General features: G+C 49.3%; 1 protein-coding gene across 1 annotated transcript; it reads right to left on the minus strand.

Moving 5' to 3' along the window:
- Positions 1 to 999: 999 nt before the first annotated feature.
- LOC142304104 (hexokinase-2) lies at positions 1,000 to 60,702 on the minus strand. The gene is made up of 18 exons (XM_075346142.1): positions 59,577 to 60,702; positions 44,513 to 44,675; positions 33,855 to 34,003; positions 32,287 to 32,406; positions 31,176 to 31,271; positions 29,812 to 29,911; positions 29,547 to 29,730; positions 28,771 to 28,926; positions 27,131 to 27,364; positions 26,742 to 27,046; positions 25,084 to 25,232; positions 24,833 to 24,952; positions 23,909 to 24,004; positions 23,301 to 23,400; positions 8,866 to 9,049; positions 6,374 to 6,529; positions 4,777 to 5,010; positions 1,000 to 2,816 (listed from the first exon to the last, which is right to left on the minus strand). The coding sequence occupies exons 1-18, from the start codon at positions 59,637 to 59,639 to the stop codon at positions 2,672 to 2,674; spliced, it is 2,754 nt and encodes a 917-aa protein (XP_075202257.1). The 5' UTR covers positions 59,640 to 60,702; the 3' UTR covers positions 1,000 to 2,671.
- Between the last annotated feature and the right edge of the window lie 83,477 nt (positions 60,703 to 144,179).

Genomic DNA, 144,179 nt, shown 5'->3' on the forward strand with positions numbered 1-144,179 from the left:
AGTGACTTCCAATGAGGTTTGGGTCAAGTTCGGTTCCAGAACAGAACTTTACCCAAAGTCCGACTGAGTCCACCATACCGAACTTCCACTTGTCCGCTCATTTGTATCTATAACTAATGCAATCATATATGCTCTCCAGGACTGGCAGCTACCAGTATATGGTCAACATATGGCAGGAATATCGGTCTCTGTCTATGTAGTGAATTTTATTCAGTAACCGCAGGGTGATCTGCAGAGGTGCCCATTATACCCCTATAAATTATGGGGTACCTCCATAGTTGAAAACATGCTTATAACCTTGGTTAGGGGCCCACTCGGATATATTTTGCCCTTTAGCCAATCCTCTGTGGTATATATATTAGATAAGCTTTACTAATTTTGTGAACTAGTTAGTAAGTCTTATAATATGTTATACAAAAGGTATGTGTCCTGGACACCCCCTTTAAAGAGGACCAACCACCAGGATTTTCCTATATAAACTAAATCCAGTTATATACTGGCGCTATCATGCGGATTCTATACATACCTTTAGTTGTGAGATCAGATGTATACTTTCTGAAATATGTGCAAGTAAAGTTTGTGAAATGCACTCTTGATTGATAGCAGCTACAGAATATCTAATAGGTGGGTTGGGTTTTTAATAGTTATTCCCGCCCCTGTCTACCTACCTGTCCTTCCTCCCCCTGACTCCTAATTCAGGGGGAAGACGACAGGGGGGAGGTAGAACAGGCAGGCAGATAGTGGTGGGAATAACTAGCCAAACCGACCCACCTATTAGATATTCCGCTGCACCTATCAATCAAATAACAGTGCATTTCACAAACTTTACTTGCCTATATTTCCAAAACTATACATCCGAGCTGACAACTAAAGGTATGTATAGAATCAGCATGAGAGCGACAGTATAGCACCGGCTTTAGGTTATAAAGGAAAATCCTGGTGGTTGGTCCTCTAAGTTTGTTGCAAATTTAAAAAAAAAAAAGAAGACATCCAGACAGATTTCATCTTTCTATAAAGCATTCAGCAAGTTTATTAAGTTACAAGTACAGAAAGCCAATAAAATACCACTTATAAATAAAAAGACAACTAGAACTCTGTACATGGAACCGATGAATGGAGGTTACCAGACGGACGACGATACAGTGCATGAAGAGCAGACCCAAACCAGCGGGACCGTCAGATCCTACAAGGAGTGGCGCACCCCATGCAGGTTACATGTGCTGCCATCACCAGTGTGATAGATAGGAGAAGTCAGACATACTTATATAAGAACTATTAAACAGTGAGGTCTATACATAGCAAAAGTAAACTGAGAATTACAGAGGCTGTGGCCGCCTGTCTGTAGACACGAGCGTCTGTCCGGGACATCCACGGATCTCTCTATATGAAACATCAGTCCGATGCCTCCTACATTGTGATTCTTTGGGAAAGAGCAGCATTCAAGGGTTTACAAGGCGTCTCTCCAACTATAATGTGGATCTAGCATCCTATGTGAGCACGACATAAATATTACAATAACAACAAATAATAATAATATAATAATCTACAAAAAAAAAAGTACAGGGTCCATCAGGAGGCCGCTCACCCTACAGAGCATGAAATATTGCTGAATTATGCGTTAGCCTGAGATTAATAGATTAATCCCAAAAGCTTCATTCCTATAGCCACAATGTACAGTCCTCGGGGTTGCATGAGGTTTTCAAGTCTTGCAGGATATAATGACTTACTTGTATATATACATTTACACATTCAATAACAGTAGAAGACTATTCGGAAAGTACGAGCCGGGTTTCCGCTGCTCATTATAGAAGGGTAACTATTTCCTAAAAAAGTAAATTAAGGCATTTTTCTCCCATGCAGTGTTCTCTAGTGTTCGGTTCTGATGGTATATCACCCAGACAGAGGGCAGCCTATCTATAGTTATACTTTATGGGAACATAATACAAGTCTGTGCAGCATGGAGAGGCAGTCTGTGGTACAGCAATTTCCTGTAAGCATAGCTGTACGTGAAATTTAATGGTGGTTACCCCCAACCCAGCAAAGAGAAGAAAACAGATTCTGTAAAGGCATGAAAGAGTAAAAGTGCACAAACATAGAAAAGTGGGCTGAAGCTACCGATTTGGAGGGACCAGTTGGTCCCAACCATATGGAGGCCTCCCCAATCTGATGTTAGAGTGATGGAATAAGACGTAGTAAATTTTTACACCCATTACTTTTGTTCTCGGGTTAGATAAGCTGGCACCAGAGGCGCTTTTGTTTCCTCTCCCTATTCAGAATACATGCACTCTTGGCGGAGCTGAGCATGCATGTGTATGGGGGGTGGTCAGGAGAAATCGTGGTCAGAAAAATGATACAATGGGTTATTTATGCTCAATAACATGCGACCGTATTGGTTTATATATGACAACACATATCTCTCCATTAGGCTTGAATTCTATACATATAATCTTTGTGCTCTTTTTCCAATAGCTATTCTATAAAAATAAATTGACCTATGTACATGTCCCTGGTAAGGGTGCAGGCAAATATACGCCTGGTCACCGGAACGGTTTCCAACTAAGCGACCATTCCCAAGGGCTGGAGGTAAGAGTTAGTGAGGATGTAAGGAGCTGGTATAAGTCTGTATACAGGAATGGTCTGAAGACAAGCCTTTAGCTCCACTCTCCCTCCATTAACGCTGTCCTGCTTCCCGGATCCTGCAAGCGACTGCCGTGATGAGGGCGGCTCCTTTACCGCTGCCATCTTCAGACTGGAGGAATGTCACCTGACACTTTGGAGAAAGCTCTGTCACGGTTTCATGCATGATGGAAGAAAAGCTGCCGGGAAAAAAAAAAAAAATCTATATATAAAATTGTTCTCAACTGCTTAGGTGCATAAAGTAAAAAGAGTGCATAAAGTAAAAAGAGTGCATAAAGTAAAAAGAGTGCATAAAGTAAAAAGAGTGCATAAAGTAAAAAGAGTGCATAAAGTAAAAAGAGTGCATAAAGTAAAAAGAGTGCATAAAGTAAAAAGAGTGCATAAAGTAAAAAGAGTGCATAAAGTAAAAAGAGTGCATAAAGTAAAAAGAGTGCATAAAGTAAAAAGAGTGCATAAAGTAAAAAAAGAGTGCATAAAGTAAAGAGTGCATAAAGTAAAGAGTGCATAAAGTAAAGAGTGCATAAAGTAAAGAGTGCATAAAGTAAAAAGAGTGCATAAAGTAAAAAGAGTGCATAAAGTAAAAAGAGTGCATAAAGTAAAGAGTGCATAAAGTAAAGAGTGCATAAAGTAAAGAGTGCATAAAGTAAAGAGTGCATAAAGTAAAGAGTGCATAAAGTAAAAAGAGTGCATACAGTAAAGAGTGCATAAAGTAAAGAGTGCATAAAGTAAAGAGTGCATAAAGTAAAGAGTGCATAAAGTAAAGAGTGCATAAAGTAAAGAGTGCATAAAGTAAAAAGAGTGCATAAAGTAAAGAGTGCATAAAGTAAAGAGTGCATAAAGTAAAGAGTGCATAAAGTAAAGAGTGCATAAAGTAAAGAGTGCATAAAGTAAAGAGTGCATAAAGTAAAGAGTGCATAAAGTAAAGAGTGCATCAAGTAAAGAGTGCATCAAGTAAAGAGTGCATCAAGTAAAGAGTGCATCAAGTAAAGAGTGCATAACGTGTGTTCTAATGCAGGAATCCAACATATGGGATTTGTATCATGTATAGTTATCAACGGGGAGCCTACTTGCCATACATTATTATTAGGGATGATCGAATACCTCAAATATTTGGCTTCGCGAATATTTACCGAATAGGTCGCCGCTATCCGCGAATATTCGATGCGCAATGTAAGTCTATGGGAAACCCGAATAACTATTCGGAACTATTCGGGCTTCCCATAGACTTACATTGCGCATCGAATATTGGCATGGCGGCGACCTATTCGTCGGATATTCGCGAAGCCGAATATTTGAGGTATTCGATCATCCCTAATTATTATTATTAGCATAAAGGCTATTTTACACGCTGCGATATCGGTCCCGATATCGCTAGCGTGGGTACCCGCCCCCATCTGTTGTGCGACACGGGCAAATCGCTGCCCGTGCCGCACAACATCGCGCAGACTCGTCACACATACTTACCTGCCCGGCGACGTCGCTGTGACCGGCGAACCGCCTCCTTTCTAAGGGGGCGGTCCGTGCGGCGTCACAGCGACGTCACTGAGCGGCCGCCCAATAGCAGCGGAGGGGTGGAGCTGAGCGGGACGTAACATCCCGCCCACCTCCTTCCCTCCGCATAGCGGCCGGGAGGCAGGTAAGGAGAGCTTCCTCGTTCCTGCGGCGTCACACGGAGCGATGTGTGCTGCCGCAGGAATGAGGAACAACCTCGTTACTGCTGCAGTAACGATTTTTGAGAATGGACCCCCATGTCGCCGATGAGCGATTTTGCACGTTTTTGCAACGATGCAAAATCGCTCATCGGTGTCACACGCAACGGCATCGCTAATGCGGCCGGATGTGCGTCACCAATTCCGTGACCCCAACGAGTTTGCATTAGCGATGTCGTAGCGTGTAAAGCCCCCTTTAGTCGTTACACTTGGACACTGTATGGCAGTGCTACTTGGGCACTGTGTGGCAGTGCTACGTGGACAGTGTTACGTGGGCCCTCTATGGCAGTGCTATTTGTCAGTATATGGCAGTGCTATGTGGGCAGTGTTACTTGTGCACTGTATGGCAGTGACATGTGGGCACTGTACGGCAGTGCTACTTTGACAGTGTTACTTGGGCACTCACAGTAATTGCATGCTCAGAACTTACTGTGGGTGAAGTTTATAAAGGGTCCCATCCACGCCCACAGTAACTTTTAGGGACTCCAACCCTCGGTTCTCTCTGATCTTGTCGACCACTGCAGCCACTCCAGCCCCACACAGCTGAGCAGCTCTCCGAGCCACCACCGTGCACACTTCCTTTACAATGATACTGTCGTCACATGTGCTGTCCAAGCCAAGATGTTGAAGGATGGAGCGAACCTGAAGCAATGCCAAGCGATCACTGCCAACAAAGCATGAGAAATAAAAAAAAAGGTAAGAACTGAGATTCACGAGTTGTTTCATATGGACTAAAGCCAGGTTCACAATAATATAGCGCTCTCTGCCGAGCTCTACGTCAGGGATTCTGTAGAAATCAACCAAAAAACATTCTGACGAGATCCCAAACATAGCCATTCACTTGAGTGAAGATGACGGGAGTCAATGTGGTAAACCATGTTTTTGTGCAGGTCTGAAAAAGAATAGATTAGCAAACTGGACCAGGTATGAAAACTTCAATATGTATTCAGCACAATACCACCAAATAGTAAATCACGCCTAAAATGTAACTTTTAATAATATCTCTTTTAAAACTGCCTCTTTAAAATAACATAAAAGTGATAATCACCTATATAACAACTTTTATGAGAATATCCATTCCAGCATTCAGGGTGGCGTGGCAACTCACTCAGTCCAAAAATATGTGAAAGGAAAAAAGGAACAGTCTCACCCAATTCCCGTTGCTCAGGGATGATGTTCCTCTTATTACCACTGTTGAAACTCTCAGACAGGTTGGCCTTAACATGAATCCCCCGGATTTGACCAGGTATTTCCACAGGATCCAGACCTTATGCCCCCTTCTGATTCATAACCAAGCTCCACTCTCAACGCGTTTCCTTTGTCATCAGGAGAGCGGTGTATTATGGACCGTGCATGTCCTCACATAGACAGACACATGTGTGGTCCCAGCCTCACACGTATATCAGAACGCTCAGCCATGTCACATTCAGCTGAATGGAGCTTGGTTATGAATCAGAAGGGGGCATAAGATTATCACTGTATTATTAAATGGTGCCGTAATATACCTTGGTAGGGGATTTATATTGATAAAGGGAGGTTGCTCTTACCCTATAGTATCAGTTTCCCCAAGTGATTTGAGTGATGATATACTAAACGGGACCATTTGTTCTATATATGGGGTGTGGATGAGTGATAGCTCTGGTTGGTTTATCCTTTGAGAGCTTCCCATCCTCCCATACGCTGGCACATGCGGTGCTATTTGTTATGTGTGTCTTTTATGTTATTTTAAAGAGGCAGTTTTAAAAGAGATATTATTAAAAGTTACATTTTAGGCGTGATTTACTATTTGGTGGTATTGTGCTGAATACATACAGGTCTGAAAAAGATCAACACTGCCAGGACCGAGACCAGACAATGTCCTCAGAGACTCCGTAGGCTTTATGCAAGTGAATGGCTCAGTCTTCGCTCAGTCAGGGATCTAATCGGAATAGTTTTTATGGATTTTGACAGAAAGCCCGATGCAGTGCCCAGTGGAGAGCACAGTACCAATGTGTATATAGCCTTAAATCAAAAGCACAATTACTCACCTCTCAATCTGAGACAGGAACTTTGTTTCAAAAATGCCCCTCGTCTTCAGCCGCTCAGATATCTTTCCACGGAAGAGCAGCCCCCGTTTAGTGAAGTCAATCAAGACATTCCTAACTATCTCCCCCAGGTACATGCCGCTGATCATCTTCTCAAACCTGTAGGGAAAAAGAGATTACAGTAATTAATGAGATTAGGAGTATGATGGATGTATTATGTATTTATTATGCCTAAAAGCACAACTCCAAATCGCCAAAAAAAAACCAAAAACCTAATGTGCACCTCCCGCGTTATGCCCTAGTGGCCAACCTCATCTATATTAGTCCTAAAAGGTGCAAAGGCACTTGTAAATAGGATATCTAGTTTAGAAAACCTAGGTCCCATAGTAAGGAGGTAAAACCTAAGAGGAGGGTCCAATGTTGCCCCCCCTTTTATATTATAAAGACAGAAATCACCAGCCTCTTCTTCTAAAGGACCAGCGACATCCATGTATTATACATGCAGCCCATAGTTTTCAATGAAAACGTGTAATGCTTTTATTTTTTCCTACTGTGCCATAGTCAATTAAAAATTTCCTGCCAGGTATCCCCACTTTATAGCCAGTTGTTGGAGATCTCAATGGAAGAGCGCCTACTGTACCGATTTGTTCACAGAATTTTGGGGAGGTGGGGGGAAATTGCATGGCGTTATACAGTTTGCCATAATACTGACTGAATGTAAATTCCATGACATACAGTTAAAATTAAAAAAAAAAAAAAAAAAAAAGCCCTATTCATTTTTTTTTTTTTGGCATAGAAGTCTTTGGGTGATGGATAACAAAGATGGCACTCATCTGTAGGATGTACAGTGGAAGCTTGGTTAACGAGAACAATCCGTTCTGGGAGTGTGCTTGTAAACCAAGTGACTCGTTCAGCAAAGCAACATTTCCCATAGGAAATCATTGCAATGCAGACAATTCGTTCCACAATTTGTTAAATGTTCCATCCTGGTCCCAAATTGTGCCATTCCACACACATTATGCTCACCTTACCTTCCGTTCCATCGCCGACCTCCTGGAACTTGCAGTTTGCCGGTACAGGATGTGTATCGCAATGAGGGAGGAACTTCCGATGCCAGCGCGCTGACGTCAAAGGCAGGAGCCGCTTGCCTCTGATTAGCCAGCGCGCTGCCTTTGAGTAGCAGCTGACAGTGGAAGTTCCTTCCTTGTCGTGATGGTTGCAGATACACATCCTGTACCGGTGAATTACAAGTTCCAGGAGGCCGGCGATTGAACGGAAGGTACACATATTATGCTCACCTTACCTTCCGTTCCATCGCCGGCCTCCTGGATCTTGTAGTTCGGCGGTACAGGATGTGTATCGGGTAACCATCGCGACGAGGGAGGAACTTCCGCTGCCAGAGCAAGTTCCTCCCTCGTCGCGATGGTTACCCAATACACATCCTGTACCAGCGAACTACAAGAACCATGAGGCCGGCGATGGAACGGAAGGTAAGGTGAGCATAATATGTGTGTGTGCATGCGTGCTCGTTTGTGTGGACTGCAAGAGCGGGTCAGAGCGCGGTGGATGTACGGAACCGAAGTGTGTGCGGTGAGTATTTTGCTCGTTCAGCAAAGCTTGCTCGTAAACTGAGTTACAAATTTACAGAAAGCTTTGCTCGTTAAGCGAAATTATCGCTAACTGGGTTACTCGTTAAGCGAGGTTCCTTTTTATTCGTCCATCTGTGTTTAACTTTTCACACCTTCTAGGATTCAGAGACAAGGATAGACACCTCCATACTTTCCAAAATCCACAACCCACAACCCTCTGAAGGGAAGGGGACATCCTACAGATTCAGTAGGGGTCTGACTTCTGGACCTCCAGCACCATTGCAGTATCCCATCTACATATCGGGAAGGTCGAGCCTCCTCGCCTCCGCTCCATTCATCGACTACGTGACTGCCTTTTCTGGATGGCTGGAGCAGAGGTGCATGTGCTCAACCTACATTCCTTCCAGATCCCGGCTGCAGATTGAGGGAGGATCACTTTCAATCTTGGGCAACTACCTGAAGATAAGCTGCCTTATCCTTGTGCCTATTTGTTGTAATCGAAAATGGAGATATTGGATCTCAGAAGCAATGCTGCCCCCATTAGGAAGAGACGAGCACAATATATATTTCTTGTAAACCTTAGCCGTCACTATATTATGACTTCTAAGATTAAGGTAGAATATGAAGACCAAGCAGTGACAATATTTCAATTATTACAAGAGACCACAATACAGGGGTGAGGACATAAGGAGACGTCACATATATGGCAGGGCCTTTAATCTCCCACCTTTCCTTGTGCACAGCGTGACAGAAATAATATTGTGAAAGGAGCAGGACAGACAATCCCGCAGCTGCTATCACCTGTCACATCACATAACCCCAGCACGAGGCGGTGACAGCTCATTAGGCCGGAGAACAGAGAGGTTTTCCTACAATTTGGGCTATTTGCTGTAATAGGTAACATACCTCTGCTTGCCGGGATTTAGCGACAGCTCATCCACCGCTCTGTCAAACTCAGTCCTGAAATCCTCCAGACAGTCATTATCCCCGAACGCGCCCCACTCCATGTTGATGCACATCCTGCCTTCTTCTCCTTCTACCAGCTCCACGTTTCTCATCTCCTCCATGTAACAAGCATTGCTGCCCGTACCTGCGGAGCACAAAAGAAAAAATATGATGATCCGTATAACAGCTAAGTACACGGATACACAAACCTGGCAGAGCAAAGGCCTGACCTCTAAACGCGGTTTATATTCCCAACAGTACAGGAACAGCTATTTATTTCCAGTCCACCAATTTCATATATAATGGTCCTGGGCTTTTAACCCCCAGCCCACTTTCACCTTAAGGACCCAGCCATTTTTTACAATTCTGGTCAGTGTCACTTTAAGAGGTTATAACTCTGGAACACGTCAATGGATCCCGGTGATTCTGAGATGGGTTTTTTTTGTGACATATTGTACTTCATGATAGTTGTAAATTTAGGACGATATTGCATTTGTGAAAACATCTGAAATTTGGAAACCTTTTTGAAAGTTTTGCAGTTTTAAAACTTCTAATTTTTAATGCCCTAAACCAGTTATGTCACACAAAATAATAAATAACATTTCTCACATGTCTACTTTATATCCGCACCATTTAAAAAAATTGTTGTAAAGTTAGAAGGGTTAAAAGTTTATCAACAATCTTTCCAACAAAATTTATATATATATATATATATATATATATATATATATATATATATATATATATATATATATATATATATAAAAAAAAAATATTTTATTCTTTTTAGGGATCACATTACATTTGAAGTGACTTTGAGAGGCCTAGGTGACAGAAAATACCCAAAAATGACACCATTCTAAAAACTGCACCCCTCACACTGCTCAAAACCATATCCAAGAAGTTTAACTTTTCAGGTGGTTTACAGGAATTAAAGCAATGTACATCTTTTTTCCCCACAGAAAGGTTACTTTAGCCAAAATAAAAAAATAGAAAAAATATTTTCACAAGAATAAAAAGGAGAAAATGCCCCATACCATTTTCGGTCCAATTTTTCCTGAACACAGCGATACCCCACATGTGGTGGAAAACTACTGTTTGGGTGCAAGGCAGAGCACGGAAGGGAAGGAGCGATATTTGACTTTTGGAAAGCAAAATTAGCCGGAGTCATTAGCAAACACCATGCCGCGTTTGCAGAGCCCCTGATGTGCCTAAATAGTGGAGCTCCCCCACAAGTGACCCTCTTTTGGAAACAAGACCCATCTAGAGGTTTAGTGCAAATCAAAAAAGTCCGTGGAGCCTCTGTTAGGAGTCTCGACACAGAAACTAGCCAGATATCCCTCCGGGAAGGACCTAGCTAAGGAGTGGCTCTTTTAGTAGACCACCATAACCACCATATTAAGTGGCCCTTTTAGTCAATATCCATGGAGATTGCAATTCACCAACAGATTACCCCTATATCTGCAAGTTAATAGTATTTGGGGACAGGAGGTTGCCTTTTAAAGAGGATCTTTCCCTAGATTTATCAGGATCTCCTCCAATTGGTGTGCCTCCACTGATTCTGGAACAGTTTTCCATATCTTATTTGCCCTTCTGATCCAAAATTATGCCCTCAGATCAAAGGTGGAAGTTGTCCCTTCTACAAACTAGACACATACTACAGAACGTCTTATCTCTGAAACGTTCAGTAGAATACCTACAGTTGGTTGAATGGAAAATTTCTATTTTCTTTTTCGCTCTATTGGGAGACCCAGACAATTGGGTGTATAGGCTATGCCTCCGGAGGCCGCACAAAGTACTACACTTAAAAGTGTTAGGCCCCTCCCCTTCTGCCAATACACCCCCCGTGCTCCCACGGGCTGCTCAGTTTTTTGCTTTGTGCGAAGGAGGTCAGACACGCACAGCACAGCTCCACAGATTAGTCAGCAGCAGCTGCTGACTAGGTCGGATGGAAGAAAAGTGGGCCCATATAGGGTCCCCAGCATGCTCCCTTCTCACCCCACTTTTGTCGGCGGTGTTGTTAAGGTTGAGGTACCCATTGCGGGTACGGCGGCTGGAGCCCACATGCTGTTTTTCCTTCCCCATCCCCCTTAGGGCTCTGGGTGAAGTGGGATCTTATCGGTCTCCAGGCACTGAGACCGGGCTTCATCCACAACTCCTGTGGAGCCTGATGGATAGGAGCCGATACCGTTCAGGGACATGGTCCTGCATCTTAAAGGTACTCTGTATCCCTATGGGGACCGCGCACGGCATCACCTCAGCTTTGCTGGGTGTGCTAGTGCACCGGGGACCGCGGCGCTGACCGGGTCTATATGTGCCATTACACACTCAGCGTCGCTGAGTGTGTTTATATGTAAGGGCTACCGCACTGACCGCCGTTGCCACGGGACACTGCGGCGCGGCTGGGACTTGTAGTTCGCCGGGGACTTTCACGCGACCGCGCTTTTACGGCGGCCGCGTTTATTACTACAGTCCCCGGCTTCATTGCGGCCTAGTTTCCCTTTTTTTCTCCCGCCCTCAGCCCTGACAGGCAGGGGAAGGGCGGGACGCTGCACGGAGCGAGCAGCAATGAGGGCTGGAGTATGATTTACATGCTCCACTCCCCTCACTGTACACAGTATGAGCGCCCGTTTCGCGCTCTTTCTAGGCCACGCCCACAGCTTCCTCAGCTCGTCAGGACGCCGCAGCCATTCCTGTCAGCTCCACCGACGCTGCAGAGAGGGACATATTCATGGGAGACCCAGACACGGTCTCTGGTGGCCTCACAACCGCTTAGGCGGCTGGTAAACAGCACATGTGGTGCTAGCCCCATGGTGCTGTATTGTATGGGTACATTATTTGTGTACTGTATATAATTTACACTGTATGAGCACAGTTCTTTCTGGCTATATACCCTATTGTGTTACTCAGGGAAAACTATAGCATGGCGCCCATAAAAGGCAGGGGTGCCAAAACACAGGCTTATTATGTTGCCTGCGCCGCATGTAAGACCCCACTACCGGCAGGTTCCACTGACCCTCATTGTGTGCAGTGTTCGACCCCTGTGACACTTCCTCAGCCGGATCCTCTGCTAAGAGGGGCCCAGGGGGAGCCACCTGTTGACACTGTCCAGGTGACGGGGACTGAGTTTGCAGCCTTTAAGGATCATCTCTCTGAGACTATGGCTAAGATACTAGAAGCCTTGCAGTCCAGACCGGTATCTCAGCAAAGGGACTCTGTTGAATCATTGTTCCCTGACCCCCCTCAGTTGGACCAACAATGTCCTCACGGGGTATCTCATACATCCCAGACGGAGGGTTCGGACTTAGAACCTAGCCCCAGATCGTCTAAGCGAGCCCGCTTAGAATTTCCCTCGACATCATATTGTTTAGGGTCTCAGCGGGGGGATTCTCTGGTTGATGATGCGGAAACAGCTGATCAGGATTCTGATCCTGGGAGCGCTCTCAATCTTAATTCCCCAGACGGGGACGCCATAGTGAATGATCTTATTGCATCCATTCATCAGTTGCTGGATATTCTTCCCTCAGCCCCTCCGGCGGAGGAGTCTGATTCTCAGCAGGAGAAATTTCGCTTCAGGTTCCCCAAGCGTACACAGAGTATGTTTCTAGACCACTCTGATTTCAGAGAGGCAATCCAGAATCACCATGCTTGTCCGGATAAGCGTTTCTCTAAGCGCCTTAAGGATACACGTTATCCTTTTCCCCCGGAAGTGGTTAAAGGTTGGATTCAATGTCCCAAAGTGGATCCTCCAATCTCCAGACTGGCGGCTAGATCCATACTTGCAGTGGAAGATGGGGCCTCGCTTAAAGATGCCACTGACAGGCAGATGGAGCTCTGGATGAAGTCCATCTATGAAGCTATCGGAGCTTCTTTTGCCCCAGCATTCGCAGCCGTATGGGCGCTACAAGCTATATCAGCAGGTCAAGCGAAAATTGAAGCGGCCGCGCCACAAGTGGCTTCCATTACCTCCCAGACCTCGGCAATTGCGTCTTACGCTATGAATGCTGTCCTGGACTCTGTGAGCCGTACGGCAGTTGCGACCGCCAATTCGGTAGTAGTCCGCAGGGCCTTGTGGCTACGGGAGTGGAAGGCAGATTCCGCTTCCAAAAAAGCGTTTAACCGGTTTGCCAATTTCTGGCGACAGGCTCTTTGGCGAGCGCCTGGATGAAATCATCAAACAATCCAAGGGAAAGGATACATCCTTACCCCAGCCCAAGCAGAACCTCTCCCAACAGAGGAGAGGGCAGTCGAGGTTTCGGTCCTTTCGGGGCGCGGGCAGGTCCCAATTCCCCTCGTCCAAAAGGTCTCAGAAAGAACAAAGGAACTCTGATGCATGGCGGTCTAAGTCACGTCCTAAAAAGGCCATTGGGAGCACCGCTAACAAAGCGGCTGCCTCATGACTTCTACCTCCTCTAGTAGCATCCTCGGTCGGTGGCAGGCTCTCCCGCTTTTGCGACACCTGGCTGCCACAAATAAAAGACCGCTGGGTGAGAGACATTCTGTCTCACGGTTACAAGATAGAGTTCATCTCTCGTCCCCCGACTCGATTCTTCAGGTCTTCTCCGCCTCCCGAGAGAGCCGAGGCTCTTCTGCAGGCGCTGGGCACTCTGAAGGCAGAAGGAGTGGTGGTCCCTGTTCCTCTTCATCAACAGGGCCACGGTTTTTACTCCAACTTGTTTGTGGTCCCAAAGAAGGACGGGTCTTTCCGTCCTGTCCTAGACCTGAAACTTCTCAACAAACACGTAAAGACCAGGCGGTTCCGGATGGAATCCCTTCGCTCCGTCATCGCCTCAATGTCCCAAGGAGTTTTCCTTGCATCGATCGATATCAAAGATGCTTATCTCCACGTTCCGATTGCCCCAGAGCACCAGCGCTTCTTGCGCTTCGCCATAGGAAACGAACACCTGCAGTTCGTGGCACTGCCATTCGGCCTGGCGACAGCCCCAAGGGTTTTCACCAAGGTTATGGCTACTGTAGTAGCGGTCCTCCATTCTCAGGGTCACTCGGTGATCCCGTACTTGGACGATCTGTTGATCAAGGCACCCTCTCTAGAGGCATGCCAACACAGCCTCGACGCTACCCTGGAGACTCTCCAGAGTTTCGGGTGGATCTTCATTTTTCCAAAGTCAAATCTGACACCGGCCCAATCGCTCACATACATTGGCATGGAGTTTCATACCCTCTCAGCGATAGTGAAGCTTCCGCTGATCAAGCAGCGGTCACTACAGACAGGGGTACAAATCTCCTTCAAGGCCAGTCACACCCCTTGAGGCGCCTCATGCACTTCCTGGGGAAGATGGTGGCAGCAATGGAAGCAGTCCCTTTCGCGCAGTTTCACCTGCGTCCTCTTCAATGGGACATCCTACGCAAATGGGACAGGAAGCCGACGTCCCTCGACAGGACTGTCTCCCTCTCTCAGGCGACCAAAGCTTCCCTTCGGTGGTGGCTTCTTCCCACTTCATTGTCGAAGGGGAAATCCTTCCTACCCCCATCCTGGGAAGTAGTCACGACGCACGCAAGTCTGTCAGGGTGGGGAGCGGTTTTTTCTCCACCACAGGACTCAGGGTACGTGGACCCGGCAAGAGTCCTCGCTTCAGATCAATGTTCTGGAAATTCGGGCAGTGTATCTTGCCCTGAAAGCGTTCCAGCAGTGGCTGGAAGGCAAGCAGATCCGAATTCAGTCGGACAAATCTACAGCGGTGGCATACATCAACCACCAAGGCGGCACACGCAGTCGACAAGCCTTCCAGGAAGTCCGGCGGATTTTGATGTGAGTGGAAGCCACGGCCTCCACCATATCCGCAGTTCACATCCCAGGCGTGGAAAACTGGGAAGCAGATTATCTCAGTCGCCAGGGCATGGACGCAGGGGAATGGTCCCTTCACCCGGACGTGTTTCAGGAGATCTGTTGCCGCTGGGGGGTGCCGGACGTCGACCTCATGGCGTCCCGGCACAACAACAAGGTACCAACGTTCATGGCACGGTCTCAAGATCCCAGAGCTCTGGCGGCAGACGCGTTAGTTCAGAATCGGTCGCAGTTTCAGCTCCCTTATGTGTTTCCTCCGCTGGCACTGTTGCCCAGAGTGTTACGCAAGATCAGGGCCGACTGCCGCCGCGCCATCCTCGTCGCTCCAGACTGGCCGAGGAGGTCGTGGTACCCGGATCTGTGGCATCTCACGGTCGGCCAACCGTGGGCACTACCAGACCGACCAGACTTGCTGTCTCAAGGGCCGTTTTTCCATCTGAATTCTGCGGCCCTCAACCTGACTGTGTGGCCATTGAGTCCTGGATCCTAGCGTCTTCAGGGTTATCTCAAGAAGTCATTGCCACTATGAGACAGGCTAGGAAACCAACGTCCGCCAAGATTTATCACAGGACGTGGAAAATTTTCCTGTCGTGGTGCTCTGCTCAGGGTTTTTCTCCCTGGCCATTTGCATTACCTACTTTTCTGTCCTTCCTTCAATCTGGACGGGAAAAGGGTTTGTCGCTCGGTTCCCTTAAGGGACAAGTTTCAGCGCTCTCTGTGTTTTTCCAGAAGCGCCTAGCTAGACTTCCACAGGTACGCACGTTCCTGCAGGGAGTTTGTCACATCGTTCCACCTTACAAGCGGCCGTTAGAACCCTGGGATCTAAACAGGGTGCTGATGGTTCTTCAGAAACCACCATTCGAGCCAATGAGAGATATTTCTCTCTCACGCCTTTCGCAGAAAGTGGTTTTTCTAGTAGCAGTCACTTCACTTCGGAGAGTGTCTGAGCTAGCAGCGTTGTCGTGCAAAGCCCCTTTTCTGGTTTTTCACCAGGACAAGGTGGTTCTACGTCCGGTTCCGGAGTTTCTCCCTAAGGTGGTATCCCCCTTTCATCTCAATCAGGATATTTCCTTACCCTCTATTTATCCTCATCCAGTTCACCAATGTGAAAAGGATTTGCACTTGTTAGATCTGGTGAGAGCACTCAGACTCTACATTTCTCGTACGGCGCCCCTGCGCCGCTCGGATGCACTCTTTGTCCTTGTCGCTGGCCAGCGTAAAGGGTCACAGGCTTCCAAATCAACCCTGGCTCGGTGGATCAAGGAGCCAATTATCGAAGCTTACCGTTCGGCTGGGATTCCGGTTCCCTCAGGGCTGAAGGCCCATTCTACCAGAGCCGTGGGTGCGTCCTGGGCATTGCGGCACCGGGCTACGGCTCAGCAGGTGTGTCAGGCAGCTACCTGGTCGAGCCTGCACACTTTCACGAAGCACTATCAGGTGCATACCTATGCTTCGGCAGACGCCAGTCTAGGTAGGCGAGTCCTTCAGGCGGCGGTTGCCCACCTGTAAGGGTATGTGCGCACTAGGCGTTTTTTTCACGCTGCGTTTTTATGTGCGTTTTTGTCTAAAAAACGCACCCGCGGCTAAAAAAACGCGGCAAAAACGCATGCGTTTTTGCCGCGATTTGGTGCGTTTTTTGCTGCGTTTTTGCTCACTGCGTTTTTAATCAGTGCACAATGCCATTAAAGATTGTTGATGAAAAAAAAAAAAAAAAAAAGGTCTGATGTCATTTCCTTCTTCAAAATGTTCATTGTATGCAGGAGAGCAGACAGCTGCAGAACTAGTGTATGCAGGAGAGCAGACAGCAGCTGCAGAACTACAAGTCTCAGCATCCTCCATTCACTAGTGTATGGAGGAGAGCAGACAGCAGCTGCAGAACTACAAGTCTCAGCATCCTCCATTCACTAGTGTATGCAGGAGAGCAGACAGCAGCTGCAGAACTACAAGTCTCAGCATCCTCCATTCACTAGTGTATGCAGGAGAGCAGACAGCAGCTGCAGAACTACAAGTCTCAGCATCCTCCATTCACTAGTGTATGCAGGAGAGCAGACAGCAGCTGCAGAACTACAAGTCTCAGCATCCTCCATCCAGGACTGTATGCAGTTTTTTGCCCAAAAAGAAAAAAAAAATGACGTGGGCTTCGCCATATTTTTGTATGCTAGCCGGGTACAGCAGGCAGGTACGGGCTGCCCCCAGCTGCCTATTTGTACCCGGCTGGGAACCAAAAATATAGAGAAGCCCTTTTTTTTTAATTATTTCATGAAATAATTAAAAAAAAAAATGACGTGGGCTTCGCCTAATTTTTGAGTCCAGCCGGGTACAACTAGGCAGCTGGGGATTGGAATCCACAGTGCAGGGTGCCCATGCTTTCTGGGCACCCCCACTGCGAATTGCAGTCCGCAGCCACCCCAGAAAATGGTGCTTTCATAGAAGCGCCATCTTCTGGCGCTGTATCCAACTCTTCCAGCTGCCCTGAAGCCGGGTGGCTAGCTAGGTAATAATGGGGTTAGGGCTAGCTGTATAGCTGGCCCTAAGCCCGAAATTCATGGTGTCACGCCAATATTAGACATGGCCACCATGAATTTCTAGTAATGATAAAAAAAAAACACAACACAGAGAAAAATATTTTTATTAGAAATAAAACACAACACAATTAGTGACTCCATCTTTATTAGGGCAAAATGAAGGTAAGGAGATATCCTGATTGAGATGAAAAGGGGATACCACCTTAGGGAGAAATTCCGGGACAGGACGCAGAACCACCTTATCCTGGTGAAAAACCAGGAAGGGGGCTTTGCATGACAGCGCTGCAAGCTCCGACACTCTTCGGAGTGATGTAACTGCCACTAGAAATGCCACCTTCTGCGAAAGACGTGATAAAGAAACATCCCGCAGCGGCTCGAAAGGTGGTTTCTGAAGAGCCGTTAGCACCCTGTTAAGGTCCCAGGGTTCCAGCGGACGCTTTTATGGTGGGACTATGTGGCAAACTCCCTGCAGGAACGTGCGGACCTGCGGAAGCCTGGTCAGGCGCTTTTGAAAAAATACGGAGAGCGCCGATACTTGTCCCTTGAGAGAGCCGAGTGACAAACCCTTGTCCATTCCGGATTGAAGGAATGAAAGAAAAGTGGGTAAGGCAAACGGCCAGGGAGTAAACCCATTATCAGAGCACCAGGATAAGAAGATCCGCCAAGATCTGTAATAGATCTTGGCGGACGTTGGTTTCCTGGCCTGTCTCATAGTGGCAATGACATCCTGAGATAATCCTGAAGACGCTAGGAGCCAGGGACTCAATGGCCACACAGTCAGGTTGAGGGCCACAGAATTCAGATGGAAAAACAGCCCTTGTGACAGCAAGTCTGGGCGGTCTGGAAGCGCCCACGGTTGCCCCACCGTGAGATGCCACAGATCCGGGTACCACGATCGCCTCGGCCAATCTGGAGCGACGAGAATGGCGCGACGACAGTCGGACCTGATCTTGCGTAACACTCTGGGCAGCATCGCCAGAGGAGGAAATACATAAGGCAGTCGAAACTGCGACCAATCCTGAACTAATGCGTCCGCTGCCAGAGCTCTGTGATCCTGAGACCGTGCCATGAAGGCCGGGACCTTGTTGTTGTGTCGTGACGCCATGAGATCGACGTCCGGCGTTCCCCAGCGGCGACAGATCTCTCGAAACACGTCTGGGTGCAGAGACCATTCCCCCGCGTCCATGCCCTGACGACTGAGAAAATCTGCTTCCCAGTTTTCTACGCCCGGGATGTAAACTGCGGAGATCGTGGAGGCTGTGGCTTCCACCCACTGCAGAATCCGCCTGACTTCCTGGAAGGCCTGACGACTGCGCGTGCCTCCCTGATGGTTGATGTATGCGACGGCAGTGGCGTTGTCCGACTGTATACGGATCTGTCTGCCCTCCAGCCACCGATGGAAGGCCAATAAGGCTAGATACACCGCCCTTATCTCCAGAACATTGATCTGAAGGGAGGACTCTACCGGAGTCCAGGTTCCCTGAGCCCTGTGGTGGAGGAAAACCGCTCCCCACCCTGACAGGCTCGCGTCCGTGGTGACCACAGCCCAGGTTGGGGGTAGGAAGGATCCTCCTTGCGATAGAGAATTGGGACGGAGCCACCACTGAAGAGACGTCTTGGTTGCAAGGGACAGAGAGACGTTCCTGTCGAGGGAAGTCGACCTCCTGTCCCAATTGCGGAGAATGTCCCATTGGAGTGGCCGCAGATGGAATTGCGCGAAGGGCACTGCCTCCATCGCTGCCACCATCTTCCCCAGGAAGTGCATGAGGCGCCACAAGGGGTATGACTGACCCCGAAGAAGAGATTGTACCCCTGCCTGCAGGGACAGCTGTTTGTCCAGCGGTAGCTTGACTACCGCTGACTGTGTATGAAACTCCATCCCGAGGTAAGTCAGTGATTGGGTCGGTGTCAACTGGGATTTTGGGAAGTTGATTATCCACCCGAACTGCTGGAGAGTCGCCAGAGCGACTGTAAGGCTGTGTTGACACGCCACCCGAGAAGATGCCCTGACTAGGAGATCGTCCAAGTAGGGAATCACCGAGTGGCCCTGAGAGTGTAGGACCGCCACTACGGATGCCATGACTTTGGTGAACACCCGTGGGGCTGTCGCCAGGCCGAAAGGCAATGCCACGAACTGAAGGTGCTCGTTCCCGATGGCGAAACGCAAGAAGCGTTGATGTTCGGGTGCGATCGGCACATGGAGATAAGCATCCTTGATGTCGATCGATGCTAGGAAGTCTCCTTGTGACATCGAGGCGATGACCGAGCGGAGAGATTCCATCCGAAACCGTCTGGTGCTCACATGTCTGTCGAGCAATTTGAGGTCCAGAACGGGACGGAATGATCCGTCCTTCTTTGGCACCACGAACAAGTTGGAGTAAAAGCCGCGACCATGTTCCTGAGGGGGAACCGGGATCACAACTCCCTCTGTCTTCAGAGTGGCCACTGCCTGAAAAAGTGCGTCGGCCCGAGCGGGGGCGGAGAGGTTCTGAAGAAACGAGTCTGAGGACGAGAGCTGAACTCTATCCTGTAACCGTGAGACAGAATGTCTCTCACCCATCGGTCTTGAACATGTGGCCACCAGGCGTCGCAAAAGCGGGAGAGCCTGCCACCGACCGAGGATGCGGTTCGGGGATGCCGAGAGTCATGAGGAGGCCGCCTTGGAGGCAGTGCCTCCGGCGGCCTTTTGGGGGCGTGACTTAGACCGCCACGCATAGGAGTTCCTCTGGCCTTTCTCCGGCCTGTTGGACGAAGAGGACTGGGGCTTGGCGAAGGGACGAAAGGACCGAAACCTCGATTGAATTTTCCGTTGCTGAGGTCTCTTAGGTTTGGACTGGGGTAAGGAGGAGTCCTTTCCCTTGGATTCCTTAATAATCTCATCCAATCGTTCGCCAAACAATCGGTCGCCAGAAAACGGCAAACCGGTTAAGAACCTCTTGGAGGCAGAGTCTGCCTTCCATTCGCGCAGCCACATGGCCCTGCGGACTGCCACAGAATTAGCGGATGCCACCGCTGTACGGCTAGCAGAGTCTAGGACTGCGTTCATGGCGTAGGAAGAAAAAGCTGTCGCTTGAGAAGTCAGAGACGCAACCTGCGGAGCAGAATTACGTGTGACTGCATTAATCTCAGCCAGACAAGCTGAGATAGCCTGTAGTGCCCACACGGCTGCAAAGGCCGGGGCAAAAGACGCGCCCGTGGCTTCAAAGATGGATTTCACCAGGAGCTCTGCCTGTCAGTGGCATCCTTTAGCGATGAGCCATCTGCCACCGATACCACAGATCTAGCCGCCAATCTAGAGACTGGAGGATCCACCTTGGGACACTGAGCTCAACCCTTAACTACGTCAGAGGGGAAGGGGTAACGTGTGTCAGTAAGGCGCTTAGTAAAGCGCTTGTCCGGAACCGCTCTGGGCTTCTGGACAGCATCTCTGAAGTTAGAGTGATCGAAAAAAGCACTCCGTGTACGTTTGGGGAACCGAAACTGGTGTTTCTCCTGCTGAGAAGCCGACTCCTCTACAGGTGGAGGCGGGGGAGACAGATCTAACACCTGGTTAATGGACGAGATAAGATCATTAACTAAGGCGTCCCCTTCAGGTGTATCAAGATTGAGGGCAACGTCAGGTTCAGAGCCCTGAGCTGCGACGTCCGCCTCGTCCTCCAGAGAGTCCTCGGGCTGGGAACCCGAACAGCGTGAAGAAGTCGGGGAAGATTCCCAGCGAGCCCGCTTAGTCGGTCTGGGACTGAGATCCGGGCAGGAGTCCTCCGCGTGGGACCTAGGGCCCAACCTGGGAGCGCGCTGCGGCGCGGACCGAGAGGGGCCTGGAGGCGACGAGCTAACGGGGACCGGGGCCTGTGTAAGGACCGGTCTGGACTGCAAAGCTTCTAGCAGCTTGGCAGACCATTTGTCCATAGACTGAGCCATGGATTGTGAAAGTGACTCAGAGTTTCTCAGCAAACGCAGCAAACTCTGTCCCTGCCGCCTGGACAGGGGGAGCAGGGGGTCTACATGAGCCGAGGGGCCCACTAGTGACCAAGGCTCCGGCTGAGCAAGCGAAACAGTGGTTGAGCATTTCTCACAGTGAGGGTAGGTGGAACCCGCAGGCAACATAGCCGCACAAGAGGTACAGGTCGCAAAAAACCCTGTGCCTTAGCACCTTTGCTCCTTGTGGACGACATGCTGTTGCCTCCTAGGAGAGTGATCACTGAGGGTATATGGGAAGGGGTATACAGCCCGACCGAACAGAAATATGTAAATAAATACGTATCTATTCCGGCACCCTGGGGGGGGACCAGCACCGGGTGACCGGTGTGGCTTACCGACCGCTAAAAAGCGGAGTGTGTGTCCTCCAGATTCCCTGCCTTAGGTCTCCCAGAGCTGCAGAGCTCTTCTCTGATAATCCTCCACCGGCAGAATGCCAAAAACATGGCTGCCGGAGCTCTCAGGGGAGGAGTGGAGCCGTGGGCGGTGCTAGAAAAGTGCGGGAATCTGGGGTCCCCACAGTGATCAGTGAGGGGGGAGGAAACATACAGGATGCTCCGGCCCTCACAGCCGACGTCAGGCCGGCCGTCCCGCCCTTACCCCTGACAGGCAGGCCCGGGGGCGGGATTTTTGCTACTAGGCCGCGATGAAGCCGGGGACTAAATTTAAGACCGCTGCCGACAAGCAGGCGCGGTCGGCGCGGAAGTCCGCCGGTCTTCAGAAATCAGCAGCTGCTGCAGCGTCCGGGAATAAGGCGCTCCATGCACAGTCCCCATGGGGACACAGAGTACCTTATAGATGCAGGGCCCGATCCCTGAGGATGAATAGACTCCTGTCCAGCAGATTCCCACAGGGGCTGCGGAGGGAGCCCGGTCCCAGTGAATGGATGACCGGTCAGGATCCCACTTCTCCCAGAGCCACTAAGGGATGGTGAAGGAAAACGGCATGAGGCTCCGGCCTTTGTACCCGCAATGGGTACCTCAACCTTAACAGCACCGCCGACTTAGTGGGGTGAGAAGGGAACATGCCGGGGACCCCGTGGGGGTCCTCTTTTCTTCCAACCGATATAACTAATCTGAGAATGCATGAGTGGATGTGTGCCTCCTTCCACACAAAGCATAAAACTGAGGAGCCCGTGATGCACGGGAGGGTGTATAGGCAGAGGGGAGGGGTTACACTTTTAAAGTGTAATACTTTGTGTGGCCTCCGGAGGCAGAAGCTATACACCCAATTGTCTGGGTCTCCCAATGGAGCGACAAAGAAATAACCCTTACTCCAAATAGAAGCCCTAGGAACAGTCAGGGCCAGTGTTAGAAGGAGTCAAACGTCACAATTTCTCAGGGCTTTGACTCTTAAATACCTCAGCAGTAGTATTCTGAGGTTCAGATTGTTTAAGGACCTTTGACTTCACAGTCATGTGACCACAGGTCTCTTAATTACAGGAGTCTAAAAGACCTGAATAGGAAACAGGCAGATATGCAGAACTGGCATTAGGGGGAAGGAAGTGCAAGCTGGGCAATTTTGCAGGCCCCCCATTCTCCTAGGTGCCCCAGTGTCTATATCCCGAAGATAATAGTGTGTGTGTGTGTGTGTGTGTGTGTGTGTGTGTGTGTGTGTGTGTGTGTGTGTGTGTGTGTGTGTGTGTGTGTGTGTGTGTGTGTGTGTGCGCGCGCGCGTGTGCGTGTGTGCGCGCGTGTGCGTGTGTGTATCATACATAGACATTAGATGGATAGATAATAGATAAGTAGATGATGGATACACATATAAGGATACATAGATAGATAGATGGATAGATACGCACGTGTTACACACAGAGTTTGGAGAGATATGTTGACGTTCCAGAATGTAATATGACCATATTTGAATAATTGTTATATTATTTTTTGGCCCGAAAGAAATCAAGAACCTCTCTTATTTTCGGGGAAACATGGAAATCCTCTCCCAGAAAGAAAGAACAATCCTGCTAATGCCACCTAGTTTTACACCAACAAGGTATAAAAAATAAAATAAATAATGATTGACAGACGTTTCCCCACTCTGTCAACTTGGTGATTCTGCTTATACCACAGCGCAATGTTCTCTCTTACCGACAATCAGTCCCATTTCACAATAGGGGTCTTCATAGCCACAAGTCATCATGGTCCCCACGGTGTCATTCACGACAGCTACTACATCCAGATCAAACTCCTACAGATAGAAGAACAGATGAGTGAATATTAGAACAAGTAATTAGGCAACAGGGAGGTCAAATCCGCTGCAGTTGCTCTCCAAGTCCAAGCAGAAGAAGGATTAGCCATATTGTATTCTGTGTGAGGACAGAGGGACACAACCCATAAAGCATCCACATACGGGACAACCTGGTGACCGATGACGCAACATTTTGATCTTGCATGACATAATTTGTAATTATTTGTTATGGTGACACATTGCTAGATGCCGGGGATGTGATGCAAAGTTGTAAAGGTTTCCAAATCTGTTTAGTGACTCACTAACCCATCAACTTCAATGCAAAATCACACACAACCTGCCTGCAATTTGGCATCTTATCAATCAAAATGGCAGCTCTAAAATAGCGGTTTGACAAGTCACAGACAAGTTGCAGACAGGTTTTTCATCGCACGACTGGCCTGAGAATTGCGGTCAGTGTCTTTGTACCACCAGCAGTAAGTATAATCTTGCGGGGCAGGACACCCACCTCACGTCTGTGGATGGCTTCTTTCAGGAGATTTACCACATCTTCTCCTTCACAGCCAGATGCTTTGAAACCTTTGGTCCACTTCAGGAGAATGCCCTATGGGAAAAAACATGACATTCTTTTTATATTTCCAAACCTGGAAAGCTGCAGGATAAGGGTGAAGAAGACAATAGAGCGACAAAGGAGTCACCTCGGTTCCCATACAAGAACCTGCCCCAAAGCCCATCATATATTCAGCCATGCCGTACAGGAACCTGCCCCAAAGCCCATCATATACTCGGCCGTGCCGTACAGCTATGGCCGCTCACACTTTGTTTTCTAGCTGAACTCAACTGAACTATTGGAACATAAGAAAATCTTTGATTGCTTCACAAGTCGATTAATCCACCGCGATTACTGCACAATGATGGTGAAAATTATAGGATTTAGGCTCAGGGCATAAAGCTTGAATAATCATATTGAACTTAGTTTTGCAAAAAGGGCGATATACATACTTTGAATGTTTGTCATAAGGGTGTGACGATGGAGACTGCCAAGAATAGTTGTACACAATAGATGTAGCAGAGCTGACTTTGTGATTGACTCATTGGAGCTAGAGGAGTTAAGTCTTGTAATAGTGGTAATAAAATAGCTCTACCTGCAGTCCAATGTAAAGACGACAGTGATGGTGGATACGCCTGGCTACAACCATACCTTTCTGCTTTATGGACTACTTGCGGCTATACACCATAGATTAACATTGGGTAAACCACCTCGTATGCGGCCGGAAGGGCCGACCACCTCGTGTGCGGCCGGAAGGGCCGACCACCTCGTGTGCTGCTGTAAAGGCTACCCCACCTCCCAACATGGCTAGCTCTAATGTACTAGTTATATCAGTACTAATGATCTGATAATGGATCACATTCAGCCACCACTTCCAATTACCTCATCCAGACTGTTCTGATGGCACGGGAAGGAGAAGGTGAACCCAAGGGGCAGAGATACTCCTTTCATACCCATGTATTCTAGGAAGTCAGCGATGCAATGGACAATGTGGTCAAACAGCTGCAATAAAGCACAGATAATATAATTAATCATTTATAACACTGTTAAATTACAATTTCCAGTGGTACAGACAGAATGAAGCCTAGCTGGAAATATTCTACCTGGGTGGCATAATGTACAGGAATTCTCACCTCCTCTCCGGTTCCTTGCATGGCATCTTGCGGGATGGTGTAGATCTTGTTGTGCATTTCCACCCCACGTCTCATACCGTTCCGAACACGCACCAGGAGAACGCGGAAATTTGTGCCCCCGAGATCCAGTGCCAGGAAGTCGCCTCTCTCTGAAAGATTACAATACACGGTGTATACAGCATAGTTTACAGCTAAGGATTTGAATTATCCCATCACATGGAAGAAATAAAGCAGCTCTCCCCAGGATATGTTGATGAACTGTCTTTAAAGGGGTTGTGCAGACTTGAGTTGCAAGTCTGCAGTCACCTTGTGGATCCTCACAGTGCACAGTGTGCATGCTGTCAGGATTTACATGTGGTGGCATCAATCAGGATTGGGCAATCATGTGATTACAAGTTTGCAATTTGCATACTTCTAGCCACATTCGAACTAGACCTGTCTGACTTTACTCAATTCACTTGTATTGAGCAAAGCAGTGCGTGCTGTCAGGATTCTACGCACCGGTAATGGGTGGGCACGAGACCGCAAGTATGTCATTTGCATACATATGGTCACGTGCCAACGGATTTGCTCAATACAAGCGTATTGACTGAGGTCGGAGAGGTCTAGTTCGAATGTGGCTAGAAGTATGCAAATAACATACAGTCACGTGATCACCTATTCCCGATGCCAGTACCAGTAAATCCTGACAGCATGTACATTGCGCCCTGTGAGGATTCACAAGTCTGTAGTCTCATACAGTGACTGCAACAAGCCTGAACAACCATGAAGAAAGGCGAACAGCATGGGACTGGAGCCTTTCATAGTTTTAAGGTTGAAAGGTGACCCAAGTCCATTGAGTTTAACCTATAAACAAACATGATCCAGAGAGAGGCAAAACCCCTATGAAGCAGATATTGATTGCACCAGATTATGGGAAAATTTCTTCCTGACCCTCATATGTCAATCAGACTAGTTCACATCACACAGCCTAGTGCACTTCACTGTAATACTTAACCCAGCAATGCTCTTATCTATGTGGCTGGATCAGGTATTGCAGTTCAGCCTCATTTCATTTAATGTGTGGCAACTGCATTACCAGGACCAGCCACTCGGATAAAGGAGGAGCGTTGTCAGGGAATGCACATAGCACAACGTCCTCCTGTTGTTTTTGGTTGGTGTAGGTAGCAATCATCCTAAGGAAAGGGCAATGTGTTCTCCAAGAAAGCTGCTTAAATGAAAAAGTGTTCTCTCTCAAAAAGATAAATGGACCCAATCCATCATAGCGTTTGCTCCTGCTTTATGGCAAATTTTGTTGTGGCAAAATTTGGCGCATTTTTCATGAAAAACAAAGCAATAAAGAAAACCGTAGTATTGTAAAATCTTCAATAAAACAAAAAAAAAAAAAAAAAAGAAAAAGAAAAAAAAAGGAAAGGAAAAGAAAAAAGTTACTTCAGAATTACAATACACCATGAAGAAGGGATTGCTAAAGTGTCTTCTGCTTGAAAAAGAAAAAAAAAAAGGATGTCATTGACAGCCATTAAAAGGTTCAGTGTGATCATAAACTAAAGGGTCCAAGTCATTGGAACATCTAGTTTCTTGCACACTTCCAGCTTCTGAACAATGAGATAATCCATAGAGACACCACCTCAAGTTCAGCGCCTGCAGCCCCCGCTCACCTGTGCCATCCGGCGTTGACCTAACGTACGTCGGTAGCATCTTGACTGTGGCTTCATCATGGCTCGTCTTTTTTAAGCCTCTGTCCATTTCTACGCTCATGATCCTCTTAATTTCCAGCAGCTGCTTGGTGCTGAGGTTGAGGGCTTCAAGCGTCTTCTCCCTTTCGTGGCGCTGGTCAGCCAGTCGGTAAGCTACAGCTGTCACCATGGCGGCTCCTTTACCACTGCCGTCCTCGGATCGGATGAATCGGATGTCGCACTCCGGCACAAGTCTGCGGACAGTCTTCTGAAGGAGCCGTGCAAAGCTAAGGAGAGAGAAGAGCAGAGAAGACTAAATATCGGAATAAAAATAAAATGACCTATCACCCATCAATAGCTTAGTGACTCACTGTGGGTGATTCTTGTAGACGGACCCATCCACTCCAACTGTTGACTTCAATCGCTCCACACCTTTGTTCTCTCGGATACGTCTCAGAACGGCAGCAAGTGTGGTGGCACACAGGTTGGCAGAGCGAGACGACACTATCTGGCAGATGCGGTGTGTGGCCACACAGTCCTCGTGGGAGGGCTCCAGCCCCAGCTTACTCAGGATCTGATGGGCAGTTTTGATCCCTTCCTTATCTCTGTAAGAAGAGCAGAATCCGCAGCGTTAATAGCAGCTCGTGTCATTTATAAGGCAACATGTAGGTCATATGTTGGGTGATGACACCATATGCACGGAGTATAACAGCATAGCTCAGGTAAGATGGCGTCCGCAAGATCCCAGAAAACTACACTTTAAACGAGCGAAGCAAAAAGTAAAATAATTGTGCATCTTCTCAACCACTGGTCAACTAAAAACATATTCAATAACCAGCCCATCATCATTATTATTATTATTATTATTATATGTCCTTGATGGATAAAAATATAGGTTTTAATAAGAGAAATCTTAAAAGGGGTCACCCCATGAAAAATTATTCACCTATGTATAGGAAAAATTATATAGCGTGGAACCTTGTATTAAGAGTAACTTTGTTTGAGAGTGTTTTGCAAGACAAGCAAAGCTTTTTACAAATGTGTAACTTTGTTTAAGAGCAATGATTTGCAATAAGAGCAAATCCTCACCGTGCACACTCCGGTTCTGTCCTTTCACCGCGCTCTGGAGGTAATTTTTTGTACATATGTATTGTATACAATATACCATTGTACAGTACAGAATATACTATACAGAATGTCTATCAATTTGCATTTGTGGATACAGTATTGTACTTATTGCTAACCAGTACAGAACATTACTTGTACTGTAATCTGCCTGAGCAGTTTTCCTACCCCACATTTGGCTTAGTTCTGCCCTTATTTTGGGGAGAATAGATTTGGGGTGTTTGTGTATTCTACTAGAATAAAGGCTGTCATATTGATACATTATTTTTTCTCTCTATACTGTACCTCTCACATACCAACAATCCCATTGTAAACTAACATGCTGTTTAAATTGTTTTATGGTTTTTTTTACTGTACAGTATTTTGTATTGTACTGTAACAATTTTATATGGATACTGTACATTATTTTGTATTAATGTAATAACTTTGTATAAATACAGTAAATATTCTTGGGTTGTGGAACGAATTGTCTGCGTTTCAACTATTTCCTATGGAAAAATTCGCTTTGATATAAGAGTAACTTGGTTTAAGAGCACACTCCTGGAACCAATTACGCTTGTAATCTTAGGTTCCACGGTATGTATTTTTTCTGTGGACCACCGATCATAAGAATGGGGGTCCAAAAGTCTGTGTGGATGTAGTATGAGCATGTGCGGCCACCCCTTCTAAAGACCGTGAGTAGAGTGGTCGCACATGCTCACTACTACTTCATTCATACAGATAACTTTGGGACTATTGTTAATGTGATTAGTGGAGGTCTCACGAGTTGAACCCCCAGTGATCACACATGTATCCGCCATCTTGTGTAGATGTGGTTCGTGACCTGGCCACTTGAACTACTGCTGCTAAATAGCGAAGCATTTCACTATCATCTACAAGACCTTACTTTTCAATTTCAGAGACGTAGCGGGTTTCAAAATGTCCAGTGGTCAAAAGGTCAGCAGTGATCCTTCCTTCAAATAGCAGATCCTCCTTAGCCATCTTGACCAGGATAAGCCGGACCAGCTCACCCATATACATCCCGCTGATCATCTTCTCAAACCTGTAGGAGACAGTCAGCATGACATGGTTATCAGCTGCACTACAGTAGCATCTATATAGCGTATTGCACCCCAGTAATACAGCTAACACAATATAAACCATGGCTGCATCATCATTGGGCTCAGACATGTCAGCACTTAGTATCACCAGCAGGTGGCGCTGTTGCAATTGTAAACCGCCGTCCTTGTATAATAGCGCTGTGATCTTTCCCGCCTGCATTGTACAGGGCACCATTGTACTGACACTACTGATTTATGGGACATGGCAAGAGCTAGTGCCACAAATTACAGTCTATTGGCACAGTTATCTGTGGGATAAGCCAGAAGGTCAGAAATCTAGGATGTAGATCATATGGCTGGGAAGGAGCCATATCCTTATTACACAATCTGAGAACAATGCTCCGGTGATATGAAGAATAGGAGCTGGAAACAGAGGAGCAGGGTGACAACTTGAACAGTCTGTCCTGGGAATCGATGCGGGACGATCATGTGATAATTGCAATCATAAGACTCCATTGTAAGAGTTTTCTGATGACTCAGTGTACGTTGCAATTTGCTAACCTGCGTTGCATAGAGCGGCATGACACAAGAGAAGCGGAAACTTTCCACCATAGATGCTTACAGTTGATTCCCGGGGTTTAGTGATCCCCTGTCGATTTCTCGGTCAAACTCTGTTCTTATATCATCCAAAGATCCGTCATCCCCAAAAGCTCCCCACTCCATATTCACACACATGCGCCCCTCGTCACCCTCCACAAGGTCTATATGTCGCATGTCTTCCATGTAGCAAGCATTGGTACCCGTACCTGAAAAGAATGGAAGGTACTAATCAGATCACATAGGCGATATACAGACTTAGTGTGCGCAGTATATAGTAACCCACTCACCAATGATAAGTCCAATCTCACAGTTGTGGTCATCGTACCCACAGGTCATCATTGTGCCCACTGTGTCATTCACAACCGCAACAATGTCAATATCAAAATCCTGAAATGAGAAGAGCGAAAATGTTAAAAGGATAATTCTCATGAGGTCTCTCCAGGAACACAGCACTCCCTGCCTGAATGAGGGACAGCTCGGACTAGCGGCATAGTCTCCCCGCTGGCCCAAACGGTGTACTCCACTGCTGAAAGCAGAGGCATCTATGCCAGTGATCAGTCCATCTTCAGAGCAGCGCTAGCAAGCCATCTAGCAAAAAGCTTGTAAGCGCTCCTTACATGGCAGGCTGTCCATGGCTGAAACAAAAGCAGCTGCCCATAACGTAACCTAAGCAATGGGTACTAAAACTATAGAATTAAAAATCCCGCCGTTCTGGAGTAATGAGGAGAAACCCCATTTAATATATTATACATCAAAATATTCAAGTTTTCAGATGCACCAAACTAATATGTATGGTGACAAAAAGCTGATTAGTGTGGAGGCAATATAGGAAGAAAAGTAAGGATGATGGAGAAATTCCATGCGATATTCAAGGAGCAGCAACACAGCCCCATGTATAGGAATTGTCTTGCATGTACAACTCATAGCCCCACTCTGCAGGATAGGCAAAGTCTCTGATCTCAGGGGTCCCAAAACTGGGACCTCCACAGATGATAAAGGGATCTTATTTTGAATGGAGTGGAGATTAACTGGGACTGATTCAGACAACTAGCAGTGCACTACCTCCATCAGTAGCGCACATACACTCCCGACACTGCATTTATTCTCTGGAGTTTGGTTCTCATGGGTCTAGATTGGCAACTGAATGGACGGCAGAGAGTGAGAGGGGCCACCTCCACGGCAGAGAGCGAGAGGGGCCACCTCCACGGCAGAGAGCGAGAGGGGCCACCTCCACGGCAGAGAGCGAGAGGGGCCACCTCCACGGCAGAGAGCGAGAAGGGCCACCTCCACGGCAGAGAGCGAGAAGGGCCACCTCCACGGCAGAGAGCGAGAAGGGCCACCTCCACGGCAGAGAGCGAGAAGGGCCACCTCCACGGCAGAGAGCGAGAAGGGCCACCTCCACGGCAGAGAGCGAGAAGGGCCACCTCCACGGCAGAGAGCGAGAAGGGCCACCTCCACGGCAGAGAGCGAGAAGGGCCACCTCCACGGCAGAGAGCGAGAAGGGCCACCTCCACGGCAGAGAGCGAGAAGGGCCACCTCCACGGCAGACATACACTTCAATTTCACTTCTCGGTCTGCATTATAAATGGGAATATTCTAACATTCACCTCCAGCACAGGCAGAGGCGGGGTCCAATGAAAATGCCGCTTACCCCACGTTTCTTAATTGCTTTTCTTAACAGAGTAACCACATCTTTTCCTTCCACACCGGACGCCTTGAATCCTTTAGTCCAGTTCACCAAGATACTCTGCAGGGAGAGATTAATTGGAGCAACTATAACACATACTCTACTGGAAAAACATGTGAAAATATCAGATATAATACAGAAAAATTGAGGACGTACCCCAATGGGGTCAGGAGCAAGAACCCCAATTAAATAGCACACAAGCCAACAGATTGGGAGGACAATGTACACTTCGGCTTGTAGAAAGGAGGTTGTGTCCTATCTAAGCTTTCTCCTTAGATAGGACACCTACTCCTAGGTTATATAGCAGGGCATATATAGGAAAACTGAGTGTCTGGGGCAGATCTAGGGATAACTGCACGTAATAATGAACAGAGCCAGTTTCCTAAGCACGGTCCTGCCGGCAGCGGAGGAGATTGACAGTGCGGGTTACTGCAGGCTGCCAGCGCGTTATATAACCTATCCCTCCACGTCCTTGATAGAACATACAAGATCATGCGATTACACGGAAATCATTTTCCAGCCTTTTTGCAGTTTAGTAAAACGAATAATCTGATCCCTGGGGCAGATCCTGGATATACGGATCATTTCACAACATTTCCCTGGATTTATAAATCCAATACTTGGTATAGCAAAAGTTAGAAATACATACACAGATACCCCATAAATAGAGGGGTCCCCTAATTAGCCAGAGCAGCTTATGGTGGGCATCATGTAATGATTACATTCCCCTGTGGTGGCGCTATAACACTTAAAGTTCCCCAGCAAATCACAGGCCATTTTTTTAATACAGTCGTAGGACACCCTGTCATCTGCATATGTCTGGAAGGTAGTCTACGTCTAACAGATAAGTCCAAAAGCAGAAAACTGCCTCAATAACGGCCATTACGCTGCCCATAGCGGCCCCAGTACAGATTGGTCTAGACTTTTAAATCTGCATTAGTGTATAGATGTGTAGCCCCCTGCTCCGTCTGTCGGCAGCTTATAATATAAAAGCTCCTGTGTCCCGATAATGATCTAAGAAACCTGGAAAGTTATATGAGGAGATGTTCATTACACAGGATTCTCATCCACTTACCTCGTCCAGTTTGTTCTGGTGGCAGGGGAACGAGAAAGTGAAGCCCAAGGGCAACGTCTTGTCTTTGATGTGCAGCTGGTCCATGAAGTTGGCCAAACATTCAGCAATGTGGTCAAACAGCTGGAATCGGAGAAGGAACATGATGTAAGAAGAAGTGGAGACTTACCCATCTAATGCACCAAATGTTCTCCTAAAGAAAAAAATCTAACCGGCTTAAGGTTTCATGGTCAGACTCAAGTCCACGATTTTCGGAGCGGATGCAGGTCTCCGGATCCAAACTCAATAGCGTCAAAGACCTATGAGGCTGTAGAATTTGGGTCAAGAGACCCATGGACCATCCAGAGATCATGGTCTGTACTGGAACCATGTGTGAAACCAGCCTTGGTGTGAAACCAGCCTTGGTGTGAAAGATTCAAAGTGCCACGTGGCTTCCACAACATTGGCCGATTACTTATAAAATGCCCCTGGCTAGCAGTAGCTTTCCGATGGGGCTGGCAGAACAGGAATATCTGAAGCTTGCTTCGTTATATCAGGTGGAACATCTTTTTTATCACCGTTTTGTCAAGCCTCCAACAATACATGTCAATGTGACTCATAGCATTAAAGATGGCAGGAGCCGGGCAGATCGGAGCCGGCATTGTGCACGTTGTTGTATTTGGGCAGTCGTGTTTTTTTTTTTTTCCCGTTAATTACTCGCTGGCCGAAAAGTTACACTTGAGTGTGATGTGGAAGCTGCATACAGCCGGTAATGATGAGGAGGGAAAAGTCTAACATAAGCGCCAGTCTGCATGACTTCAGTAAATAATAATGGGATGTATAATAATGGATCAGAAAAGGGGCAAATCCGAAACATTTACACTACCCTAACATTATTATTTACCAACCAGAGTTAAAAATATAAAAAAAAAGTATTTAAAAAAGGGGTTGTCCACTTTTGGAGACAAATTGATTTTTTTTCTTAAAAGCATTTATTTGGGGCTAACCGCTTTTGCAATTAGAGTTCATGACAAATTTGGACAGTTTGGCTTTTACAGGTTCCTTGTTTCTCTCCACATTCAACTTTAATGTGGTCGGTAGTCAAATCAGTTAGGAAGAGCAAAAAAAGCAAAAAGAAAGATCCTTACAAACTCCCGATCAAATTATCAAAGAGAGCTCACTGACAGATTCTCAGTTAACTCATTTTGCAGGCAGTGCAACACAGAGACTGGTGCAAAATTTGGAATGAAACCAAAAAGGCAGAAAATATTAAATTACATATTTAATGACATATTAAAACAAATAAAATTGTCCCTAAAAAGGTAGGCAACCCTTTAATGAGTTGTCCAAACTTACTCCTGCACCTGACCAGATATCAAGCATGAAAAGACCACTTAATTATGACAGGATCAGTGCAAATTACTCACTGAGCATTGGACAGGCCGCAGTCGTGCAGTTGCACCACTTTATGCTCAGGGTTACAGGCAGGAGAGTTTGCCTAGACGATTATTGAAGAATAGTCCACTATAAAGATGGTCTTCTGCTCATTTCAAAGAGGCTCTTTTGTTAGTCTGGCCGCTCTACATTCTTACCTGCCCCCCGCTGCCCCTCATCAGGTCTTCCGGGATGGCATAAATCTGGTTTTCCATTTCCACCTTCTTCTTTCCATTATCACAAACTTTCACTCGCAGAACTCGAAAATTAGTTCCTCCCAAGTCCAAAGCCAAAAAATCTCCATTTTCTACAAAAAGAAAAAATATAGGAAATTTGTAAAAGTTTCTTAGTCATTTACCATAAGAGATTAAGATACATTTCTATTGTTTGCTGTAGGCAAATGCCTAAGTGGAAAGAAGAGTCATGCATCAGCTCAGTGACCGCCATATTCTCATCTTTACACAAGTCCAAACCTTCATGAAGATGCAAGAACGGAAGACATCTTCATCCACAATGTCATCTCTTTCATGAACATTTCCTAAGGGTCAAGTCAATGGTGGTGGAAGTGTGTCTTCAGGGTGGGAGATAATTGGGTTGTGCGGTAATAACGACTCTGGTGCTTACCAATAAAACTGGTTATTTAAGGTGACCTAAAAAGATGTCACCCTACATGTTCTACAGGAACTCCAAAAACTACAACTCAGAAAGGGGCTAACAAGTGTCCAGGCCTGGGGCTAGGATTATGTGGTGCCCTGGACAAGCCAGGACGTCACAGGTACTACAACAACACACCCCACACCCCGGCTAGGCACATCGAGGTCAAACAAAAATCCTTGTTGCCTCCCTCCAGGGGCTGATGTCCACACCAGGGGGTGGAGCCAGGCGGTTGGCCCCACCCACCGAGGAGTTCACAGTCCTGGAGGCGGGAAAAGGAAGGTAGTTTTAGTTGAGTTTGGAGTTGGAGGAGTGAAGTGCAGTGGACGAGACTGATCGTGTCCGGGTGCGTGGCCCGGGCACTTGACAGCGGGGTTGGCAGAGGGTGGTGACAGTCTGCAGGAGAGGCTGATTGACGTGAACCGTAAGGACCGGGGACGGGCGGTGGCCCGCCGGTACCGGATCGGGGAGCGAGGAGAGGCCAGACCCGTTCGGCGGGGCTTGCGGACCCCGACCAGGCTAGGAGTCGCCGTGGGGCCGGTCGAATCTATTAGCGAGGGGGGCCTCCGAGGTTTCCCAGGTCGGAACCCGATTGAAGGCGGCAGCTCGAGCCGTGAGGGGAAATACAGTCGCCGCCGAGGCTGCAGTTCCCAGGGCCAGAGCGTGCGGGCAAAAGGGGCTCCCTCAGCATCCATCCAAGCTGGGGAGCGGGTTACCGGTGGGAAGCCATCAGAACCGAGAAAATAACAGGTGCAGGGAAAGGCAGTCACCACCAACCTGCCGGGAGAAGAACAACCGCGGCAGTCTGTGGGACCTGTCCATCCAGCCGTTTGTTTTACCGGAGACTTTGTATTCATCATTGGCTGGGTGAGTGCCACCGTGCCGTACGGCACGGCGCTGCCCCCCGTGACCCTGCACCTCTCCAGGCCCCGTAACCCGCCTGCCATCCCTCCCTTACCGGACCCCGGGACAACCAACCCCCCTACCCACGGAGGGGAAGAACAACATCCAAGCTGCTCCCTGTCATCGCTCCCAGGATCCCCGTCCAGAGCAGCGGCGGTGTCACAACCTCACCACAACCGTGGGTGGCGTCACGGACAATAAATCCCCAAAACCATTCCCCTTTTCACTCACGGGCGAGGAGCGCCGCTCAAGGCCCCGGGATCCGGCCCACCGCTCAAGCCACCGAGCAGCGAGCGAAGCAGCAGCAGCCGGACCCGAGCAGTGGGTGAGCGCAGCGTCCCCTCCCCGCCCGCGACAGTCACATAATCACGCAAGAACAGCCATGATACTTGGGATACTTCACCAAGGTTGGGATATGACAGACTTTCAAATGGATTCGGTGTTAAAATGCCACTTAGCGCTCTTCGTGCCGCCACCTAATGCTTGCCGCGCCCCAGCCCCTCCTGGAATGTACACCCCACCCCCTCGGCCCCTCATGGCATGTACACCCCCCCCGGCCTCTCCTGGGATGTGTACACACACACACACACACACACACACACACACTCCTGAGACGTACACACACACCCTCCCCCAGCCCCTCCTGGGATGTACACACACACACCCTCCCCCAGCCCCTCCTGGGATGTACACACACACCCTCCCCCAGCCCCTCCTGGGATGTACACACACACCCTCCCCCAGCCCCTCCTGGGATGTACACACACACCCTCCCCCAGCCCCTCCTGGGATGTGTACACACACACACACACACACACACACACAGCCCTTCCTGGGATGTTTTCCCCGCAGTGTTTCCTATATATTATGCGCCCCAGCGTCTCCTGTAATGTGTATTCCCCCAGCCTCTCCAGAGAGAGATAAACCTGGAAAAGCAGCTGTGATAAACAACATGATCAATATCACGGAACGTCACAGCCGCACCAAAGAGAAGCTGCTCTGGCCACCACAGTAAGGGTGAGTTAATTATTTGTTTGACCAAATATACCAGGGTAGTTTTCAAGTTGATAATTTGGTGTGGCCCCCGAAGGTTGGTAGAAAATTCCAAATTGTCTCCGACAGAAAAAAGGTTCCCCAGCTCTGTTCTAGAGGATCACAGTGGTGCAGCACACTGACACTGCAGTGGACCATATAATGAAAAGAGGGGTAGCCTGCTGGTATAAAAGTACAGTAGATCAGTGTCTCTGGTATTAAGGCGCTGGTGCATCTGCTTGGCAAGGCAGAGGATGAGCATCAGCGACCTGGAATGACCCCCGCTCTCGATCCCGCGCAGTGGTTCTGCTGCGCTGGCAGTGTAATATGTAGGATTACACTGCCCAGGACCATTGTACTCATACAATCAAATGGCAGCACAAATCAAAAGGACGCTAACAGATTTAACCCACTAAAAGCCAGGTTGCTGTGTCCAAACAACAATGCCGATCGCACCAGCAGATCTATTTCAAAGGATTTGAAAACAAAAAATGTACAAAGTCAAAACCTCTCTCCTCTGCCAATGACGCAATAAATTCTGCCTCCAACGGATGATGGTAAACAGCCGCTTTCTAGGAATTTCTCCAGATCCGTTTGTTATAATATTCAGCCCACGTGCACACACTATAAATCATTGCATAACGTAAACCATCTGGATATTCTATGAAGAATTAGTAGGGACTGGTACATATAAGGCCGAGGGGCTATAGACTATAGACGAAAGTTATTTCCCCCCAGGTGCCAACTTCAGGGTTTTTTTATTGGAGCAACAATTAATAATAATTTAGGAGTCATGGTTGTTACCAATAATGATAATGTGACGCCCTGGCCTATCAGGTCGTCACAGGGTATTGTGCAATCTGCCCTTCTGCACAGTATCCACATCCTACTTGGTTACGGATCCCTGTTCTTTGATGTTGCTAAGATCAAAGCCAGTCAAAATCCTAGAAACACTTTGCACCACACCCACCAGACCCACCATTGGGGGGCCTGAAGGGAATAGGGCCACCCATTTGGGGGGTTGGTAGGAGAAAGTGAAAAGTGTAGAAAAGTGCAGAGAAGTGAAAGAGGAGTAGAAGGAGAAGGTGTGGAGTGGTGACTCTCAGAGGGAGAGGTCACCGTGTTGGAGCTGGGCTCCATTAATCTACTAGGTAGCAGACATTGGTCTGGGCCTGGTAGGAGCTGGAACCCCGGTCACAGGGGATTATGTCAAGGGGCACGGACTTGCCGAGGAGGGCAGCCGGCGGCCTTGAGCCATCTTCGGGCAGGGGCCATGGCACGACGGGGTACAGGGACCCTAAGCCGGGGAGTAGCTTCAAGCGTCCTGGTAATTTACCCCGACGGGGGTGAAGTCTTCAAGATTCATCCCTCACCCACTCCAAAAATCGGGGTACTAGCGCACCGATGGGATAGGACTTTTCCCAAAACACAGTCTATCAAATCCAAAGCGTGAACCCTGAGAGCAAGCTCACTCCGTTAGCCATATAGATGAGCAGGACCCGACTAGTTCCACATTACAGGGTCCAAATAGTGAAGAAGGTGCCACGGAAAAAGTCACAGGCTAACAAGCAACACTAAGGGCACGGATCCAAGCATGCTCCCTCCTTGCTGCAGCGGAGGGGTTAAACACCTTGCTGCCATATCACCACCACTGTGCACCCCAACAGCAGCGGTGGTACTCCATCTTACCGTGGGTGGTGTCACAAACTTCCAAATCCCCTGTACATATCCCCCTTTTCACTTTGAGTGTGCGCGCGACCCCCCCTCTCGGGTCCAGAGACCCCTCGAGCCACCGCGGCTCCGGATCAGACACAGGGACAGTAAAATAACCCTTCTCTAAAAGAGGGTGGGGGGGAACTATTTTGCTCTATTTAGCAGCAGGTAATGTTAATACTACTGCTTGTCTGGAATTTCTTGACAATCAGGTATACGTCACCATCTAATTTGCTGCATTCTCCCTATAAAAACTTGTATAGTCGAGCCCTGAGGCCCATGCCACGTAGAGGGTGTGTGCATTTCTGCAATTAGTATGTCCCTCGAGACAGATACTATATATCTTAAATTCCTAACATTAGACAAACTGGATTAGAATCCCAGTTACTGTGCCCAGAAATCAGTTTTGTCGGAGAACACGATGACCGGGCAGATGAAATCCTACATGCCCGATCCTCCTTTTTCCAAACACTGGCTGTCTCTACATTAGATGAACATCGGGTTTAACGCCAATTGGCAGCTTTGGCAAATTAGATTATATTATAATATCTGTCTCCATCTCCATCTATTCGGCTTAGTGTTGACCCATCTGTGACTATGCTCTTCAAAATGCTGCCTTTTTGTGGCAGAAATTTGGGCAAAAACTCTGCTTTACAGTTCAAAACGCAAATGGCAAAAACTATTGACATGTTGCTTCTTTGAAAAGCAGAGTTTTTGCCCAAATTTCTGCCACAAAGAGTCAGCATTTTGAAGAGCATAGTGCGGACAAGAAACCCAAATTCCCATAGGCTATGCTTGAAAAGCAGAACACAACCATTTTGGCATTAAACGCTGCAGTTGAAAAAGCAGCAAAAAAGCAGGTAAAAAGCAAAGTGCGGACATAGCCTTAGTAAAAGAAACAAGTTTGATCCCACAAGATCCAATGGTGCACCCCTATGACATATTCGAGGCATTATATACTAAGAGGTCTACGCACTGTCACAAAGCAACCACTGGCTGACATTTTTGCTCCTGTGCACTTTTCCACCCTGCTCTGACGTCACCATTGCCTTGTTCTATATGACACCAGCCTAATCTGTTTAAACAATGGGAGCCCAACCTGTGTAAATACAATAGATGCCAATGACCCGACCTATTCCTTTATGTGCACAGCTGCGGAGAGGAGATACTGCTGCTCCGGTCACACAGACGCTCCTATGTCGCACTTAGCTGCCGGATTCCCTGCATCCAGGGCGACATTCCTCCAAACAACATGCAGTAATGGCAAATGTTATTGTCGCGCCCGGGGATATGGGGTACTCTGTCCCGGGCAGTATGTATCTTGGGAATGTCACTGGGGTGGCCGTTGCCTGGTGCCCTTTTTGTAATGGGGCTGTATTTACAGGGGATTAGATTAGTGTTCATATGTGACGCCACTTGTGGTGTTGCGGCTATGTAGATGGAGCCGCCACTGCGAATGTCACTACTGGGGCTGGTGTTAATTGCAGCCTGCATGATAGGCCCTCTGCAAGCAGGCTAGGGCCTCAGAGGATGGGTGATGTGACGGGCGTCAGAAGAAGGTAGTCCACACAGAAGTTTAGTGCAACTGGTTTTTACTCACTGCTGGTTGGTGGTAACTGGTTACCCGAGGCCGGATGGTTTCACCTCCAGGTCCCCTTCGTCCCAGTGCCAATGAAGTAATCTGGTACCTTCTTCCCCTGCACATGTCTCTGGTTAATGGGTCCCCATAGCATAGAGCAACTGGGGGTCCCTGTCCGGTCGTTTGTCCACTTCTGTCTGCCTGACGGTAGCGTGAACCCTGTGGGGTTGGAGTCTCTGGTACGGTTCTCCCTTTGCTAATGAGTCTTCGGATTTTTAGGGTCAGCGAGATCCTTGATGGTCCCCTCGCTGTGCAGGTGTTAACAGGTCGGCTTGGAGCTTTTTCCTGTCCTAGGGTCCTGTACCCAGTCAGTGCGTAGTTCTGGAAGTATTCCACCGGCAACTACTCTCCTGGGTACCAGGTTACTGTTAACCCACGCCAGAATGTCTCCTCACATCCATCTTCACTCCTCTCCTACTCTGACTGACTGTCCACTGTCTGCCCCTTCCACCTGGTCAACTAGTGGACTGGACTGGCTCCACCTCTAGGCGGCCATCCATTGGTCCGACCCTAGCTTTGCACCATTGTATGGGGGGGGATTGTTGGGGAAAAAACTGTAATTAACTGGGTTTGTGTGTTACCAACACTGGTCTCCCAGGGCCCTAGGGGGTAGGCCCTGCATCCTGGTGGGGATGCAGAACCTTGTAGCTCCCTGATGGCTTCAGGGGCGCTACATTATCACCAGGGGATTAGATGAGAGAAGCGCCCCCTACTGTTGCTGAATAATGCCAGGAGGGGGAGGTGTGATAAGTCACTACAGGTACCATCAATGGAGACAGGAAAATGAAGTGGTCCAGTCACCTTTCTGGTCATTTCCGTTTTAGTAAATTCTGGAGCATCTTTCATTACTACTCTGCATTGTACTGTCTCTCTGTTACTAGAAATTTTTGAATAAACTGACAACTGGGAGTTCCAAGATGGGGGTGTGTGACTATACACTCTCACACTGTCCAATCAGGGCAGCCAGTGTCACACTGTATGGACATGTGACGCCCTGGCAAAACCAGGTAGTCACACAGAAGTAGTCCACCCTCCTTGATTCCACCAAAAACCCACACCCAGGTACAAACACACAGCCATTAAAGCCTAGCCACCCCCTCATGATAATAAGGACACACCAGTGGGCGGGATCAGGCAGATGAGAACACCCACTTAGGGGTCCTGAGGTGTCAGGGGAGGGAACAAGTCAGTCTAGTGGAAGTTGGAGAAGAGAGTTGACAGTGGAGGAGTGAGGAAGTGCAGTGGAGTCAGGGGTAGGGGCCCCTGGACTAGGTGGCTAGGTGGCAGACAGCAAACAGGGCCACAGGTGACGGAGATCCGGTCGCAGGAGACCTTAAGTGGACCGGGGCAGGGTTGTAGCGCGCCGGTGCCGATAGCAGGAATCTGGTCCGGAGGCCGTGCACAGTCAGGGTACCTGGACCCGAGGACGATTGCAAGCCCCCTTGTTAATCAACCAGCAGAGGATTAGGTTTCAGGCCTTGATCTCCAGAAGCCCAGAGAGCGAAACGGAAGCCCAACGCGGGGGATAGGGTGTCCGTCAGAACCCACAGAGATCCCAAGGATCAAATATTGCGGGTCACAGCTCCCAAACATACACAGTACCGGGAGTGGACTTCCCCGTTCCATGCGGAGTTGTCCCACAGAAGACACAGACACTGAGTGCAGGAGGAAGGGACACCCGTTTGCTACACCTGGGTTTGGGACCCGAATACACCCGCCAAAGGCAACCGGTCACGGGCAACTTGGTTTACCACTGGACTTGTGTGTGACTCTTTGAACAGTGAGCACAACATTGACTCCCGGTCCAAACCGGCACGCCACCTCCAGCAGCCATCACTCCCGTGTACCCGGGCCCCAAGACTACGCCTCCCCTACCCGTGGAGGGGATCCCATCTTGCTGCCCCGCTCCATCAGTCCTGGGCGTCCCATCACCAGGCAGCGGCGGTGTCACCATACCTCACCGCAACCCACGGGTGGCGTCACCGACACATCAATCCCCTGTAAATATCCCCTTCCAACAGTTGTGAAGACGGACGGCCATGCGAGCCCGGGTCCGGTCACCACTCGAGCCGCAGCAGCAAACCCGGATCCAAGCGGCCCCAGAAGCGGCAGCGGCCCCCGCCCGCAACAGACACGCACCTTTGATCTTTGGGTAAGGGGAATGGTAACCCACAGTTGTCAGTTTAAAACTAAATATCTAGCAGGGATAACTGAGGAACCGTACAAAGTAAAGAATTAGGAATAATTCCAGGGGAAATTTACTAAACAGACACGTTGGGAGAGCGGACACATCCCCTTTATCTAGACAGTCATCCCCTACGTTGCTCCACATATGGCCTTATTAGTGTTTTTGACCTTACTAGTGAGAATGGCGACATGCCTGTGATGCCACATATCTTGGGCAATGCAACAAGTTGTGTCTTTGTCCATACTTGTGTACAATGACTGTATATGTACTGGTGTCATCGTGCAGGATGTTACAGTGAGGACATACTATGTGCAACTTCCCTATATAATCCTTCTATACTGCTATCAGTGGTTTCCCAATACAGATAGGTTACATTTTTACTATTTAGAGCAGGTTTTTTTTCTACTCGTCGCTCAGTCTTTTTGCCTGACTATCTCCTCATCTGACTATAGTAGCGCTACACAGGATTGGCACGCTTAGACGGCTTTAACAAACGCTCCATTGTGCTTGACAAGGGCAATAAAACGACCCAGCAGCGATAGCCGGATACGTTATCAATGTGGCAGCCGTGCGCTGTGCCAGTGTGCCGGAGCTGGGCTCACTACAGTTCTTGCAGTGTTTTAGCACAAAGACGCGTCTCTAAGAGGGAGAGGTTCACTGCCCGAAGACATTCTTGTGCTTGAATAAATAAGATCAATGCCAAAATGCCAGGCGGTGGCACGTAGGCTGCCAGTGTCTCTTATTAAAACTGCTAAGTATAGGGAGGACTGAAACCACAAGGCGATCCTAAAAGGAAGCAAATGTATGTAATATAGCCCTGCTGCCCCGGAGAGCGCAGAGGAAAGGAGTGGCTCCTGGAGGATGTAGCTGACCACCGGATGATTTTGGGGGGGGCATATTCTTCCTTTCTAAACTACAGCGTGCACCACTGTTTGTATCCGAGTGCCCATTTATGTGGCATTTCCAACCTGCCCTAGGCAAGCTATATAGCCATACACTCCCCCCTCCATTAACATGTTGGTCTGTGGGTACCAGTTTCATAAAGTAGGGTGGGGACGGGAAGAAAATGCTACCACAAATAAGGGGAACTGGCTTCTCAAAAGCTCAAACAATTGTTCATGTTGCAATCCAAAAAAAAGCTGATCTGTCTACATTGCCCGTTATGTGTCAGATGAGACACAACCAACATGTGCATGGTGTCCATCACTAAATATGAGGTTTGGGCACAATCTATTCAATGAGGGCACTGGAGGGGTCGTAGAAACCCACCTAAAATGTTGAGGAAATTAACCTCGGACCTCCAAGGGATGCAATAAGAAGATCATATGTAGTTTTATTATAGTGTCAGGATATCGCCCCAGTTTGTATAATGGCCTCCATACTATAATAAAACTATACATGATTTTCTGATTGGAGGACTAAGGTTCATTTCTTCAACATGATGTTCTCCTCATATTTAGGGATCTTTAACACGTCCATGCAACATGATCCATACACAGACCAGAATGCAAGGACTGGCCGCGGCTCTCCTGACCAGCACGTGATAGCTTCATGTATTTCTGTGAGGCAGTCACGCACGCACAGTAGAACCGCGGCCAGTTTGTGTATTGCGGTCCATGAACAGACTAAGGTTAGTTTCACACTTGCGTTGGACGGGATCCGTAGCATTGCGTTGTGTGACGCATGCAACGGATGCGTTGCATATAGTGGAACAACGCATGCTACAGATCGTACAAAATAACGCAATCCGTTGTTTTTTTTCCGTGTCTTTACACATCTGAGCATGCGCAGTTGTGTAAAGACAGCTGCGTTAACGGAATACGTCAAATGACGCATTCTAACGGAATCCGCCACCATAGGCGTCCATTATAAAAACAGCGGACGCCTAACGGATTCCTGCAGGTTGCGTTTTTTTGACACTCCGCCAAGCACAGAAAAACGTTACATGCTGCGTTCCATCCGCTCGACGCAGCGTCAAAATAACAACGCTGCGTCGTCCAGCGGATGCAACGCAGACACTTGCGTTACAGTGCGTCGTCCATACAAGTCTATGGAGAATAGCGCAGTGCGTTAACGGACTGCGCTATTCTCCATAGTGACGGAATGCGCTGATTGCAAGTGTGAAACTAGCCTAAAATGCACGGACTGGCCACGAGTCTCCTGTGCCATGCGTAACTGCCTCATAGAAATACATGTAGCTGTCACACGCTGGTCGGGAGAGTTGCGGACAGTCCATGCATTCTGATCTGTGTATGGACGTCTGAAAGATCCCTTGCAGGGTTTCTTCCGGTTATTCCAGGGTTTCTTCATACACTCCAAAGACATACTGATTGGGAATTAAGATTGCGAGCTCCATTGGGGAAAGTGATGATGAGGTCACTAAAAAGTATCCAACATAGTTGCTCCGCTTGATGAGGCCTGATTTCTACATCCGTGCAGGTTCTTGAAAAAAAAAAAATCGATTCCTCCCCTCCATTGCTCCCTTACCTTTACTAATCGCAGTTGTAACGGGAGATATTGTGTGAATAGATATTTTAGAAAACGTTGTTCCAATACAGTTATTCATAAGACTTCAAGGTGGGTCGGCCTGAAATAGACATCTTGACTAGACCCTCACATTACGTCTCAGATCATCATCATGAAGTCCTTGCACGGTCCCTTTAAGTGTCACACCTGCCCCTACCTACCTGTGCCGTCTGGTGTGGACCGGACAAATGTGGGCAGCATCTTCACGCAGGCGGTGGGGTTGGTTTCTATCCCAAGTCCTTTCTCCATCTCCTTGCTAAATCTGTTTGATACCTCCAAGAGGGTCTCATCGGAGAGGCGCATGTGGTAGAGGTACTTGTCCACCTGAAGACAAAACACAAGACAAATTCCCGTGAGCTTTTGCTGCTTATTTATTCTACTAATTTCTCATAAAACCAGAGGATTGAGAGACCAAAACCAAGGCACTGCAGCACACAGGGGCGCCTGTACAGTATACATTACTTCTGGGGACTGAAGCCATTTATGAAATTTTACCACCTATGCAAATAAAATGCCTATAGGAAAGTAGGAACAAAAGAGCATCCAAGAAGGAACGAGTTAAAGTAAGTGATGATGGCGGTAAGGCCTGTAATTACACACTGTAATGTCAGAACACTCCCTAGTCAAGGTTTCCGTCTTCTCCAGGATGTCCTACAGCCACAACTAAGGGATAGTATTAATCCTTAACTAATGAATCTGTAACCTTAGTGCTGCACAGACTCAGGGCTAAGAAAGTATCCTGGATGAGATCAGCGTCTCGGGTCTGGTGAGATGGCAGTATCGGGATACAGTATCGGGATATGGTCCGTAGGTGACTCTCCAAGCAGGCTGGAGTTACAGGGTGCGATAGACCAGATGGACCACATGGTCCTGCTAGGAAATGAACCGTCCGTGGCAGCCATCGAGCACTTGTACGGAGGCCGAACAAAAAAAAAAAAGAGAGATCAAGTCTTCACTAAAATGGACTAGAAAGGGTCACTGCAAAATTCACATCACGTGCCACGGCCTCTCTCAGGGACTGTTAGTGTGATGCCCTGGACTATCAGGTCATCACAGGGTATTTTACAATCTGCCCTCCCGTACAATATCCACCTCCTTCTTGGTTATGGGTCCCCAACTACATGGTGTTGCCTACAACAGCTAGTTAAAATCCTACGTACACTCTGCACCACACCCACCAGTGGACGGCCTAAGTGGTATAGGGTCGCCTACTTGGGGGGGGTTGGTTAAGGGGAGGTCAGGAGTGTCAGGAGAGTCAGTAAGTGAGTCAAGAGAGAGTGTTGAGGAAGTGGAGGAGAGATAAGGTCAGGAGCCGGGCTCCTTGGAAGCCATCTAGGTAGCAGACGGTGGTCTGGGCCTGGAGGAGCTGGACCCCCGGTCATAGGGGAACGTGGCAAGGGGCACGGAACTGTCGAGGAGGACAGTCGGCGGCCTTGCACCATCACCAGGCTGGGACCAAGGCACGACGGGGTACGTGGCCCCTAGGTCAGGGAGTAGCTTCAGGCAACCTGACAATTTACCCGACAAGAACGTAGCCTTCAAGATCCGCTTTCTACCTGCTCTAAAATTGGGGTATTAGCGAAACGAGGGGGATAGGACTTTCCACTGAAAACGGTCCAGAAAATCCTAAGTGTGAAACCTGAGAGCAAGCTCCCACACTTAGCCATAGTGGGGAGCGGGACCCGACTAGTTCCATACTACCGGAACCAAGTGAGAAGTAACTGAGTGCCAGGAGAAAAGGTCACAGATCACCAGGCAGCACCATTGGGGACGGGACCCGAACTAAGCTCCCCTCAGCGGCAACGGTATCCAGAACTTTGGTTTATCCAGTGGTCGGTGTCAGCTTAATGGACTGAGCGAGTACAAAAGTGACCCCTTTGCACCCAACGGCACTCCCCGAACACCATCACCGAGTCCCGGGGCATCCCCCCTACCCGTGGAGGGTTCTAACACCTGGCTGCCCCACTCCAATCACCCCTGGGTACTCGCAACTGCAGCGGTTGTACTCCACATTACCACACACCACGGGTGGTGTCACGAACTCTAAACACAATCCCCTGTAAATACCCCCGTCATTTTGAGTGGCCGCACGACCCCCGGGTCCGGACACCCCTCGAGCCACCGCGGATCCGTATCCGAACAGCCTGGCTGCTGACACGGGGGCTGCACATTAGCGCTTATCAACAGATTCACCCACAAAACCACGAGGCCGATACTTTAAAGTAAATGGCCGTTACTGAGCATTTAATGAGTGTGATGTCTCAGCGCTGCGGTTGTGCAGATATCAGTCCATAAATGAGTCATCTCTCATTTCAAAAGGTTAGGTCAAGAGGCCGATACAAAACCATATGGGAACAGAAAAGGCATTAATAGGACTGTTCTGACCCCATGCAGGGGCAGCACGTACCGGGCTTTAACCTGTGCTACATACAACCATTTGTCGACCAGCATAAAATATCCAATGCTCCTCGTTTCTCCGTTTTGGTAATCAGAACTGAACAGTCTCATAAAAGGATCATCAGCCTCTGGAAATGGAACGTAAAGAGGGTTTATGGGGCCTATATTCTGCAGTCACTATGTGACCACAGATTAATGAACCCTAATAATGTGCACTGTAAGGATTGCGCTCTCTCTGCCCGCTGGAGCAGTGGTCACATAACCACATGTGATTTGCATATCCAGTTGGAATTGATAGGCAAATAAGGCTAAAGAGCTATTTGTAGATCTGAAGCCTCTGTCACTCCAGCTCTATTTCCTGCCCAGCATCACCTGTTCTTGCTTTACTGACAGCTCCATTGCCTGCACGTGGTGGCACTGGGTGGGCAATTGCAGCCCTTTAAACCCTGTCTGAAGGGAGCCATAGTCACATATATACACTACCACACAATTCCCCTCATATAACATTAGGATAGGTGATAGAGCCTTTATTCCAGCATCTGATGGTACAGAAAGTCTGATACAGCATCATCATTTCCTCTACAATAAAATAATGGCACAGAACAAATATGGTAGATATAATAGCCGATTGTTAACATTTATTATGCATTTTCCCTACCGAATCTTACTTCCCCATATAACGAGGTGTGCATTTTTTATAATGGCGGCATAGAAGAGACGTACACTCCTGCGTGGCAGCATACTGTACAGCCCATCAGAGATATACATGAGTATTTAGGCTACGGTTATAAGAATCAGATGTGAACAGAGGCTAAAACAAGGGCACAACCTGGAGCTGAGTGGCCTTACGTGGCTCTTCGTGCCCTTATACGTGGCCTCCAACCATCTGGGCACAGGAATGCTTGTCTGTCTTCTGTCCGATATAAGTGGTACCCAGCATTAATAATTGCCCAGCTAAGGATGGGCTCGTATGAAGGTTGTACTGTGTCGCCATCACTAGGCTTCCAAAATACAGAGAATTTGCCCTTTGACTTGTTTGTAAGGAGAAAATTAGTTAATGGTGGTGGTTTGTGTGAGTCCTTTCATTGTAGTCTATGGGAGATGTGAAATCTTAGGCCTTAAAGGGAATCTGTCACCAGGTTTTTGCTCCCCCATCTGAAAGCAACATATTGTAGAGACAGAGATCCTGATTCCAGTGATGTGTCACTTACTGAGCTGCTTGCTCTCATTTTGATGATATCTCTGTTTTCTCAGCAGCAGATCTGGCAGTTATACAGAGCTCAGGAATAGGGATGAATACCTCAAATATTTGGCTTTGCGAATATCCGATGAATAGGTCGCTGCTATGCGAGTATTCGATGCACAATGTAAGTGTATGGGAAGCCCGAATAGTTGTTTTTCAGGTTTCCCATAGACTTACATTGCGCATCGGATATTTGCGAATAATCGAATAGCGGCGACATATTCGGAAAATATTTGCAAAGCCGAATATTTGAGGTATTTGATCATCCCTACTCAGGAACTTGCTGGACTACCTGAAAGTGCACCAGGTAGTCCTCTGATGGTAATCTCCTACTAATTAAATAGTGATTGTATCAAAAGTACACTAAGCAGCTGAGTAAGTGACATTGCTGGAATCAGGATCTCTTTTCCTTCATCATGCTGGTCTCCGATTAGGTACTGTAGCAAAAACCTGGTGACCGAGTCCCTTTAATTACCCACATATTCTTCAATAGAGAGAACCATGTGAACGCATGAGCTATTCATCTGATTGGGGCAGAAGAGGATCCTTGCCCTCCCAATAGGTGAAATTCCTGAACTTTGAGCTGACATTTATGGCACCTCAGCAGTATATACCAGAAATGTCAGCTGACAATAGTCTTGACGTTTTATTGGAAGTGATTTAAAGGGAATCTATTACCAGGTTTTTGCCACCTAATCTGAGAGCAGCATAATGTAGGGGCAGAGATCCTGATTCCAGTATTGTGTCAGTTACTGAGCTGCTTAGTTTAGTTTTGATGATAATCTACTGCTAATTAACAGTGAGTTATTAGAGGACTACTTGGCATGCTGTCAGGTACTCCAGCACATTCATGAGCTCTGTATAATGCCAGAGTCACACTTGCGAGTCTCTCATTGAATCACCCGGCATGGACTCACACTCTCAGGACAGTAGCATCTCAGCTGCATAGACATACATGCAACCGACCCGCTCCTGTCAGGAGAGTGTGAGTCTGTGCCGGATGATTCAATGAGAGACTCGCAAGTGTGACTCTGGCCTAACTGTTAGATCTGTAGCAGAGACAACAGTGATTTTATCAAAATGACAGCAAACCGCTCAGTAAGTGACATCACTGGAATCAGGGTCTCTGTCTCAACATTTTCATGCTCTCGGATGGGGGGTGTGGGGGGGGGGGGGGGGGCAAAAACCTGGTGACAGAGTCTTTTTAAAACATCCTCGTGTCCCTTGAAACAAAAAAGGTTGTGCATCAGTGTTAAGACCCCGTCACACACAGAGATAAATCTGCGGCAGATCTGTGGTTGCAGTGAAATCATGGACATATTGTTCCATTTGTACACAGCCACAAACCTGGCACTGATTGTCCACAATTTCACTGCAACCACAGATCTGCCGCAGATTTATCTCTGTGTGTGACAGGGCCTTAGGTCACATTCAGAAATCCCTGTGAAACGTCCTTTTGCTGTTTTATGGGGCAGCATGTGGACTCAATGAGTAATGGCCAATTCTGATCCTGAATATTGGATGAGGCTCACAGATCTATGATTATATGGCAATTCTACTCGATGTGTCTGAGATATAGATATATATCGATATAGATTATAATATATACTGTATCTCATATATATACATACATACATACATGCACACACTATATATATATATATATATATATATATATATATATATATATATATATATATATATATATATATATACACACACACACACACACACACACACACACACACACACACACACACACAGTATATAGATGTAGAGATACGATAGATAGATAGATAGATAGATAGAGGGATAGAGGGATAGATAGATAGATAGATAGATAGAGGGATAGATAGATAGATAGATAGATATAGATAGGACACTTCTCACTGATGTGTGACCGCAGCCTAAAGGCCCCGTCACACTAAGCAACATCGCTGCTAACGAACAACTTTTGTGACGTTGCTAGCGATGTTGCTGTGTGTGACATCCAGCAACAACCCGGCCCCTGCTGTGAGGTCGTTGATTGTTGCTGAATGTCCTGGGCCATTTTTTAGTTGTTGCTGTCCCGCTGTGAAGCACAGATCGCTGTGTGTGACAGCGAGACTGCAACAACTAATGTGCAGGCAGCAGGAGCCGGCTTCTGCGGAGGCTGGTAACCAATGTAAACATCGGGTAACAAAGAAGCCCTGTCCTTGGTTACCCGATATTTACCTTTGTTACCAGCCTCCTCCGCTCTCACTGTCAGTGCCGGCTCCTGCTCTGTGCACATGTAGCTGCAGCACACATCGAGTTAATTAACCCGATGTGTGCTGTAACTAGGAGAGCAGGGAGCCAGCGCTAAGCATTGTGCGCTGCTCCCTGCTCTGTGCACATTTAGCTGCAGCACACATCGGGTTAATTAACCCGATGTGTGCTGTAACTAGGAGAGCAGGGAGCCAGCGCTCAGTGTGCGCTGCTCCCTGCTCTCTGCACGTGTAGCTCCGTGCACTGGTAACCAAGGTAAATATCGGGTTGGTTAGCCGATATTTACCTTAGTTACCAAGCGCAGCATCTTCCACGCGGCGCTGGGGGCTGGTCACTGGTTGCTGGTGAGCTCACCAGCAACTCGTGTAGCGACGCTCCAGCGATCCCTGCCAGGTCAGGTTGCTGGTGGGATCGCTGGAGCGTCGCAGTGTGACATCTCACCAGCAACCTCCTAGCAACTTACCAGCGATCCCTATCGTTGTTGGGATCGCTGGTAAGTTGCTTAGTGTGACTGGACCTTAACAGGCAGAATGTATCACCGTGTTCTATCTGATCCCTTTATAAAGAATTATGCCGGAGACTTCGCAGTTTCGTATGCCAAGACGTGAGGTCACTTTTCTTGTCTTGAGAGAAGTGTTATAAAACAAGACACGAGTGTCTTCATGGGAACGCAATAGGCAATTAATAGTTGTGTAAGCCGCCACCACGCCTGCCAGAAACCGGTCCACTCTCTAAACAAATGATGCCCGAGCACTGCCTCCGCTGCGCTCACATCACACGCTGCACGCTCATCATGTCTGATGCAGGAGGGGATGAAGAAATGAGTCACTTTCCTCCAGCGAGGGTGTCTGGTTTCTGTACGTGAGGGGGGAGCGCTTCTACAAACTGCACAGGGGTTTTCTCAGACAAAGGAGGATGGAGGAGTGTCTAAGCGTCACCTCACTGCCGGACTACTACCCCACTCTACTAGTCAGGATACACAGTAGTCTTAGTTCTTCTACATCTGTAATTATGTAGATATAAAATGTTCCATTCTACAATTGCTGCAATATTGGGAGCCAGAAAAAGTTTCCTTTTAACAAGGACCAATTGCCAAACCTATGATTGTTCCCTGCTGTAAATGCTGCTGTTCTCCAGAATTTGGCGAGGTTTGTATTTTCTTCCTGCGCCTCTCCATTCCCGAGATAGAGATGTCTATTCTCTTTTTAGCCAAGTGGGTGAGGTCCTGATAGAGTCCTCCAAGAGTTGGAGTCTTTTCTAGGACCACAGCCACTTGCCTATATAGGCAAAATGTATACAGAGGGGGTAAGGGCTCTTTAGGAATGGAAAGGCGTATGAAGAGAGGAAAAAACAAAGCCAGATTAAGGAAAACATCAGGATCTACACCAAGGGAAAAAAAACATTAATGGCAATTAATTTTCAGGAGGATCTGTCAGCAAATTTCCAAATACATTAATGAGATATCTTAGACCTAATGAGGCTGGTGTACTTACTCTGAAAATCCATGTCATAATGGCTGTACAATCCAGATATCAAAGAGAATCTCTCACCAGTTTTTTGCCACCTAATCTGAGAGCAGTATAAAGTAGAGATATAGATGCTGATTCCAGTGATGTGTCACTTACTGAGCTGTTTAAACAGTGATATCAAAACTACACTAATCAGCAGTAGATCATCATTACAGGACTACATGACACGCTGCCAGGTAGTCCAGCAAATTCATGAGCTCTATATAACTGCTAGATCTGCAGCAGAGAAAACTGTGATTTTTATCAAAATGACAAACAGCCCAGTAAGTGACACATCGCTGGAATCCAGGTCTCTGTCTCTGCATTATGCTGCTCTCAGATGGGGGAGCAGAAACCTGGTGACAGATTCCCTTTAAGATAAGCGTTTTGAGGCTAGATGTGCAGTCTAACATCTGGCAGGAAAGGATTATACTGCAGATCTGACATGGACTTTCAAAGCAAGTACACCAGCCTCATCAAGAGAATAAAATGAATGACATGCGTTTCATTACTTTCAAGTTCCTGCACCATCCCATATACGATTCTAGTGCATGGGGAATACGAGGCTACATATAACCACACGCGGCTTCTAGTGACGGCTCATCTCTGTATCTTGACTCATTCATGGTGATCTATAATGACTCAACTTCATTCAGGAGACACGGTTTCTTGACAATGAAACTTCCCACATTGCTGCTACAATGTACTATCTAGGTCTTCTGCGCTCTATTCTTATTTTCCCACTAACACTTATATAGGTGGGCGCGAGGTATGAAGAATCCCTTTAAATGTACCCGCATACTACACCGCATTCCTGATAACACTTCTATATCTCTCCAGGCTTTCAATACTAAGCAGCAAATGCAATCTGCAGATTTCCTAGAGAGCGGCACAAGATGCAGACATGACCCAATTAATGCACAGCAGCGACGTCCTCCAGATTGAGGCGTTCTCCCCCTTAGAGATCTGCAAAGCCATTCCTCGAATATGTGACCTTTAGGAGCGATGCCTGCAGGGGGCGCTCAACTTTACAGTTAAGATGATGTAAGTAAAAGAAAAAAGTGACTAATATCTGATCCAGCCTCGAGAACGTGACCGGACTGATATCGCAGATTGCGAGCTGAACGGTCACCGTCCGATATACCGCTCTATAGTAGAAAAGGAAAGTGCCGCTGGAGCCAATAGTGGACAGATTTCCTCCTATCCTAAGGAGTGTCTTAAAGGACAAGTGTCCAGTTTTTGCTCGGTTTTACTCCCACTGCTCCTGAGTATTCAGCTCTCTTTTTTTTTTTTTAATCCGCCATATGGTTCAGAGATATGGACCTATTTTTCTTATTTTTTCCAAGGGGGTGGTGCTTACAGGGTCATAATGTAGAGCAGCTTCAACCACGCCCCCAGATAATCTCTCGGACCACACCCCCTTGGTAAACACCATATAAATTAACAAATAAGAGCACAGACTGGCCACTTTTGACCTGGTAACAGGACCTCTTTAAAGATGTAGCCGACATATAATGGTGGCTACAGGCACAGATTTGGGGGCTCTTTAGATCTAGTTACAATGCCATACAATGAGTAAGACGATTTCCACGGATTTCGCCTTTCGTTGACTAGCACCGCCCCATCCATTCCTGCCCTGGAGATTTCAGCGTACATTGAAAGGTCATTAATCTGCCCCTAACAATAAAGCATGCTCATCAGCGAGCTCGCTTGCTCAGAGATGTCTCCTAGAAACACCCTAGCAACCGATAAATTCCTATACACAAGCCATTGGACAATGAACATGGTGGAAAGCCAATTGTCTCCCAACAGTGATTGGGGAAGTCCGAGACAAGAGAAATTCCCACAGATGTGCTGCTGACCTCTTTTCTTCTATAGAGGTCTATGGTTCATTTTGCCTGGCTGCTACTGATGAGCGGGCACTACCATGCTCGGGTGCTCGGTACTCGTAACTAGTGATGAGCGAGCACTACCATGCTCGGGTGCTCGGTACTCGTAACTAGTGATGAGCGAGCACTACCATGCTCGGGTGCTCGGTACTCGTAACTAGTGATGAGCGGGCACTACCATGCTCGGGTGCTCGGTACTCGTAACTAGTGATGAGCGGGCACTACCATGCTCGGGTGCTCGGTACTCGTAACTAGTGATGAGCGGGCACTACCATGCTCGGGTGCTCGGTACTCGTAACTAGTGATGAGCGAGCACTACCATGCTCGGGTGCTCGGTACTCGTAACTAGTGATGAGCGGGCACTACCATGCTCGGGTGCTCGGTACTCGTAACTAGTGATGAGCGGGCACTACCATGCTCGGGTACTCGTAACTAGTGATGAGCGGGCACTACCATGCTCGGGTGCTCTGTACTCGTAACTAGTGATGAGCAGGCACTACCATGCTCAGGTGCTCTGTACTCGTAACTAGTGATGAGCGGGGACTACCATGCTCGGGTGGTCGGTATTTGTAACTAGTGATGAGCGGGGACTACCATGCTCGGGTGGTCGGTATTTGTAACTAGTGATGAGCGGGCACTATTATGCTCGGGTGCTCAGTACTCGTAACTAGTGATGAGCGAGCACTACCATGCTCGGGGGCTCTGTACTCGTAACTAGTGATGAGTGGGCACTACCATGCTCGGGGGCTCAGTACTCGTAACTAGTGATGAGCGAGCACTACCATGCTCGGGTGCTCTGTACTCGTAACTAGTGATGAGCGGGCACTACCATGCTCGGGTGGTCGGTATTTGTAACTAGTGATGAGCGGGGACTACCATGCTCGGGTGGTCGGTATTTGTAACTAGTGATGAGCGGGGACTACAATGCTCGGGTGGTCGGTATTTGTAACTAGTGATGAGCGAGCACTACCATGCTCGGGTGCTCAGTACTCGTAACTAGTGATGAGTGGGCACTACCATGCTCGGGGGCTCAGTACTCGTAACTAGTGATGAGCGAGCACTACCATGCTCGGGGGCTCTGTACTCGTAACCAGTAATTTGACGCTCAGATGGGCTCGACTCGAGTACCAAGAGTAATGGAAGTCAATGGGGAACTCGAGACTTTTCTGGATCTTCCAGAAAAATGCTTGAGTTTCCTATTGACTTCCATTACTCTTGGTACTCGAGTCGAGCCCATCTGAGCGTCAAATTGCTGGTTACGAGTACAGAGCCCCCGAGCATGGTAGTGCCCACACATCCTGACTGGCTATGAGAAAATCAAAATGGCTTCCGACGTAAATTCTTACGTGTATCTCTCTCACAAACTAACAAATGAAATACCCTCAGAAATTTTTTTGCCACTTGTCAGGTAAAAATAAACCCTTCTAACCGAATATAAGAGGGTCCCTCACTCAGGACCTTCATTAATCAGTCAGTGCAGAGAGTGTCTCTCATATCTGTATTACGTGGGCAGGCCGCTCACTCCTATACACGACATGTTGTGCTTAGTTACCCGGGGACGCTGCCATGTTTCCTCAGGGATCACCATGAGTGCCAGCAGTGAGGCACTCCATGATCAGTTTATTTAAAGGGATTCTCCAGAAATAAAATGTCATTATGAATAAATCCTTTAATACCTTTTAATTAGCATATTACACTAGTTTTAGCAACAGAGGTAAAAACTGTAGAATTAAAATGGCCGCCACCTTGCTATTCTAATCCAGGTTTCTATCAGTGTATTAATAGGGCAGAGGCCAGTGGACATGAGTAGAAGGAAACTCTGCTGCTGTGACCTAGAGACTGTCGGGTTCACACTGTGGACCTTCCACTGCTCAAAGGCCCCTGACCTATTAATAACGTAGGACAGGATTCTGTCAGGGTAACAAGACGGCGGCCATTTTATTTCTGTAGCCATTACCTCTCTAGATAAAAAGAGCAACATTTGTTAAAGATATAAGGAATTTATTAATAACAATATTTCCATTCTTTCCTCACATTTTTCTACTTCTGGAGCCCCCCTCTAAGGGGACACGGCTAGTTTACCCATATATACAACCCCTTTCATCCATGCTTGTGCTGATTTCTCTAGTCCTAGTATTCTTGGCATTGATAGTTTCATCCGGAAGGGTTTCCCACAATACTATGGCGATACTTTATTTGGAGGAGATCCCCTTAAAATCATGAATTTTTATTGATCCCAACTGGCAGCCAAGAATAATTTACTTCCATCATCCACCTCGCTGCGACTATCCCAGCCCTGGCTGCTGCACTGGATGGGTCACATCGTACGGACTATGTGACGGTATTTTACAGGATGGCAGCCGCTCTCGTATGAAGGGGAAGGAAACAGTTAATGCGTAGCCCGAGCTCGGGGCAGGACTTTATGTCAATTTCTGTGCAACCAAACAAACTTCCTGTTAGAGACAGAATTTCCATTTTCCATGTTGTAGTAATCGCTGCTAAGTGATGAGGAAAGATGGAGGGGGAAATCCCACTGTGACACCGCGAGGCAGCCACATGCCATCACAGCCACGGCACGTCACATCGCTTACCCCAAAGGAAAGCCAATTACTGCAAGAGCACAGACCGGGGGAAGGGGGCTGCATTTACTGCAAGAGCACAGACCGGGGGAAGGGGGCTGCATTTACTGCAAGAGCACAGACCTGGGGAAGGAGGCTGCATTTACTGCAAGAGCACAGACCTGGGGAAGGGGGCTGCATTTACTGCAAGAGCACAGACCGGGGGAAGGGAGGCTGCATTTACTGCAAGAGCACAGACCGGGGGAAGGAGGCTGCATTTACTGCAAGAGCACAGACCGGGGGAAGGAGGCTGCATTTACTGCAAGAGCACAGACCGGGGGAAGGAGGCTGCATTTACTGCAAGAGCACAGACCGGGGGAAGGAGGCTGCATTTACTGCAAGAGCACAGACCGGGGGAAGGAGGCTGCATTTACTGCAAGAGCACAGACCTGGGGAAGGGGGCTGCATTTACTGCAAGAGCACAGACCGGGGGAAGGGAGGCTGCATTTACTGCAAGAGCACAGACCTGGGGAAGGGGGCTGCATTTACTGCAAGAGCACAGACCGGGGGAAGGGAGGCTGCATTTACTGCAAGAGCACAGACCGGGGGAAGGAGGCTGCATTTACTGCAAGAGCACAGACCGGGGGAAGGAGGCTGCATTTACTGCAAGAGCACAGACCGGGGGAAGGAGGCTGCATTTACTGCAAGAGCACAGACCTGGGGAAGGGGGCTGCATTTACTGCAAGAGCACAGACCGGGGGAAGGAGGCTGCATTTACTGCAAGAGCACAGACCGGGGGAAGGAGGCTGCATTTACTGCAAGAGCACAGACCGGGGGAAGGAGGCTGCATTTACTGCAAGAGCACAGACCGGGGGAAGGGAGGCTGCATTTACTGCAAGAGCACAGACCGGGGGAAGGAGGCTGCATTTACTGCAAGAGCACAGACCGGGGGAAGGGAGGCTGCATTTACTGCAAGAGCACAGACCTGGGGAAGGAGGCTGCATTTACTGCAAGAGCACAGACCGGGGGAAGGAGGCTGCGTTTACTGCAAGAGCACAGACCGGGGGAAGGAGGCTGCATTTACTGCAAGAGCACAGACCGGGGGAAGGGAGGCTGCATTTACTGCAAGAGCACAGACCGGGGGAAGGGAGGCTGCATTTACTGCAAGAGCACAGACCGGGGGAAGGGAGGCTGCATTTACTGCAAGAGCACAGACCGGGGGAAGGGAGGCTGCATTTACTGCAAGAGCACAGACCGGGGGAAGGAGGCTGCATTTACTGCAAGAGAACAGACCGGGGGAAGGAGGCTGCATTTACTGCAAGAGCACAGACCGGGGGAAGGAGGCTGCATTTACTGCAAGAGCACAGACCAGGGGAAGGAGGCTGCATTTACTGCAAGAGCACAGACCGGGGGAAGGAGGCTGCATTTACAGCAAGAGAACAGACCGGGGGAAGGAGGCTGCATTTACTGCAAGAGCACAGACCGGGGGAAGGAGGCTGCATTTACTGCAAGAGCACAGACCGGGGGAAGGAGGCTGCGTTTACTGCAAGAGCACAGACCGGGGGAAGGAGGCTGCGTTTACTGCAAGAGCACAGACCGGGGGAAGGAGGCTGCGTTTACTGCAAGAGCACAGACCGGGGGAAGGAGGCTGCATTTACTGCAAGAGCACAGACCGGGGGAAGGAGGCTGCATTTACTGCAAGAGCACAGACCGGGGGAAGGAGGCTGCATTTACTGCAAGAGCACAGACCTGGGGAAGGAGGCTGCATTTACTGCAAGAGCACAGACCGGGGGAAGGAGGCTGCATTTACTGCAAGAGCACAGACCGGGGGAAGGAGGCTGCATTTACTGCAAGAGCACAGACCGGGGGAAGGAGGCTGCATTTACTGCAAGAGCACAGACCGGGGGAAGGAGGCTGCATTTACTGCAAGAGCACAGACCTGGGGAAGGAGGTTGCATTTACTGCAAGAGCACAGACCGGGGGAAGGAGTCTGCATTTACTGCAAGAGCACAGACCGGGGGAAGGGAGGCTGCATTTACTGCAAGAGCACAGACCGGGGGAAGGGAGGCTGCATTTACTGCAAGAGCACAGACCGGGGGAAGGGAGGCTGCATTTACTGCAAGAGAACAGACCGGGGGAAGGAGGCTGCATTTACTGCAAGAGCACAGACCGGGGGAAGGGAGGCTGCATTTACTGCAAGAGCACAGACCGGGGGAAGGGAGGCTGCATTTACTGCAAGAGCACAGACCGGGGGAAGGAGGCTGCGTTTACTGCAAGAGCACAGACCGGGGGAAGGAGGCTCAGCATGAATTGCCAGGGTCATAAAATACTACAGTATTTTACCATACCCCTGACCAGAACCGCCCCCGTGTGACCCTTCAAAGTGCACACTCCAATGGAATTCCAGTAGAATGTGCGCTCTAGCGTCACACACGCCTCCCGCCCCCCAGCAGCGCTCTAGCGTCACACACGCCTCCCGCCCCCCAGCAGCGCTCTAGCGTCACACACACACACGCCTCCCGCCCCCCAGCAGCGCTCTAGCGTCACACACACACACGCCTCCCGCCCCCCAGCAGCGCTCTAGCGTCACACACACACACACGCCTCCCGCCCCCCAGCAGCGCTCTAGCGTCACACACACACACGCCTCCCGCCCCCCAGCAGCGCTCTAGCGTCACACACACACACGCCTCCCGCCCCCCAGCAGCGCTCTAGCGTCACACACACACACGCCTCCCGCCCCCCAGCAGCGCTCTAGCGTCACACACACACACGCCTCCCGCCCCCCAGCAGCGCTCTAGCGTCACACACGCCTCCCGCCCCCCAGCAGCGCTCTAGCGTCACACACGCCTCCCGCCCCCCAGCAGCGCTCTAGCGTGACCATACACATTGGATAGACGTTGGTAGATAGTTAAACCATTGATCTGGTGAAGGATCTCAGGTGCAGTCACGCATTTTACTTTGATATTGGTTGTTCTAGTGGTTCACAGCAGCCATACTCCAAGAAATGGTCGCATGAGACACTTCTTATACACAGAAAGCCCATGTATGAGCCAGGTGAGCCAACAGTGCTACTATGGGACCAAAACATATACACAGCTGACTGATGATCGGCCAGGGTGGTGGAGATCGCCATTATCAGCCAACTTTAGTGTAAGAACATGTAAGGGCGGCCAGTGATTGTGTGTAAGGGCTGCCCTGCACTCCAGCGGCACTGCCAGGAGGAGGGAAGGAAGGATAGAGAGAGAGATCCTCACCTTCTGCACTCCAGCGGCACTGCCAGGAGGAGGGAAGGAAGGATAGAGAGAGAGATCCTCACCTTCTGCACTCCAGCGGCACTGCCAGGAGGAGGGAAGGAAGGATAGAGAGAGATAGATCCTCACCTTCTGCACTTGGTCATGGTTGAGCTCGGTGAAGAAGTATGCCAGCAGATGGGAGGCGATCATGTCTGTGGCCGCCCCGGGGATGTAGCAGCTCCTGTACCGCGGCGTGCCCTATGTGCCCTGCTCCGTTCCGCGCTCCTCGGTGCCGGTTGTTTCCTCTACTCTGTGCTCCTCGGTGCCGGTTGTTTCCTCTACTCTGTGCTCCTCGGTGCCGGCTTTTTGCTCTGCTCCGTGCCCCTCGGTGCCGGCTTTTTGCTCTGCTCCGTGCCCCTCGGTGCCGGCTTTTTGCTCTGCTCCGTGCCCCTCGGTGCCGGCTTTTTGCTCTGCTCCGTGCCCCTCGGTGCCGGCTTTTTGCTCTGCTCCGTGCCCCTCGGTGCCGGCTTTTTGCTCTGCTCTGTACTCCTCGGTGCCGGCTTTTTGCTCTGCTCTGTGCTCCTCGGTGCCGGCTTTTTGCTCTGCTCCGTGCTCCTCGGTGCCGGCTTTTTGCTCTGCTCTGTACTCCTCGGTGCCGGCTTTTTGCTCTGCTCTGTACTCCTCGGTGCCGGCTTTTTGCTCTGCTCCGTGCTCCTCGGTGCCGGCTTTTTGCTCTGCTCTGTGCTCCTCGGTGCCGGCTTTTTGCTCTGTACTGTACTCCTCGGTGCCGGCTTTTTGCTCTGCTCTGTACTGTACTCCTCGGTGCCGGCTTTTTGCTCTGCTCTGTGCTCCTCGCTGCCGGCTTTTTGCTCTGCTCTGTGCTCCTCGGTGCCGGCTTTTTGCTCTGCTCCGTGCCCCTCGGTGCCGGCTTTTTGCTCTGCTCTGTACTGTACTCCTCGGTGCCGGCTTTTTGCTCTGCTCTGTGCTCCTCGCTGCCGGCTTTTTCCTCGCTGTCTCTCTCTACAATGTGCTTCATTCACTGATGCCCGGCAGCCAAGCCCCCGCTGACGTCACGCCCATCATTAACCTGTGCGCTGCCGCCGCACGCCCTGAGCATCCTCCATCCTGTGTGACTCACGCTATACAGCCCCGCGCTGTCTCTGCCGCCACCAGAAGTGACTAATATGGGGAAGTGACAGTCTCCTCCGGACACACCGCACTCTACCGTCCGTGTACTCGGCATGGACCAACATGTACAGGAAAGTCTGCAGCATCCTGAACCGGGACTTTAGGGGTTAACATTGCCAAGAGCCGGCACCGTAGGCCATTGGCTGGCAATGGGGTGTGTTGGATGCGGCCCTGGAATTGGTTCGCCAGGCTGCTGATGTGGGCGGGGCTATGTGCCGTCGCTCTTGGTGGTCCTGGAATTTCCCTTTGGATGAGAAGTGAGAATGACTGACCCCGCCCCCAATATACGTCACGTGCGGGAGCGGGGGTCACGTGTCCACATCTGGAGGGAGTTATGTAATGTGGGATACGCAGCTGTGATAGACCTGAAGCCCCCGCGTGTCAGATAAATGGACCCTTGTAGCGTTGTAAATCCTATAAAGACATGTTCCGCCCACTCCGCTAATTATGTAGCAATGTCCCCCATCCTGGTACATACACCGCTGAGCAAAAGGGTAACAATGTTTAGAGCTTTTGACTTTCAGTCTCCATATCTCACCATCCACTCCAGCTCTGCGCGTGAGACTGCCTTCATTTTATAGACAATCATATTGGCTATCTCATACAGAAATCTGACTTGCAGCTATTTAGCATATGATTAGTCATGCAGATTCTGGTCATGTCACTGCATTGTTACTGTTTTGCTTCTAAAAATCGGAGTTGAAATTTTGATTATTTTGTTAGTATTTTGTATATCCACCTTTGGCTTTCACCACTGGCTGATTCATTCTGGCCCTGGATCAGATTCAGGCAGGTCTCCACCAAAATCTGATCCCAGGTCTCTATTATACGTTCCCAATGTTGATGCATACTGGGCGACTCACTTGGGTTTGTATACAGCTTTTTGTTCAACTCTACCCACAAGTGTTTGATTGGGTTGAGGTCTGGAGAGTGTGGAGGCCATTCCTGCACCTCTAAAGGGTGCTTTACACGCTGCGACATCGCTACCGATATATCGTCGGGGTCACGGTGTTTGTGACGCACATCCGGCGCCGGTAGCGACATCACAGCGTGTGACACCAAGGAGCGACGATCAATGATCACAAAATTGTTCAAAAATGGTGATCGTTGACACATCGCTCCTTTCCTTAATATCGCTGCTGCCACAGGTACGTTGTTGCTCATCATTCCTGCGGCAGCACACCGCTATGTGTGACACCGCAGGAACGAATTACCTGCATCCACCGGCAATGCAGAAGGAAGGAGGTGAGCGGGATGTTCCGGCCGCTCATCTCCGCCCCTCCGCTTCTATTGGCCGGCCGCTTAATGACACCACAGTGACGTCGCTATGACGCCGGACGCACCTCCCCCTTGAGGGAGGGATTGTTCGGCGGTCACAGCGACGTCGCTGACAAGGTATGTGCGTGTGACGCTGCCGTAGCGATAATGTTCGCTACGGCAGCGAGCACCAAATATCGCACCAACGACGGGGGTGGGTGCTATCGCGCTCGACATCGCTAGCGATATCGCAGCCTGTAAAGCACCCTTACTTCATTGACATTGAACCATTTCTTCACCAATCTCGTTGTATGCTTCAGGTCGTTGTCCTGCTGGAACACTATGTCTTCCTTTTCATACCCATAGTACTCGAGTGTACGAAATAACTAGTCTTGTAGGATACTCACATATAAGCTCAGCACGGACACCACCATCGATCCTGGTCAAGTATCCAACGCCTTTGGCTGTGAAGTAACCCCATATCATCAGGCTTCCTTCACCAAACTTGACAGTTCCTTCAATCTCTCGATCCGTTAGCCCCTTTTTCCCTTGTTTCTTCCATACAGACCCATTTACACCCATCAGAGCCTAGTCTATTGACCGTCATCTCATCGTTCCATGTCACCCGTTTCCAATTTTCTACGGTCCACTTTTCGTGCTTCTTTGCAAACTTAAGTCAATACTTCCGATGACAGTTTTGAAGTTGAGGCTTCTTCATCTTTTTCAGGTCACCATTCCAGACTTTGTGTAACGTGCATCGCACGGTGCTTGCATGGACATCTGAGATCTCACTATTATGAAGCATACGAGCCGCCTCCACTGTTGTGTTTGTCTTTCCAGAACTCAAAGACCTTGTGATGAGCTGACTCCGATATTTTACCTAAACATTCCCTCTTCGCTTTTGAATGAATGCACAGACTTCATTTCATATTCTTCCAGGTGTCATGGCGCTCACATGATGCCGTTTGGCAATTTTCTTGGTAAAGAGACCGCTATCAATGATCTGGATGATGCTGTTTCTCTTTTCTTGGGAAAGCTTCATGGTGGTTCCTCGATTTGAACCAATGCCCTTTCACTTGGAAATAAATCTAATAACACACTGAGTTGTTAGGGAATGTGAGAATAGGTTGTAATTTGTAGTATATAGGAAGAAAATGAGTTTTCAAACACCAGAAGCAAAACAGTAACAATACAGTAACATGACAAAAATTTACATAACTAATCACATGCTAAATAGTTGCAAGTCAAATTTATATATGAGATAGCCAATATGATTGTCTATAAAATGAATGTAGTCTCATGTTTGAAGCTATAGTGGATGGTGAGATATGGAGCCTGAAAGTCAAAAGTTCAAAATATTGTTACCATTTTGCTTGTAAGTGTATGTTCCTCATCCTGATAAATAAGTCACCCATCCTGGTATATTTTTCCCAATCCAGGGCCCCATCCTGGTCTATCTGTCCCCCACACTGGTATATATGTTCCTATCCTGGACTGCATCACATCACACATGTTGCGTATTTGTGCCTATAAGGGCGTGTTCACATGTTGCATAAATCAGGTGTTTTTTGTTTCTGCACCAAATTATACAATAACAATCAACTCTGATTAATCCATTTTTGCTGCTTTTTTTTATCCCTTTTCTCCATTGGATCCGACAAAAAACAAACGCACAGCGGACGTAACGGACGAGACACATCAGTTTGTTCACAGGATTCCTGTGAACGGAATCCTGTGAAATAACATCCATTGCGCCAGTTGACATCTAAAAAACGACGGATCAGTCATTGCGTCGCAACCACGGACTTGACAGATTTAAAACAACGGAAGTGTGAATGTAGCCTTATATAGCATCCCCCTTCTTATGTATAGCACCATCTCTTCCTTAGCGTATTCTCATTATTTTTGTTAATCACAGCGCCATCTCTTTATTATATAATCCTCTCTTGTTAGCTATAAAATGACTGCTGATGGGGCAGTATCTGACCAGAAGACCAGGTCATCAGCTCTTCCATTAGCTTTACCAGTTTCCATCAGCAGTCATATAATTTTATATCTAACAAGAGAGAAAGCTATAAAATAATGACAGAGTGCTATAAATATCAAGAGAATCCAATATGTAGGGACGGTGCTGTGTATAACAAGGTATACGACATATATATCTATAGATGTAGGTTTGTCGCCATAAAAGAAGGGGCCCAAGCACAATTTCTTATACAGGGGCTCCAAGCTGTCAGTGTCCGCCCCTGGATGGGGATACATTTTAAGATGCCTCCGACAAGCTGGCCTGGCATTACACAAGCACATAGTGTCCTTGACTGTCGTTACTGAAGCCTCATGAACTGAACCCTGGACGGAGATCTGACCTGATCACCAGGGTGAGCAGTAAATAGGTTTATATATAGCGGAGGTCAGAATGGCACTTGAGTCCACCGGGAGCCGTCCATTCCCACAGTGTATGTACATTTCATACCTCAAGCATTTATTGGCAGCACATGATCACCGCACCCCTCAGCTACGTCTGATCAGGAGACGTTTCTTGGTAGGGCTGGTCCTGATATGTGGCCGGAGGCTCCACACACATCATGCACCTGTTTAACCCATCACCTACTGACCTCCTGCTAGTCCTACTCATCCTCAAGAACATATAGCCTGACCTAATAACCAGAAGGATGTTCTTCTGGACAAGGCAGACACAATAGAAAGAAACTGTGTAGCCCACAGCGACTGCGAGAGAGACGTCTGCTGTCATCATTTGCTCTGAAAGAAGACTGATTACTCCAGGTCACATGTATGAAAATTAGAAGGGGTAGGAGTCTGTACAGCGACATCGGTGACATTAGGGACATAGTGGTGGATTTGGCAGATCCGGTTAATGCGGCAATTATCAGATTTGCTCCCTTGGAAGTGGAAATAATCTTGTAATAAAACAGTAGGTACTGGGAATTGGAAAGAGGACATATCCCGGCTGTAAGAGAAGAGTCCTAGTCCTGCGTGCACAGTGTACAATCCTTATAAAGTCCATATACATTTTGCTATAATAGGACTCTATTGGTGAGGTCTGTTCATACGGTTGCAAGTGTGACGCCCTGGCCTATCAGGTCATCACAGAGTATTGTGCAATCTGTCCTTCTGCATGGTATCCACCCTCCTTGGTTACAGGTCCTTGTCCTTTGGTGTTGCTAATGTGACGCCCTGGACTAGTCAGGTCGTCCCAGGTAGTCACACACACACACACCCACCCCCTCCCTGAGTAGGTGATAGCAGCCAACCAAGAAACCCTTGTCACCACCCTCCAGGTTTGATGTCCACACCAGGGGGGCGGAGCCAGGTGGTTGGCTCCACCCACCGAGGAGTTCACAGGCCTGGAGGTGGGAAAAAGACAGAAGTTCTAGTTGACACACAGAAGAGAGTAGTCTTGACAGTGAAGGAGGGAGGTTGAGTTCAAGGGCAGACCTGTGACCAGGCCTGCCAACAGTCTACTCAGGTGGCTGGGTCGGAGCCCAGTCACCTTTGGCAAGGAGGCAGACGGTGGTGGCCGCCTGCAGGAGCTGGGACTACAGCCGGTGGAACCGTAGGGACCGGGGTCGGGCGGTGGCCGGTACCGAACTGGGGAACCAATTAGAAACCGGAGCACCAGGAGGGGTACTCAGACCCAGTACAAAGCACCGAACCGACAGGGCCGAGTCAAATCAACTGATTAAGGACTGGACTTAAGCACCTATCCCACACAAGACCCGTTAGAAGACAACAGCCCAACCATACAGGGTAAAGCCACCGCTAAGGCATAGAGACCCAAAGGGCCAGCGTCTGTGGGCTAACAGGGCTCTTCTGACAACCAGGAAACCGGGGAGCGGACTACCGTTGCTTAGGCACAGGAGTCAAATATTCATATAAAAAAGGTGCAGGAGAAAGGCGGAAACCACCTAGTACTAGGTGGCAGATGTTGGTCTGGGCCTGGTAGGAGTTGGAACCCCGGTTGCAGGGGATAGTGTCAGGGGGCACGGACAGCCGAGAAGGGCAGCCGGCGGCCTTGAGCTATCACCGGGCAGGGGCCAGGGCACGACGGGGTATGTGGACCCTAGGCCGGAAAGTAGCTTTACGCGTTCCGGTAATTTACCCGATGGGGGTGAAGACTTCAAGATTCATCCCCAACCCGCTCCAAAATCGGGATACTAGCGCACAGATGGGATAGGACTTTCCCAATACAGTCCAAAGAAATCCTACGCGTGAACCCTGAGAGCAAGCTCACTCCGTTAGCCATACGGGTGAGCGGGACCCGAGGAGTTTTATACCCAAGGGTCCAACAGTGACAAGGTGCCAAGAACAGGTGTACACAAATCCTGAGGAACACACTGCACCACACCCACCAAACACCCATTGGGCAGCTTGAGGGGAATAGGGCCACCCAGATGGGGGGATGGTAGAAGGAGGGCCAGAAGTGTCAGAGAAGACAGAGAATGTCAGTGAGCCGTGACAGGACAAGGTCATGCTGCGGAGCTGGGTTTCTGTACCCGTCCCAGGTGCCAGACGGCCTGGAAGGAGGTGGAACCCCGGTTGCAGGGGGTAGTGACAGGGGGCACGGTAATGCCACGGAGGGCAGACCGGTGGCCTTGTACTACAACCGGGCAGGGGCCAAGGCATGGCGGGGTACGTGGACCCAAGGCTGGGAAGGAGCTTTATGCAGCCCAGTAATTCACCCGACGAGGACGGAATCTTCACGAAACGTTCTCCACCCGTTCCAAAATCGGGGTACTAGTGCAACGAGGGGGATAGGACTTCCCAAATTCATCCAGAAAATCCCAAGCGTGAACCCTGAGAGCAAGGTCACCCTGCTAGCCACGCAGGTGATCGGAACCCGAGTAGTTTCAGGCAAAAGGGATCCACACAGAGGAAACACAGTGCCAAGGGACAAGGCTTCAGACCAACCAGCAACGCCAAAAAGGCGCAGACCCAGCGTGCTCACCCAAAGATTGCAAGGCATTCAGGACTTTGGTTTACCCGGTGTCAGTGTCAGCATCTCTGAACTGTGTGAGTATATCGTGCCCCTCTACTCCCGACGGGTCCCCAGCCTACCATCACCGAGCCCCCGGGACACCATTCCCCTGCCCAAGGAGGGGTTAACATCACAAACTACCATCCCATCACTCCCGGGCGCTCTCCCCCAAACGCAGCAGCAGTGGTATCCCACCTTACTACGACCCGTGGGTGGCGTCACGAACACTATCCAATCCTTTCACCCCCTTTTGTAAATATCTTTTCCCCCCCTTTTTGATTTCGGGCGACCGCACGATCCCGCCTCGGGTCCGGAGACCCCTCGAGCCACTGCGGATCCGGATCCGAGCAGTCCGTCGGCTGTCGCGGGGCGGCACAAACTTTCTATCTCCCTTGTACTTACCCCCCTTCTCCTTTTAATTCGAGTGTCCACGCGGACCCCCTGGATCCAGAGACCCCTCGAGCCACCGCGGCTCCGGATCTGAGCGGCTCGGCCGCTGACGTGGGGGCGGTACACAAGAATCACAGGCTTCTTTGGCTGGTATATCTTCGAAAATCTTCCTGCTTTTCACCTTTTCAACAAAGGGCTTAAACCCTGCAGTGGAATTTATCACTTCTATGCCAGATTTCTGGACTCAATAAGTAGCTAAGGCGGGCTTTGCACGTTGCGACATCGCAAGCCGATGCTGCGATGTCGCACGCGATAGTCCCCGCCCCCGTCGCAGGTACGATATCGTGTGATAGCTGGCGTAGCAAAAATTATCGCAACGCCAGCTTCACACGCACTCACCCGCCCTGCGACCGTCGCTCTGGCCGTCGCCCCGCCTCCTTCCTAAGGGGGCGGGTCGTGCGGCGTCATAGCGACGTCACACGGCAGGCGACCAATAGCGGCGGAGGGGCGGAGATGAGCAGGATGTAAACATCCCGCCCACCTCCTTCCTTCCGCATATCCTACGGAAGCCGCGGTGACGCCGGTAGGAGATGTTCCTCGCTCCTGCGGCTTCACACACAGCGATGTGTGCTGCCGCAGGAACGAGGAACAACATCGGACTGTCGCGTCAGCGTAATTATGGATTACGCCGACGCTGCAGCGATGATACGATTACGACGATTTTGCGCTCGTTAATTGTATCATCTAGGCTTTACACACTACGATGTCGCATGCGATGCCGGAACTGCGTCACTTTCAATTTGACCCCACCGACATCGCACCTGCGATGTCGTAGTGTGCAAAGCCGCCCTAAATCTGTCACCAATTTTAATATCTAGTACACAGACATCGCAGATATATCAAATTCATGACTGCACTATTGTAGATGCTTACTTTTCGATTCCAACCAACCGACTATGCCTTTACCCCTTTTCCAACAGATTCCCCTTCTAAATAAACACATGACACCTGCTTGGATGAATTGGCCAAATCGACCTTTATTAAACAAACATAACAATAAATAGCATAACTTCTTATAGCGAGGAGGGTTTTTGGAGCTCCAAAAATCTGGCAGACGTTCCAGTAGTATTAATAAAACCATCTGGCGTTGCCCCCAGCCGCGACCACCAGCTCGGGGACACCTCTTACCAGAAAACCATTTCCCTAACATCGACCCCACCCTGGACAGCCCCAAAGTCCGCCAGATAATTAACATTCCAAAGGAAAAAGAGGGGGCTACTATCCACCTGATGTATAACCCCCCACCACCATTTTACCACCAACTCCAAGAACCCAGCTCACTACCCTTAGCCGAAATGACACCGAATAGTTTATTAAATACAATTCCCCTACCTCCTGAACCATCCACACTCCAACTCAATGCAGGATGGAACCTTTTCTGGTGGCCACATGCTCAGTTTTGGTAGTCCCCACCCCACTTTTTCAATGCAAGGTATTACATTGATCTTTTGGATCAACTGAAGACAGCTCTGGAGGCCAAAAGGCACAGAAAGCTATCCAAAGGAATCTAAGGAATCTTGTTCCTGCAAGACAACGCCTTCGCTCACACTGCACAAGCGACCACGGCAAAACTGGCAGAGCTGGGATTTCAGCTGGTTGACCACCCACCTTATTCACCAGATCTAGCTCCCTCCAACTATCATTTGGTGCCAAACCTGAAGAACCATCTCAAGGGTACCAAATTTCACACCATTTCTGACGCCATGGCTGCTACGGATTCTTGGTTTGAGGCACAACTGAAATCCTTCTTTTTGCTAGGCTTACAGAACTTGGAATACCGATGTAAGAAGTGTGTTGACCTCAGTGGAGAGTATGTGGAATAAATGGAAAGTTTCATCATCCTCTCTCGTTTCTTTCCTGGTAAAGCCAAAGACTTATCAGCAGCCACTCATATACCTTATTCAATACTCAACCCCCCCCCCCCAGCTTTACACCAACCCCTTAAAATTTTGCCCCCACCCCCCCTACCCCAGAACCCACGCTTTTCTTTGGACCCGGAGTTAACCCCACGTTGCCCTACACAGTCAGTCATGGGTCACTTCGCCCATGGCTCAGCTGTGGGCTTCGTTCCATCTTTAAGATGATCCTTTTTACTGGAGTTGGTGCAACTTTCTCCAGAGTTAAAACATTTTTTGATCCAATTTATGGAGCAACATCATCCATTCAATGAAATGGGCCAGCAAAAAAAAGTAACATCAGGTGGATGCCATCCAAACACTGTCCATTTGTTCCGAGCTTGGTTGGTAGAGAAGCTTAATAAACTCCCATTAGTTTTTTTCCCCCTCACATTAGAAAAACGAATACGCACCAAATCACATCAAAATCGGATTCAGATCACTGGTAAAAAAAAAAATCGTCCATTATTTATTTATTTTTTTGTGTATGTAGAAACAAATCTGATGTGTGAATACACCTTTATTCCAAGGCAGGATTCAGACAACTGAGTTTCCTGTGTAGATCACCCACAGACAGTACACTAACCAATATTAGTCAATGTGATAGTGCACACCAGACCTAAAAATTGCAGAATGTAATATTGTCTTGTGTGATTGCCACTCCAGCACCCGTCTTTGATGTGGATGAGTGCACAGAACTGCACATGGACTCAGATATGTCTGCAATGTGATAAGTATGAGAATGTAATCTTTCATGTGAGCCCAGTTTTAGGGTATGTGCACAAGATGTATTTTAGACATGTTTCTCCTGAAGCGTCTTTGCCACCGGCGTCTTTTACATACTTTATATTAAAAATAGTGCCAGCTTCCAAAAAGAAGCCGCCTAAAGAATGTTTGGCGCCCCTGGGGCTTCGGTCGCCATAGGGTACTGCACCTCACTTAAGGTGCGGTACTCATCCCGGGTATAGAGGAGGTCGGTACCGGTTCCACATCCAAACATTCCATAAACACACAGTAGGTTGCCCACCCCACTGGGGACTGGGCTAGGGTCAGGTCTTAAGGTTGCCACCAAACACTGGAGCTTCCATCCACTAGTGACAGGAACTCAGGAATAGTAGGGGCAGCCACAGGGGGAAAAGGGAGGGGCATCATGTCACACTAGGGAGTTGTCTCTGGACACAGGTTGGGGAAGGAAGCAAGGAAAGTTTACCGGTGGAAGCTTGTGGGACACAGGACTGAATACGGTCGTCAAGGGGAGAGCTTAGTTCCTCCCTCGGGACCAGCTCAGTTCAGGGTACGGGGCCCTAGGGTGGCATATATTTCACTTTGAACCACAAGAATCCGACGGACAGGGGGATTGCTGGTCCCTCTGGACACCACAAGATCCCGGTGCACAGTGGCACATAGGGTCCGGAATCTTGATTACAGTGAGGCCCCACAGCAGATCCACACCACCTGCACACGGGACAGGAACATTAACACTAAACAGGGGTCCCCAAGCACTTCAGGTCACAGGGATCCACACCAAGAGCGCGAGAAGGAAGGGCCCACGATCCACAACACCGGTGTTGACCTCCGAATTTACCCGGGATCAGCTTGGGTCCATCACGGCAGAGACCGGCACTCCAAGGTTGACAACTGGACTGTGAGTAAAGAAACCTTTAATGACAGAGACTGTCAGCCTGTCCTTGCCTTCAGCGCCAATGACTACAACCCCCGCTATCATCCTCCCTGGGGTCCGCTCTACCTGTGGGGAGCAGAACAATCCCGGCTGCGATACCATCCGCCCCAAGGGACAGCACCCGCAGCGGCGGCTAATCCCTGGCCGCACACCACAGGTGGCATCACGAGACAATCATCCTTATCATCACCCCTCATCCCCACCATCATCCCATCCATCCTCCCTTTCGTGGACACCACAGAGTCACGAAGCCGGGCAGGACCACCCGTGACATCCCCTGACCCTTCACCGGCCCAGCGACGAGTATTCCCCCAGGCCTCGTGGGGTGCTCCAAATGGACCAGGCATTTCTTTAAGCCTAACAGAAATGACAAGAGATGGGGCATGTGCACTGAGTCATTTTGATATTGATGTGCAAATGTTTACTAATTTTTTTTATATTTATTTGGTGATTTTTTTAGGCACATTCTAGGCAGCATCCACTGCAAGAAATGTATACATATCATAAGGCTATGAGCACATGCTGAGCTTTTTGTTGTAGATTTGGTGCAGTTTATCCTGCAGATTGTTGCCCAAACCTGCATGTCTACCCTTATCCCAGCAAGTCAATGAGATTTCAGAAATTTTCTGCACCTAATCTGCAACGTGCACGAGTACTTTACACGCTGCGATATCGCTAACGATTTATCGTAGGGGTCACGGTGTTTGTGATGCACATCCGACGTTGTTAGCGGCATCGCAGTGTGTAACACGTACGAGCGACCTTAAACGATCACAAAAGAGACAAAAATAGTTTGTTTTGGAGAGGTCGTCCAAATACCAAAAATCGTTGTCTCGTACATAGCCATGTTGTTCGTCGGTCCTGCGGCATCGCACATCGCTATGTGTGACACCGCAGGAATGATGAACATCTCCTTACCTGCGGATGCCGGAAATAAGGAAGGAAGGAGGTGGGCGGCATGTTACGTCCCGCTCATCTCCGCCCCTCCGCTTCTATTGGCCGGCCGCTTAGTGACGCCACAGTGACGTTGCTATGACGCCAAAAGCACCTCCCCCTTGAGGGAGGGATTGTTCGGCGGTCACAGCGCGTCGCTGACAAGGTATGTGCATGTGACGCTGCCGTAGCGATAATGGATAATGTTCGCTACGGCAGCGATCACCACATATCGCTGGAACGACGGGGCCGGGAGCTATCGCGCTTGACATCGCTAGTAAGGTACCCCATACTCTTAAGGCCCCCTTCAGACATCAGTGATTCTGGTACATATGTTGCAGATTTTGTACATACCAGAAACACGGACATACGCAGACCCATTAAAATCTATGGGTCTGCACATATAAGTGATTTTTCATTAACTTTTTTTCATGCGGCGCACACTCGTGTCCGTGTGTTCCGCACGGAGACGAGTCCGTTCTTTTCTAGCATCACTGATGTCCCACGGACCACACACTGGTGTGATCCATGAAACACTTCTTCAGCGATGCTGTCTTCAGCCGCTGCTGTCTCCTGCTTCCAGGCCAGCTAATTATGCTAACACATATGCACTGCACAGCCGACCTGGAAATAGCTGCAGAGGGGAGATAGCGACGGCCGGACACAGCATCGCGGGAGATATCAGCACCACAGAGAGGAGCACCATGGATAGGTGAGTAGAAGTGTCTGATCTCCGTGTATTATCACGGATAACACATGGAGATCACACATCTGCCAAAATCATGGCACACGGAGGGACATACGCACCTTTATCACGACAGTGAAAAATGTGTGTATTTTTCACGGATGTGTGAAAGAGGCCTAAAGGGGTTTTCTGGTCTTGAACTTAAAGAACTCTCCTATTGAGTTTTTTCTTAATTAAATATGTGTATAAGTGCATGTAATGTAGTGTGACTGTATTGATATACTCATCTACTACTGCTCTCTGGTGTCCAGCGCTGCTCTGCTCCTTTTCTCAGTGACCGTACCAATTTTAGGGGTTTTAGTTCAGGCTCTATGTGACCAGTAAATGGCTTTTACAATGTAAGTCTATGCAGCTTCAGAACGAAGCACCATAAACTTAAGCCCTGTGCGCACAATGCAGATTTTGATGCGTTTTTGGTCCAGTTTATCATGCAGTTTGTTGCCCAAATCTGTATGTTTATCCTCATCCCAGCAAAGTCTATGAGAAATAAAAAAGGCTGTGCACATGTTTGCTACTTTTTTCGTTGCAGTTTTTGGTGCTGAAAAAAGAAGCAGCATGTCAATTGTTGGTCCATTTTTCCTGTTTTATTTTTTTTTAGCCCTTCCAGCCATTGAATTCACTAAAAAAACACACCCAAAAAAACCGCACCAAAAACACTTAATTCCACCTCAATCATAGAGCATAGAGTGAGCCGGATAGTAGCAATGACGGTGAAGTCACTTGGAAGAGGAGCAATATGGCGCTGGACACCCTAGAAAGTGGCAGTAGGTGAGAATGTTAATATACTCACACTACATTACATGCACATAAACACACATTTCATTCATAAAAGAAACTTAACGGGATTGCTACATTAATATCTGTAATTACTGTATGTAACTGAAGATTTGCAGATCTTGACAGTGTGCCTTTTACGCACAATGTCAGCATTTCCCTCAATTGCCAGATCAAGTGTGCGGTCATGTGCTGTCTAGATTCTCATCCACCTCTCTCACTAGATTATTTCAATGTCCTGTTGAGAGGAATGGATGAGAATCTAGTTGGCACATGACCGTCCACTCGGTCTGGGGAATCTTGACAGTGTGACCCTAATGCAAGCTGTCAGGATTCACCAATCTACAGTCACATGATGAGAAAACCCCTTTGAAAGTAACCTGCAGCAATTGTATCTGATGACTGGAGGAGTGTAGAGCTGTGTCATACAAGTGACATCACAGGATATGGCTAACTGCCAGTAAAATGTTCAATATTTCACAGTCATACGTAAGGTGGTAATGTGACTAGAGCGCACTGTTGGGCACTGCAATGTCACTAGGAACGTGTATAGTTATACCGGATATAGGCTGATGCAATCTCACAATTGACGACAGTGAGTACAATAGAGAGTATACATAGGTCGTATACATCAAATGCAGCTGGGGCTGAAATACTGATTGAAATGGAACAAGACTTCAAGACCTCAAGACTTTATGCACATGATATACATGTTATATTTATAAATGTAGGGTACTACTTTTGGGTTTTATAGACATAGCACAATTCTATGGGTTTTGCTTGATTTTACAGCAGAGCCCCATTATGTTGAATAGAATGAGCTGCAATACCTGACACAGCCAATAGACAAGAGTGGCGCTATATTTGAACAACAAACCTTTTTTTTCTAATTTCAGAAATCTCTTAATTCTTAATGTTGGGTGCTGAAATATCAGGACTTTCCTTTTCTATAGGCGAAACCACTCGCACGATTAGCAGGCTAGGGGTAGGTTATTTCCTCAATTTGATTGGCAACCATGTATAAATATTTGATCATGGTATAGAACAACTATAGAGGGTGCAGGGGCTGTAGTTGTACCTTGGAGATTGTTAGAAAAGAAGCAAGTGAAAAAGTGTATTTAAAATGATGAGCAATGCCATAATGCACGAGCGCCTGTATTTGGTTTTGGAGGGGGCCGCTGCGCTCACCACGCTCGGGTCCGGCGCTGCTGCTACTGCTGCTCGGTGGCTCGAGCGGTGGGCCGGATCCGGGGACTCGAGCGGCGCTCCTCGCCCGTGAGTGAAAAGGGGATGGTTTGGTTTTGGGGATGTAGTCCGTGACGCCACCCACGGTTTGTGGTGATAATGGGACACCACCGCTGCTCTGGACGGGGATCCCGGGAGCGATGACAGGGAGCAGCTGAGGTGTTTCTCTCCCCTCCGTGGGTAGGGGATTTTGGTGGTCCCGGGGCCCGGTGATAGCGACTGGAGGGTGGACGGCAGGAGTAGGGAAGGTGCAGGGTCGCGGGGCAGTGCAGTGCCAGACAGCACGGTGGTACTCACTCAGCCAGTAACGTACACGGAGTCTCTGGTGAAACAAACGGCTGGATGGACGGGTCCCACAGACGGCTGCGGTGGTCACTCCCGGTAGGTTAGCGGTGACTGTCTCTCCCTGCACCTTTGATGTGATTTCGGCCCCAATGGCTTCCCACCGGTGACCCGCTCCCCAGCGGTGTATTAGCCAGAGGAGCCCCTTTTGCCCGCAGGCACTGGCCCTGGGAACTCTAGCTGTGGCGGTAGCTGTATTTCCCTTCACGGTTGAGCGGTTGCCTTTAGTCGGGTCTTTGCTGCTGGGAAACCCCAGAGGTTCCCGTCGCTGACGAATTTGACCGGTTTAACGGCGACTCCAAGCCTGGTTGGGGTTCGTAGGCCCTGCCGAGTGGTGCTGGCTTCTCTTCGCTCCCCGGTCCGGTACTGGCGGGCCACCGCCCGTCCCCGGTCCTTACGGTTGTGCGTCAATTAGCCTCGCCTGCAGATGGTCACCACCGTCTGCCAACCTTGCTGTTTCTGTACCCGGGCCACGTACCCGGACACGGCCAGTCTGCTCCACTACCACTTCCTCCACTCTCCAAACTCTTCTACCAACTCTCCACTCCTCTCCTTTTCCCGCCTCCAGGACTGTGAACTCCTCGGTGGGTGGGGCCAACCACCTGGCTCTGCCCCACCTGGTGTGGACATCAGCCCCTGGAGGGAGGCAACAAGGATTTGTGTGTGACTTTGGTGTTCCTAACCGGGGTGTGGGGTGTGTTGTTGCTGTACCTGTGACATCCTGGCTTGTCCAGGGTGCCATAATAGCACCAGAGCTCTACTAGTAAAGAAAGCACAATACCTGCCAACTCCCGGCAGTATACAGCAGTTCACTGGGAGTTTAAGCAGGGTGTGGTACTAGCTAACTGGCCACAGGAGAAAGCTGATTATTCTTGCTAAGCTGCTGGACAGCACACACCTATTCTGACTGACTGGGCAGCATCACAAGTGCCAACCACACTAGTATTCCCGGCTGCACAGAATCTGCGCCACCCATAGATATTGGCCATGATGCCTCCTCCATCACCAGCACTGCCCACAGAGTAAATATGACGGCATTTGATGAAAGAAGCAGAAATCGTTGGAGGAGATCCAGGTACAGAAATGACTACCATACACACCAGTATACAAACACTCATATACTATAAATCACATGTAGTGTACATTGCTTTACTGGTTTATTTGTCATATACACTATTTGTTACATTTTTCTATTCGACCATATGATCTCTGATGTTTGTGTGACGCCCCTGCGATAACCAGGTGTCACAAAAATAAGGTAACACCAAGGTAACAGCTCGGGTCCTACATGACTGTGCCAGTCAGTACATACACTAGCCCACCAGGACATTTACACTCACAACCAGGGCGGGAGACCCCCCTTAGAGCCAGGTGACAGGGCTGGGCACTGTGAGCTAACAGGCAGTCAACTGGGAAGGGAGTGACCTGGGAAGTGTGGCTAGTGAGTCAGAGAAAGGAAGTGAAAGAGGAAGACGTTGAGGAGAGAAGTTTGCGGTAGTAAAAGAGACAGGTGTCAAGACAGACAAAGGAATCCTGAGACACATTGAAAGTAGCAAAGACTCTGCGAAGACCTGAGTAGAAAGATCAGCCAATCTGAGAAGATAAGTAGCTGGAGAGCAAGAGAGCAAGCTCCAAAGACAGAGGGATCCTGTGGGGTGGACATCCAGGGCTCACAGTACTTTGCACACACGGGGTGCAGATCCCAGAACAGACCAGGACTTCAAGCCATCTGTTAACTTTGCCAGGCGGGTGGGTTTCCAGGACTCATCTGCCACCACTAACGTCCGAGGCAACAGCAGCAAAGGGAGGACCGGGACATATTCCCTTAAATAGTCCAAGCTGCCTGCGGCAGGACCCAAACACTAGGAGGACCTCCAAGTGCTCCACGCCAGGGAGGACCGACAAATACACCAGAGTGCAAAGGTGGGAGAGTGGCACCAGGTCGGCTGGCACAGCTATAAGGGACACGGGCGCACCTAGGATCCAATACATACCCAGGGAGCAAATCCAGTAAGTAAAGAGAATCAAACTGCACTGTCTGTCTGGACTGCTTCATTGTGCTGCGCCTCCACGTTAACCCTTCACCTACCCCTGGGGAAAAACTCTGCTCGCGGAGGGCTCCACTATCCACGCTGCCCCTATCCATCATCCCCAGTGGGAACCCGCAGTGGTGGCCCAACCATACCTAGCCGCAAACCACAAGTGGCGTAGTCAGACTTTCTTTTTCTTTTCATTTAAAACTGGTCGACGGTGCCCCCGGGTCCGGGACCCCTCGAGCCACGGACCGGCTGGATCCAAGCAGCCCGGCTGCCCCGGGGCGCGACATTTGACAGTAATGTCGCGGGCAGAGGAGGGGACGCTGCGCTCACCCACTGCTCGGGTCCGGCTGCTGCTGCTCCGTGGTGGCTCGAGCGGTGTGCCGGATCCCGGGGACTCGAGTGGCGTTCCTCGCCCGTGAGTGAAAGGGGGGTGGCCTAGCCGGGGTGTGGGGTGTGTTGGTGTAGTACCTGTGACGACCTGGCTTGTCCAGGGCGCCACATTCCCCCTTAGTAAAATGCAGACCGTCCGCGGGCTGCCCGTCCATCACCGGTTTTATTTTTGTTTAACTGCAAAAGAGTAAAAACGGTAAAAACATATAAAAACATCATAAACATTTTTCAACGGTACGGCTTCCGCTCTTATCCCACCCAAACAACATGGCCCTGATGCTGCCCCTAAGAAGTGGGCAGCACCCCTTGACCCCAGTCCAGCACAAAGTTGCCCGAGCGGGTTCTGTCTCTTTCAGGGGACCCGCGTCCATGGGGACCCCTGAACCCCTGGAGGATCGCCACCGGTTACGGTAGTGGCGGGCCTGGGCCATCCCTTTCCTCCAGGCCCATCCTCCCAAATCAGCCTCTCCGGAGGCGGCAACGGTATCAAGCCAAAAACATTTTTATTTACATTCCACTAAGTTTGTGGTTGCCCTGCAAGTTCTTGGGCTTGTCCGTAAGCAGTCCCTTACGCAACGGTTGCAGGCAGTCCCTACGGGGACAACAGTTGCCGGCAACAGCCGGTTTAATCACGATGCAATCAGGTAAACTTCTTCGGTTGATTATTCTTCACTTATCATTCAAACTTTTCTAACAACGGTGCTGATGGTCCCAACGGGGACAACTTGCAGCAGAGCTTTGCTGCCATCACTCCGACTCTTCCTCTGAGGTGGCCTCATCCTCTGCCACCAACATTTCGAACATGCAGTGGCAGGCCTGCTGGGAGAGGGGCGCCCGGTATCCATTCCCACCGGTGCGCGGACTATAGAAAACCACCGACTCTCCTTCATAGTGGAGGCGCTCACTCGCCTCCTCGAACTAGGAGGGGGGGCCAGGCGGGTTGCCACCAGCTGCCGCAGTCTCCGGCACTCAGCACGCCAGGTTTTTCGGTGATAGCACGGGGCAGCAGGTCAGGTCGGTCAACACTGAGGCGCCCTATGGGTAAGGGCGGGGACGGTACAAGGGCCGAGACTGGACTGGGCCCCCCAGCCGCAATGGCCGGTCCCTGTGGGACATGGAGGCGTGGGTCAATCGCCGGCTCCGTCACTTCGGCTCCCATCTCACACATCGGGGCAGTCGCAATCAGCGCCTCCACCTCATTGGTCCACTGCTCCATCATGAGGTATATCTGGTTCTGCTGGCGGTGGTTGAATTCAACTACTCTGGCCTTCATCCATGCTAAGGTCCCGGGCTCGAGCTCAGCGTCTGGTGCAATCCTTGCCGGGGCCTCTGATACGTCTTCGTTAAGGGGCTGCGGTCTCGGCGGCTCCCACAGGAGTGGTTCAGGGCAGCCCCGAGCGTCTGCAGCCGGTCGATCCGTTCGAGCGGACGGGCAGGGTACCGCTACCGGTTGGGCGGGTAGCGGGCCTAGTGGCGGAGCGGCAGCGACTAACGCGGGTAGCGGGGGAGGCGACAGGGTGAGCGGGTACAGGCCGGGCCCCTCAGCCGCAGTGGCCGATCCCTCGGGAATACAGGGGCGTGGGTCTCTTACCCGCTCCTCCAGATCTTCCTCCACCTCGCGTCTCCGCATAGCAGCCACCATGTCCGCCATGTCGGCCTCCCACTCCTCCAGGAGGAGCTGCATGCGGGCCTGCAGACGGTTACTCAGCGGGGCGGTCCGGTCTTTCACCCACGCCGCGGTGCCTGATGCGGGGACCATGGGGTTGTTGGTCGGACTGTACATCTCGGCCATGGTGCCTTCCAGGAACCACAAGATCGCAGAGTCCCGGCGTCCCTGCTTCCACAACCGCGGCTACATGCGGCTAGACGCCATCTGTCCCCTTTAGTCTTTTTCCGGCTCCTCCTCTACAGGGGCGGGGTTTCAGCTTTCGCGCCTCCACTACTCGGGAAAACGCTCGAGCGGGGACTTTTCGCACACAAAATGGCGGCTTCTCCAAATTTTCAGCCGGACACCTCCGGCGGTCACAAGGCGCACCTCTACCAGACGGCAGAGCGGTAAGATCCTGTTCGTGACGCCAAGTTGTCGCGGGCAGAGGAGGGGACGCTGCGCTCACCCACTGCTCGGGTCCGGCTGCTGCTACTGCTCGGTAGTGGCTCGAGCGGTGGGCCGGATCCCGGGGACTCGAGCGGCATTCCTCGCCCGTGAGTGAAAGGGGGGTGGTGTGTGGTCTTGGGAATATTGTCCGTGACGCCTCCCACGGTTGTGGTGAAGTTGTGACACCACTGCTGCTCTGGACGGGGATCCCGGGAGTGATGACAGGGAGCAGCTTGGATGTTGGTTCTCCCCTCCGTGGATAGGGGGGTTGGTTGTCCCGGGACCCCGGTGAGGGTTTGGGGGTGACAGGCGGGTTACGGGGCCTGGTGAGGTGCAGGGTCGTGGGGGCAGCGCTGTGCCGCACGGCACGGTGGTACTCACTCAGCCAGTAATTTACACGGAGTCTCTGGTCAAACAAATGGCTGGATAGACGGGTCCCACAGACGGCTGCGGTTGTTCTCCTCCCGGTAGGTTGATGGTGACTGCCTTTCCCTGCACCTGTGTTGTGTTTACGGTTCTAATGGCTTCCCACCGGTAACCCGCTCCCCAGCTTGGATGGATGCTGAGGGAGCCCCTTTTGCCCGCAGGCTCTGGCCCTGGGAACTGTAGCCTTGGCGGTGACTGTATTTCCCTTCACGGTTTGAGCGGTTGCCTTCAATCGGGTCTTGACTGCTGGGAAACCCCGGAGGTTTCCTTCGCTAACGGATTTGACCAGTTTTACAGCGACTCCAAGCCTGGTCGGGGTCCGTAGGCCCTGCCAAATGGTGCTGGCTTCTCTTCGCTCCCCGATCCAGTACCGGCGGGCCACCGCCCGTCCCCGGTCCTTACGGTTCACGTCAATCAGCCTCTCCTGCAGACGGTCACCACCGTCTGCCAACCTTGCTGTATGTGCCCGGGCCACGCACCCGGACACGGTCAGGCTGCTCCTCTACCACTTCACTCTCCAAACTCATCTCTAAACTGACTCCTTTTCCCGCCTCCAGGACTGTGAACTCCTCGGTGGGCGGGACCAACCGCCTGGCCCACCCCCTGGTGTGGATATCAGCCCCTGGAGGAAGGCAGCAAGGATTTGTGTTTGATCTAGATGTGCCTAGCCGGGGTGTGGGGTGTGTTGGTGTAGTACAGGGCGCCACAGTAACATGACTGTAAGTTCAATGTAATCAATATCCTCTATCTCCTTCACTCCAACAAAAACTAACCATATTGTATGTGTATTTGCCAACAGTTCCAGATTTGCCAGAACTGTCTCAATATTTGTGGAAATTGGCAAGAAAATTCATGGAATTCTCATGTCTAAAGCAGGTGAGGCTTACACTCTCACCAATGGATGGTTGTAAGCAGTAGTAGAAAGGGTTAATGCTGCACTGGCGTAAAGGAAAGATATGTAGAGGAAATATTTGATTGCGATTTTACTAGTTAACGCGTTTCAGAGATAATGTCTCCTTCCTCAGGACAAAATCACACTACAAGTATCCAATCTTCCGAATTTACAAGTATAAGCAACCTAGGTAGTGTGCATATGTAAAGTATAGGATCATAGTTATTTGTTATAGTCTGTAAGTTAATTTCTCCTTAGAGCCTTTCTGTCCACATGGCATCCCCATTACCTAAAATACTTCTACTTGGAACAGTTACGGTAGTATACAATATTACCATAGGGGAACCATTGATTTTAAGGGGTTGTCTGGTCAAAATCCATAAGTCTGCAGTCACTCAGTAACTGCAGACATGAGAAACCTCACATTGCACATATGGAGTGGTGTGGGGCGGTAGTCACAGGCAAGGGATTGACTCTGGATACCCTGGCACACAACATGAAATACCTGCCCTATCTGGGTTTGTGGACTTTGACCATGTGGTCTTGATATCTATGTATGCCTCATACTGCCGCTGGTGTCGGCTGGCCATAACGGGATGAGGACTCACATGCAAAAGAAAACTAAAATTTTCACTTTAAACTACAACTCCTACAACTCCTACAGTTCATTTTCTTTCACAACTTTACACTCCAGATAGTGGGCATATACTGTATCTTCCAATACACTACATTTTCACTTTGCATTAACAGACACAGTTCAACTTCCCTCTGGGTTGCATCTGATCTAAGTGGGCCGGTAAGTCCCAGTGTAACCCATTCCAGCTTTACAGCACACACCGTTACAGTCACCTTCCCTTCCTGTAGTTCCACATTCAGCCTCCTCAGGGATCCCATAATGACCATAGTAAATCTTTGCACACCCGGACATATAGTGGGACACTGCTCATTTGGTGGACTATGTCACACGCCAGTAGAAGTTAACCCAGTACCTTGATGGTTAAGGAGCCTAGCCACTAAAGTCCTGCACCAGTAGATGCCACCCGGAACCTTAATGGTTTAAGAAGCCTGGTTGCTAGAGTTCTGTCCTCCAACATACAGGGTTATAGTACATTTAGGAGGGACAGGAAAGACAAAAAAGGTGGTGGGGTGTGTATATTTATCAAATCTAACCTAAAACCTGTGTTAAATGATGACATTGGGGGGAACTGCAACAATGTAGAGTCAGTATGGGTAAATGTACATGGGGAGGGGAATAATGGAAAAATGCTAATTGGAGTTTGCTATAAGCCTCCTAACATACCTGAACAAATAGAGGGTGAAATGCTGAAACAAATTGAAAAGGCAGCTAATAATAATAATCGGGTTCTTATTATGGGGGATTTCAACTATCCAGACATACAGTGGGACATAGAATCTTCTGGTTGTGCTAAAAGCTGTAAATTCTTATCTACCATTCAAGACCATTTCCTCTCTCAGATGGTAGATGAACCGACGAGGGGAGATAATTTGCTAGATTTGGTCCTGTCAAATAGACCGGATACAATTTCAGATCTACAGGTCCGGGAGCACTTGGGCACCAGCGATCATAATATGGTAAGCTTCAACGTAATATTCAATAGAACATTTCAAAGGGGAAATGATAAAACCTGGAATTTTAGGAAAGCTGATTTCAACAAATTAAGGGAAGTGCTTAAATGTGTAGATTGGGACAAAGTCATGGTAACTGGGGATACTGAACATAAATGGGGAAAGTTTAAGGATATACTGCTAGAATCCTGTAATAAACTTATACCCTCTGGTAATAAAACGTCCTGGAATAAAAAGAAACCACTATGGATAAATAAGACTGTACAAAGTATAATAAAACAAAAACAAAGGGCGTTTAAAATCTTGAAGGCTGAGAATACAGAAATAGCATTGCAGGAGTATAAAGATATCAATAGGCAATGCAAAAAAGAAATCAAACAAGCAAAACTAGCTACTGAAACAAAAATCGCCAATGACATTAAAATAAATCCCAAAATATTTCATAAATACATTAATGCCAAAAGGAAAACAAAGGATAGTATTGGCCCTTTAAAATATAATAACAAGTTAGTTATAGAGGACAAACAAAAGACTGAGATATTAAATAGGCATTTCTCATCTGTGTTCACCAAGGAACTGACTGTACCAGGCATTATTCAACAAGTGAAAAATCAAAGTTCACCACCCGATATAATTAATTTAACACAAGAAGAAGTACGCCTACGTCTGAGTAAATTAAACATTGACAAATCCCCAGGGCCAGATGGCATTCATCCACGAATATTGAGGGAATTGAGCTCCGTAATTGACAGACCGCTGTATCTCATCTTTTTAGACTCGCTTGTAACAGGGTTCGTGCCTCAAGATTGGAGGATTGCTGATGTGGTACCGATATTTAAGAAAGGTAAGAGGGTAGATCCAGGCAACTACCGTCCAGTAAGCCTGACATCAGTAGTATGCAAAGTTTTTGAGGGCATTTTAAGGGATGACATGCAAAAATATGTTGCAGAAAATAATATAATAACTGACAGACAGTATGGATTCATGAAAGATAAGTCGTGTCTAACCAACCTGTTGGGGTTCTATGAGGGGGTAAGTGCAAACCTGGATATTGGTAATGCAGCTGATGTGATTTATTTGGACTTTGCAAAGGCATTTGATACTGTACCACAGGGGTGGGGAACCTCCGGCCCGCGGGCCATATACGGCCCGTGACGACTTTTTATGCGGCCCCAGGCACATTCCCAGGGACCGCTGTGCTCTGGCAGCAGCCGCGCTTTTCCCGGCTGCCGGCCCTTTAAATCTCACTGCCTGATGCCTTGAGGGTAGATGCTAGAATGTACGGGCTCTATCCAGATCCTGACTTCCAGGACCTGACTGCAGCCCATACATTCTAGGCTTAACCCCGACCTGTGCTAGTGTGCTCTGGTGGGCGGGGTAAGCAGCACGCTGCGATATGTCACAGAAGAGCTGCAGCAGATTTACCAGCCTCCCGGACCTGCTGTGTGTGTGACTCCTCCTCCCCCTCACTGTGAGTACGCAACCCATCGCTACCCCCCCTCCCCCCCCCCCCGCTAAGTGCTGTGTACTCCCTCGTGCTGTGTGTACCCCTCAATGCTGTGTACCCCTAATGCTGTGTGTACCCCCCAGTGCTGTGTACCCCCTCGTGCTGTGTGTATCCCCTAATGCTGTGTGTATCCCCTAATGCTGTGTGTACACCCTAATGCTGTGTACCCCCTAATGCTGTGTGTACCCCCTAATGCTGTGTGTACCCCCTAATGCTGTGTGTACCCCCTAATGCAGTGTGTACCCCCTAATGCAGTGTGTACCCCCTAATGTTGAGTACACCCCTAGTACAGTGTGTACCCCCTAGTACTGTGTGTGCTCCCCTAGTGCTGTCTGTACCCCTTGGGTGATGTCTATGCCCCCCCAGTGCTGTCCGCACCACCTAATGCTGTCCATGCTGCCACCAGTGCTGTCCATGCCACGGTCAGTGCTGTCTGTGCTCCCCAGTGCTGTGTGTCATCCCTCAGTAATATGTACCCCCCAGTGCTCTGAACTTGCTACTGCTGTCTGTACCCTCCCACTGCTTTCTATGCCCCCCAGTCTGTGCCCTCCTGTTGATGTCTATGCTCCCCCAGACTTCTCTGTGTCTCCCTAGTGATGCCACCTAGTGCAGTCCGTGCCGCCACCTAGTGCAGTCCGTCCCGCCACCTAGTGCAGTCCGTGCCGCCACCTAGTGCAGTCCGTGCCGCCACCTAGTGCAGTCCGTGCCGCCACCTAGTGCAGTCCGTGCCGCCTCCTAGTGCAGTCCGTGCCGCCTCCTAGTGCAGTCCGTGCCGCCTCCTAGTGCAGTCCGTGCCGCCTCCTAGTGCAGTCCGTGCCGCCTCCTAGTGCAGTCCGTGCCGCCTCCTAGTGCAGTCCGTGCCGCCTCCTAGTGCAGTCCGTGCCGCCTCCTAGTGCAGTCCGTGCCGCCTCCTAGTGCAGTCCGTGCCGCCACCTAGTGCAGTCCGTGCCGCCACCTAGTGCAGTCCGTGCCGCCACCTAGTGCAGTCCGTGCCGCCACCTAGTGCTGTCCGTGCCACAGCCAAGGCTGTCCATGCCCCCCTACTGATGTATATGCCCCAGCCCCCTCCTATGATGTGTACTCCCAGTGTCTCCTGTAATTTATGCACCCCAGCCCCTCCTGTGATCTATATGCCCCCAGCATCTCCAGACCGAGACAAACCTGGAAAAGCAGCTGTGAGAAACAAGATGATCAATATCACCAAACATCACAGTCACACCAAACAGAAGCAGCTCCTGCCTCCACAGAACGGGTGAGTTAATTAATCGTTTGACCAAATATAGCTGGGTTATTTTTCAAGTTGATAATGTTGTGCGGCCCCCAAAGGTTAGTAGGAAATTCCAAATGGCCCCCGGCAGTAAAAAGGTTCCCCACCCCTGCTGTACCACATAATAGCCTTATACTAAAGCTCCAGAAGCAAGGACTAGGGGAAACTATATGCAACTGGGTAAGGAATTGGCTAAAAGGAAACAAAGAGTAGTCATAAATGGAACATTCTCTAAATGGGCTATAGTCAGCAGTGGGGTGCCGCAGGGATCTGTGCTAGGACCAATTCTTTTTAATCTCTTTATTAATGACCTTGTGGATGGGATTGATAGTAAAGTGTCAGTCTTTGCTGATGACACCAAACTATGTAGGATATTAAAAACTGAACTTGATAGTATAATATTACAAAAAGATCTGGATAAGATGTCAGAATGGGCAGATACTTGGCAAATGAGATTTAATGTTGATAAATGTAAAGTAATGCACCTAGGACGGAGTAATCCTATAGCTGCATATACATTAAATGAAAGTAAACTCGGGACTACAGAACAGGAGAAAGACTTGGGTATTCTCATTACAAATAAGCTGAGCAGCAGCACTCAATGTCAGGCAGCAGCTGCTAAAGCAAACAAGATTCTAAGGTGTATAAAAAGAGAGATTAGATCCCGTGATCCCCCTCTATAAATCACTTGTAAGGCCACATCTGGAATATGGGATTCAGTTTTGGGCTCCACATTTTAAAAAGGACATTCAGAAGTTAGAGTCAGTTCAAAGGCGGCAACTAGACTACTACAAGGAATGGAAGGCCTCCCATATGATGACAGGTTGAAAAAGTTAGATATGTTTAGCTTAGAAAAAAGACGTCTCAGAGGAGATCTCATTTATATGTATAAATACATGTGTGGTCAATATAAAGGACTGGCACATGACTTATTTCTTCCGAAGACAATACTAAGGACCAGGGGGCACTCACTGCGAGTGGAAGAAAAGCGATTCCGACAGCTAAATAGGAAAGGGTTCTTTACAGTTAGAGCAGTCAGACTGTGGAATGCCGACCACAAGAGGTAGTAATGGCAGATACTATAACCGCTTTCAAAAAAGGGCTGGATGATTTCCTCAGAATACACAACATTGTTGGTTATAAATGACTTGGTGACCAGGTGTAGAACTAGTGGAGGAAGGTTGAACTAGATGGACCTATGTCTTTTTTCAACCTTAGTAACTATGTAACTATGTATGTAACTATGTAACTCCTATCGTCTGGGGCCACTCTGTTCGAGGATCAATCTCTAATTACAACACTGTTCACACCCTGTGTTTCTGACCATGCTCAAGATTCATACTATCTTGTCTTCTGTCTCCTTTGCTCCGTTGAAACAAATCAACTACTGTATGCGACCTTCACGATCGACTGACTATACATTGTCACTTGCGCTTACTAGACCTTCACTGACTCTTTCTAGAATGAACCATCCTTTAACTGTCAGCGGACTCCTCCCAGGGTGGGCTAGTCAAAACGCTTAACTCTTTCTGTCCCTGCGGTCTGCTGCTGGCAGATCTTTCTTACAAAATATTATAACATATGAAATAGGTGAGCGGTGCCCCAGTGATGTAACTGTGCTATTGTGATGCCCTGGACTAGCCAGGTAGTCACAGGTAGGCCCTTACACAAACACCCCCCCCCTTAATAAGGTGACAGCAGCCAACCTACAATAACCTTGTCACCTCCCTCCGTGTTTGATGTTCGCACCAGAGGGGGCGGAGCCAGGTGGTTGGCTCCGCCCACCGAGGAGTTCACAGTCCCCGAGGCGGGAAAAACAGTAGATTGGTCTTGAGAGTGAAGTGGAGTGGAGTTCAAGTGCAGACCTGTGTCCAGGTCTGCCATAGTCTACACCAGGTGTCTGGGTTGGAGCCCAGTCACCTCTGGCAAGGAGGCAGATGGTGGTGGCCGCCTGCAGGAGCTGGGATTACGGCCGGTGGAACCGCAAGGACCGGGGATGAGTGGTGGCCTGCCGGTACCGAACCGGGAAACCGATTGGAAACCAGAGCACCAGGAGAGGTACTCAGACCCAGTACGAGGCCCAGAAACAACTGGGCTGAGTCACATCAACTGATTGAGCACTGGACTTTAGGCCCTTTCCCACCTAAGACCCGACTGAAGGCAACAGTCCAACCATTAAGGGTATAAAGCCACCGCCCAGGCATAGAGACACGACAGGCCAGTGTCTGGGGGCAAAAGGGCTCTACAGGCACACACCAGGCTGGGGAGCGGACTACCGTTGCTCAGGCATAGGAGTCATCATTTCTACCAAAGTGAGGTGCAGGAGAAAGGCGGAAACCACCAATCTGAAAAGGGGAAAAGCGCAGCCGGCTGCGGGCACCGTCCACCATCTTGTTTGGTTTACCAGAGCCTCCAGCGTGTTTGTAATAGTGAGTACACCGCACCGACACGCCAGCACGCATCCAATCCCCCGCCTCAGCACCTCCCTCGGCCCCCGGGACCATCATCCCCCTACCCACGGAGGGGTCAACACCAAGCTGCCCAACACCGTCCCCGGGAGCCTAGTCAACGGCAGCTGTGGTGTCCATCCATTCACCACAACCCGCGGGTGGCGTCACAAACTCAAATCCCCTACAAACAACCGCGGCTCCAGCCGTGGACCTCCCCACCGAAGTCCCTACGTGTAGCATCAACTCCCTTCAGAGCGACGTGACCCCCAGGTCCATGAGGAGCTCGAGCCACCCACCGACGAGCACGGATCCGAGCGGCTCGGCAGCCGGCCATGCCCCGGGGCTGTACACTATGTATGTATGTGTTGATATTTACTTGTTTTAGAGAAGAATAGGTTCCAGATGTAGCAGAGTTAGGACTGTCTATCAGGTTACCAAATGGTACAAACTAGTGGTCAAGTTAGCGGTAGAGTGAGTTTTAGAAAAGATGTTAGATGAGATAGGGATAAAGTAGTAAAAGGGAGGAGTGACATGACAGGGCATATGGTTAGGAAGGGGAGATCCAGAGGAAAGCAGTCAAAGAAGTGATTTCAAAGTGATAAGATGTGGACTCAGTGTTAGGGCCTGTCAGAAAACCACAAGGTTACCTCTCGAGGTCCTATGGCTCATCCCAGCGGGCTTAGAGAGTCATCTGGCTAGAAAAAACATCTAGGACCAGAGGCGGACGAAGGTGTGTGATATTAGGCTATGTGCGCATGTTGCGTATATGCATGCAGTTACTCTGCGATCTGCACCACAGCGTAACTGCATGCGTCCTGCATCCCCAGCATAATCTATGAAGATTATGAAGGAGCCGTGCGCACGTGGCGTATTAGAGTGCAGCGCTTCGCCTGCTGCCCGAAGCGCGCGTTCTAAGAAGTGACATGTCACTTCTTTCCTGCGCTCTGCATGCAGTCCCCGCTCTGTCTATGGGAGGGGCTGCACTCAAAGCACATGGAATCGGCTTTTTTTTTTTTTTCATTACGGACGCTTTCTGCAGCGATTTGAAGCGCACGTGTGCTGTTCAAATCGCTGCAGAAATTTCTGCAGGGACAAACGCTACGTGCACACATAGCCTTAGGGGGAAGGAGGCGCAGACCCCGGAGTATTGAAGACTAGGTCCAAAATAGCCTGGGACAGAATTAAGAATAGTACCCCATAAAGAGGAAGAGTATGTCCATGTCTGTCATAACGGTGTGAAGAACTAAAGTAAACAAACACTGGTTGACCAAGTGAATTTTGGTGTTGCGTGACTTACTACCTGACGGCAGCGACAACTGGCAGCAGGGGGGATTGACACCAGCACGAAGCAGCAAGTAAGTGTCATGTACCCTGCCCAAAGCCATGTCCCCACCCAGCAGGTCCTTGGTGAAGGACAGCGGCACATGTGTGGCTCAGTGCCAGCTCTTTGCTTCAAGTGGCACTACGAGCAGGTCGTTCCCCACACAACCTGAGAAACAAGGCTGCCGGGAAGATGCCTAGCACCATGTTTAGTGGTGCCCTTCTCCGGTGAGTATACTGAAGAGAGAGAGCCCACACTTCCCAGGAAGCTGAAGGGGAACAGGAGATGGCTCAGATGAAACAGGCAGAGAAGCCGGAAGAGGGCCCACCCTGGAGGGTGTGGTCCAGAAGATAGTCTCTCTCAAAAGTACCAGCCAGCACAATTTCCAAAGCAGACGCCGAGAGAGGCTGCTCTTGAAGCAAGGCCGGAAAAGGGAGCTGACTGCACAATGGCTAAGTGGCAACCAATGGGCGAAACAGCCGGTGCCGAGCCAGCTGGTCGTGAAGATGGGGATAAGCACATCCAGGTACAATGGCTGGTGAGCGACTTGGTTCATCAAAGTCTTGCCGAGACTGAATGCTGCTGGGCCAGAAACAGACTGGCGGCAGAATCTAGCACTTCGCCCATGGCAAGATACCAATGGCTGGTAACGACCGGTGAAGTCGTCTACTTTGACTTACTGCGCAGACACGGGTATAACCTGTAGTCTGGAACCCAAGACTGGGTATTTGTTTAGCAGAATGCGGTGGAGCACGGACACCTTCTGTGGCCGAACAACCCTTTCACGAAGGATCTCCAGATTGCCTTCTTGAAGTTGGAGAGCCCCCAGGGACTGTATGTGGCAACTGTTATATGTGGAGGGAGGATTCACCTTTGGAGGCCATGTCTTCTGCTTCCACAGCATTGGGACTCTAGGAGTGCAAGGAGTGAGGACGCTGTAATATATTGAAGGCAATCTTGTTGTAGACTGCGAAACATTGTTATCCAAACCATAGCTGGGTGGAAGGAGTTAAAGAGTGGCATCAGGCAGATAACTGCAGTGCTTGTGTCGCGGGCGGAGGAGGGGATGCTGCGCTCACCACGCTCGGTCCGGCGCTGCTGCTGCTGCTCGGTGGCTCGAGCGGTGGGCCGGATTCGGGGACTCGAGCGGCGCTCCTCGCCCGTGAGTGAAAGGGATGGTTTGGGTTTTTTGGGGATGTAGTCCGTGACGCCACCCACGGTTTGTGGTGATAATGGGACACCACTGCTGCTCTGGACGGGGATCCCGGGAGTGGTGACAGGTTGCAGCTGAGGTGTTTCTCTCCCCTCCGTGGGTAGGGGGGTTTGGTGGTCCCGGGGCCCGGTGATAGCGACTGGAGGGTGGATGGCAGGAGTTGGGGAGGTGCAGGGTCGCGAGGGCGGCAGCGCAGTGCCAGGCGGCACGGGGGTACTCACTCAGCCAGTAACGTACACGGAGTCTCCGGTAAAACAAACGGCTGGATGGACGGGTCCCACAGACGGCTGCGGTGGTCACTCCCGGTAGATTGGCGGTGACTGTCTCTCCCTGCACCTTTGATGTGTTTTCGGCCCCCGATGGCTTCCCACCGGTGACCCGCTCCCCAGCGGTGTTGTTGCCAGAGGAGCCCCTTTTGCCCGCAGGCGCTGGCCCTGGGAACTCTAGCTGTGGTGGTAGCTGTATTTCCCTTCACGGTTGAGCGGTTGCCTTTGATCGTGTCTTTGCTGCTGGTAAACCCCGGATGTTCCCGTCGCTGACGGATTTGACCGGTTTAACGGCGACTCCAAGCCTGGTCGGGGTCCGTAGGACCTGCCGAATGGTGCTGGCTTCTCTTCGCTCCCCGGTCCGGTACCGGCGGGCCACCGCCCGACCCCGGTTCTTACGGTTGTGCAGCAATCGGCCTCTCCTGCAGATGGTCACCACCGTCTGCCAACCTTGCTGTATGTGTCCGGGCGACGTACCCGGACACGGTCAGTCTGCTCCTCTACTACTACTTCCCTCCTTCCACTTCACCCTCCCTCACTGTTCTCTTCTCTTTTTCCCACCTCCAGGACTGTGAACTCCTCGGTGGGTGGAGCCAACCGCCTGGCTCCGCCCCACCTGATGTGGACATCAGCCCCTGGAGGGAGGCAACAAGGATTTGTGTGTGACTTTGGTGTTCCTAACCGGGGTGTGGGGTGTGTTGCTGTAGTACCTGTGACGACCTGGCTTGTCCAGGGCGCCACACTTGTATCTGAGAACTGGCTCCACCGTGCCCACCTCAGTTGTACCAGTTGCACAGAGCACATCAGGACTGTCCCACGTCATGAAAAGTGGGAGGCAGTTCAGGAGGCTCGGCTCCCCGAAGAAGTTGGCCCTGAGTGGCTGAAGTTTAGTTTTGTTTTCCCTCTCCCAAGTTGTTTTGCGCATGTCGCATACCCCTATGCTTGATTGCGCATTGTGGCCTAGAGTCTGCATATTGCATATTCACAGCCACGTGACTGCCATTCCCAGTTCTGAAACCGGATAATCCTCACAGCGCACAGTGAGATTGATGTGAGGATTCACAGGACTGCAGACTTGTGGATTTAGACCGGACAACCCCTTTAAGTGATTCACTACATTAATAATCTGTGCAATGAAGTGTTTTATGCACATTACAGTAGCTCATAACAAGTTACCCAAAAACATGTCTAATGTTCTTGAAATATGCAATAATAGCAAAAAGTGAACTCTCAAGGTCTTAGTGGAAACCTAATTCTGTTACAATAGAATTTCATCTATATGGAAAAAGGAAGGACTCGCTGTCCATCATCCACTTCGTCTGTCTCATGCGCCACTGAGTTTTTAGGACTCATGATTGCAAATGCTGATGTTCTAAGAATTGCCTCTCATCTCCCCTTGTGACACTTTCATGCGGCTGTAGTTGGGTCAGGAGTTTGCATCTGTAATTGTAAAGCAAAACCAACAGTGATATATATTTAGGGAAATTATTTAAAGGGACTGTCCAGTTCAAAATAAACATTTCAATTCCCCTATTATGAAATTCCGAATTAACAGATTGGGGTGAAGGGTCCCAATTTCAGTATCCTTATTCTCATGTCAGAGTAGACAGGGGTATCAATAAACGTCTACTGCTCTAGAGAACCTGTCCATTTCTAAATAACGTATACAGTACTCGGAAATGAATGTCAAATGTGTAGCTTGTGGTGTCTCTGCATGGAAAATGGCACTTTTCTCCATAAGATAACGCTTACTGCTGAGGGTCCCAGCAAGGGGGCGACTTGAGATCACCTTATTGTCAAGGCCTACATCTGAAACTCTACCCACTGTGATGCCCAAGATTTTGAAACCAAATCATGTGGACGGCGACTCAAACATGTTACCAGCCCTAGTGTGTACTATCGCCATAATGAAGTTTTCTGATTATTACACCTATGCAGAGGTGAGAACTATTAAGACCCCCATAAATCGCCAGATCTGGGGGCTCAAGTGAAGCTGCAGTCGAGCATGCACACTGCCTTCAAACTCTATGGCATTGTTGAAGATAATTCAAGGAAAAAAGTGAGGCTCCAGCTGTTATCCAAATAAAATAGTAAGCTTTATTCCATCATCTTAAAATCGTGACATTCTAAAGTCAATATATGGCGCCCTGGACTAGCCAGGTAGCCACAGACAAAACACACACACACCCCCCACCCCCCGGACAGTTACATTAGTCAGACAAAAACCCTTGTTGCCTCCCTCCAGGGTCTGATGTCCACACCAGGTGGGGCGGAGCCAGGCGGTTGATCCCACCCACCGAGGAGTTCACCGACCTGGAGGCGGGAAAAGTGACAGTTGAGTCTAGGAGGTGAAAGTGAGAGGTCATGTACTGCGAGTGTCTGGGTTAGAGCCCAGACACGAACAGCAAGGTTGGCAGACAGTGGTGGCCGTCTGCAGGAGTTAGTGGAACTCCGCAGAGCTGTAAGGACCGGGGTTGGGCATCGGCCCGCCGGTACCAGACCGGGGAACGGAGTGAAGCTAAGCACACAGGCAGGGCCATCGGACCCCGACCAGGCTTGGAGCCGCCGACAATAGTCAAATCCGAATGTGACAGGAACCCCAGGGGTTTCCTAACAACCAAGTCCCGATTGAAGGCAACCGTTCGCACTGTGACAGCCACCGCCACCGGCTAGAGATCCAAGAGCCAGCGCTTGCGGGCAAAAACGGGCTCCTCCGGCACCTATACGCCGGGGAGCGGACTACCGTTGGGAAGCCAGCGGAGTAAACACAGTACACAAAGGTGCAGGGAGAGACAGCCACAATCACCTGTCTGGGGAGAGACACTGCAGCCGGCTGCGGGATCCGTCCATCCAGCCGTTTGGTTTACTGGAGACTTTGTGCATTTGTTGCTGAGTGAGTACACCAGTGCCATCCGCACCGCGCCGCGCTGTCCCTGCAACCCTGCACCTCACCAACCCTGTCTCCCCATCACCCCACCGGGCCCCGGGACCACCCACCCCTACCCACGGAGGGGGAGAACAACATCCCAGCTGCTCCCTACCATCGCTCCCGGGATCCCCGTCACCAGCAGCGGTGGTGCCCATCTTCACCACAACCCGTGGGTGGCGTCATGGACTAAATCCCCAAACAAACCACCCCCTTTTCACTCACGGGCGAGGAGCGCCGCTCGAGTCCCCGGATCCGGCCCACCGCTCGAGCCACCAAGCAGCAGCTGCAGCGCTGGACCCGAGCGTTAGCGAGCGCAGCGCCCAGCCGCCCGCGACAAATACAATAAGATTTAAAGGGAATCTGTCAGCAGGTTTTTGTAACCTCATCTAAGAGCAGCATGATGTAGACAAAGAGATCCTGAATCCAGTGATGTATCACTTAGATTACTGGGTGCAGTCATTCTGACACAATCAGAATTTTTAGATTTAGTCATGTCGCAGAGGTGAGAGATTTGTCTCCGCTCACTCCAGGCTCTAAATAGAGATTGTACATTGACAGTGAGGTGTCAGAGGAGAGGGTGTGCCGGACTTCCATGCCTGTGACTTTGTAGTGTGATCAATGATAAGCAGAACAACTTAGGGGTGCTTCACACACAGCGAGCTCGCTGCCGAGATCGCTGCTGAATCACGTTTTTTGTGACGCAGCAGTGACCTCATTAGCGATCTCGCTGTGTGTGACACTGAGCAGCGATCTGGCCCCTGCTGCTAGATCGCTGCTCGTTACACACAGCCCTGGTTCGTTTTCTTCAAAGGCGCTCTCCCACTGTGACACACAGATCGCTGTGTGTGACAGCGAGAGAGCGACGAAATGAAGCGAGCAGGGAGCAGGAGCCGGCATCTGGCAGCTGCGGTGAGCTGTAACCAAGATAAACATCGGGTAACCAACTGTGGTTACCCGATATTTACCTTAGTTACCAGCCTCCGCAGCTCTCACGCTGCCTGTGCTGCCGGCACCGGCTCTCTGCACATGTAGCTGCTGTACACATCGGGTTAATTAACCCGATGTGTACTGTAGCTAGGAGAGCAAAGCTAAGCGGTGTGCTCTGGTAACTAATGTAAACATCGGGTAACCATACCCGATGTTTACCTTAGTTACCAGTGTCCGCAGCTTCCAGACGCCGGCTCCGTGCAAGCGCAGCGTCGCTTGCACGTCGCTGTTGGCTGGGGGCTGGTCACTGGTCGCTGGTGAGATCTGCCTGTTTGACAGCTCACCAGCGACCATGTAGCAATGCAGCAGCGATCCTGACCAGGTCAGATCGCTGGTCGGATCGCTGCTGCATCGCTAAAGTGTGAAGGTACCCTTAAACAAACACAGTAAAGAAACAACAGATATTGACAAGACAGGCATCCCTGAATTCTTTGTTTTAACCCTTGCAGCATGCTTTTTCCTACAATTTTTCAGACCATTCCCAGATCCTTATTCATGGATAAGGACCTGAGTATGGTCTGAAACAACATATGAAAAAGGATTAAATCTTTGTGTATATATTTGAAAATGGCATGATTTTATAATGTTGGAGTAAAACTTAGTATTTTGGGGAGGGGGGGGTGGCAGCTGGAGTATCACCTTTTTCCTTGAATTTTCTCTGTACACACCTTCCAGGAATGGCTTTCTCTGTGTCAAGAACCCTGTAATTGCCTTTATAGAGATAAGCTGGTAACCATTGATGATGACTGTTATCTCCAACAGTACAAAAATTAACAGTGCCATAGTGTTGGCCATCAACAGTAGTCCCATAAAGATTAACTGCAGTGGTAGTGAGCATGTGAGAACATTGCTTCAATTAAAAAAGGGACACAATCTCCCATTTTGGTCATTTAGGGGTACTTCACACACAGCGAGATCGCTACTGAGATCACTGCTGAGTCACGTTTTTGTGACCTCATTAGCGATCTCGCTGTGTGTGACACTGAGCAGTGATCTGGCCCCTGCTGTGAGATCGCTGCTCGTTACACACAGTGCTGGTTCGTTTTTTTATTGTTGCTCTCCCGCTGATAAGCACACATCGCTGTGTGTGACAGCGAGAGAGCAACAATCCTGAATGTGCAGGAAGCAGGAGCCGGCGTGTGACAGCCTGCGGTAAGCTGTAACCAAGGTAAACATCGGGTAACCAAGGTGGTTACCCGATATTTACCTTCGTTACCAGCCTCCGCAGCTCTCACGCTGCCAGTGCCGGCTCCTGCTCCCTGCACACGCTAAGTTAAGCGGTGTGAGCTGGTAACTAAGATAAACATTGGGTAACCATACCCGATGTTTACCTTAGTTACCAGTGTCCGCAGCTTCCAGACGCCGGCTCCGTGCAAGTGCAGCGTCGCTTGCACGTCGCTGATGGCTGGGGGCTGGTCACTGGTGAGATCTGCCTGTTTGACAGCTCACCAGCGACCATGTAGCGATGCAGCAGCGATCCTGACCAGGTCAGATCGCTGGTCGGATAGCTGCTGCATCGCTAAAGTGTGAAGGTACCCTAATAGGGGTTGTTACTAGTAGTCATTACTTATCCTATGAAAAGGTGGTAGCTTTGGAATACCCCTTTAACAGCTAATCTTATTGATGATACTTCTCAAAATAAGCTCAGCATTGTGGAAGCCACCCAGATGGAACAACTTATTAAGTTATTGTTTAATTGAAAGGAGTTGTCTGGGACCTTAACATTGATGACCTCTCCTTAGAAGAGGTCATCAGTATTTGATCAGTCGAGGTGCGACACCTGGTACCCCTTCCAGTTAGTTGTTTCCGTTGTCGGCTGCAGACAGAACTGCTTAGTTGAGGAGCTGCACAGCTCTGTCAACAGAATAGTGCACGCGGCTGGATACTGCACATATGCCCCTGTCACGGATGTGTCACGCTTGACAGACAGTCCTGTAGTTTCCGGCTATTGAAGGTCACAGCATTTGGCTACATAAGCTGCTCTCTGACTTTCCCTTTTTTTCCTGCTTTGGGTTTATCCCTTTCTCTTTAGGACCCTGCGGATTTCCTCACCTTTGCAGCTGTTAATCTTCAGCACTTCACTTTGTGCCTTTAAATACTCTCATTCCCCCTTAAACTGTGCTGGTGATAGGTCTAATATGCTTAACAAGTCTTCAGTGCAAGCAGTGGGCTTGTATTCATCTGGAGAAACTTTGTTGTTGCAGTTTCTCTCCCTGAGCCATCTGGAGATAAGTTATTTGTTTATTTTTCCCTGTGTGTTTTCCCTTTGTATTCTATTAAAGCTTAGTGGTGTTGACTAAGTGCTCATCCCATCCATTAATAATCAAAAATGCCCTCCACAATAGTCACCGAATGAACATCGTCAATCAAAAATTTCCCAACTAGTGCAGGCAAAGACACCAAGGAAGGAAATAGTGACCAAAACCAAACAAGTAGTAAAATCGTAAATCTTTATTATAGATATTAAAAATATATATATATATATATATATATATATGCAGAGCATACAGGAGAAAATAGTGACAGGGATATACCCAAAAGGCAACTACTGTTACATGGAGTCACAGTGCTAGTGTGACGCCCTGGCCTATCAGGTCGTCACAGGGTATTGTGCAATCTGCCCTTCTGTGCAATATCCACCTCCTCCTTGGTTATGGGTCCTCAACTATGGTGTTGCCAACAGCAGTCAATCAAAATCCTAGGAACACTCTGCACCACACCCACCAGACACACCAGTGGACGGCCTGAGTGGAATAGAGTCGCCCACTTGGGGGGTTGGTAAGGGGAGGTTAGGAGTGTCAGAAGTAGGTAAGTTGGAGTGAGGAAGTGAAGGAGAGAGGTCAGGAGCCGGGCTCCTTGGAAGTAACTAGGTGACAGACGGTGGTCTGGCCCTAGTAGGAGCTAGACCCCCGATCGCAGGGGATCGTGACAAGAGGCACGGAACTATTGAGGAGGACAGCTGGCGGCCTTGTACCATCACCGGGCTGGGACCAGTGCACGACGGGGTACGTGGACCCTAGGTCAGGGAGTAGCTTCAGGCAACCTGCCAATTTACCCGACGAGAACGGAGCCTTCAAGATCCGCTCTCCACCTGCTCCAAAATCGGTGTACTAGTGCAACGAGGGGGATAGGACTTTCCACAAAAATGGTCCAGAAAATCCCAAGCGTGAACCCTGAGAGCAAGCTCCCTCTGTTAGCCACACTGGGGAGCGGGACCCGACTAGTTTTTTACTACAGGGGCCAACTAGCAAGAGAATTAAGTGCCAGGGAAAAGGTCAAAGCTCATCAGGCAACACCATCTGGGACGGGACCAAAACTAGCTCCCCTCAGCGGCAGCGGTGTCCAGTACTTTGGTTTACCAAGTTGTAGATGTCAGCTCATTGGACTGAGTGAGTATGCAATTGACCCTTACACCCCCAACGGCACTTCCCAACTCCACCACCGAGGTCGGGGCATCCCCCCTATCCCGTGGAGGGTCGCAACACCTGGCTGCCCCTGACATCATCCCTGGTACTCCCTAATGGCAGCGGTGGTACTCCACCTTACCACACACCATGGATGGCATTACAAACTGTAAATTTACAATCCCCTGTAAATACCCCTTTATTTGAGTGGCCGCACGACCCCACGGGCCTGGACTCCCCTCGAGCCACCGACCAGCCCAGCTGCTGACGCGGGGGCGGCACACTAGCATAACATGATTTTCCATTCCTGAAAAATACATACAATGCTGAAGGTAGCTATAATGTGAGCCAAGGGTTACAAACAAAATTGCATATGAGGAGTCTGTTGCATAAGTGCTTAATGAAAACTCCAGCATACAAGGGTAGGATAACTAGCTACCCTGTTATGACAGAACAAAGGAGAAACAAGGAGGAGGATAATGAAAGTATAATGATGAATTGCTTTTTACCTTAGTGGATGAGCACTGCTGTAATGTGCTGCCTATTCCAACGCGTTTCGTCTGTCAAAGACTTCCTCAGGGGGTGCTGTGGCATATTTCAGGGTCCGAGGTATCTGGCTCGGTGCATAGGTGCAGAACCTATTTAGGGTAGTGAGGGAAGCCAGGGGCTAGCAGTATGTTTGGTCAGGGGTCACCATCTCCTCTTTCCCTAGAAACAGGGTTTCCCTTCCTTTTCGCTGTTCACTTGGTACTTCTCCCTACCTAGCGTGACAACCTCCTATTGATATGAAAAGGGGGCAGATATGCAAGATCCAGCCATGAAAACTGTACAGATGACAGCGTTGTTGTACACCAATATCGACTGCCGCCAATGCTAGAAACAGTTTATCAGCAGGGTTGCCATGTGTCGCTGTGCCGCCCCCACGCCTGTAGAAGCCGGGCTGCTCGGATCCGGACCCGCTGTGTGGCTCGAGGGATCCTCCGGACCCGGGGGTCACGCGGACATGCCAAATAAAAAGGGGGACGTAGTTGTACGGCCTTGGCCGTATTTGGTTCGTGACGCCACCCACGGTGTGTGGTGAAGTGGGACACCACCGCTGCTGTTGTGGGACACCCAGGGGAGATGTAGTGGCAGCTGGATGTTAACCCCTCCATGGGTAGGGATGGTTGCCCCGGGACCCAGTGTCTCTGTGCAGGATATGGCGATGTCAGGGGCTTGCTCGCCCGGACGTACAGGGGGTGTTTGGTTACTCACAATTGAATGAATCACACGAGTCTTTTGGTAAACCAAGGTGCTGGTGGCCGGCCGCTGCGGCCGGTTGTACTCTGGTCCCCCACCCGGGCTGGTGGTCGCCGTCTTTTCCTCTACACTATTGTTGTTGGTTGTTTGGACTTCCTGGTATGGAACATGGGAGTCCGCTCCTGGCCTTTTGTGTACCTGAGGAGCCGTGCCCATCTAACGCTGACCCGAGGATCTACAGGCCCTGGCGGTGGCCCTATCCCTCTCTGTGGGTGGTTGTCTACTTTTCAGGACTTAGGTTGGGACAGGACCTAAAATCCTGCCCTCAATTGGTTGATTAGCTAGGCTGTTGGTTCCAGTCCTGGCTTCAGGGTCCGAGTACCCCCTCTGTGCACGGTTTACGGGTCGAGTCTCTTGTGTCGGTACGTTGGGCTCCAACCCTGTCCCGATCCACCTCAGATCTCCGGCTGCCGTCTTCCTGTCGCCTGCCGACGGAGACCACCGTCTACCACCTAGCCAAGGCACCAGGGCTCTGACCCTGGCGCCTGTCAGATTGGGACCTCCACTCCCAACTTGAACTTGAACAGATCTCTATCTGACTGTTTTCCCACCCCGGGCTCTCCAGACCCCTAGGTGGGCGTTCCCAACCACCTGGTCCCGCCCACTGGAGTGTCTGTTTTGCACTGAGGGGGGGTGACTAGGGTTTCAGGTCGGCTGTATGTTTCTTAGGTGAGGGAAGGTGTTATGCGGGGGCCTAATGTGTGACTACCTGGTTTTGCCAGGGCGTCACATCGCACCCCCACGATCAGTCATTAATGACCTCTCCAATGTTAAAGTGCCGGACAGACCCTTTAAAGTTCTGCATCTTATTAATCTACTCTATTTCTGTTCCTCACCTTTTGTAAGCGCTGTCAGTCAATGGGAACATTATCGCTTGCAGAGACTGACCCTTTACAGTTGAAAGTTTGCTCCACAGCATACAGTCCAGAGAATCTCTTGGGGCAAATTATATCAGCAGCAGAAATCTCTCTGGCACTGATAATGTGTAAAAGTAAGGTTGATCAGTCTGGAGCCTGACTGTTTAGCCCAGAGGATTCCTGGCCGGCTGTGTATATCTAGGGAGACTGTACAGGTCTGAGTCACCAGCAGCTTAGCCAGAACGGATTTGCCTTCCTTTTTCCTGATATGTTTATTTCTCAACACAGGAATCTAAATGTTGCACCATGGCCAGAACAAGCTGAATGTCTTTAAAAGGGTTGTCTGGTCATCTAGTATGGATGATGCCATATCCTCAGGATTTTTCATCAATATCAGATAGATGGTGGTCTGACACCAAGCACTAACACCAGTCACCGCCAATTACCTGAATCGCACTGCTTGTTCGATTTGTAGCGGAGATCACCTAGTCTTTCCTATAGGAGCTGTTTGATCGTGTTTTAATTCCACTTTTTTGTAAGCAGCGGTTGCTATACATTGACTAAAGCTGTGCTGTTCTGCTCTGTTAAAGGGGTTATCCGGCTTCTTTTGACTATATTTTTTTTATTTCCCTATTGGGCTACATTGGGGCAGGTAAGTAAATAGAGACCACTTACCTGCCCTGCTGTCAGCCCCTCTCCCCCGGCTCAGAGTGGTCATGTGACCGCTCCTGCCGCGATTTTGCTGCTTCCAGTAATTTCATGTCAACATGGGCAGGGCCATGTTGACATGCAAATCTGGAACAGCATGTCGCCTCCCTGCTGGGCTGTACAGTTCGTGGAGTCCCCCCCCTTCCCTGCACTCTCCCACACATTCCCCCGCACCCTGTACTCTGCCCACAACCTCCACCTGCACTTCTGTGGGGTCCGTGACCTGGGGGAGGGGCCTGGCGGCGGCTGCCGTGGTGTCAGCGCCAGCACCGAGCCATGCTCAGGATCACACATTCAAATGTACCGTCATCACAGATCACAGATGCCGGTACATTTGAAAGTGCTGATGAGAAGCAGCGCAGCGCTGCTTCTCATCACTGTCCCTCCCGCTGTCTGTGCTCTCTTCAGCACAGTGACGTCACTACTGTGCTGATATGGCCAGAGCACAGACAGCGCGCGAACGTGCAGGAGCGGCGGGGACCGAGGACGGGTGAGTATTTACTCCCTACAGGTGTTCCCGATGGGGATGGTGGGGGGGCGGTGCAGAGCGCCGCGTGCGGTACAGAGCGCCGCGTGCGGTGCAGAGCCATATGTTTGCGTGTGCGGTGCAGAGCCATATGTGTGTGTGTGCGGTGCAGAGCCATATGTGTGTGTGTGCGGTGCAGAGCCCGATGTGGTGTGCGGTGCAGAGCCTGATGTGGGGCTGTTATTTGCAATGCTGTAGTGATACCAGGTCAGGTGCTGGGGAAGAATACTGACAGGGAATGTGTGTGCAGGGGGCAGGCAGGGGGCGAGGCTGGACACTGAGGCCGGGCGGTGCCAGCTCTGACTGGGAGGTTTTGCACAGGAAGTGGTCAGTTTGCTGGAGCTGAATGTAAACAAGGAGCTGCAGAGAATAAAGGGTGAATTCAAGAGGAACAAAAGTTAGAAAACAAAAAATAACAATGTAGGGGTGATTTATATGACAATACAGCACAGATTAGCGTAACAAAAATTTTTGAGTTTGTCGGACAACTCCTTTAAATGTTTACAAAACTAATATCAGCTGATCAGTGGGATTTTGGACTCCACCGATTTGAAATTGATGACCTATTCTAAAGAAAAGTTATATACACTCTATCACAAAAGTGAGTACACCCCTCACATTTTTGGAAATGTTTTATATTATCTTTTCATGCGACAATACTAAAGATATGACACTTTGATACAATGTAAAGTAGTCAGTGTGCAGCTTGCATAACAGTGTCAATTTGGTGTCCTATAAATAACTCAACATACAGCCATTAACGTCTAAACCGGTGGCAACAAAAGTGAGTACACCCTAATTGAAAATGGCCATATTGTGCCCAAAGTGTCAATATTTTGTGCGGCCACCATTATTTCCAAGCACTGCCTTAACTTTCTTGGGCATGGAGCTCACTAGAGCATCACAGGAGCCACTAGATCCTCTTCCATCCTCCATGACGACATCACAGAGCTGGTCGATGTTGGAGACCTCACACCCATACACCTGTTACACAAGCTGTACACGGACTACTATTCATTGTATCAAAGTGTCTTATCATCAGTGTTGTCCCATGAGAAGATATAATAAAATCACCTACAGACACAGACAGAAAAGGGCCCCTGTGCAGAAACGGTACATCGATCCTTTTGAGTCCAATAAATTGATAAAATGCACAATTCCACCTGCTTTGGAGATAGAAATGGGTCCCCTTACCTCCTGGTTCCCTGTGCAGCCGCACAGGTTGCACCAATGATATGTCCACCCCTGAATTTAATATTTACAAAAGGGTGAGGGGTGTACTCACTTTTGTGGTATACTGTATATTAGATACTTAGACACTCCTATTGGCTACATTCATACCTTTGAGAAAAACGGATCGATTTTTTTTTTTCTCATGAGTTATTTAGTTGCATCTGTTTCTTTTTTTTTCATCTGTTTTTTATTTTCATTTGGTGTTTAAGGTGTTAAGAGTTCCTTTCTGATGCTTCTGAGATTCCATATACCTCTAATCTCAGCTGCTGCAATTTGCTCCCACTCCCTTTTATTATTTAAACTCATTCCTTACCCTCCCTGTGCCAATTATAGTACTTCTATACTGACCTCCCAGGAGAAGTTGTCCTTGTGGATGCTGTAGAGTTCTGTTTGCTGTTTTCATTCACACTTTTTTGTCTCTCTCTCCCGGCAGCGGTGGTGGTGGCGACGGTGGTGGTGGTATAGAAGAGGCCCTGGCCCTCATTTATTATGATCTGGACCAAGTTTCTCTTAGAGGCTATTTTTGTCAGGGCCTGTCTGAAAAGTTAAAAGATGCTCTTGTTCTGTGAAAAAATCCTGAGTCTTTAGAAGCCGCTATGGCCTTAAGCGGCCTTTACACACTACGATATATCTAACGATATGCCATCTGGGTCACGTCTTTAGTGACGCACATCCAGCATCGTTTGATATATCGTAGCGTGTGACAGCTACGAGCAACTGTGAACGAGCAATAATACCCACCTTATCGTTGCTCATTGACACGTCGCTCACTTTCTAAAAATCGAACGTCCTTCTGCGCGCCGGTTGTTCATTGTTCCCGAGGCAGCACACATCGCACCGTGTGACACCCCGGGAACGATGAACTACAGCTTACCTGCAGCCGCCGGCAATGCAGAAGGAAGGAGGTGGGCGGGATGTTTACGTCCCGCTCATCTCCGCCCCTCCGCTTCTATTGGCCGGCCGCTGTGTGACATCGCTGTGACGCCGAACGTCCCTCCCCCTTCAGGAAGAGGATGTTCACCGCCCACAGCGAGGTCGTTTGGAAGGTAAGTACGTGTGACGGGGGTTTATGACTTTGTGCGACACAGGCACAAATTGCCCGTGCCGCACAAACGATGGGGAGCAGGTGCGTTCGCAAATGCGATTGCACGATTAATTGCAGCGTGTAAAGCAGGCTTTAGCCATCCGAATTGATAGACGCCTCAGGGATAGACCTGTGTTGAGCACTTCTCCAACAGAACTCCCTAGAGGTGAAAGCTCTCCTTTGAACCCATGCAATTAGGAGAGGTCTCTCCTAGTCCCCTTTTTACTTTTTTCCCAGTTTTTTTACTTTCTTTTGCACCACACACCGGGCGTCTCTCCGTCCTGTCATGACACCCAGACTTTTGGATTTCCTTTTGTTTTTTGGAAGATAAGCCATCGCCAAAGGGGTCTGGCTGCGTGTCTCTCATACAGAACACAGGGGCGCTTGGCTGCGCCCAGCATTCCTCTGTATGAGGGAGTAGGGAATGATTGGTACTGAACAAACATCTATTTAATGTGTTTATGGGGATTAACAATGTGGTCCCAGAACTGATGGCATTACAACTTATGTAAGCCAGACACGGGTTCGGAAATGTATTTACCAAAAATGAGGGTGGATAAAGGCATCCAGAATAACGTCTCCTCTGTATATGAGGGAAAATGCACAGATCCTGACCAATTTTATAAAACTAATCTATTTTAAAAATTCAGTTCACATTCACAATTAAAACTATTAAACAAAAAAATAGATTCACCATGGGATGGATAGTTAAAAAAGTAATCATATGCGTAAAAAAAAAAAAGTATGATGCACTGTCTAAAGTGGAACATAAAGCTCCTAGGCACCATGCAAAATCTGTCATACAGTCCTCACCAACTACAGGTGCGCCCCTTGTACTAGAATTTTGCTACAATACATGGGCATTCCTATGTACCTGCAGAGTAAGATTTTGTAACATTTGCAACTAAAGGAATTTGTCAGCAGGTTTTTGCTATGTATTCTGAAGACAGTACGCTGGAGGAGATAACAGAGATTTCAGTGATGCGTCTCTTATCACACTGTGTGCTGTTCTTTACCTGCAATGTTTGTTTTAGCTTCAGGACATTATCATTGCAGGACTAAGTCAGCTAAAGATCAGCTAGTTTGGCATGCCCTCTGCTGTTATTAGAATTTCACTGTCTATAGTAAGACTGGATGACAACACCTCATCAGCAGGGGCAGAATGATCACGGTCGCAGGGATCGTGACCGGACCCGGGGGTGTGGGGGCCCGCCAGCCAAGCTCCTGCTTCAGCTAGATGTGCGTTAGAAGCCAAACATTCAGCTGAAATCCATCACGTTGCAGAGATCCATCAGGTCCCTGCACTGCAATACATGCTATTGGCCAAACAGAAACCAGCAGCTTTCAGTGGTGTCCCCATGACATGTGTCAAGCATCACCATAGCACAGATGCCGATGAAAGCTGCTGGCCACTGCGGGTCGTCTATAGAGGAGGATGCCGCATGACATGGGAACCGGGCAGGGTGAGTACAGTAAATACTATTATGGGGACAATATACACCAGAAGGGTCCCAGAAGAGGAACATATATACCAGGAGGGGGACAGTATATACCAGGAGGGGGACAGTATATACCAGGAGAGGGACAGTATACACCAGAAGACATCCAGTTGAGAAACAACTACATAATGCAGGGAAGTAAAACTTATATGTCTTTAAAGGATTTAAAACATATACATATATTGTACATACATCTGACTAACATGCGGGGATGGGGGGAGTCAGGTCCAAATTTCCCCCCAGGGCCCATCAAACTTTGGTTATTCCACTGAACACCAGACCAGTATAGGTAAGCTACAGTTGGCATTAAAGGAATAGTTTAGCCAGCATATACATATATAGGAGGGGAGTGAACGTGAATGGCTCCCACACAGCATGTGATCAAAGTGAATAACAAGCAGCCCAGCAGAGATTAACTCTTGCTAGCCTGCCTAAGTCTGTGGGTCGATGCCCGAGTCTCCCTGCCCTGATCACAGACATCAAAGACGTTAGCAGGCAGAGTGCCAGAATCTGTAGTTTCCTCAGATCCTGACGCCACCATGACAGTTGGTGATGCCTGCAAAAATCTCCTTGTGACATATCGGCATTGTTCACACTGGTCTTGATGAGGGAGTGTGGTGGATTCATAGCATCCTTATTCATTAAGAGGTATGAAGTAAGGTATGCCACAGCCCATGAGGAATCAAAAGAGCTATGGTGTCAAACCCCTGTTCTGCCCTCAGCCCTCCCCAGTTGTGTCCATTTTGATGGAGCTCGGTGAAAAATTGATAACAGTTTTCTAAGCTTCTCCTTATAACCAGTCACTGAAAAAGGAAATTATTATTATTATTTATTATTATTATTGCGCCATTTATTCCATGGCGCTTTACATCTGGGAAGGGGTATACATAATAGGGACAAGTACAATAATCATTAAGAAAACATGGCACGGACTAGTACAGTAGGAGAGAGGACCCTGCCCGCGAGGGCTTACAGTCTAAGGGATAGGTGAGGATACAGTAGGTGAGGGTAGAGCTGATTGTGCGGCTCTATATCAGACTGAGGGTTACTGCAGGTTGTAGGCTTGTCGGAAGAGGAGCTTCTTCAGGTTTCTTTTGAAGCTTGTCAAGGTAGGCAAGAGTCTGTTATGTTGTGGCAGGGCATTCCAGAGTATGGGGGAGGCACGGGAGTAATCTTGGATGCGATGGTGGGAAGAGGAGATGAGTGAGGAGTAGAGAATGAGATCTTGTGAGGATCGAAGGTTACGTGCGGGTAAGTGCCGGAGACTAGGTCACAGATGTATGGAGGAGACAGGTTGTGGATGGCTTTGTAGGTCATGGTTGGTTCTTTGAACTGGAGTCGTTGAGCAATGGGAAACCAGTGAAGGCATTGGCCTTGGCGATTAGTCGGGCAGCATAGTTTAGAATAGATTGTAGGGGTGCGAGACTGTTAGAAGGGAGGCCACAGAGCTGGAGGTTGCAATAGTCCATAAAGGAGACAATATGGGCATGCACTAGTTTTTTTGTATGCCCTTGCAGATGCAAGAAAGATGGCTTTCATCAACTGTTTGCTTTTTCACTGAATGGGTGAGTGTAGTCTGTCCATCAGACAACAGTAGGATGTCTCCTTTTTTGCGCAGACCATCAATTTATAAAAAAGGAAACCAGAATGTGAAAACATTTCAGTATATAACAGCACACATAAGGCCCAATGGGGGAAAATATTCTGCACTCAAAAAGCATTGGTAAATGTTGGCAAATATGTTTTACTGGTATTGAAATGAAACGTGCATGCTACTATCCTTTTTGTTATCCTTACAAGAAAAGCCAAGGGAACGGTTCAAAAAATGGCACTTGTAGTTCCTAGGTCCCAATACTATGGTGGTATTATAAGGCAGGGGAAGGTTTGGGCCCTTTAGCAGTGGTATGACTGTATAGGTCCTAGTACAACAATATAAACCTTTTTTTAGCAATCAGAAAAGTCAGCTCGAGTTTTAAAGCCAAATGCAAATTAGCCTGAAAGCATTGCTAGTGTGGTCGTGAGAACTGAAGCTCCATACCTCAGTAGTAAAATCATCCTGACAGATTGAAGGAAAAGGAACCTGACAGAAGATTCATGCTACCTGAACCATGGCCAGCATGAATCAGACACTGTCAGTGCTATATGATACAGTATACTCTCAAACACTGCAGCATTTCAGAGGAAACATACCTTGAACACCCGGCCGGGGAGAAAATGTCTCCATGACCATGACTAGTCTACCGGGGGGGTCACTCAGAAATCCCCCGCGCTGGCTACCAGTACGTCACAATCGGGGGGTAACAAGTGGGGGTCACCCCTCCTTTATACCTCCCGACCGACAGACAGAGCACGTGACGCGCTCTCTAGCGCCCCTCTTATAGTCAGGCCAATTATGGAATTGCCCGACCATAAGCAAGGAGGCCGCTATACTACTTATGCCGATTATTGAAGGGTCCCCGGTGAGAGTAAGGTATATATTCCCCCGACCTCCGCGGGCGGAATATATAAAATCTCCCCGAATCTCACTGGCCTCCCCACAATAATCCTTGGCACAATTCGCTGCCACCAACCGATTTACGGTAACTATTAGCCGAACACACAGACGTGGGATTCAAGATCGAGATAACAGAACAGCCCAAGATTAATTATATAATTTAATCAGCCTAAAGCACACTAGAAACTACAATATATACACTAGGGAATCTACAGAATATACATATGTCAGAGTACAGTTACAATCAAAGCATGGGTTACAAACAGGCATACACAGTTCCAGCAGTTACCTTGTTGCGTCTGGCCACAGGGGGGCGCTGTACCCAGGTTTCTAGGATCCTTCCCACAGATGTTTCCTACACGTGCCCCCAGCGAAAAGAACCCTGGAAAATGGCCGAAGTAGGGTTATCAACCTGGGCAGATCCAGGTCCCCTCCTACCTTAGTGACCTCACAGGGAAGCACTGCCACTCCCCCTGCATGGATCAGAATTATCCAGCAAAGGGGATATTGGCCATAACTTTGCCTGGGAGCGTCGTAGGCAGACGCCAATGCTCTCATTGTGACAGTTATGAATTTAGCTACAGAACGAGGGGACTCATGACCTGTCTGCCAGTTCCCCATTGGCTGATATCACGCCTGGGGCATTTCCCAATGTCCTGCTCCCATAAAAAGGGTGTGCCGGCATCGTCCGCATGCGGAGACACCATTTTTATGGTTGCCATATTTATCGGAAATATGGCTTGCGAGATATGAACCATTTTTTACTGGAGTCGTTCTGTCTAGCTAGTTCCATAGCCTTGCTAATGAGATACAACTCTTGTTACAGGGTGACGGCAGGGAGTCATCCTGTGTCCATTGTTCCCACACCACCTCATCTCCATATCACAGGACATGGCCATGGAGGTGTAAGTGGAACACTGAGAACAAGAAGGGAGGGGGCACTGCCAGGGAGTGATGAGAGATTATGACTGGAGTCATAATTCATCTTCATATCCCGGGATTTGCCTCACACCTCCCCCCTTTTGAGGGCGCTAGGGGGCAGCACACTCCGGTGTTCCCCCGTGCGCCCGTCCGCGACCTCTCCTTGTCGGGACAGCCCGTCTGCGTTACCGTGGTCACGGCCCCTTTTGTGGCGAATGGTGAAGTTGTATTGCTGGAGCGCAAGGCTCCATCGCAACAATCGCCCATTCGTCCCAGAGACGGTGTGCAACCAGCTGAGGGGATTGTGGTCCGTCTCCACGATGAAGTGGCGCCCGTATAGATAGGGTTGCAGACGCTGCAGGGCCCACACTATGGCCAGGCACTCCTTCTCCATCGTGGAATAGGCAACTTCCCTTGGTAACAGCTTCCTGCTCAGGTACAAGACTGGGTGCTCTTGGCTCGCAGAGTCCACCTGGCTGAGCACCGCACCGAGGCCGAAGTCACTGGCGTCGGTCTGTACTACAAACGGCCGCGTGAAGTCGGCTGCCTGTAGCACGGGCGGGCTGGACAGGGCGTCCTTTAGGGCCCGGAAGGCTGTCTCGCAGTCCATTGTCCAATCGACTGCAGAGGGCAGCTTCTTCTTGGTGAGGTCCGTCAAGGGCTTTGCCAGGCTACTATAGCATGGAACAAACCTCCTATAGTACCCAGCGGTCCCCAAGAAGGACATCACCTGCTTCTTGGTCCTGGGGGTGGGCCAGGATGCGATGGCTTCCACTTTCTCAGGCTCGGGCTTCAGTGTTCTCCCACCTACCCGGTGACCGAGGTACTGGACCTCGCTCATGGCCAGCTGACACTTTCCCGGCTTGATGGTCAAACCTGCCCGGTGGATCCGCCTGAGCACCTGTGCTAGATGCTCTAGGTGGTCCTCCCAGGTGGGACTGAAGACAGCAATGTCATCCAGGTACGCGGCCGCGTACCCTTCAAGTCCCTTGAGCAGGGTGTTGACCATCTGCTGGAAAGTGGCAGGGGCATTCCTCATCCCGAATGGCATCACCGTGGACTCGTACAGTCCAAATGGGGTAATAAAGGCAGAGCGTTCCCTGGCCTTGCGAGTCAGGGGGATCTGCCAATATCCCCGGCTCAGATCCATGATGGTCAGGTACTGAGCCCCGGCCAACTGATCGAGCAGGTCATCGATGCGTGGCATTGGGTACGCATCGGCGACCGTGACCGCATTGAGCCCCCTGTAGTCCACGCAGAACCGCGTGGTTCGGTCCTTCTTAGGGACGAGGACTACAGGCGAGGCCCAAGCGCTGTTGGATGCCTGGATCACCCCCAGCTTCAGCATCTCGTCAATCTCCTGGCGCATGTGTTGCTGCACCTCCAGGGAGACCCGATATGCTGAACGCCGGATCGGGGGATGATCCCCAGTGTCCACGTGATGGACAGCCAAGTCAGTCCTTCCGGGCTGGTTGGTAAACAACCCCCGGAAGGGGAGGAGGGTGGCCCACAGCTGGGACCGTTGGTCCTCCAAGATCTGGTGGCCAACCTCCACATCCTCAATGGATCCGCCTGCCCTAACCTGGGCTAGCATATCCAAGAGGGTTTCCGCTTCTCCCTCCTCGGGCAGGTTGCACACGGGGAGCGCACATGCCTCCCGCTCATGATGTGCCTTCATCATGTTCACATGGAAGGGCTTCCGCCTTCCACGGGCAGGGTCCAGGGTGACCAGGTACGTCACAGGGTTGAGCTGCTGGTACACGAGGTATGGGCCTTCCCAGGCTGCCTGAAGCTTGTCCTGTGGTACGGGGACCAGTACCCACACCTTTTGACCCACTTGGTAGGTCCTCTCACAAGCGTTCTGGTCGTACCAACGCTTCTGATCGGCCTGGGCTTGAGCCATATTGTCGTGTACCAGTTGCGTCAAGGCCTGCATTTTGTCCCGGAAGCGCATGACATACTCGATAACCGACACTCCAGGGGTGGCCAAATCCCCTTCCCAAGCCTCTTTCACCAGAGCCAGGCAGCCCCGCACACGTCGCCCGTACAGGAGCTCAAACGGTGAGAATCCTGTTGAGGCCTGTGGAACCTCCCGGTAAGCAAATAACAGGTGTGGGAGATACCGCTCCCAGTCACGCCCATGGGAGTCGACCAACATCTTAAGCATCTGCTTTAAGGTGCCATTGAACCGCTCGCACAGGCCATTAGTCTGTGGATGGTACGGGCTGGCCACCAGATGTCGCACCTGGACTTGCTTACAGAGGGCCTCCATCAGCTGGGACATGAATTGGGTCCCCCGGTCAGTGAGCATTTCCTGGGGAAAACCCACTCGGGAGAAAATCTCCAGCAATGCGGTGGCCACCTTGTCAGCCCGAATGGACGACAAGGCCACTGCTTCTGGGTACCGGGTGGCATAGTCCACTACCGTCAGTATGAAGCGTTTCCCGGAGCTGCTGGGGATGGCCAGCGGGCCGACCAGATCCACAGCCACCCTCCTGAAAGGCTCATCGATGATTGGCAGAGATACCAGTGGGGCTTTGGGGCGTGGCCCCGCCTTCCCCACTCTCTGACAGGTTTCACACGAACGGCAGTAGGCAGCCACATCGGCCCCCATTTTCGGCCAGTAGAAATGCTGGTTTAACCTGGCCTTGGTCTTAGCGATCCCTAGGTGTCCGGCCATCGGAATCTCATGTGCGATCCGCAACAACTCCGTCCGGAACGGATAGGGTACCAACAACTGTCGGTCCCTGGGCCACGCCTCCGGTGAACCCTGCTGGACCGTGGCCCGGTACAGCCGTCCTTGGTCCCAGACCACTCGCTCCGGGTCCGAGTCCGAGGGAGGCTGTGCCGCCTGCTCCTTAAGAGCTTTCAGGCTGTCGTCAGCTTCTAACGCTGCCTGAAACCCCTGACTAGATGTGGCCAGAATCGACGAGACTGTCACATCTTCAGTCAGTACCCCGGGACCTGTGTCCTGGCCTCCACCTGACTCGGCTGCCACTTGGTCAGAAGGGGAAGAGCTATCGGACCTCCGGGAGGCCCCTTGGCTTCCAGCACTCCCACTGCGGGTGACAGCGGCCACAGCCGCTGCGACCGTGGGTCGTGCCTGCTCCTCCTCCGTTCCTGACCAAGTCGCCGGTTCAGGCAGACCTACCTGGCTTCCTGACACCCCGGTTGTGGGGGAACCATGCACCGAGATCTTACCTGGGAGCACTTCCGCTCCTGGACCGGCCCCAATCTCACCTGCCTGTTCCCCTCCTGCAGCAACAGAACCCCGCTGTGAAATCTCTGGGGACCCCACATTTGCTGTGGTAGCCCCCACCCCACACACTGGTCCTCCCCCTGCAGCACCCTGCTCTCTGCTTATCCCTGCAGAGGGCAACAGATCCCAGCTCACAGGCTGGTTACTTGTAGAGGCATTGTCACACCTTTCTCTGACCCCCTCCCCTGTCACAGCTGCAGCTGAGTGTGTGTCTATGGTGTCTATGCAAGCAGAAATATCAGAGTTCACTCCCTCCTCCCTTACATCATTCATAGATAACACATTAACATTGTCAGGAGTCATGTCAGTACTGGCTGAAGGTTCAGCCCTTGGGGGGGGCCCAAACTGGGAGGTTATCTGCCCCAAATCTGTCCCAAGTAGCACGTTTGCAGGGATCCGATCAGTTACCCCCCACCTCCCTCACCCCCCGCCCTGCGCCCCAGTCCACATAAATGTCAGCAACAGGCAGCGCCGGGTCAGTGCCTCCAATCCCGGAGACAGCGAGGGTTTTTCCAGGGATCAAGTCTTGGGGGGACACCATCTCAGGCCGCACCAGAGTCACCTCCGAGGCGCTGTCTCGCAGTCCTATGGTCACAGACCGGCCGACGGTGACAGGTTGGAAGCTGTCCAGGGACCTACCACCACCCCCACCCACACAATACACCTTGGGCGGCCCTTGGGACGGGGACGGAGCCGGGGCCTTGGGACGCTGAGGGCACATGGCCTTGAAGTGTCCAGGTAGGTTGCACTGGTGGCACCGTCTTGGTTCCGCCACGGGCCTGGAGAGGGGAGTTGAGGGGGACACCCCCTGCAGTCTAGGGGCAGGTGGGGCAGTCGCAGAATTCATCTTACCCCCTCTCCAGGTGCTGCTGGTGGCCGCTCTCCTGGCCTCAGGGGCCCGGTTGTTGGTGTAGTCATCGGCAAGGGCAGCTGTAGCCGTGGACCCCTTTGGCTTCTGGTCTCGGATGAACTGGCGGAGATCCTCAGGGCAGTTCCACAAGAGTTGCTCCGTGATGAACAAGTCCAGGATCTCCGGTCCGGTGGAAAGCTGCAGGCCTTGGGTCCAGTGGTCGGCAGCTCGGGCAAGTGCCCGCCGGTGGTCAGCCCAGGAGTCCTTTGGTCCCTTCTGTAGGCTCCGGAACTTCTTGCGGTAGGACTCCGGGGTGAGGTTGTACTGTTGGATCAGGGCCCGCTTGATGGTGTCGTAGCCCTGATCTGCCTCAGCAGGCAAGTCCCCAAGGACATCCAGGGCCTTACCCCTTAAACGGGGGGTCAGGTATTTGGCCCACTGGTCCTTGTCCAGATGGTGCTGCAGGCAAGTCCGTTCAAAAGCAGTCAAGAAAGAGTCCAAGTCTCCATCCTTCTCCAGCACTGGGAAGTCCTCAACACGGACCTTTGGAAGTTTGGTGTCTCGAAGGTCACATGTGGCTGATGAGGGCCGGAGCTGAGCTAGCTGCAGCTGGTAGTCACGGTCTGCCTGTCGCTCTCGCTCTTCACGCGCTGCCTGCCGCTCTCGCTCCGCAGCCTCACGCTCTGCGTGCCGCTCTGCCCTGCGCTCTGCCAGGAGTTCCTTGTAGCCCTTCTGGTCTCCAGCCTGGAGAAGGGCCATAGCCATTTGAAGAAGGCTATCCGAGCCTCCCAGGCTCGGTGGAATGGCACGTGGTGATCTGCGGCACGCTGCGGAGCCTGGTGATTCACTGTCCCTTTCAGAGCGGAGGGCTGGCATCTGGCTCGTTGAGGAACCTTGGGTGAGCTCCTCCTCATCTTGTCCAGCAGTGCCAGGTTGCGCAATGTCCTCGGCAGAACGGTTTTCTGGCGTCGAGCTCCTGGAGGACTCGTGGGCAACCTCCTCATTGCTGTCCACAGCACCGTCCTCCCTCTCTTCGGCTCCTGCCTTAGCATTGGCCAGTTGCATAGCTCTGCTCCTGGTGCCATCAGCCATTCTTGCAGACTTTTGGTCACTGACACAGAACTGACACCTGATGCCTCCACACACCTTACAGTATCTGCACTCTGACACTCTAGTGTTGAGCTAGTCTGAAGACCCCAGCAGCCACAGCTGCTGCAGGCAGTCTTTAGTGTCTGGGAGTATGGGTCTCACACTCACACACACTATTATCTCGATCCCACCGCTATGCCACCAATATGTCACAAACCACCGGGGGGGTCACTCAGAAATCCCCCGCGCTGGCTACCAGTACGTCACAATCGGGGGGTAACAAGTGGGGGTCACCCCTCCTTTATACCTCCCGACCGACAGACAGAGCACGTGACGCGCTCTCTAGCGCCCCTCTTATAGTCAGGCCAATTATGGAATTGCCCGACCATAAGCAAGGAGGCCGCTATACTACTTATGCCGATTATTGAAGGGTCCCCGGTGAGAGTAAGGTATATATTCCCCCGACCTCCGCGGGCGGAATATATAAAATCTCCCCGAATCTCACTGGCCTCCCCACAATAATCCTTGGCACAATTCGCTGCCACCAACCGATTTACGGTAACTATTAGCCGAACACACAGACGTGGGATTCAAGATCGAGATAACAGAACAGCCCAAGATTAATTATATAATTTAATCAGCCTAAAGCACACTAGAAACTACAATATATACACTAGGGAATCTACAGAATATACATATGTCAGAGTACAGTTACAATCAAAGCATGGGTTACAAACAGGCATACACAGTTCCAGCAGTTACCTTGTTGCGTCTGGCCACAGGGGGGCGCTGTACCCAGGTTTCTAGGATCCTTCCCACAGATGTTTCCTACACGTGCCCCCAGCGAAAAGAACCCTGGAAAATGGCCGAAGTAGGGTTATCAACCTGGGCAGATCCAGGTCCCCTCCTACCTTAGTGACCTCACAGGGAAGCACTGCCACTCCCCCTGCATGGATCAGAATTATCCAGCAAAGGGGATATTGGCCATAACTTTGCCTGGGAGCGTCGTAGGCAGACGCCAATGCTCTCATTGTGACAGTTATGAATTTAGCTACAGAACGAGGGGACTCATGACCTGTCTGCCAGTTCCCCATTGGCTGATATCACGCCTGGGGCATTTCCCAATGTCCTGCTCCCATAAAAAGGGTGTGCCGGCATCGTCCGCATGCGGAGACACCATTTTTATGGTTGCCATATTTATCGGAAATATGGCTTGCGAGATATGAACCATTTTTTACTGGAGTCGTTCTGTCTAGCTAGTTCCATAGCCTTGCTAATGAGATACAACTCTTGTTACAGGGTGACGGCAGGGAGTCATCCTGTGTCCATTGTTCCCACACCACCTCATCTCCATATCACAGGACATGGCCATGGAGGTGTAAGTGGAACACTGAGAACAAGAAGGGAGGGGGCACTGCCAGGGAGTGATGAGAGATTATGACTGGAGTCATAATTCATCTTCATATCCCGGGATTTGCCTCACAACTAGTTTTTTTGTATGCCCTTGCAGATGCAAGAAAGATGGCTTTCATCAACTGTTTGCTTTTTCACTGAATGGGTGAGTGTAGTCTGTCCATCAGACAACAGTAGGATGTCTCCTTTTTTGCGCAGACCATCAATTTATAAAAAAAGAAACCAGAATGTGAAAACATTTCAGTATATAACAGCACACATAAGGCCCAATGGGGGAAAATATTCTGCACTCAAAAAGCATTGGTAAATGTTGGCAAATATGTTTTACTGGTATTGAAATGAAACGTGCATGCTACTATCCTTTTTGTTATCCTTACAAGAAAAGCCAAGGGAACGGTTCAAAAAATGGCACTTGTAGTTCCTAGGTCCCAATACTATGGTGGTATTATAAGGCAGGGGAAGGTTTGGGCCCTTTAGCAGTGGTATGACTGTATAGGTCCTAGTACAACAATATAAACCTTTTTTTAGCAATCAGAAAAGTCAGCTCGAGTTTTAAAGCCAAATGCAAATTAGCCTGAAAGCATTGCTAGTGTGGTCGTGAGAACTGAAGCTCCATACCTCAGTAGTAAAATCATCCTGACAGATTGAAGGAAAAGGAACCTGACAGAAGATTCATGCTACCTGAACCATGGCCAGCATGAATCAGACACTGTCAGTGCTATATGATACAGTATACTCTCAAACACTGCAGCATTTCAGAGGAAACATACCTTGAACACCCGGCCGGGGAGAAAATGTCTCCATGACCATGACTAGTCTATAGTTATTATTTTAAACAATTGTGAAGCCCCACAGGTGTTGTATCGGTGCATACCTTCAGGGACTCCACGTAGCTGGTGCTGGTCACAGGTAGGGAATCTTCAGTTTTGATCGTGACGCCACTCTCAGTATTGCGGTCAGTGGGGACCGCCACTGCAGGTTAGGGGACGCCTGGGGCTGATGGTGGGTGCAGTCGGATATAGTAGCCTCCTGAGAGTGAGGCAAGCCCCAGGGCCCGGTGTGGGTTTGTAGTACCACAAGTCGCAGAATGACTCAAACACAGTCCAAGAAGTCTTTTAACGTGTTTACTCACTGTTTGGAGGTCAAGGTGAGATGCCCGGGCGACACTGTGATAACCAGGTGGAACCAGGAATTCCAGGAGGCCGTTCTGAGGGTAGCTGTCCACTCGCCTTCCTTGCACTCTTTCTGTTTTAGGAGGATCCTTTGCTTGAAGCGTAGTAGGACCCCTCCAGGGAAGCTGTTACCACCCTGCTCCCCTCTCTCTGGCTCGTCTGCCGGCAGCGTGGCCTTGGTGGGATGGCTTCTGGCCCTGTCCCCTTATGGGCCTGGTGTGCTGCTTGGCTCAAGCTCTGTGTAGTCGTGGTGAGGGCATGAAGTACCCCCCCAACCTGTAGGTTAAGCAGCTCTGGATGATCTGCTGCCTGTTCTGGGGACCTAGTTCCCCTTGTGTGCTCGGATACTGGGATCTCCGTACTCAGCCACCCCTCTTTCTCTGGATGCTCTTCAGGCCGACCCACAGTACTCCGTTCTCCTCCGCTTTCAGCTACAGCACTCCTCAGGACCTGTCTGCACGGGAGCTTCTCTGCTCCCCCTCCATACACTTCAACTTCTTCCTCTAGACTCCCTCACTTCCTCTCTCTCTCTGCCCTGCTTCCTAGCAACTAGCCCCTGAACACACCCCTAGCTGGGAATTGAAAGTTAACTCCTTCTGGCTACTCAAGGGTCCCCTCTGGTGATGTGGGAGGCCTGATCACTATATGTTTGTGTGTGCACCTCATCCTGGCCTTTGGAAATTACCTGGAAGCATTGTCCCCGCATGGGTGCAATACTCTGTGGTGCCTGACCAGGTCAGGGGCGCCACATTCCCCCTTAGTTATCATCAGCACGTCCTCGGGCTGCAAAGACAAGAGAAAAAGGTAAATACAAACTTTTCCCACGCAGGGGCAATTATTTACATTTAAACATGCCAGGTACCATTCCACCACCAACCACCCACATGTCCGAACCCACCCAAAAACCTCCAGGAGGTAGGTCACCGGTCCTTTTGGTAACCAGGTCTGGGCCATCACATTCCCCAGACCTTTCCTCCAATCTTCCTCTCCTGAGGGGAGTGGTGTAAGGTAGGCCCCATAAACAGGCGTACCCGCTTCCGAGTGTTGGAGGGCAGGCCCCATAAACAGGCGTGCCCCCTTGTTGGTGCAGAGCCATGCCCCTCAACAGGCAGACTCTGGGGTTGGTACCAAGAAGGCAACTTTTTACAATGCAAAGTTTGTGGTTAAATCCAGTTCATAACCAGTGGTCTAACATTTTAAGGAGGTCTCACAATAGTCCTTGTGGGCACATTTCGCTTAAACGTTACCTAACTGTAAACAGGTTAAACATTACATTTCATACAGTCACTTTGAACTAAACTGTACTTTGTCTATAGCGTAATGGGAGCTGACCAAAGTTGCTGCGGGTTGATCTACGCAGTACTATACTGTCATCTGTCTGAGGTTGTGTCCTCCCACCCGATGTATGTGTCTCAATGTGAATTCTGGGTGTACTGGGTACTGATACCAATGCGTGGTTTTCTGCTTCAGCTACATTTGGCACTTCTAGGTTCTGAACAGGTGCTTCTAGGTCTCCTACTTCTCTAGATTGAGTGAATGTAATGACTGGAATAACAACTGCTCCATTGTATTGAGGCCAACTTGCTGGAAAATCTCCAAGCGCAGTATGGATCATCCTTTCTTTTGGTTCTTGAACTGGCAAAGGGTTGGGAATTTCTTCAGGGATTCTTAGTTGTTCAGGACATTTCTTTAAGCGATCTCTAGAAACGACAGCTGTTGTTTTTCCTCCATCTTTGCTGATAAGGCATGTCTTTTCATTGCTAAGCGTTGATGGTAACACAGTATAGGGTTCTTCTTCCCAGTGATTGTCAAGTTTATGACGCCTTCTCTTTCCCTTGAGAACTATATCTCCTGGCATCAAAGGAACAGCAGGTGCTTTTCGATTGTAGGCCTTTTCTTGTTTCTCACGCTGCTGAGTCAGGCTTCGCTCCACACACTCTTGTACTTTCTTGTATTGGGCTTGGCGGTTGGAATCCCAATCAGCACCTTGTTGATGGTCTTCAGGGGTCTCAACTCCCATTTCCAGATCTACTGGCAATCTCCCTGGTCTGGCCCTCATCAGGTATGCCGGTGTGCAGTTCGTGGAACTCACAGGGATGTTGTTATACATGTCCACTAGATCGGGCAGTTTTTCTGGCCACTGACTTCGTTCTTCTAGTGGGAGCGTCTTCAGAAGGTCGAGAATGATGTGGTTCATCTTCTCACACATGCCATTAGTCTGAGGATGGTAAGGCGTAGTACGGATCTTCTGGCAGCCGTATAGGTTACAAAACTCCTTAAACACTTCAGCTTCAAAGGCTGGTCCTTGGTCAGTGAGCACTTGATCTGGATAGCCATGTGGTCGACAGAAGTGTGTCTGGAAAGCTTTGGCTGCGGTTTGACCTGTCAAGTCCTTGACTGGTACTACCACCAGGAATCTGGAGTAGTGGTCAACCATAGTGAGAGCGTAGTTGTAGCCTTGTCTGCTGGGTGCCAACTTTACATGGTCCAGGGCCACGATCTCCAGGGGCCGTTTAGTTTGGATGGGCTGGAGTGGTGCTCTCTGGCGGTGCTGGTCTTTTCTTCTAAGATTGCAAGGCCCGCAGTTTCGACACCACTTCTCTAGGGCAGATCTCATGCCCACCCAGTAGAATCTTACTTTAAGTAGGGCCTCCAGTTTCTTCCAACCAAAATGGCCTGCACCATTGTGATAGGCTTCTAGCACCATCCTCGTATCCTTCTGTGGTACAATCACTTGCCACACCTTCTCATGCGTCCTCGGGTCAATGATGCTCCTGTAAAGTTTGTCTTGATAGATGAATAATCGACCCCTCTCCTTCCATAGGTACTGTGCCTCAGGTGGGGCTCCTTTGTCAAGGCTGGCGCCAGGCTGGCTGATCAGTTTCTTTACCAGGCCTACCGCTGGATCATTTTCCTGGGTCTCCTTCCAGTTGTAGTGAGGTAGTGGGTTCAGGGTCACCTCTTGGCGGTTGGCACGCGACTGCCGACACTGTTTTGCTCCATGGCGATGGAACGCTGGCAGCTCAATCTCTTCCAGATCATCTTCATCTTCACCCTCGTCTGCTAGGTGAGGCATCCTGGACAGAGCATCTGCGTTGCCGTTCTTGCGGCCAGCTCGATACTTGACAGTAAAGTCATAATTCGCCAGTCGGGCTACCCAACGCTGCTCCATGGCACCCAATTTAGCAGTATCCAAGTGGGTCAGGGGGTTGTTGTCCGTGAAGACAGTGAATTTGGTGGCTGCCAAGTAGTGCTTGAACCGCTCTGTGATAGCCCATACCATGCCCAGGAACTCTAGCTTGAATGAGCTATAATTTTCCGGGTTTCTTTCAGTAGGCCTGAGCTTCCTGCTGGCGTAAGCAATCACACGCTCTTTGCCTCCCTGCACCTGTGAAAGCACTGCTCCCAGTCCCACATTACTGGCATCTGTGTACAGTACGAATGGCAGACCGTAGTCAGGGTAGGCTAGGATCTCTTCACCCGTCAAGGCCCCTTTCATTTGTCTGAAGGAGCGTTCTTCTGCTTCTCCCCAGTGAAATGGCGGGCCGGAGGTCTTTCCTTTCTTCTTTGGGTGGCCTACCAGGAGCTCTTGCAAAGGCGCTGCCATTTTCGTGTAGCCCTTGATGAACCTTCTGTAGTAGCCTACCAAGCCAAGGAACTGGCGTACCTCCCGGACGGTAGTAGGTGTGGGCCACTCCTGGATGACTGTGACCTTCTCTGGGTCCGGTGCTACTCCTTCTGCACTGACCACGTGACCTAGGTACTGGACCTTTGGCTTCAGTAAATGGCACTTGGATGGTTTCAGCTTCATTCCATATCGGGATAGTGCTTCAAAGACTTCAGCCAGGTGTTTCAGGTGGTCCTCGTAGGTCTTGGAGTACACGATGACATCATCCAGGTAGAGCAGGACGGTTTCAAAGTTGAGGTGCCCTAGGCAGCATTCCATAAGCCTCTGGAAGGTCCCGGGGGCATTGCAGAGTCCAAATGGCATGCTGTTGAACTCACAGAGGCCCATTGGGGTGGTGAAGGCCGTCTTCTCCCGATCTTCTTCTGCTACAGATACTTGCCAGTAGCCACTAGTAAGATCTAGGGTAGAAAAGTAGTTAGAGGCTTTCAAGGCAGCGAGGGATTCCTCTATCCTTGGCAAAGGGTAGGCATCCTTGTGTGTTATCTGATTTATCCGTCTGTAATCCACACACATCCTCATCGTGCCATCCTTCTTTCTTACCAGGACTAGGGGAGCTGCCCAGGGGCTGCAACTGTCCCTTATGACTCCTGCCTCCTTCATGTCCTTCAGCATGTCCTTTGTGCGCTGGTAATGGGCTGGTGGAATAGGCCTATGTCTTTCCTTAATGGGAGGATGACTGCCTGTGGGTATGTGATGTTGCACCCCTTTGATCCTACCAAAGTCTAGTGGGTTCTTACTAAAGACCTGCTCGTATTCCTGCACGACCCTGTAAACCCCATGTTTCTGGTAGTCGGGTGTAGAGTCAGTCCCCACGTGTAGTTTCTGGCACCAGTCCTCTAACTGCTTTTGGGAGGTCTCGCCCTCTTTTGAGTCAGCTTGTGTCAGGGGACCTACAGGTGTTATGGCGTCATCTGAGCATGTAAACAGTTTGGCTATGGTAGCGTACCTTGGTAGTCTGGCTTCCTCCTCCCCACAGTTCAATACTCGTACAGGCACTCGTCCCTTGTGTACATCAACTACCCCCCTGGCTGTCAGAATCGTGGGCCAGTGGTCTGAATGAGTGGGCTCTAGTACAGCCTGGTAATCTTGTCCTCTGAGACCTACCGCTGCTCTACACCACATCATCATTTCACTCCGTGGGGGTATCACAATGGGGTTTGCATCCATCACCCGTACACTACCAATCTCACCGCCAGTCTGTTTTACCTGTTGCTTCCTCAGAATGATTCGGATCTCCTTTTGCAAGGCTCTTTGCGACCTGCCCTCAGCACCTTCAACAATCTGGTGAAGCAACAACAACACTTCCTCTAGGCAATTTTCTATGACATTAGTGCCTAAAATCATTTGCGGGTTCCTTTCTCTAATATCAGTGTCCACAACAATCAGTCCTTGTCCCTTCATTTCCTGCCTTCCCACCTTTATGGTTACCTCTTTGACCCCGATCTGGTCTATAGGTTGTCCGTTGGCAGCATAGATGGTGAGGGAGGGGTCCGGGGGTCGGAGATCGTCGTCCGACCAAAACCTACGATAAAGGACATACGGGATCGTGGTGACCTGAGAGCCGGTGTCCAATAATGCCGGGGTAGGGATCCCGTCCAGGACAATGGACAGGACAGGACGTCCACCCACGTACTGATCACAGCAGCGACTTGGGCCTGATCTTCTTAATCCTGAGGACTGGCCCCCGGCCCCAGGTTTGGCTCGTTTAAAGGACAGGCCCTTGCATAGTGTCCTGCCTCCTGGCAACGACGACAGATGGGTTGTCCAGATGAGTCATAGCGATCACTGCTCCTGCCTCGGGTTGGGGGACCTCTTCTCCTCCGCATCCAAGGGACGTCCTCTGGGTTGTCAGCTAGCAGGATCCGATGAGGGACTTTGGTCTCTGAGGGCAACTGCATTGCTTTCAGGATTTGTGCGACGTCCTTAGTGAGCTGTTGCACCTGGGAGGATAGTGTATTTATGGTCTCTGCTGGCGTGTTGAGTCCTTTTGCAGTTACCAGGGTCTGCGAGGAGGATTCCGCTCCTGCAGCCGTGGAACTGGCAGGCCATGCTGGTGCGATGGTGTCTGTGTCCACAGGAGGTTGGAGTGCTTTCACTGCCCTGTCTTTCAGAATGGCAAAGTCCACGTCAGGGTGTTCCAGGGACCACAGCTTCATCTGCTTCCCATCCTCAGGAGAGCGCAGGCCCCGCAAGAATTGTTCCTTCATCATCCGGTTTCCTTCCTGATCACTGACAGGGTCCACCAGCTTGAGAGCCCGTAGTGCAGCCTGCAGCCTGAGGGCATAGTCTCTTATACTATCTTGGGGCTTCTGACGGCAGTGATAGAAGTCCGTTCTCAGCTCTCCCTCCGTGCGGTGTTCAAAAGCAGCTGCTAGTTTGGCAAAAATTGTCTCAACAGAGCTCCGGTCATCATTGGCCCAGGACTCAGCTTCCAATTCTGCTGCTCCAGTCAATTGTCCCAGCACCACAGCGGCCCTCTGTTTACCAGTCATCGCGTGCATGTCTAGCAGGGTGTTGATCTTTTTCTTAAACCCGGTCAGCGTGTCTATTTTACCGGCGTATTGAGGCAGCCATTGCGCCCCTGGGGCATACAACAAGGACACTGGCATTATGGGGGCGACCTCGGCCGGCGCAGCTGCGACCGCGGCACCGGCACCAGGCGCTGCGGCGTCCAGCGCGACAGGGGCTGGCATCGCTTGGGCTGCGTCGCCCTGACCAGGGGCATTACCTCCTGCAGCGTCCATTTTTCTTCAGAAAATCTGCGCGCTCCCTTTCCACTTCCTGGGTCAGAACGCTCTCTGAATTGTGGGGATTCTGGGGCGGCCACACCTCTTCGTGGGCGGTGCTCTTCTCCCTCGCGCGGGCTGCAGCGCGCGCTTTTGAAGATGGCAATATGGCGGCGGTTCAATTTTTTTTGCGGTCGGACCTCTGAGGCACACGGTCACCTGTCTGAACAGGTCTAGTCCTTATCCTGTTCGTGACGCCAGAAGATGTGAAGCCCCACAGGTGTTGTATCGGTGCATACCTTCAGGGACTCCACGTAGCTGGTGCTGGTCACAGGAGATCGTGACGCCACTCTCAGTATTGCGGTCAGTGGGGACCGCCACTGCAGGTTAGGGGACGCCTGGGGCTGATGGTGGGTGCAGTCGGATATAGTAGCCTCCTGAGAGTGAGGCAAGCCCCAGGGCCCGGTGTGGGTTTGTAGTACCACAAGTCGCAGAATGACTCAAACACAGTCCAAGAAGTCTTTTAACGTGTTTACTCACTGTTTGGAGGTCACGGTGAGATGCCCGGGCGACACTGTGATAACCAGGTGGAACCAGGAATTCCAGGAGGCCGTTCTGAGGGTAGCTGTCCACTCGCCTTCCTTGCACTCTTTCTGTTTTAGGAGGATCCTTTGCTTGAAGCGTAGTAGGACCCCTCCAGGGAAGCTGTTACCACCCTGCTCCCCTCTCTCTGGCTCGTCTGCCGGCAGCGTGGCCTTGGTGGGATGGCTTCTGGCCCTGTCCCCTTATGGGCCTGGTGTGCTGCTTGGCTCAAGCTCTGTGTAGTCGTGGTGAGGGCATGAAGTACCCCCCCAACCTGTAGGTTAAGCAGCTCTGGATGATCTGCTGCCTGTTCTGGGGACCTAGTTCCCCTTGTGTGCTCGGATACTGGGATCTCCGTACTCAGCCACCCCTCTTTCTCTGGATGCTCTTCAGGCCGACCCACAGTACTCCGTTCTCCTCCGCTTTCAGCTACAGCACTCCTCAGGACCTGTCTGCACGGGAGCTTCTCTGCTCCCCCTCCATACACTTCAACTTCTTCCTCTAGACTCCCTCACTTCCTCTCTCTCTCTGCCCTGCTTCCTAGCAACTAGCCCCTGAACACACCCCTAGCTGGGAATTGAAAGTTAACTCCTTCTGGCTACTCAAGGGTCCCCTCTGGTGATGTGGGAGGCCTGATCACTATATGTTTGTGTGTGCACCTCATCCTGGCCTTTGGAAATTACCTGGAAGCATTGTCCCCGCATGGGTGCAATACTCTGTGGTGCCTGACCAGGTCAGGGGCGCCACACAATCACCATTACTGGGTTCCTGATTTCAAAGGTATTAAGCCTAGGTCACACGTAGCGACACAGCAGCGATCACGATCTGACCTTATCAGGATCGCTGCTGCGTCGTTACATGGTCACTGGTGAGCTGTCAAACAGGCAGATCTCACCAGCGACCAGTGACCAGCCCCCAGCCAGAGGCGACACGTGGAAGTGATGCTGCGCTTGGTAACTAAGGTAAATATCGGGTAACCAAGCAAAGTGCTTCGCTTGGTTACCCGATATTTACCTTGGTTACCAGCGCACACCGCTTAGCGCTGGTCCCTGCACTCATAGCCAGAGTTCACATCGGGTTAATAAGCAAACCGCTTTGCTTATAGTTACCCGATGTGTACCTTGGCTACGTGTGCAGGGAGCAGGCAGCCGGCTTCAAGAAGCTGCGGATGCTGGTAACGAAGGTAAATATCGGGTACCAACACTTTGCTTGGTTACCCGATATTTACCTTGGTTATCAGCGTCCGCAGAAGCCAGCTCCCTGCACATTCAGATCGTTGCTCTCTCGCTGTCATATACAGCGATGTGTGCTTCACAGCGGGAGAGCAACGACCAAAAAATGGTCCAGACATTCAGCAACAACCGGCGACCTCACAGCACGGGCCAGGTCGTTGTTGGATGTCACACACAGTGACATCGCTAGCAAGGTCGCTGCTACGTCACAGAAAATGGTGACTTAGCAGTGACGTCGTTGTCGCTGTCGTTGTGTGTGACATGACCATTACATCTGACCGGTCCCTTTCTTATTTTAGAGAAGGTCACTCTAATAATAGCTGGTCCTGCAGAGAACCACACAAGGTGACAAGGAATTAGGGAACAGACTGTGTAGAATGGACCATTAAATGAGAGGGAATTAAAAGTGTAAATTATATTTTAACCCCTTCCCCATTTGAGTCATTTTTAGTAATGGGATTTTCTCTCCTACTTCCAAAAGCTTTATTAAAATTAATAGTAATATAATTAATAATAATCTTTATTTTTTTAGTGCCAGCATATTCCCAGCGCTTTACAATTCACAGACTTTAACTTGAAAATGAACAGGATAGGTGAAAAATATTTAATGATAATAAAATCATTATTTAGTTATCGATTTAAAAGAACATAATATTAAAAGACAATAAAAACATATGTATATAAATCGGAGACATATATATATATATATATATATATATATATATATATATATATATATATGTATACTGTATATATATATATATATATATATATATATATATATATATGTGACGCCCGGGGACCAGGGGGTACTCAGATCCGGGCCACGGAGTCACTTCTGTGGGTATCACGGTAGCGTGACCCGGTCTGTGATCCCAGGCTCCACAGTAAAAGGGGGTTTGTTAAGGGAGATTGTCCGTGACGCCACCCACGGTTGTGGTGATTGTGGACACCACCGCTGCTCTTTATGGGGATCCCGGGAGCGGTGACAGGGAGCAGCTTGGTTGTTATTTCTCCCCTCCGTGGGTAGGGGGTAGTTGTCCCGGGGCCCAGTGATGGGGTAAGCAGGGAGCAGGGCGCAGTGCTGCGGTGCGGTGCCCGAGGGCACGGGCGTACTCACAAGTATTTCACACTGAGTTACTGGTAACTAGGAATTGCCGGTGTCCGCAGCCTTCGGTACGGGGGTGTTAGTGTCCCACACACGGTGCAGCAGCTCCTGTTCTTTCCCTGCAGCCAGGTGCCTTTCTCTCCACTCTCTTCCTCCTTCTCCTCAGCCGGGAACGGGGAGTCCACACCCCTGCAGTGATCCGGGTCACCCAGGTACCGGGGGGCCACTACCCTGCCCGGCTACCTCTGGTCCCTTCCTCACTGCAGCCTATCCCGGCCCTCTCGGAGCACGCTTCACTATCAGCCTGGGAGCTACAACTCCAGACTCCTCTTCTGTCTGTCTCTCCAAACACTCTGCTCCAGCCCCTCCCCTCTGCTCTGCTTTTCTCTTACCCTGGGGGATGTGGTTTGTCCTGCTGCACCGGTGTGAGATCAGATTACCAAGGAGGATTAACTCTTTCTGTGACAACCTGGCTTTGCCAGGGCGTCACATATACACAAGACAAAAAAGGGGGACCAGTTGCACACTGATCAAATCTCTCTTCTGACCCATTTTGCCAAAGGAAAGGAAGTTGCCTAATAATTAAGCACACCTTATATAGGGTGTTGATGTCATTATGTGATGCCCTGGACTAGTCAGGTCGTCCCAGGTAGTCCCATGCACACACACACCCCCTCCCCTTAGAAAGGTGACAGCAGCCAAACTACAAACCTTTGTCACCACCCTCCGGGTTTGATGTCCACACCAGGGGGGCAGAGCCAGGCGGTTGGCTCTGCCCACCGAGGAGTTCACAGGCGCGGAGGCGGGAAAACAGTTGAGTTGAGAGTTGAGTCTTGACAGAGAGTGAGGAGAGTCAAGTTCAAGGGCAGACCTGTGCCCAGGCCTGCCAAAGACTACACTTAGTGTCTGGGTTGGAGCCAAGGCACCACTGGCAAAGAGGCAGACGGTGGTGGCCGCCTGCAGGAGCTGGGATTACAGCCGGTGGAACCGTAGGGACCGGGGTCGGGCGGTGGCCCGCCGGTACCGAACCGGGGAACCAATTGGAAACCGGAGCACCAGGAGGGGTACTCAGACCCAGTACGAGGCCCAGAAACCACTAGGCTAAGTCGAATCAATTTATTGAGGACTGGACTTTAGGACCTTTCCCACACAAGACCCGACTGAAGACAACAGCCCAACCATTAGGGTAAAGCCACTGCCAAGGCATAGAGACCCAAGGGGCCAGCGTCTGCGGGCAAACAGGGCTCTCCCAACACCCAGCAAGCCGGTGAGCGGACTACCGTTGCTTAGGCATAGGAGTCATAATGTCTACACTAAAGAGGTACAGGAGAAAGGCGGAAACCACCAACCTGTTAAGGGGGAGCTGCAGCCAGCTGCGGGCACCGTTCATCATCCCGTTTGGTTTACCAGAGACTCCAGTGTGTTGTATCATAGTGAGTACACCAGTGCCTTCGGGCCGCGCAGCGCGCCGCACCGCACCAGCACCCAGCACGCATCCATCCCCTCGCCTCAGCACCTCCCTCGGGCCCCCGGGACCATCACTCCCCTACCCACGGAGCGGGTCAACACCAAGCTGCTCAACACCATCCCTGGGAGCCTAGTCAACGGCAGCGGTGGTGTCCATCCATTCACCACAACCCGTGGGTGGCGTCACGAACTTAAATCTCCTACAAACCACCGCGGCTCCGGCTGTGGATCTCCCCACCGAAGTCCCTACGTGTAGCGCCAATCCCCTTTCAGAGTGACGTGACCCCCCGGGTCCGTGGAAGAGCTCAAGCCACCCACCGACGAGCACAGATCCGAGCGGCTCGGCAGCCGGTCGAGCCCCGGGGCGGTACAATTACACCACACCCCTCCTCATTACAGAGATGCCCATCACCTGATTTACTTAATTGGTAGTTGGCTCTCAAGCCTATACAGCTTGGAGTAGGACAACATGTATACAAAGTATAATGTGATCAAAATACTCATTTGCCTAATAAATCTGCACACAGTGTAGCTTAGTCAGTAGGATAAATTACAGGGAAATAATGGACCTCTAACAAGGGTTTTCAATATAATGGAAAATGCAATTAATTTTCACTTTATTTTTAAGTCCCCCAAGGGGACCGGACTGTGTGGTTGTCTTATTGCATGTACTATACTTCAGTATTGCAGTATTTATTAGAATTAATTATCTCCTGTGAAGCCTAGCAACTGACTAGCCTTCTTAGCGGTAAGAAGATGGAGGCAACAGGGCATTCAGAAGTATTCTGTCTGGTATGACAGCCCAAGAAATAGACTGATGTCACATCCTACCTTTCTAATGTCAAAAGGTACAGTACAAACTGAATATGAAACATAATATCATAAAGGAGACAGTTGCACACTGCAGTGCTAAGATATGTGGAACAATGAATATGGGAATATAGACATGCATTACTGCTATGAAATACATGCAAAAATTGAGATACTTAGCACACAAAAATGGCCAGTTTTGTGTGAGCCCAACAGCCAGCGGCAACGCGACCTCTTTTCATTGGGTCCCTACCAAATTAATGCCTCTTTTGGGTTAAAAACCTACAATTCATGGTTTTTATTGGTTCGGTCTCTACAACAGTCATGATCTCTCATCTGGCCCTCAGGAAAATTTCCCACACCTGGTCTATTATGTGTTGCTCTATGTTATGTGTAGTGATGTACACATAGAGAAAAAATTGTGTGGTGAACTATGCATGCCACCGTCTCTGCCGTTTTGCATCTGCAGATGTACACCATTGGGATACTCAAATTACCTATCACATAATCTATCACGGGGATCATGTGATGTTGTGGGATACATTGGGTTCTGGGGAGTAGTCGAGGGGGCCATACTTTCCAAACTGCCCGAGGCCTTGGCAGCTCTTAATCCACCCATGGTGGCACTCCCGTTCACGTCCTCTTTGTCTCTGAAGAGGTCATTTGCATGTTTAAATTCTCAGAGAAGCATTGCTTGGCTTATAAGTCTCATCACACCAGTATGTCATGCATATCACTCTCCACAAAAAGGGACAGTATCCTTTAATATCAAGGTATTAGAAAATTGTGACAGTTAATTATGCAATAAATTAGCTATTAGCGGAATATCTCAATACATGGAACAAGGACACTCATTTAATTCTAGGTTTACAATATTAAGAATGATAACCTTGTCTTCATATAGTGTATGGGATCTCACTATGCAGTGTTTTCTTCCATTAGATTATTCCTATTTCTCGGAGGTGTCAGCACAGTGATGTGATGTAGTGACGCAGCTGCTACTTTCGCTGTGTTGTAGGTTTCTCCTAACTAGATTTCCATTTTGATCCAGTAGACACTGAGCTTCTGCATACAGAGCAGCTGCAGGTCCCTGGGGCATATGATGTAAGGACTCATGAACACATTCCTTCCAGGTGCAAAATGGAGAGAAATGGGGAGGAGGAGAGTTCTCAGATGGAGGGACCGCATACTACCACTGTCATTATTAGTAGTAGATTTTTTGGGGTTACAACTTACGCTAAGAGTACAGAACTTTGGGCTCCCCTACACATTACACCTACAGGAGTTTTATGACACCCTATTAGAAATCCATAGGCATTAACCTGTTCATGATTGTACGTTTTTTTTTTTCAACTGTTGTTTTTTTTCTTTTTCTACTTTTCTTCCAAAGCTATAACTTTTTCATTTTTCATGTATTATTTGTCAGATATTTGACATAGCCATATGATGGCTTGTTTTTCATGTTGTACTTTTTGAATGACTCCATGCATTTTACACTGATATACTGGAAAAAAAAGGGGGGAACAAAATTGCAAATGTGTTAAAAAGTAGAAAACCGCACATTTACTTGTTTTAAGTCTACATCCAGATAAATGATGCTCGCACACTGGCGCTATTCCTACTCAGCAATCAGTTACTTTTCAGGGTAGTCATGTGCTTTATACATCAGATGCAGTGATTCCTTAGCTTCTCTTTTTGCTGGTGTACACAATCCTAACCACACAATTATCTGCAGCTGAGGCTCTGGGCTCTCATATATACAGTATATAGTATCTATGGCTGCTCCCTTACCTTCCCCCTCAGCTTCTTCAGATAGACTTACACAAAGACAAAATGTCTCCTCTCCTTCCCTGCTAAACCCAGAGGCACGGTCAAGGGGTTCTATCAGATGACCTGTCTGCCAAATATTGAAAGCTGGGCTGCCTCATTAACCCTTTAAAACCCCCTAAAGGCCACGTCTGACTAAGCGACATCGCTAGCGACATCGCTGCTGAGACGTTTTTTTGTGACGTAACAGCGATCTTGCTAGCGATGTCGCTGTGTGTGACATCCAGCAACAACCTGGCCCCTGCTGTGAGGTTGCTGGTCGTTGCTGAATGTCCTGGACCATTTTTTTTACCGTTGCTCTCCCGCTGGGAAGCACACATCGCTGTGTTTGACAGCGAAAAGGCAACGATCTGAATGTGCAGGGACAGGGAGCCGGCTTCTGCGGACGCTGGTAACCAAGGTACACATTGGGTAACCAAGCAAAGGCTTTGCTTGGTTATCCAATATTTACCTTGATGTTGTGCGCCACGGGCAGTGCAGTGATTTGCCAGTGACGCACAACCGACGGGGGCGGGTGCTTTCACCAGCGACATCGCTGTAAAGTGCCCTTAACTGTTTGGTGAATTTTTGTTGCAGATTTCCTGCACCTATTAGGAAAATGTGGTTACTTGCGGTGTTTTACATGCGTTTTTATTGCATTTTTAATGGTGCTATTTTTGGTCTCTTTTTGGTATGTCGTTTTATTAAATATAACTGCTTTTTGATACTTCTTGGTAATTGGGTTTTACAAAACATTATTGATACAGAGTCATGTGTCGAGTACATGCGTTTTAAGGGGGTTTTTGACAGTGGAAACACTAAAAATGCTTGTGCATTTTTTACCTGAGAATTTTCCGCATCTAATGTAAGTCTAGGGAAAATCTGCATAAAAAAATTCAGGGTACCCGCAGTCGAAACTGACGTTGCTGACTTCAAATATGCACTGTAGGTCAGTTTATTATTATTATTATTATTATTATTTATTACTATAGCGCCATTAATTCCATGGCACTTTACATGTGAAAAAGGGTATTCATAATGGGGACAAGTACAATAATCATTAACAATACAAAACAGACTGGTACAGGAGGAGAGAGGACCCTGCCCACGAGGGCTCACAGTCTACAGGGAATGGGTGAGGGTACAATAGGTGAGGACAGAGCTGGTTGCGCAGTGGTCTACTGGACTGAGGGTTATTGTAGGTTGTAGGCTTGTCGGAAGAGATGGGTCTTCAGGTTCCTCTTGAAGCTTTTCACGGTAGGAGAGAGTCTGATATGCTGGGGTAGTTTTATGCAATGTAAATAAAAAATACCCGGTGGGCAGAAGATTTCTATAAATCCCATCCACTTTTCTGGAAATGTAAGGAACTACATTTTCATATGCAGCTTCAAAAACTCATGAAAAACGCATCATGGGAATTTAGCCTTCCATGATACTTGTATATATGTTTTTTTGTGCCTTTTTTGTCTTTTAAAGAATACCATGAATTTCATACATTGCACTGCACCGACTGCAGTATTTTTTGCAACAAAAAAAAGGTAAAAAGAACTGAAATAAAATATCAGGAAAAACAGTGCAAAAAAGAGTAAAAAGTGTAGTTTTTTCCTGAAAAACAAAAACATGTAAAGCATGCTATAGAGGAGGTTTAAAATGGTAGGGTGAAAGTTTATAAATGTTGAAGGGTATAAAAGTGAGGTGAAGCAAATGACTATTCCATATTACAAGGCACTGATCACATGCCACTGAGAGGTTAAAAGCCAGAAAAGGTTTAGTACAACAGCCAGGGTTTTTTTTTTACTACAAATACATCTAAAAGTATAGTATTTGCACAGTATATACTGTATATTGTGTTTCCCCGAAAGTAAGCCCTACCCCAAAAATAAGCCCTAGCAGGAATTTTTGGCCTTTTCAGAGTAAGGCTTAAATATAAGCCCTACCCTGAAAATAAACCCTAGTTGCGGGTCAATAATGAAGTGTCCATGCAGCTAAAAAAGTTAAAAAATACTAGAGAACACCTTGTTAAAGAAAACGGACATCAACAAAAGAAAGTAGACAGACCCTGCAATCATACTCACCGGACCGGGACGCTGCGGAACATGAGGACCTGCGGAGGAACGCATGGAGGACCTGCAGTATGATGCACACACACACACACACACACACACACACACACCACCCACATACACACATCCACTGATACTGTACTGCTCTGGTGACCTGGGACGCTGTGGAACACAAGGACATGCAGTGGAATGCATTGAAGACATGCAGTGGAGCTCCTCCATAGTTCCTCACGTTCACAGTGTCCCAGGTCCCCATGTCTGCCAGAAGCAGTGCGGTATCACCGGGTGTGCTTGTATGTGTGTGTATATGTGTGTGTTTGATGTGTGTCTAATACATGTGTGTGAGCGCCAGCCGGCCGGAAGTGGGGAGGGAGCGCTGTGGAGAAGATAAGAACCTGCAGGGAGCGCACGCTGAGAACCTGGGAGCGAGGCAGATGTCAGGGATCTGGTATGATTCTCCTGGGGGGAGGTGTCTGCCTTTTTTGGAGGTGTTTCCGCCAAGGTAAGCCCTATCCTGAAAATAAGCTCTAGTGCATTTTTTGGGAGGGATGGGAATAATATAAGAAGGGGTCTTATTTGTTGGGAAGGAAAAAAGGAAGGATGTGGACCCAGCACCAATTCAGTAAAAATGTATATAATCCTTTATTAGTATGCTTTACAAAATGAGCCAGGAAACGTACTGTACAAAATCACATCATGCTGCATGGAGTATATATATATATATATATATATATATATATATACTCCATGCAGACATAATGATAATATATCCACTTAATATTCTACCTTGACTGTAAGTAGACCGTTAGCTCTGAGGACAAATCCTTTCTTGCTGTATTTCCCTAAAACAAAACTGCTAATGTTTAAAAATACCAGTATATATCATTGAATGTGGCCTTTTACTATTATCCCTTCATTTTATAAATCTTATAATAGATCCTATATGATCACAGTGTGTAAATATCATTTACTAGTCTACAAATTCCCTTTAAAGGACCCGAGACAGATTTGTCCACCTAACAGAATGTGATGTTTAGTCATTTCCACGGCAGCAGTGCAATTGCCATGAGTGGCTGTGTTGGTACGTGAGAGAAGGCATGTGCATTTGGACAGAGGTTCCCCTCCCCTCTGAAACCTGTAAATTAATCAGAAGAGCGGGAGGGAGCTCAGACAGAATTACCAGATACAGATTGTCATGTTGGCCGCACACTGATGGTGCTCGATGCTGGGCCGTGCCTATTGATGGATGCACTGGTGCAGCAGACTGCAGGGTAACACAAGGACCAGGATTGCCATATATATATATACACAGTACAGACCAAAAGTTTGTACACACCTTCTCATTGAAAGAGTTTATTTTCTTGACTCTAAAAATTGTAGATTCACATTGAAGGCATCAAAGCTATGAATTAAAACATGTGAAATGAAATACTTAAAGTGTGAAACAACTGAAAATATGTCTTATATTCTAGGTTCTTCAAAATAACCACCTTTTGCTTTGATTACTACTTTGCACACCCTTGGTATTCTCTTGATGAGCTTCAAGAAGTAGTCACCGGAAATGGTTTTCCAACAGTCTTGAAGGACTTCCCAGAGATGCTTAGCACTTGTTGTCCCTTTTGCCTTCACTCTGCGGTCCAGCTCACCCCAAACCATCTCGATTGGGTTCAGGTCTGGTGACTGTGGAGGCCAGGGGATCTGGCGTAGCACCCCATCACTCTCCTTCTTTGTCAAATAGCCCTTACACAGCCTGGAGGTGTGTCTGGGGTCATTGTCCTGTTGAAAAATAAATGATGGTCCAACTAAATGCAAACCGGATGGAATAGCATGCTGCTGCAAGATGCTGTGGTAGCCATGCTGGTTTAGTATGCCTTCAATTTTGAATAAATCCCCAACAGTGTCACCAGCCAAACACCCCCACACCATCACACCTCTTCCTCCATGCTTCACGGTGGGAACCAGGCATGTAGAGTCTATCCGTTCACCTTTTCTACAAAGACACGGTGGTTGGATCCAAAGATCTGAAATTTGGACTCATCAGACCAAAGCACAGATTTCCAATGGTCTAATGTCAATTCCTTGTGTTCTTTAGCCCAAACAAGTCTCTTCTGCTTGTTGTCTGTCCTTAGCAGTGGTTTCCTAGCAGCTATTTTACCATGAAGGCCTGCTGCACAAAGTATCCTCTTAATAGTTATTCTAGAGATGAGAAGGTGTGTCCAAACTTTTGGTCTGTAATATATATATATAGATATATAATTGTCAGACATATCTCCTGTGCCATTTTTATTGAGGGAACGCTAGCTACGGATTTGCCGCACATTTCACCCTATGCATTGCAATGGATGAAATCCACAGCACAAATTGTCATATGCGTCTTGCATCCCTGTCAATTTACATGGCGGATATTGTCTGAAGCATGTGGGCAAGATTTCAAGAAATTATGGATTTTCTGCCCTGAAAAAATTACATTATTTTACCAGTTGCAACCAACACAAGAGGGTGAGATGTGAAATGTTGCTGCCACAAAATCCACCTTCTAGTTTTGGTGTTGTGAAAGTCAAGAAAAAAAAAAATATATATATATATACAGTGCTGGCCAAAAGTATTGGCACCCCTGCAATTCTGTCAGAGAATCCTCAGTTTCTTACTAAAAATGATTGCAATCACAAATTCTTTATTATTATCTTCATTTAATTTGTCTTCAATGAAGAAAAAATATTGTCATAAAGCCAAATTGGATATAATTCCACACCAAACATAAAAAGGGGGTGGAAAAAAGTATTGGCATTGTTTGAAAAATCATGTGATGCTTCTCTAATTTGTGTAATTAACAGCACCTGTAACTTACCTGTGGCACCTAACAGGTGTTGGCAATAACTAAATCACACTTGCAGCCAGTTGACATGGATTAAAGTTGACTCAACCTCTGTCCTGTGTCCTTGTGTGTACCACATTGAGCATGGAGAAAAGAAAGAAGACCAAAGAACTGTCTGAGGGCTTGAGAATCCAAATTGCGATGAAGCATGAGCAATCTCAAGGCTACAAGTCCATCTCCAAAGACCTGAAGTTCCTGTGTCTACGGTGCGCAGTGTCATCAAGAAGTGTAAAGCCCATGGCACTGTGGCTAACCTCCCTAGATGTGGAAGGAAAAGAAAATTTGACGAGACATTTCAATGCAAGATTGTGCGGATGGTGGATAAAGAACCTCGACTAACATCAAAACAAGTTCAAGCTGCCCTGCAGTCCGAGGGTACAACAATGTCAACCCGTACTATCTGTTGGCGTCTGAATGAAAAGGGACTGTATGGTAGGATAACCAGGAAGACCCCACTTCTTACCCCGAGACATAAAAAAGCCAGGCTGGAGTTTGCCAAAACATACCTGAGAAAGCCTAAAACGTTTTGGAAGAATGTTCTCTGGTCAGATCAGACAAAAGAAGAGCTTTTTGGGAAAATCCATCAACATAAAGTTTACAGGAAAAAAAAAGAGGCATTCAAAGAAAAGAACACTGTTCCTACAGTGAAACATGGCGGACGTTCCCTGATGTTTTGGGGTTGCTTTGCTTCCTCTAGCACTTGACTGCTTGACCGTGTGCATGGCATTATGAAGTCTGAAGACTACCAACAAATTTTGAAGCATAATGTGGGGCCCAGTGTTAGAAAGCTGGGTCTCCCTCAGAGGTCATGGGTCTTCCAGCAGGACAATGACCCAAAACACACTTCAAAAAGCACTAGAAAATGGCTTGAGAGAAAGCACTGGAGACTACTAAAGTGGCCAGCAATGAGTCCAGACCTGAACCCCATAGAACACCTGTGGAGAGATCTCAAAATGGCAGTTTGGTGAAAGCACCATTCAAATCTCAGGGACCTGGAGCAGTTTGCCAAAGAAGAATGGTCTAAAATTCCAGCAGAGCATTGTAAGAAACTCATTGATGGTTACCGGAAGCGGTTGTTCGCAGTTATTTTTTCTAAAGGTTGTGCAACCAAGTATTAGGCTAAATCTTGGTTCACAAACAGTGACGACGACAACGACATCGCTGCTAAGTCGCCATTTTCTGTGACGTAGCAGCGACATTGATAGTGACGTCGCTATTTGTGACATGTAACAACGATCAGATCCCTGCTGCGAGATCGCTGCTCGGACTCGAATGTCCCAGTTCTTTTTTTGATCGCTGCTATCCCACTGCGCCTCATGAATCCTTGTGTTTGACACCGCAGCAACGACGATCGTGACGACGCTGAAGGCAGAGACATGGGCCTGAAGGTAATGACTAGAGTTGAGCGCGGTTCGTGGTTCGAGGTTCTCCAGTTCGAGGCTCGAGTGATTTTGGGGCCTGTTCTAGATCGAACTAGAACTCGAGCTTTTTTGCAAAAGCTCGATAGTTCTAGAAAAGTTCGAGAACGGTTCTAGCAGCAAAAAACCAGCTAAATCCTAGCTTGGTTTCTGCTGTAATAGTGTAAGTCACTCTGTGAATCACACTATTATGACATTTCAGTGTATAGTGTGCGTGAACAGCGCCTTCAGATCACTGCTGTTTCTATAATGGCGATCGCCATTTTTTTTTTTTTTTTCCTTGTCTTCCTTCCCTAAGCGCGCGCGTGTAGTGGGGCGGGCCAGCATGTCAGCCAATCCCAGACACACACACAGCTAAGTGGACTTTTAGCCAGAAAAGCAACGGCATGTGTGATAGGATGTCCATGTCACATGTCCCTGCATTATAAAACCGGACATTTTCCTCCAGGACGCCATTATCTCTTCTGCGTCTTTGGTGTCAGACATCACTGGCGCAGCTCCGTCCTCCTGAGTCCTATCGCCGATACAGCTGTATGCGCTCCATACACAGCGCTGGACAGCTTAGGGAGAGCACCTTCTATCAGTCCTTTTAAGGGCTCAAACCGGCAGGGTCAGAGAGCCATAGGTGACAGGTCCTGAAAACAGCGACAGCGTCTGTGTAGCCAAAATCAGGGATTTCGTCGCTGCATTTCACCATTAGGAGGGAATAGAAAGGCAGGCTTCCATTCCTCTACCCAGAGCCCCACAATCCTGGCACTGTACCCTCCTGTCCTCTGCACACTCCAACTCATTATAACTAAGCCATTATACTAGCAAACACTCAGTGTACCTAGTGGCATCCTAAACGTGGCTATTGGACTTTGCTATAGTCCCACTAGTGCAAAGACATTTGCAGAGCACGTCTGCCTGCATTGCACACTCCAACTCTTTTTAACTAAGCCATTATACTAGCAAACAGTCAGTGTACCTAGTGGCATCCTAAACGTGGCTATTGGACTTTTGTCTACTCAAACTAGTGGAAAGATATTTGCAGCACGTCTGCCTGCATTGCACACTCCAACTTTTTTAAACTAAGCCATTATACTAGCAAACAGTCAGTGTACCTAGTGGCATCCTAAACGTGGCTATTGGACTTTTGTCTATTCACACTATTGTAAAGATATTTGCAGCACGTCTGCCTGCATTGCACACTCCAACTTTATTTAACTAAGCCATTATACTAGCAAACAGTCAGTGTACCTAGTGGCATCCTAACGTGGCTATTGGACTTTTGTCTATTCACACTATTGTAAAGATATTTGCAGCACGTCTGCCTGCATTGCACACTCCAACTTTTTTTAACTAAGCCATTATACTAGCAAACAGTCAGTGTACCTAGTGGCATCCTAAACGTGTCTATTGGACTTTTGTCTATTCACACTATTGTAAAGATATTTGCAGCACCTCTACCTGCATTGCACACTCCAACTTTTTTTAACTAAGCCATTATACTAGCAAACAGTCAGTGTACCTAGTGGCATCCTAAACGTGGCTATTGTACTTTTGTCTACTCAAACTAGTGGAAAGATATTTGCAGCATGTCTGCCTGCATTGCACACTCCAACTTTTTTAAACTAAGCCATTATACTAGCAAACAGTCAGTGTATCTAGTGGCATCCTAAACGTGGCTATTGTACTTTTGTGTACTCAAACTAGTGGAAAGATATTTGCAGCATGTCTGCCTGCATTGCACACTCCAACTTTTTTTAACTAAGCCATTATACTAGCAAACAGTCAGTGTACCTAGTGGCATCCTAAACGTGGCTATTGTACTTTTGTCTACTCAAACTAGTGGAAAGATATTTGCAGCACATCTGCCTGCATTGCACACTCCAACTTTTTTAAACTAAGCCATTATACTAGCAAACAGTCAGTGTACCTAGTGGCATCCTAAACGTGGCTATTGGACTTTTGTCTATTCACACTATTGTAAAGATATTTGCAGCACGTCTGCCTGCATTGCACACTCCAACTTTTTTTAACTAAGCCATTATACTAGCAAACAGTCAGTGTACCTAGTGGCATCCTAAACGTGTCTATTGGACTTTTGTCTATTCACACTATTGTAAAGATATTTGCAGCACGTCTGCCTGCATTGCACACTCCAACTTTTTTTAACTAAGCCATTATACTAGCAAACAGTCAGTGTACCTAGTGGCATCCTAAACGTGGCTATTGTACTTTTGTCTATTCACACTATTGTAAAGATATTTGCAGCACGTCTGCCTGCATTGCACACTCCAACTTTTTTTAACTAAGCCATTATACTAGCAAACACTCAGTGTACCTAGTGGCATCCTAAACGTGTCTATTGGACTTTTGTCTATTCACACTATTGTAAAGATATTTGCAGCACGTCTGCCTGCATTGCACACTCCAACTTTTTTTAACTAAGCCATTATACTAGCAAACAGTCAGTGTACCTAGTGGCATCCTAAACGTGGCTATTGTACTTTTGTCTATTCACACTATTGTAAAGATATTTGCAGCACGTCTGCCTGCATTGCACACTCCAACTTTTTTAAACTAAGCCATTATACTAGCAAACAGTCAGTGTACCTAGTGGCATCCTAAACGTGGCTATTGTACTTTTGTGTAGTCACACTACTGCAAATCTATGTGCAGCACCTCTGCATGACACCCTCCTGCTCTGTTTTTAATAAGCTATAATTATAGCACAAAATACTGCCATTTAGTGGCATCATAGAACTGGCTGTTGTATTCCATTAGTGCCCCACTGGTGACAAGCTATTTATAGCACCTCTACATGACACCCTCATGCACATTTTGCTACGCTAATGTTATAGCAAACTCATGGAATTCATTGATGCATTTCATAATTCGGAGGGATAGAAAGTCAGGCTTCCTTTAGCTTTTCCTTCTGTTCATAGACAGCATCTCCAAGAGCAATTTCCCCTCGACGTCTAAGTGTGGAGAGGCAGCTAGTGCGCATGCGTGTGCCGATTTACCCCAGCTGCAGCCTAATTACAGTGTTTCGCCTAGTGAGTATGCTCAGCCTGACTGTGTTATTCCTGACGCTAAGTCTTCATTTCGGGATACAGCGCATGCTCCCACACTAAGTGTGAAAAGCCTCTTTGCACAAGTGCTTGCATTCCGTGCCGGGTCTAACTCCTGTTTTGTGCCTAGACACCATGCTAAAGCTGATAGTCTTTTTTCAGAGACTGTATTTCATGCTACTGAGCATGCTCAGGCACTTACTGCATCAGAGACTAGGTCCGGTAATGAACTCTTTGGCCCTGCCCCTGATGTGGGGGTCCCATATAGACCACAGGGCATCAGGTGTCCTCCCAAATGGCTTGCAGAGGCCCGCCCCTATGACTTGTCACCTCATTATTGATGGTCAGACGATGACTGGTGAGGTGATTGTGTCATGGCAGCCATGAGGTCATTATTGAAGTTGCGGTTATAAATAGGACGCTAGTTATGCCACTCATGACGTGTCACTCTACTTTTGTCTCCAGGAGGTGCATTGTGGTTCACCCTGGTTTGGGGCGGACCCAGGTTATAAAAGGGGCTGTAGCCAACAAGGAGGTGCGCAGTCTTCTATTATGCTACGAAAGAGCACACCTCCATGTGTTGAACCCATTTCGGCTTTAGGCCAGAGGTAGGCAGGGATAGGGTGTCGATGCAGGCCACCACCACAGTTGGTAACGCAGAACGGTTAAGACCAGCTCCTGTCCTACCAGTCCTGCTTGTGCAGCCCAGTGGCATTAACAGGCCTGCTGCTGCTGATGCGCCTGCTGTCCACAGGTGTGCCCCTACGCACACGGTCAGCGTACTCAATGGCCCCTGTGTTGTTAACAGTGAGTTCCTGGGCTGGGTGGGCATGTGGACCCTGTGACGCTAACAGGGCTCACAGTCTCCAGATCCGAATGGCGTCTAACTCGGTTCAGGCTACTATTAGTTTCATAGCCACACAGCTCTGTATCCTCCACCAAACCTTCCAGTTGCCAACCTCTCCTTTTTGCAACTGGGAGCACGGTGGACACTGACTGCTGATGGGGATATATACCTTTCTCTTTCTTTTCTTATTAATTTTCGTTATATAGCGGTAACATAGTATATACCACTTTATCCAAATCTGCCAGTCCCACTGTAACAGATGGTGTTTCTTCAGCAAATGTTACTGTTGCTTAAACACCAAATCCACGGACCAAAACTTTTTTCCCCTTTCCAACACACCTGTTCCCCTTTCCACCAGCATCTGTCCTTTTTCAACTCATTTTGGTATATGACCAAAAGTGCAACTCTGCAGGGACACCGTACTCAACGCCATCTCAGCACAACAGCCACCCCTCGGTCCCTCCGATGTGGACAAGTAAAAGACCATTTCCTCCTATCCATGACAAAGCGTTGAGATTCACTCTGTGCAGCACTGGTGTTTAGTGGAAAAGTAGATCTAAGATTGCGTACCACATTCTGCAGATACTCCTGTATACGTGCGTCCATTTCTATGGCAGGAATTATTTCGCCAAATTTTGTCTTGTACCGGGGATCTAACAGTGTGGCAACCCAGTATTCAGGATTACTTCGAATTCGTACAATCCGAGGGTCATGTAGGTAGTGCAGCAAGAAGGCGCTCATGTGTCTTGTGCATCCAGGAGGACCAAGTCCTTGGTGTGTTGGTGGCAGAGAGGTGAGAATCGTGCCTCCTTCCTCTGCCCTCTCCCCACAACCTCGCACAACCGAAATGTGAGCAAGCTCTCACTCATCTGCTGAGTCTTCCATGCCCATCGCCAGTTCGTCCTCCATTTCTTCATGGGCTCCTGCACTTTCATCAACACTTTTTGCTGATACTATGCGCCCTTGTTAATCCCTCTCCCTCACCATGAATGCCGCATAGGTGCCGCTGACCATCTGGACCTCGTAGATCTTGTTATCCCTTCCGCATATGACTCCTCCTGTACTTCCTCCCCTTCCTCTTGTCCCAACACCTGACTCCGAATAATAATTACAGTGTGCTCCATCATGTAGATGACCAGAATTGTCACGCTGAGAATTACATTGCCAGTGCTAAACATCTTCGTCGACATTTGTAAACTGTGTAGCAGGGTGCATAGGTCCTTGATCTGACACCACTCCAGCAGCGTGATCTGCACCACCTCTTGATCAAGTTATCCCAGGCTATATGTCATACCGTATTTCAGCAGGGCTCTGCGGTGCTGCCACACACGCTGCAACATGTGCAGATTCCAATTCCTGCGTGTCGGAACATCGCATTTCCGGCGTTTAACTGCCAGACCCTAAGACTTCCGGAGTGATGAAAGTTGTTGAGCTGCTGTGTGCGCACGATGGAAGTGAGCACATAGCGAGCGTGCCCGCTGCACAAGGCCATGTAGGCCGGGATGGTGTTTTAAAAATTGCTGGAGAATTCGGTTCAACACGTGAGCCATACAAGGCATGTGTGTCACATTGCCCTGACGATGGCCGGCAGCCAGGTTTGCATCATTGCCGCACACGGCTGTTAAGTCAACAACGGAGTCCGCTCCATCAATTTGTACTCCGGTCGCCAGGTGACAACGTGTTACTTTCATGAATAGTGCTGATGATGGGAGAGGAGTCGATGCCAGCGGCGCAGGTGGACGCAGGTTATGCTCACCCACTGGGCTGCATTACCTTGACAGATGCAGAATCTCTGGCTGAATGTAGCTGGTGGGTATCTCACAGATGAAATACCATCATTCAGCTACAACCAATGGGAAGACACCACACCCTTTTTTATGCCCATCCTGTCTGCAGACCACTGCCAGACATAGCTATGACCTCTGGTTACTTTTACCCCCAGTTCAGTTTTATGATTTTGTGTGCTTGTTACCTGACTACTTTTCCTGCTTGCTGTTTATGTACCTTGTTGGCCGATCCGCATTTCACCTCTGCTTGTTTTCTGATTAAGTCCTGGCCGTCCCATTCTGTTCCTGTTCCTCAATTAATGTTTTGACCCTGCCTGACTACTATTCTCTGGAACTGCAGCCTTCCACAGGTATTAATCACCTTGAGCCCTGTGCAATTCCTAATCCCTGTATAGGGGGTTAAAGGGTTTCAGGGTTCTAGGGGTCCTGCTTGATGAGTGGCTTCCCTCTAGCCTATCATTAACAGCCCATCTGAGTGTGTGGATCAAGGAAGGCGTTACACCGTGCTCTCTGCAGAAGGCCATGTGGTCCAGGATAGTGCTTTAAAAATTGCTGGACAACCAGGTTCAACACGTGAACCACACAAGCCATGTGTGTCACATTGTCACAGCGAAGGGCCGCACCCATGTTTGCATCATTGTCGCACCCAGCCTTCCCTGGCTGCTGGTTGAGTGGAGACAACCATTGATGAAACTCGGTATCCAGAGCTAACTGTCCACAACTTCTCAGCGGTGTGACTCACATTTCCCATACATTTCAAAGTAAAACTTTGACCGCCTGATGGCATTGAGCTCTGCTGCCAGCATAGTAAGGAGGTGTGTGGTAGTCCTTGTGCGCAGTTACAAGGAAGGGTGGCCTGACCACACAGGGTTTGCGCCAAGGTGGAGGACCCACACGAGGTTGAAGAGGCAGAAGCAGTGTATTAACTTCTACATACAGAAGAAGGATTGAAACAACTCGTGGGGACGGCAAGACTTGGACAGCAGACCCTTCTCCATCTCTCACCATAGTTTGCCAGTGCCCAGTCAGTGACATGTAATGACCCTGTCTATGCTTACTGGTCCAAGTATCTGTGTTGAAATGCACCCTGTCGCACACAGAGTTTCTCAAGGAAGTGGTGATGTTGTGTGCGACATGCTGGTGTAGCGCGGGCATGCTGTTCTTGGAGAAGCAGTGGTGATTGGGCATCTTGTACTGGATCACAGCGACAGACATAAGGTCTCTAAAATCCTGTGTGTCCACTAGGCGGAAAGGCAGCATTTCGGTAGCCAACAGCTTACAGAGGGATAGAGTCAACCTCTTAGCTTTGTCATGGGTCGCAGGAAGTGGCCTTTTATTTGACCACATCTGAGGGACAGAGATCTGGCTGCTGTGTGTAGACGGTGTTGAGTAGGGTGTCCCTGGAAAAATGCAGGTTTGTGAGGAAAGTGCAGGCGGAGACATGATGTTGCCTTCATCCAACGTTGGTGCTATCGATGTCTAAGAGAGCTGTACACAGTCACTTGTTTCCCCTTCCAAACCAACTGACGACCTACCAAGCAAACTGCCTGTTGCGGTTACAGTGGTGGAAGTTGTGGGTAGAAAAACAGGTGTGACAGCTGTCCCCACAGTCCTAGAAGATGACGAGCGCGCGGATGCACTGGAAGGGGCAGGCGGTGGATGGTTCGCTCCGCTAGGCCGCATTGCAGCACGGTGAGCTTCCCACCAGGCCATATGATATTTATTCATGTGACGATTCATGGAAGAAGTTGTCAAACTGCTGAGGTTTTGACCTCTACTAAGAGAACCATGACAAATTTTACAGATCACATAATTTGGGCGATCTTTTTCTATGTCAAAAAAGGACCAGGCTAGGCAAGGCTTAGAGGCCATGCGACCTGTTGATCCACCCCGAATAATGCTCAGAGGCAGAGTGGTGGCTGAGGATGCAGTTGTAGACGTGCTACCAGTGCTCCGACTCTGTCCAGGAAGGCGCAAGGTAACTTCGTCGTCGGTTGCATCCTCCTCCACCGCCTCTGTTGACCTCCTCGAGTGTCTGACTGTGGGTTGACAGTAGGTGGGATCTAGAACTTCATCATCAATTGTTGTGTTTGCACTCCCCTCCCCCTCAGAACGAGCCTCTTCTTGCCCTGACCGAATATTTAAGTTGTCATCCCAATCGGGTATCTGCGTCTCATCTTCATCAGTATGTTCCTCATTGTCTATAACCACAGGTGTTGGAAAGGCAGCATTTTGGTAGCCAACAGTTTGCAGATGCTGAAAGTCAACCTCCAAGCCATGTCATGCCCTTCTAAAAGCATGTAAAACACAGCGAGGGGACTCCAACCACAGTCTCCCTCGTTGCCACTAACTGGGCCACACACACCCCACTTGACTGGCATCGGTTGACCCCCCCTTTTGAAAAAGAAAAAGATGCTTGGCATGAAGCACTCTCAAAAATACGCGTGCCTTTCCCATCCCCTGGCTGACCCAGGGGAAGAAAAGTCCTCTGAGAGCCATGACTTGTTCATCTTGGTTCTTTTAGAAACACAGCGAGGGGACTCCAACCACAGTCTCCCTCGTTGCCACTAACTGGGCCACACACACCCCACTTGACTGGCAT

This window comes from Anomaloglossus baeobatrachus, chromosome 4, assembly GCF_048569485.1.
Source record: "Anomaloglossus baeobatrachus isolate aAnoBae1 chromosome 4, aAnoBae1.hap1, whole genome shotgun sequence".
NCBI lineage: Eukaryota > Metazoa > Chordata > Amphibia > Anura > Aromobatidae > Anomaloglossus > Anomaloglossus baeobatrachus.

Coding starts and splice junctions, on each gene's coding strand:
- LOC142304104 (XM_075346142.1), bottom strand. CDS start 59,639: ATGATCGCCTCCCATCTGCTGGCATACTTCTTCACCGAGCTCAACCAT. Junction 29,731..29,811: donor TGAGATTGGACTTATCATTG/GTGAGTGGGTTA, acceptor CATTCTTTTCAG/GTACGGGTACCAATGCTTGC. Junction 2,817..4,776: donor CTTTATAAACTTCACCCACA/GTAAGTTCTGAG, acceptor TTTTCCCGGCAG/CTTTTCTTCCATCATGCATG.